Here is a 110,451-nt window from a genome sequence, read left to right as displayed (position 1 = left end):
CTATGGGACATTCAATGCAATTTGTTTCGTTAAATTTCATTCCAAAGCTCAACTCAACTGAATGATCATCTTGGTACAATATACATCTGCTAACATGCAAGTAAGGATCAGAATTTCTTGGTAAGCTTAAAACTTTTTTTTTTTTTTTTCAGAATGAAGAAGTAAACTAAACTGATAATTTACCAGACAGACTTAATATTCAGTAATTACATCTTGAATCTGGACATAAATGACATTATTCCCCAGCAGAGGTCAGTGTACTGCAGGGTAAAGAGAAAAAATATTGCATACAGATAATTGCAAAAATCATGTATTCTTTTTCAAATAGGCCTAGCTTTTTTATGGAACTCATGAGTACTATCACTTATAATTACAAGCACGCTAAAACAATGGCATATATACTTTAAGATCTGCGATTCGTAACATGTGCTTGTGTATACATGACCACTTACAACTTAAAATATTTTGTGAACCTCCTACTGTGTTCTGTTCATATATATTTTTTTAGTTTTACTTTACTTACCAGTTTGGAATGTTCAATTTCATTTTGTAGTCCAGTTCCACTGCTGCAACATCCTTCTTGTCCATAAAAGAGAGCAGGCCAGCACATGCTGAGCCAGACATTGCTTCTTTTTCAGTCTGCAGACCGCCATTGTAGCAGAGAGCTAAATTCCTTGTGCAGCTAGCGAATGCAGGTAACCAGTCAACTAGAGGAGTCACTGTTGTATGATGGAGTATGTAAACCCTGTTGGCTAACACCCTGGCTACCTGGGCAACACAAAGGCCAGCAGTGTATTGCTCTGCGCTATTCCCAGCTACAGTCAGCATTATAACAGTCTGGGTTTAAGACTGTGGTGTGCATCACTACACCAAGGAATAGTGCATAAGTTGGGCTCACCACCATAGAAGCCAAGCTTCCCATTATTATTACAGCAGATTAAGTAGCCAGATAACTACAAACCTGGTTCCCAGCATAGAAGGTATTGGCCAAGAGCATCTTTAACTGGAAGCTGGTTAAATGAAGCTTGTAATTTCATTGGCCACTTGGAAGTCGTTCAGTCAGCTATAATGACTGAGCCTGGTAACATTTTGGGATTAAAAAGGCAAGTGCACTCACAACTCATTTCGGCACTCACAATGCAGCTTGCACAATGTCCCAGATTCTCTGAGTTTCATTTGCCCTCATGTAGAGAAGTGCTTGAATGGAAATAAAAGCTGGCCAATGGAGCCACGTATAATTTAGGTTGAGATACAAACACCATATAATTCCAGTTTACAGAAGGCAATGCCTCATCTTCTGTGGGCTTATAGTCTGGTATTTGCTATACAGTACTGCAGCTAAGTAAGCATCGCCTGGCATATGTCTCACTGATGAGAACTAGCCCATTGCTTCAGTAATGTCATAACCCTGGCCCCAATGACGTAGATCTTATTTAAACTTTGGGGAAAGGAAACAGGACATTTTCTCTAGTATTATTTTTTTTTGTTGGTGTGGGGGGGGGGGGGGGGGGCTGGGGGTTAACAGTACCACGCAATACAACAGTATAATATTGGGGGGACCATTTCTAGTTTTCCCAAAGTCAGCAGGGGGTGGAATGCCCCCCCCCCTGTTCCCCCTATTCCCTACATCTGTGCCTGACTCAAACATTATTTCAAGCTTGGTAACAGTTTTAAACATTTTTTGTGAAGAGTAATTATTGTACTAAAACAATAATTAAAAACTTATAACTGAAAGTTACTATTATTAAAATAATTGAATTCCATTTGTTAGTAATGCATAGGGCCATGTGTGTGAGCATATCTATAAACTGCTTATTTTGACCTTTTTAATTGCAGTATTCCTACTGTGTATAGCTATTGCAGTACAATAAATATAAAAAGTGCATCCACTTACATAAGACTAGGTGTCTGAGCTAAACTCAAAGCAAAATAAATGTTACTGAACTGTGTTAAACATTAGATAAAGTACTAAGATAACTGACTTTTGTTGTACGATTCTTGGTTTGGGGCAATGTGTTACTGAGTACAGAAATATTTGTTGGTATAGCAGCTATAAGCTTGCTATATTGTACTAAATTAATCAAATTTACAACAGGAATTTTACAAATGTGAAAATCAAGGAATCTGGAAACATGGGTTCAACTGTTACCTTTGGGTATATCATCAAAATCTTCCATTTTAAAAGCTAGTTCCCAGAGTGAAAAAACTAATGTTGTAAAAAGCATTTGCAAACTGGTCACTACACAGCCTTAGCAGCTTCTAAGGACTAAATTAGATTCTTCTTCTTGCTTTTGTGTTTACAGAGGCATACCACTGCAATACCAAGGACAATACCATTAAGAGTCCACTGAGTCTCCATGGGGTAATTGTTGACTGATATTCACACAAATATTTTTAATAACCATTTTGTATAAATAATTAGATATTCCAATGAAGACAAAAAGCTAAATATTTAAAGTTTTTATTTAACACAATACTTTATTCAGTATAGAGCAAAGTTTTCACAACTTTACGCTTGAAGTACACATTTAATCGAAACAGTCTTGATGCGTTTCTGCACTACTTAATTTGTAACAGGTCTTGGCAGGATCAAGCAACTAGAGACATGGCAATCAGAGCCACAAATCTATGTCGCATTCTGGGTGTGTGTGTGTTTGCGCGTAAACACATAATTTGATGCCATAATATAACGCAGAGGCCTACTCTTTAACAATGCTAGTGGCAAGAATATATGAGCAGAAGTATTAACCTTGGTCTTCACAACCATGATCACTTGGCAATATTTACACAAAATCTCAGAACCCAGGCCTCCTTTGTTACAAATTAAGTATTGTCTGTACCTTTGTGGTCAGTAAGAAAACAAAGTCTGTAAGCTAAATTCGAAATTGCATCACTTTGTGTAGAACGGAAAAAATTAACTTTTAAATTCCTGTAAATATGAAAGGTACATTCAATATCTGTAATGAAATTATTTTCACATCACAGTAAATATTTCACTTGAAACATTTAAGCAACACATTGTACCAGTCGTTCCACAGCATTGCAGCGGGCAGCACAAATTAATTTATGTAGTGTAGAATGAGTATTTGGCCTCTTCATACCTTATACTTAAAGAGCTACATGTTACAGTTATACAGAACTATCAAGCACAATTAAGGCATCTGGTGTCAACAGTCATCTAGAGTGTAAAAATGTACATAAAAGTAGCAAAAATAAACACAAGATTTTGGAGAAATAACATGGAAAAGCAGGTCCATACTTTAACCACACTTATTGGCAATGTTCATTTCAACAATACATATCTAACAGGATAGTCACCACTTGTGTATTGCTTTTTGTCAAGCACAATTAAAACAGTTTCAATAATAATAAAAAAATTACAGGAAATATGGGGAATATATTAAATCAAGGATCATTCTCAACACAGCAGATAGCTACACAACAAATGGAATCTAATAAATTAACAGTAATTATCATATTTAAACACTTATATAAATACACAAAGGCCAGTTTCTCCCCTCCATTGACTATAAATATGGCAGTGTTGTAAAAAGATGGTCTTATTTCTGATTTGTTTTTATAGTCTAAAACGGAAGCAAATCTCTAAAGTCAACACAATCTTGTCAGATTACACAGCCAGTTCAGCCAGATCCTAACAGAGAACTTGTCAATTCAATAAGCTCAAACATAATTGATTATCAATTCATCTTAATAAGGTTTGCAATAAGTTTGCATTAAACTGTAATTACATTTTAATAAATTTTGTTGGGGCAAATAGTAGAGGGGTATATGATTGCAATTTATATTTAAGCAGATTTACCATCTACATTCACCCTTTGACATTGTTTGCAACTTTTACAAACAGCCTGAACATAATTTCCCCATGTCAAACCATTTTAAATGTCAACTATAAGTGCTAAGCTTTCCTTTAGCAGTGCATATATTTCACAGGAAGTAAAGTCAAAAAATTTTTTTTTAATGCTACCTTGTGATGCACTCTTGCTTCATCACCATCCCAGGAGACCGGACCCTATCACAAGCTTAAATATAAAGAGAGAATTGTCAGAGATCTTCATACATCAACATCTTACCAGTCAGAATGATTCAAATAGGATTTTACTGTGACATATGGTCTCAGTCCCACAAGTCAACCACTAACCTGTTGTATATTTCAAGGTATTTATTTTATATATACTGTATATTTCATGTTACAAAAACATGAATGTACCTTTCAGTTGACTACCAAATGGAAAGATGGAAACTGCCAGATATCAATAGCTAGAAAGCTGCTGTAGCTACTGCGGTACACTCCATGGGGAACTGACTTCATATTTAATTTCATCATGTAGGCACCTTTTCCCCCATATTACATTTTTGACAAGTGAACTTGAATTATGAAACCTCCCAGACACCGAGCTTTTCAACCTTGTATGAAGGTCCCCACCACTTCATTCGCTGATTCTGAATGGGCTGGACAGCCTTTTCTGACAAGTGCAGTTGCATGCGGTCGATCTTATACTGATTAATACACGATGAGCCTCTTGTAGAGATACCCCGGTGCAGAACACTTTTGATATTCTTAAAAATATTCTAGTAAGTGGAATTATTTAATAAGTAATTATTTAATAACCCCCCTCCATTCACAGAATATACAGAGGCACGGTTCCCCTTTCACTGGGCAACAGTCCACTGTAACTCATGATCTCACATGTATTTTATGCATAAAACTTGTTTTATTGCATAACTGCATAAAGATACTAAGCACATGTTTATTGCATTATTACACTGTTTATCATACTGAAAGTATAGTTGTTTTTGCATCGCGGACCTCGTTCACAGGGGTATCTATAACATATCCCCAAGGATGTGGAGGGTCTCCTGCCTTTGGGAATGAAACCCAGGAAAGGTGTCTGGTTGGACGTACCGAGCACACGCCAAGTATTTGTGCTTTACAATGCTCATTTAATAACGGCAGTAATAAACGTCTGTAATTAGCGAATAGGTCAATGTTCAGTTAAAATGTAGCCCCTAACTGGGATGCCATCATTAAGAAATGCATGTATCTGTACCACCAGATAAGTTCCATATGTCGGAAAAATTAGCCTACACGACTATATGCAAATAACGCAGTACAATAGTAAATATACTGGAACTGTCAGTGAGATTGAAGTTTATGAAAACTTGGCATTCAAAAAACCTTAAACAACAAGATAACAAATGGCAAGATATAAACTACAAATAAACAGCCTTCCAGGCGAGGAGCAACTGAAGTATTTCTATTTCCTTCAATAATGTTCCAGTAAACAGGTCTTCACAGGTATTACAAGATTCTGAAGATGTGAGACGTTTCTCAAAATGATCAGAAGACGTTCTAAATCTGCACATCCTTTTTAAGGCAAAAACTGAGCCTTGTGCTTGTACCTTCAACCTGCAGCAATGGAAAAATCATAATTTCCTGTACAGGTAAATCACTAATAGAATGCATTAAAAAGCGTGCACATGAGCCAAGTTACAACAAAGCATTGAGAGGGCAACTACGACAAATTAAGAAGTGCATGCATGTTACAGCCAGGAATACAGTACTTGAAAAACACTACAATATATAATGTATCTATACTCAGAGATCTGACTGAAGTCTCTGCCAAATGTCTTAACTTGAACGTTTTCCTCATTTCATATGAGGCCATATTCAGTACTGTTTGGTACATTAGACTGATTTGACAATATACTGCACTGGAGAGGCCTCGACAGTATTGCTCATTTTTATCGGAAATTAAAACGTAAAATTGTATTTAAAGGTACTTTAACATCAAAACAATCTTCAGAAATCTTCAATATTTGAGTTATTGTCATTACATATCTAAAGGTGCCTGAGAGAGGCAGTTGGGAAGACCAGAAAGGATCGTATAGAACAGAAAACAAAGCAGCTTAAAAATTCTAATTCAAACTGTAACGGAACTGGACAACTCAGATGTTTTGAGCACATCAGTAGTTGGGACAATCATTACGCTGCCAGGACTGCTGTCGCAAAAAGAGAAGCTACCACTCACTCCAGAGCCACTAATGAGAGAATGGACAGAGGACATCCACACTCTACTGCAAAGGGACAACTGCGCACTTCCCAAACATCAGCAGTAACCAAAATAATGAAGATGTTATGCAACAGGCAAAAACGAGGAGGGAATCTAAAACAAACAAAATCACAAAAGATTCTTGTGAAGGTCGCCAGGACTGCGCCTATCCCTCGCTGTTTACCGCAGGCTGTACCGCCAGTTCCCTGGTTCTGGTGAGCTGAGCACCTTTCTCCTCCATGCAGGTGTCGCAGCCCCACACTGCCGACGCCTCCGCCGTCAAGAGGTTGTAGGCCGTCTCTGTCATTCCGGTACAAATTCGGTGGAACCATTTCTGGCAAGAGGCCTCGCACAAGATGGCCTCCTGGTCATCATTCACTTCATTCAGACATATCCCACACGGGTACACGGGCTCTGTGGAGGAGTGGCTTGGCCGGTTTGGGTGCGCCGCGCCCTTATTGCTGCCAGCACCTCCTCCGCTGCTGCTACTCCTCCGGCGCCTCCTCCTGGCCTCGAGGGAAGGCAGCTCCATGGAGATGCAGGGCTGTGGAGAGTTCTTTAAGGAGTCCTCGCCAGCGTGAATAATGCCATTGAGCTTATCCAGAGCGTTAGACTGACTGCCTTCTTGATTGATAGGGGTGTTTCTGCTCTTTAGCTTTGGGTCCAAGGCCCCGTCCTGACACGCGGTCTCCTCTGTCCCCTGGCTTTGTTTCTGGGGGGACGCACTCTGGGGTGTGCTTTTACTTGACGCTTCATTTACACTCTGCTTGGACGCGGTGGCGCTGGACTGGCTGAGGTTGTTCTGTTGCTGCATGAACCCAGGAGCAGCGTCCACACAGGGCCGCGGTGGCGCATTGGCAGCGGCATTGCCCTCCGGTCCAAAACCCGAGCCCAGGTCGGGGTTTGTGCTTTGGCTCATGCCGTGCGGCGGCATCTGATTGAAGCCATCTCCCGGCCCGGGTCTAAAAGGCTGATTGGGTGAGAAAGGCATGCTGCTGTTGTTGAACACCGGCTGGTTCCCGTAGGCAGGATTTTCAGGGTGACCGTAGTTGAAACCAGGGGGCCGGCTGAACCCCATGCCCATTTGGTTCTGGGGAAAAGGATGGAGCTGGTTTCGCGTCTGATAAGGCCCCCCGTATGGAGAGGGCATCCTGGCAGGCCCGTGCGGAGACATCCTCTGAGGGCCATAGCCGCTGAAACCAGGGTAGTGCGAGTGCCCGTAGTACGGGTTCCCAGAGGGCACAGGCTTGAACGACGGGACATTGTAGCTGTCATCAAAGGGATTGGCCGCCACCAGGTGGTCCCCACTTGGATTTGGCGGCGGAGCGTACTCCGAGAGAGGAGCAAATGGAGTCGGCTGTGAAAGAAGAAAGCACAGGTCCAATCCCTTTAAAATACCACACAGATCAAAATTTGGATCATGACGACAGCCAGATGGCTGTATCCCTCCTAAAACTAATAAAAGAGTCAACTGCCAATTAAGAAATTGCCATAAAAGTAAAATGATGAAAGCAGATTACCAGTTCTTCAGGTTATTCAAGACATCAAATATATTCAATGAATATTTAATATGGGAAATATAGCATAGGAATTAAAGGTAAGAGCTTCCCCTTTGCTTTAATATTATACCAGAGTCACAATTCAAAAAGCGTCACATCAGGGTGAACTCATGAAGCTACCTGAGTGTTTGACTTGCGCTTTTTCTTATCGGGGCTTGCCAGTAGCACACCCGGCCCTCCTAACCCATCAAGCCCCCCGTCTCCACCTGCAAAATCACATCCCAACTCATGTTAGAAATCCACTTCTTAGTACTTTAAAAAAAACTGCATTGTCCACTTGTATTATAAAAGGTGCGCTATCAACTGGGTCACACACACAATATTGGCTAACTTCGGCAACACCGATACTTAAAAGGTTGGCTTACTCATTCAATTTCATTAATACATATATATGTTTCAGTCCAGTCACATTAATAGGCTACACATAGCCTACATCTAGCCTATGTCCAGTCAGAAAACTATCATTCAGGTATGTAGCATGCTACGCCTACTTTTGACAGCACACTTCAAATGAAGGCTAACTGTTAGTAACTTTGCCAAAGATTTCCACCTTTATACTTTTGAATGATTTCAAATAAAAGCCAGACATTTCTCTATTCGGTTTCTAACCAATGCTAATTTGGGTTTAGATTTGTCGTGAGAAATATTAAAAGTTGTAGCCTACTTCCAAAATAATGCTCGTACAAGTTTCGCCTGCGTTTAAAAAACTGCTACTACTCGAACACAAACGGTTAGTTTCACTGCACTGGCAATAGACTAGCCTACATATAAAAGCGCAACTTGTGGTTTACCAACCTCAAATGCACTTTCTGGAAAAACGCTTTCAACAAAAAAACGTCGGCCGGCTTTAAAAGTTCACCGTAGCTTCGTTGTACGCGCAAACATTCCGATATATAAACCAACAGAGTTGTGTATGTTTTTAATGTAGCTAAATACGCTCGTCTTCCTTATTTTTCTAAAGTATGCTTCCACACAGCGTTGTCTGTTGAGAGTTTCAATAAATTCTTCAAAGGCCTTGAGGTAGGCCGACAAGCTCCTTCACAGTCGTAATTATGGTTGAGACTTGTGTGCAACGTATCATGCCCCCACAGACACTAGCTAGCTAACATACAACGTACAAGCGACCAAATATAACAAAAACACCGATTACCTCTGTTCCTTTTAAGAGAGAGGGTGTCTTTCTCCTGTTCTGCTGACATTACAAAGTCCCTTACATGACTAAAACGATAAAAAAGGAACAGGGTTATTATTAGCCTATTCTAAATGCTAGCTAAAGGTGACCGCACTCGTCTTCTCCCTTCGCAGCAATCAGAGCTATCTCTGTGTGTGTGCAGGAAAGCTGCAAGGGTTTGCAAAGTTTGGGAGGAGCGGACGGAATCAACTTAGTTATACGTTGTCAAACACATCGAAAATTGAAGAAAATCCGGAATGATTATTAATTATTGGCATATCTGGTATGTGATACATATATTGAAATAGTGCGTATTTTTCCGTTTCGCAAAACAGAATGTAAATGTCACAACACAGAAACCCCTCCGTATTAGCATGTGAGTGTGTCTGCACTGTTCCGTTTGATGTGGTGCCGCTGTTAGACGGCGATAAACCGTTGATGTAACATTGTGACCAGGAGACCTTTAATTATCGCGGTGTCCTCAGGATATTGTTTTTCTGAACATTGGTAACAATACGATAATAATATTGTTTTCATTATGTACAGAGTAGCCTATTACAGTGCTGGTTTACAGTGTTTGTGTAGAATAGTAGGCTACCACGCGGTGACCCAAAAGATCGCGTAGAATTGGTCATCTTAAAATTAAAGGCATGTTTTGCTGTGAATGATTGGCTGCTGTAATTAAAATACGTACATCAAACGTATACATTGACTGTAACGTAAGTAGGTTACTTTTTAAACGGGCATAAGTCGTTGATATATTTACGAACCAGTTAGCCAGGCTTATTCTAAAACATTCATATTTGAAGCATGTGCCATTTAGGCTCATCGAAATAGTGGGTGCTGTTTATTTTGTGACAGGCTATTGTAAAAATGACCGCTGTTGAAGAATGAATTATGATGGATCATTTACAACTTTACGCGAATTTAGTGCACAGCGATTTCCCCTCAGTATTGCCGTCATAAAGTGCGTGCTTAATGAGCAAACATACTGTAAGCTAATATCTGAACATTCTGTAGCTAATGGAAGATCTTCATAATTTTGTATGGGTCCTCCGGTAACATCTATGATTCTATTAACAGCAGGATTTTTTAAATGAAACGATTGCCTTTTTTTCATGTGAACAATATAATGTGAATCGCTTACACCTGAATACTACAACATACTGAAGGCTGTTTTTTTTTAACGAGAAATGGGTATTCTTTTGACTAGCATTTTAACCTATTTGTGAGAAATAAACTAATTAGTCCTTTGATTAGTCGCAAAGAATTACTTCATGCACTCTGCATATAGGTTTGTTATTGCAGCCGTTTTTGAATTATAGGCTACATATGCTGAAGTTGAGCCCTCGTGCCTCAGGAGGAGACCCTGTGTGGAATACTCAAGGGAGAGGAACAAGGGCCATATTGATTAAGATGAATCGACAGAGGAACTTCATTCCGCGGTGAAGCAGCATGAAAAAATGAATGGGTGAACAGAAAGGAAAAGTGAGGAATATCTGCCTTGGAAGTTATCAGGCTCTAAATGTCAAAAAGTGGAACTGAGCAAATTTAACAATATGACAAGTTCCTTTCAGGCAAATTCTCAGAAGACCTCTGATGGGAGCTACAGCACACTGAAACTGAAAGCAGCTCTGGGCAGTCCCTGGTTTTGGTATAGATTTTTCAATCAGTTGTGGTGTGTGCCACAGATAGAGAAAAAAACATATCATTTTCAGTGGATTTAGTTACACTCCACACATCTCCATAGCAATTAATGCCCCGGTTAGAAACTGTATCTGCAAAGGAGAGGATGGGGGAAAACGGTTTGAGATTCCATCATTAATTGTTTTTAGTATTTTTAGAGTTAAGTGAGAATGGTAATTGATAGTCCATATCATTATGGTTAAAAAAAAACAAAAACAGCTGCTGTTGCTACTGAGAATACCCACTAATCACTAGCAACTTGTTAAATCATGCAGGTAGTAGATTGGAGACTTGCATCCCAAACTACCAAAACCAAAATGGTGTTGATAATTGTGGCTGCTTAACTTAGGACTGAGAAAGTGAATAACTATTAATGTATGTTAGTGTCTCAATATGTTAGGAATGCTTGTCAATACATATTGAGATCTTACCTGTTCAGTCCCCTTAAATGTTTGAGTGGGTGTTCTCTGAGGACTTCCTTTACATGACCATGCACAATAACGTATATGTTACATATGTATCTATTTAATGGCCATTGTCACTTCCTAGAACTAGATCAGTTCTACAGTGAAGCAAGTAAGATGAAGCAATCTTGAAGAAAAATAGCAATAAAAAAATAAAATAATAATGCGTTTAAACTGGCTTTAAACTAACTTTAAACTAAAATTTGTAAAAAGCAACACTGCATAAGAACATTTTAGTTATGATCCAAGCTGTGATCCAATAGCTTTTTATTTTGTATTATTTTATTGTATACTCAATGAACTTTGAAACAAATTGTATTTATGTTAAACACAAAAAATAAATATCCTATGGCACAATGGCCAAGCACGTATGGGAGTGTCATTATTCAGAACTGAAGGCCAGAGTTAAGATATCAGCCAGTAGCAGCCATGGTGAATATTTACTGTGTTCCTTACGCTAAACATCAATACATTTGTACCAACTGGTTTACTTGCAGTAAAGCTACATACATATTTGTCATACTTGGTGATAACATTCTGCTTTTATACATGTGCAAGACTAAAGATAAACTGAAATGACACATAAGTACCTTTCAAAGTAATTTGCTATTTTTTGGTTACTGGGACATCAAATATTGAGACACATTTTTCGAGTTTAAAATAATTTTTGGTTTTAATTAGACTAGCATATCATTTTTGGCATGAACATTGTTGTAGCAAAGACAAGAACTTGTCTGAGCACACCTGGCAGAAAAAAAGCTGAAGGTACATGAGTTTTCTTACAAAAAAGAAAAACAACAAGCAGAAAAAATAGATAACAAAACATTGACAAGCAAAATAATAATTACAAAGGAAGTACATTCAACTTTCAAAGCTGGTACTGGCCTTGACACCAATAACAGATGAGGAGAAGTGGATCCCCCTGAGTAACATTTTGTATAAATCCACAGCCCCCACTACTGCTGTAAGAACCAGCACACCCTTTAAAGAAAGTGTGGCTATGGGATTCAGAGCACCTGAGTATCACTTTAAACAAGGAGCCCTCAACATTCCCTTTTGTTTCATCACACGTTCATAAAAGAACAAAATTAAAATCTTACAAAAAAGAAACAGATTCAGAAACACTGCAAGAGTTGCATCACTCTATTCATAACACTCCTATGTAACACTGGACACCTGGCGTCAGTATTCCAAAAGTCTGGGTCGAACATTTCTCTATGAAAGGACAGAATAAGGATGTTAAATTATGTCATGAAGACGTGAGTGTTGCTATGTGTTGCTTATTTCAACACATATTATATCTGCATGTAGAAATAAGCCACCGTATGTTTGTTTTGAACATCATACACCATATGTTCCATCCTTCGAAGAGATAGCCAATTATATTTCATAACTTTGGAAAGTTCATATAAGGGAAACTGCATTTTAATGGAGATGAACTTTCTTTGCAGTAATAAATGTAAGCCAGTATGCTATTTAGAACATAGTAATTGAATGAAGATGTTCGTTAAACCCAATACAGTTGCCATAGAGTGGAAGTTCAATAAGTGGTACTAGTCATTCAAAGCATTACTCCTGCACATTAAAAGCAAAAAATAAAATAAAAAAATCATGTACAATATGAACTGGACATTTTAATACAGCTTTCCAGATTGCTCATCTACAACACCTTAAAGGATATATTTACATTTGTATGAAACATTAACACAATTTAGGCATCTCTATGAAAAACCAAAATTCAGTCAGTACTTTTTTTCAACACTTGGGTTGTATATTTTACCCCTTGAAATGAATAAAAATGCAAAATGTATTTCTCCACCAGTGAGAAAAGTAGTATTTTTTTGCTTGAACATTTTTGAAAAACATTTTAAAGCACTAACCATGTACCACATTCATCGTGGTTTGTGGTCCTCAGAGACAACCATATTTTAGTAAGAATTTATACAAATGGGAAAATGTATTCAAACATTGTAAAAATGAGAAGACATCACACAAAGATGTGGAACTACTTTGATCTCCAGCTAATATGCAACGGTGAGGTAAAAAATCTTTGGTTTACATTGTTTGCTTTTCAAAAGAAAGTAAAAGTGATTGTGTCGCTCTTCTGGGTTATCAATTTGGCAATTAGAATCCTTTGAAGACAGTGTTAAAACACAGGATGAGAGATAATATAAATATATATAAATCTGCATATAATTTTCTCCTACAATTGTAAACTCATCTGGTCGCACAATGGTTCTTTAAAGGAAACTAATTGCTGGACTATTTGGTTAATGAGCATGAACCTTATTATTTCTCTATTCATGTCAGTTATTAATCACTCAAATATGCAAGCAGCACTTTCTGAGATATCATGCACATTTTGACTCATTTGGTCACGACAGGGGCACACATGTGTAAGGCATCTCTTATAAAAGCAACATCTTTGCTGATCCACAGGAACCTGCATTTGATCTTTGGTCTGGCATGAGGAACACCCTCATCATATTATTCCCAGGACCGCCCAAAATATAATACCAAAACCAAATGAGGAAGCAAACAATTCTTTGGATAGTAGCATCGGTCACCGTCGCATGTTAGCTGGGATCCATAAACCAAGAGGTGACACTAATCTGCAGGACAAGTGCTAAAATTTTTATACTCTAGAATAAAAGCATCAACTATTCTGAGAAACAAATATGACAAGCATGTGTACTCAGCAGCATAAGTACATGTCAGCTGACAAAAATATATATCTTTGGAGGTAAAAGGTTTTTTTGGTGTATATTCCATTCTCCACTTCCATTTCATTGGTTGCACTATTTTTTGGTTTTCGACAGTCATTCTACACTCTTCTCGCATCCCCATGTGTTAAAACGGTCAGACTCAGAACAATTACACTTTGGTATGGGACATTTACATTCTATCCCATGATATCTGAGGGACCGCCTACACATTAAGGCCAATTTTTAAAGCTTTTAAGGTTTGCTGTACAGAACATGTCAGTACAAACATTTTTGGTTAGTTCTCACTGTATCAAACAAAAATGGAAGTAAAATAACACACAAATGAAAACCTGCTATTAAACGGACACAACTGAACAACAATTTACAACTGAAGAAGAATTTCTACATGTGAGAAGGGCTTGAACTCTCTTAATTCAAGTCACATTGGCAACACGGGACTGTCTTGCCTTTACTGGCAAGAAATTATAGAAAAAAACATTCATAAAGATCTACAACTACCTCCTAAAATAAACAGTTCTGCTCTAAGAGGATACCCTGTCAGTTGACCATGTAACAATACAAAATACATGGCTTTTAAAATGTACTAAACCTTGCTCCCTGAGTTTAGGAAAATAATAACACTACATAATGACAAATTAAGAGGAGGTAGTATAAAACAGAGACTGTAAGGGCAATGACACATAAATAAATATTCTGATGACTGAAAAAAATCCTTGCATGGGCATTTCATTATTTTACCCTTTAACTTAAGGAATTCACAAATTTAATATCTCAATGGAAACAGACAACAGAGCACTGAGCATGTAACATTCATATTATGAAAAAAATGAGTTACTCTCCCCTTAAAAAGTATGTGGTATGTATTACCCTTTCTGTGGGATAAACAAGCAGTCAGTTAGTCAGTGCATTTTGTGGAGCTGTACTAGGAAAGATCACTCACTGTTGAGGAACAATAATTACCACATACTGTTCTACATCTGGATTGTTCCAGTTGGTCATAAAACAGATTTTCTGATATTCATTTTTCCTCAACTATCGTGGTGTGCATGGGGTGAACATCATATGAGTTCACCAAAGACTTCCAAAATACAAATGGTCTTTTTGTCATGATGACATGGAGGTTATTGGTGGAGAGCACCAACATCTGCACCTATCACCACATCTAACATCTTTGTATATGTCTGAGCTCACAAGTGGATGGAATGACCTTACCTACATAATGAAATGTGTGTGCCTGTATCTGTAACCATTTTTTTGAGGTAGTTCCAAAAATTCACATTTTGTCACTGACTCTGGTCCCATTCCCAAGTAACAGTATTAAAAAATGGCAAACCTGCTCTCAAATAGTCTGCGTGAAAATGAACCCCTTCATGGGTCACAACCAAAACACCATCACCTTAATGTCCTTGAACCAACCTAAAGAACATCAAGAAAAATGACCCACTGAAAATTAAATAAAAAAGTAGTGCAGTGCCCTTACAATCACTTTCTTCAAAACAAAAGACAAAGACAGACACAACACAAATCTTATTTAGCAAACACAAGTTATTGCTATCAGGAAGTATCAACTGTTATATCAATTGAAGAGTCCCATCACATCCCTCAGGTTATTAAATATATAGCTGGAGTTTCCTATGAGGTAAACCGAGGTAGATAATCAGCAAAGAGGAGTACCCCCCTTGCTCCAGTGATATACTCTCTTAAATAATGTCAGAAATGGAAACATCCAAGTTCACATTTTTGACAATCTTTTTGAAACATTCATGGTGGGTGAGATTTTTTTTTCTTCCAAAGAGACAGACAAATGCAAAGAAAGAAAGAACGAAAGAAAGAAAATAGAACACATTCACAATGAGAAGAGATCCCAAAGGCAGAGCCCCGTTCTTCCATAAACCCTTTTTTGGCTTCCCGTTCATTGTCCATTGGAACAGGTCAAGTAGGGGACTGGGGAAGGGGAGTACCTGGGCACTCACACTGTTAGAGGGGAAGCTCTGCCTGAGAAGGGTCTGAGGCCGGTTGCCGGTGACAGCAGAGCGTCTCCGCGACGTCTCCGATCTCCACGGCCAGGTGCGGCTCGTCACCGCCGCGGGCGGGCCACTCTTCCGAGCCCCCGCTGTCCTCCGCCCGGAGGGAGGGGGGCCGCGTGTTTCGGCCGGAGGACAGGTTCGTCATCTCGGTCTCGTCGTGCGAGTAGCGGCCGGAGTCGCCCGTCTCGTGGCTGCCCTCGCTGGAGCCCTCGCCGTCGCCGGTGCTGCCAAAGAGCACCTGCAGGGAGGCCGGCTGGCCTGGAGACGACGGGGAGTCCTCCTCGTACCGCAGCACCGTCCTCCCCGGCTCATAGGGGCAGGCACCGGGACCCCTCCTCTGAGCCCGGGGAACGGCAGACAAAAATAGAAGGGGAAAAGAGGGAGAGAGATTAAAAACGGGAGCAAAGGTTCTACTTCAACAACACTTTTCATCAAGGCGATTTCCCAATGTGTGCAGTGCATTAAAAAGAAAAACCATTTGCGCTGCTGTGGAGTACATGTATGGCTGACACACTGGGATAAAATGCAAGCTATTTTCTCAGGCTGGGTCTCATTCAAATTACTCATGAAAGGATAATGGGGATCAACAGTGCGTGGGAGTTGCTTATGTTTCATACAAAAAAGCACAGGTGCTCATACAGAACACTGTTCCGCCTCTTCCTCACCTGGCCTTTCCCAAGGTTCAGCGTCTCTTTCTTACTGAAGAACAGCCATTTCTTCTTCCTCTGGCTGGTGGAGCTGACTGGGCCCAAGCTATTTATTACCAAGTCTGTTCCACCCTGAAAGAGAACATGTCGTGCTGTGACCCTGAGCACATTATTCCCACATAAACATCGGAAAACTCTTGAAACAAATCTTGTTGCTTACTGATCCCCATAATTTCAATCACGGCATGGGCAAATTAAGTTGGGGAACGGCACAGTTCAGTGGAGCTACACACTGATATGCTAACTGATTTATACCTTGATTAACAATGATAAAAATAATTAATTCGATTAAACAAGCCAAATTTGAAGCCGCTGCTGCAGTGCAACAGCTCCTATCGGACCTTGCAGATCAGAGTTACCCATCCATGACTGACACACTATCTCGAATAATTCTGAATTAGTGCCCTGCACCCTAAAATCACTTTGCATACCCAGTTGCTACAGGTGGGCTTTATTCAGCCCCAACAACCCAAAGGGGTCCTGTGGAGCCGCTTACCTTCGTATCGACAAAATGGCGTTCTGTCATCATTGGCATCGCAGCCTCCACATTCTCTGCCTGGTTCCCATTGGCCTGAGGTGCAGCAGCATGGGGGGCATCCCCACTGTCTTCTCTCATCTTAGTGGCTGAGGATTTCCTGTTAAAGGGCAAGAGGGCACAAAAACCAATCAATAACACAACACCAGGGGCTCAAGTTGCTCAGTTGGTAAAAAGCACTCACCACAAATAATAGCTGGGCCCTTGATCCTCAGGGTCAGTCCTATCTTTAGTTGGCTATTGTTTGTGAAAGTAGATAGCATGCAGTATATTCAATTCCCTTGTTTTCCAGTCATGCCCTTGGGAGACCCATGCAGTTTTCTCCACAAGGACCCCACAAATGATTCAGTTCAGGATGAAGCATACTGTGTTAATGCGCCAGCAGGGACAAGGTTACCTGGCTTTGCCTCTGTAAACGAGGATCAGGACGCAGATGACGATGCAGGCCAAAGCGATGCTCACTCCCACAATGATGCCCGTCATCGACGTCTCGTCCAGGTGGTAGAAGGCATCAGAAAATGCTGTGAGACAAGCGGCAGATGTTCAGAGACAAATCGCCTGCCGTCACTCGCTGCGCTCCGCGGGGCACTTCCTGTTCGGCTCTGCAAGCTGCGGCTACTAAAAACAGCCGCCTTTGAAAATCGCAGCATCCTGCCACCACGTAAATTATTTAGAGGGAGACCAGGGCCACAGGCTGAGCTATTTAAATTTCAAGCGAGTAGAGATGGTATCCTATCTAGGCGTCCGCATTTAGAAAAGGCAGATTAAGATAACGTGGAAGGAGAGGTAAAAGCGTGGCCATTATTCACAAAAGCAATGCTCTGCCTTTCTCTGTGAAGACATAGTATTTCTGTAAAAACCCTAAAGAGGAGACCCCTGAGGTGGTCATAGCTGCTCCACACACATTCAATTGGCAAGGCACTGCTGAGCAAACTTGCAGAGGATGATGGGAGTCTGGATCTAGCTAAGCACGTTTGAAAACCTCCAGCTCTGGACATCGCCTCCCAGCATGCTCTCTCGTCAAACAAAGCTCTGCTCTTCTGATTACAGCCCTGATATCCATCGCTCACCTTTGGCTTCTGTGGAGCCCCTGGATCGGCGCGGGTTCTGCCCTGCCGCGGAGCCATCCGGCAGCACCGCCAGCTCCACGGCGTTGGAGAAGGGCCCGTCCCCGGCCTCGTTGGATGCCGAGATCTTCACCAGGTAGATGCTGCCAGGCTGCAAGTTCTCCAGAAGGGCCATGGTGATGCTCCCTGAGGACAAGAGCAGAGGGGGGATGTCAGCAATCTAAGCCCCATACACCAGCACCAAACTGAGCCCAAAATGCTCAGGTGCAGCTGTCTGATTCTGTTGCCAGCCCTGCTGTTACTCTACATTAGCGCTTCGTCCCATTCGCCATTCAGACGCACAAATTCTGGTCCCCAGCTGCTGGGAATCTCATTAGCCTTGTTACTGTGAAGTCACTCACATTTTTCTTCTTAATCTTTATGTTCTCCTCTGCCTGGGTTCTACTGACCCATGAAGATCGGGGGTTTATGACGCTCTGGGAAAAGAAAGGCCCTGAGCCTGAGAGGCCTGCTTGTTACCAGCACGACCAGGGAAATGCAAGGGAGTCAGGGGTCAGGGGCAGCAGCCTTTCCCCCCCACCCAGTCAGTGCCACACAGCCCCAGCAGTAACTGTCAGAGCGGCCGTCCTGATTTACAGTGGACAGGGGAGAGCGAGGGAGGGGAAAGGGGGTCGCTTGTGAACGTCCTCACTTTTGACCTCCTCGTTGGTGGCTCTCAGTCAACAGTAAATGCCTGGCATTTCCAGAACTCATCTGTAATCAATTACACCTAAAGCGTTCCACCTCTTCCCAGTTCCGGCAGCTGGAGATGGGCGGGGCTCCAACCTATAGGCTCAGTGTGGGTACAGCCCATGTCTCTGGCTCCACGGATTTTGCCGCCCATGACTGTGACAATTTATGTCGGCCAAGTTTACTTCTCTAGGGGAATACTGGCAAGAGCACAACATACAAGTCCCTTTGAAAGATTAAGTATCTATTTAACCAAAGCCAGTGAGGGAGTTTGGCAGTTTTTATAGTAACATGCTGTGTGAAAGATCCAGAAAATAAGATACATTTTTTAATTGAAAAGACAACTGGAGGCACTTATCCGCTGCCAAACAGGAATCAGAGCAGATGAGAATAAATAAAGAAAAAGATTATAGGATCCGTCTCCCTCATAGTGAGAAACGAGGTATTGATTTCCAATAGGTTTTTTGGTATTGCGTCTAGGGCAGGGCATGGGTGAGTGGAGGGGGGGTGCCGGGGCAGGAGGGGGCGTGGCCTGGTGCTGGGATAGCGTCTCACCTTCCCTCTGCAGCACCTGCCACTCCCCAGCGATCCAGGCCTTGCGCGAGGCATACAGGACGGTGTAGCGCGTCACCGCCACGTTGGGCTCCTCCGGCTGCTTCCAGGACACCAGCGCCGTGTCGTCCTCGATCATGGTCACCTTCACCCCCGACGGCGGCCGGGTGGGCGCTGGAACAGACGGACAAGGGTCATGATCGAAAGGACAGTGGGCCAGCTCCAAGAGGAGCGCCGTTATATAATGTAGATATGAACTATTCCAGGCAGGAGCAGCCATACTGTCATCCAATCTCAAAACTGAGCTGCGGAAGGAATGGTGGCTATTTCCTGCGAGCAAAATCTTGTCACTGAAAGACATGCCACATCTACTCCATTCCAATAAATCGCACACACGAAGCAATCTTGGCTGGACAATCAACCTAAGGCAAAACCCTTAGATCTCAAAACCTCAGATATCAGTTCCTGAATATGATTATCAAAGACAAAGGCCTGTCTCACCCAAGGATATTCTTTCAACTACGAAATGTGAAATTTGATGAAAATGAGGCAGGATGGCATTAAAGGTACTTGACAGTCTGTGGCTATCGCCCTAGCCCTAGCTATCTTTAGGACATAAAATAGGGATCAAAGGCACAGTTTACCAGGCAGCTGAGCGACTTTGTGGCTGTTTTTTTCCCCTTTAATCTATGCAGGAGCAGAGCCCCATTTCAGTGGCGAAGTGGAGCTCTTTGTCATGTTACTGTCAAGAGGCTCGACTTGAAGTGCCATTCATCTGCTGTACCCCGTGGGTGTGTGACCGAGAGCGTACGAGCGAGATTACCCGCCATCAGACAGCAGGGCTCAGCCGTTTAGCTAAATGCCATCTGCACCCGCAGCCAGGCGCTGCTGATGCACAGAGCCTCTTTCCCAAACACCCCGTCCAAACCACCGCTTTCAGAAACGGCAGAGAAATCCGGAAAATAAAATGGCTGAACTGCATTCTGTATTAACCGTTGTTTTAAAGCTGTCTAAATCGCAGCTACTCTTAAGCACCATGCGTAAGCTATGAAATTAAAGCGCTCAGGGCTCAGCGTCGCTGGTTCTTACCCTCAGGAAGAGTGCTCTGGTAAACCACAGGACTCCACGGGCTGGACAGCTGGTCGACGTGGAGACGCACCGCAAACTCGTACCTGGTGTTGGGCTCCAGGTCCTGGACTAGAAAGTCCTGCTCGGCACTGCGGGGGGCAGGGGGAGGGGGAGGGGGAGGCAGATGGGTGTGATCAGGCGTGTGACAGTGCTGCAGCTGAACTCATACAATATGGCTTCAGATACTGCTGGGCTCTTCCACAGTGCAGCCCCACAGATAGCCGAGGCTGATGGAGTGAGGTTAAATGCACCCAGGCTCCTCACTCACGTTTGCAGGTAGAGCACCAGAGAGGCGTTCTGTAGGCCCACAGGGTTGCAGCGGATGGTGTAGTTGACGGTCTGGCCCGAGGTGAAGGCGGGGCGGCCCCAGTGGAGGTGCACCGCAGATGAGCTGTTGGATTTGGCGTACAGGTGGTGGGGGGGTGGAGGAGGGGGCACCATCCGATCACGGACCGCTAAGACCCAGAGAGAAGAGTTGTTAGTTCTTCACTCAAAGACTACCTGTGAGACGCTGGATACATTCAAATCCTGAATCATACTTTCTACTGTGAAGTACTTCAGTCAAGTACTTTAAAATGAAGTATCCCAAGATATTACACGTAATGTATGCACAGTATTTGTATCATATTATTGTAAAGCACACTTACAGACACATCCTGGTGTACTGACAGTCTGGTCTGCCTGGTAGCCTTCTCCCATGAAACTGAATGCTAATAGCTTCACATGATACTTCTTTCTTGGGTCTACAAACAAAAAAGAAAGAAACATTTACCTTTGGTCAATTTCAGAACATCATCGACATCAGACATATTTCAAGTCAGCCTTGAATAAGGCTTACAATTAAGAAATAGGTTTAATTATATAATTACAGAAAGCAGTCAGTGCTCCCTATTGTCAGATTGATAAAGGTGCAGTCAGATGGCTTTGATATCCGGTAAGGAAGGGGGAGGGGTCTGACTGAGAGAGCAACGACAGATGTTGAGTGCCGGGCCCCGGTTCACTGGTCAATGCCGACCTCGCCAAGGGTCCACACGAGTGAGGAGCTCCCTATCCATCACACTGTCAAACTGCCTTTCAGCGTGACCCTTAGCCTGTCCCCCTGCCAGGCCGCTGGCTGCTGGCTATTGGACACCCCTCTTTGGGGGTCAGGTCAAGGGGCAAACGCAGAGGACAAAAGCCTCCTGAGAAAAAAAAGGCAGTCTAGTGCATGGCCAAAGTCACTGGCCTGAGAGACTCCAGCAGAACAATAGGGCGTATGCGTAACGGAGGCCATTTTCTCCACTTACACAGCAAAAACCTAAAATCTGACCGACTGCTGGACAATCCTGCAACACTGCTTCGGCAGTCAGAGCCCTAAGAGAGCGCTAATCATGTGTGCTCCTCACACAGAACTATGTGTTTTCAGGTAGGTAACAAGACTGCTACAGGGTACAATCACTTATTTTTGTGTTCCTAATGTCCAATACACTGTTACTGGTGGCTTCTGAAGTAATTTGCAGCAAACAGTTCAATTTGATACCGGGCAGAACAGTTGATGGAGCGAGCAAGAAAACAAAGACCTACAGAATGCATCAGTCTTGGAAAAAAGTAAATGATCCAATGATGTGACAGCGTGTGTTTTAACACAATTAGAATAGAAATGAGAAGAAGCTCTTTCTGCTTCCTTCGAGACATTCCCAGAATAGTGCAGGATCTATCAGACTAATGAGATACTGCCGCCCAGGAATTCCAGGGCTCTTTAATATTTTAAACTATGTCACACTTCATTACGCACAATCCGCAACACAATCTAAATAACTTACGAGCAATTACTGAGAGACTGAAGTCGGAAAATACTTAACACTCATTGAAATACTTGCTTTGAACCCAACACAAGATGAAATTGATCCCATGCTGAACGCTTAATTACCAGAGGTCATTTTAAACTACAAATATCGATGTAAGTGAGGGACCTCACGTAATTTGCTTGTAAAAGATTTCAGTACATAAATTTAATGACCATTGGACCACAGAGGTAAGTACAGCAACCACATGACATAATTGTATTTAATAAAGGCTATCCTCAAAGTGTGGATCTCATAGTGGGTCTGTGGATCACAAAGGGTCTCTCATAGTGGCAGCATTAACTGCCTAAAAATAAGACAATTAATAATATTTTATCTCTTATTAATCTTTAGTATTAGTGTTTACAAATGGACTAATTTTAGACTCTAGTGACTGTGAACTTTATCAAATGCCTGTTCTATGCAAAACATTAAGAGCACTTATGTTGTTGTGGCAGTGTGAGCAGGCAAACTGCTAGTGGAATTACCATTCAGTACTTCACATGGCCACTAGGTTGTGCTCCAGGACATAAATGATACAACAGAGAGTGGCTAATATGAGCAGTAAAAGCCCTGCTGAGAGGTCAGTCCCTCCCAGGGCCAGTCTACACACATTACCCAAAAGATATCCGCGGCCTCTAGAGCACTACATTACAAATAAGATGGATGCAGCACTTGGCTGGGTCAACCAGGGCCCAAAATTACAGGACCAGGAAACAAACACTGCCATTTTCACATTTTTTAGAGTGTATCATAAAGGACAGATTCATAAATTAACATGACTAGGTTGGTTCCACAGAAAGCAAGACTTCAACTGAGACTTCTCTGATACCTGGGAATGTTACATTTTAAAGAAAGAACTTTCTTTCTTGGATGTGAAGGTATGTATACGATAGCCTAACTATAACTGCCTGCAGTTAAATACTGAAAAAAACCAAACTCAAGGCACATACTGCCAATTCACTACTAAGTTAGGTAAAAACAAAATAAATAGAGACCAGCTTTAAAGCCAAAAGACAATCTGCTCACATAAAACCTGTGTACAATAACTTCCAAAGTGAATACGGATGGACTTACTCTAGAGACACACCAGAGTCCCCTCTGTATTTATTGAAGCCAGGTCTGATAGCCAAATAAATACCCTTTATTTGGGTAAATTTCCACACTAAAAAACCCAGTTTACTTCGGTACACATATATGTTGTATGTATTTTATGTACATTTTATTTTCTAAAAATTTTAGTTATAATATGAACAATGCTGATCATAAAACCCAGGATCTCCTTTATTTTAAGAATACTGAAGGTTTTTTTTAAGTCGGCGAATTGTCTCCAGAACAAGGGCAATGGGGTGGATTCGGAGCAGGGGGTGGAGTTAAAGCCAGGGCAGGGGGTGGGGGTTAGGTAGCCAGGGATGCAGTGTTCAGCTGCTGGGGTCTGAGGCCTGAGGAGCTTCAATGGAGCCAGACAGAGGCCAGGAGGTCAGAACCAGATAAAGCCCTGAAAGAATCTGAGGTCACGGGTGTAGAATAAGAGTTGGGGGCTCTTTTTTCCTTTCACGGTCTTCTTAACTGCCTGCCCACCTCTGCCTCTTTCCAGAAGAAATGAACTTGAGTAAAAGGAAAATAAAATTAAGGAGTAACTTCGCGGGAGCATCATCGTTTACATTTGAACAAGTAGGTATGTAAGATAAGGCCACATGAACCCTGTAGCTTGCAGGTTACTTGTGACTGAAAACTGGAAAATACAGCACACCACTAAAAATACAGCACATGTCCTCTAAATGAAATCAGGTTACACGTGATGTGCAAGGGTGCCACCTTTAAACCTAAAAAACTTTTGGAAGCCAGAGAATTTTGTCTATTGTAAAAAGGAAACATGCCTGGACATGTTTAGATAAGGTGCACCTAATCTTCTCCGCTCCCTTTTTTTTTCCCAATTGCAAAGGACTACCGAACGAGGAAATTAAACGCAATTGCCCCCGTCTCCCAGCTAAGTCCCTCCTTTCAATCTTCCGTCTGTCCGACTCCGGCCACTCCCCAGGGCTTTTGTTGGGTCACCAGTGTCCAGTTGAATGGCGCGGTGCCGGGGGTCCCACAGCCTCCTGCCCTGGCCCAGCCCCTCAGCACAATGGCCTGTGGTAATTATGCAGGGGGGAGAGGCTGGGAGAGGGGGGAGGGGGTGACATCTGGGCCATGACCTTTGACATGGAATCTGGGTAAGCTGAATCCTGCTGCAGGAGGGGTTATGGCTGCTTTTTCAAGGGGGAGGGTAGGGAGCTGAGGAGAAAGGAAAACCCCCAACAAAAAATGGCAAAAAAGGGATGACAAATAAGGCTATCAAGAAGCTGCGGAAGTATCAAAAGAACGCAGATCTTACAATGTTAGCATTTCATATCTCATATGGGGTAAGAATGCAAAACCAAATATAGCTGCAAGCAGCAATTTAGGAGGGGCAAGCACAAATATTCACCATAAAGCAATAGAAGTAGTATAGTGACCCATGTGTCAAATCAGGGCCGTAGCTGACCAATAGATTGGACATATTTTCCCTGCAAAATATAATGATAATAGGTAAATTTGAGTTTTTATAATACAGAGCACTGCAGCAGTCTTATTGGATCAGCTGTCTTTTTAGTAACTTTTTAGAGGACCTTACAAAGAACAGTAATTATTTTGTCAAATTAAGTTTTAGGATGTTGCCTCAGGAGCAACCATGGCATACATTCAGAAGTTAGAGTAGCTTTATGTAAAATGGCCACACTCACAACAATTGATTTGCCTATGGAGGCCATATTGTTTTGATAATCATTCCATTTCAGATTCATGGAATTCTAATTTGGTGATGCTTAACTTAAAGGCTGAGGACTAGTTTTCGAAAGCCGTACAGGCACACTGACCTAATCACATCTCTACACCGAGAGATAAGAGCTGCAAACACACACAAAACCACTCAGACCTTAGCTAATATCCATTCACAATACACACAGATAAAAGGAAGATGTGTACAATCCTTCATCTACTGAATAACATACAAAACCAGTAAAAATATCAATATTTAATTTAATTCACGGGGAGAATATGCAAACTCCATACGGAAAGGCCCAAACCGACAGTGCTACCCACTGCATCACCGTGTTGCCCCCATTTATGGAATTCACTACAAAAACCAAACAGAAACAGTTGAATTTGTAACTTAAACACTTTAAGCAGCAATAACCATAATAGGTAGTGTGAGGTGAAATTTCTAAGGTTAACAATAAGTCTTAAGGATGCATATTTGTTATTTTCGTCATTTTTACTGCACTATTTAGAATATTTGAAATACACTAGCCTATTATATATCAGACAAACCAAAAAGGTCTTTGTCCCACCTATAAATTAAGCTGCCAGTTAGTATTTGAAGAGAAATTCTTGAGCTGTTTGTGGTCACCTGATTTTTACAGCCCATGTGTGGATCCTGCCGGACCCTACAGCTTTGTTCAGCCCTGTGAACGGCCCCCAGGCCTGAGTCAGGGCAATAAATGCCATCCCCCACACTGACCCAAACAGCAGAATATATTACAGGGGAGGAGGAGGGGCTCTCTTTCTCTCACACACATACACACACACACACACACACATACAAACAAAATACCCTTCCAGACACTTAAAAACACAGGCAAAATATGCACACAGACTCACACATACAAGCAGCCATGCACGCACACACCCACGCACACACACACGCACAGACACACGTGCACGTGGGTGCACACAAATTTATCAATGTGAGCGCACACATGCTCACACAAAGGCACCCACGCTAGCACGTGTAAAGAAACATGCACAGACACAGCACTGGGACTGAAACAATATGTCCCTCTGTTGAACAAATGCCCTAAAATTTGTTTAAATTCGGACGGGCAGTTTATTAACGTAGCTGCAGTACTAATACACATCTATCTTTTATCCAGCACCAGGCATGTGATAATGACTGTTTTGACATACAGCACAGAAGAGACATTATTCTATACAGCTCGAGTTGGCTCTGAGCTACCAAATAAATTCTCAAGGAGCGCTGGTGCCAAACGGGCTGGGCGGCATTTTGACCCTGACTGAGCCACAGAAAGGAGAAACAAAACAGAAAAATCAATTACATCGAGTCAACACTGTCATTCCTTCTCTCAGATGGCTTGTTTTCCAAAACTCTCTTGTTCATTTTCTTTTCTCACTGGGAGCTTTCGATCACAAACCTCGGCACTCTTTGCTGTTGGTTATGGATTTGTGGAAGTCCTCCTGTATTTAGGCCTTGCTTCAACAGTGTAGTACACACGTTACTATTAATTTGTATTTGGTATATCCATACCACGGATGATCAAAACGCTTTCTCTTAAACTCTCAACTGCTCCCACCTCAAACTTAATATAACAAAATGAGGCAAGGGACACGAGAAAACCTTCAGCAGCCTCAATTTACACTTTCAATAGTAACAGTTGTCGTAATCCCTTGCCACTCTGGTTTTTTTCCAGGCATGCTGAAGATCTCCTCATGAGATCAGAGAAAATCATCTTGAGAAAGACCTCACGTCTTGTGTGTCCCTTGATCACACTCAAGGAAAATCAAAGAAGCTCTTTGCCCAGCAAATTAAGGCCAATTGGACCAAGCCTCTGCTGCCCGCCAAATAAGAGGGTGGCAGGAACCGATCAGCACGCCAAACATCAAAGGTTAAAGCCTCTGTTAATCATGTCATTATCATGGGCAGTGCCACTGTTTCCCATTTATGATCAAACCTAATTTACATTTTAATTAAAACACTTTTACTCTCATGCTTTAGACTTTAAAAGACATCTTAAGATGAAGGAAACAGAGAAATGGCCCTTTAGAAAGACTGCTTAATGCCATTAATCAGTAAAGTGATTTAACACTGAGGAATGTGTGTACCTTAAGAGCTGGTTTGAAAATATCAATATAGGATACAAACTTTAATTTCATGTCCCAACTCACAAAGGAAATATCATTTTTAAAAATGAACTAAATATTCCTATTTGTGCAGAGCAGATGACAGAAAGCATTAATCAAAAAGAATATGCTAGATCATTAATACTGCACACATTGCATTGCGTACAGTACTAATGGTCTAGAAAAAGCAAAACATGACTTTAAGACAAGAACAAATGCCTACTATGGTTACTCTACCTATTTACCATTTGCGCTGGTCATGTGATTATAGATGATCAGACTGGATGCTAAGCAATATGAAGGGCCAGTCAGTCTAACCTTTTAACTTCTATGTGACCCATTAAGACCTCTTCTCATCAGAATGGTTTATTATAGGATATAACTTATGTCATGTCACTCAAACTACAGTGAAAAATCAATAGGGTAATACCATTTCTGCCATTTTTATTTCTGCAAGGTCACAGGGACAATGACATTCTAGGAGAACATGAATATTAAACCAGGCATAATCTAATGAGAAAACCAAGTAATAATTAAAAGACCTCAATGTTCTCACAAAGACATTATTACAAAGGGATTCTTAGCCTTATGAAGCCATAGATATTCATAATTAGAATTTCACAGAGGACAGCTTACTGTAAAATAGTTATAATGGGAATATATATATATATATATATATATATATATATATATATATATATATGACATGTATATTATTGGGACACATGCCGCCACAAATTGACTAAAACGTACAAATTAGGTATACAATAATGCTATATGTCAAAAGACAGGTAGCCTACATACAGTAGCTTGATTTTTGACTGTGCCATGTACTTTATTTCTAAACTAGAGTTGAGTATCTGTGGATAACTTCACAAGGCATAAATCTTTCACAACACAAAAAGACATTGCACTAATTGGAAGACAATTGGAAAGAGCTCTAAATTATTACACTTCTCCTTTGTGTGATAAACCGACTAAGACTGCTTCAAGACAGCACAATAAAATCAACAAAGACAGGTGCCTCTATCCACCATCTAAAAATACAAATGTATGCTTTCAGGGCCAACATTGCGCAAATCCAGCTCTATACAAATGGGCCAATACACAAGAAAATAGAGGAAAGCACAAAAAGCTACAGCTCTGTGGTCTTCAGAATAAACAAAATGGAGATGTAATCCTGTCAGCTGTGCCATTTTCAACAAGCAGATGGCAATTCTTTATTTAATTTAAGACTGTCATATTATTATACACAGGTCCACACTGTGACATCAACTGATCAAGCTGAATGTTACAGTATATAGACCATTAATTTAATATTTCAAAATCTTTACATGAGCTTGTTTCTAAATATACTGATATACACTAACTAACCTCAAGTAATGTACTGTAACTACTGCCATTCCCATGCCAATGATTTGATACAGACTGTAAAATAAGAAAAACAATAAGCCAGTAAACTAACTTTTAATGTAATAAACAAATGATGGAATTTAAACATGCGAGTGGGTGCAGTGCCTCCTTGCCTAACAGTCATCAGTAAAGAGATCAGGGGCCACATTAAGCAATGCCCTCCAGCCTCAGGCAAAGGCGATAATTAGTTGGCCATAAATCTCTGGAGTGGCCATTAAGCGCATATCTCAAAAGGATATATGGGCTGAGATCGGAACAAAATGAACAAGGGAAACATTTCTCTCCGCAACACTGTCAGCACGAATTACCGGCCGTGCAGCTTGTCTTATGACGGAACTCTCAGCCCAGCATGAAAGGAGCAGGCATCAGCCGTTTCTCCTTCGACTTCACAAATCTTTTCAATGATGTATAAGATCGGACTCCTGACTGCTCTCTGTTTTCAAACACTGTGACAGCAGCAGGCAGGGGGCAGGGGGGGGAGACCTGCTGGAATAATGAATTTTCCAAAGGCTTCTGGAAATTTCCCACACTCAGTCCAACGGACACCGTAAAAAAAAAAAATAATAAAATAAAAAATAAAAAAGGGGTTAAAGACACGTCTTCAAAGAATGCTCAAGAAGTTGCAAATGTGTGGTCAGGCAACACTATATTTACTTGAAGAGATGTTACATAAGGAGCAAAACATTTTCAGTTCTCACACCCAAGGTGAGGGGTGTGCAAGTAAGAAATGAAATATCCATCAGGACACAGAATGGCACAGTGGCCTGCCCGTTATTGTGGTTGAAGTGCTGAATTTTGTTGACTCTTGACCAATAAAGTGTCTCTGTGGCCCACAGAGTCCAGCACAATAAGGGCCTTTGATGTAGAGCCTTCTCCAACTGCCCTGCTCACACCAGTCATAAAACACGTCGTAAATCTCCTCCCCAACAACAGCTTCCTTCTCTCACAAACGATAGCCATATAATTCATCTCCACCAGCCATTTTATCAAATGTGTGCAACTGTGGCCATAAAGAATAACGACAGGATGGTTAAGTACATTTTAATACAAAACTAAGGCCTTGCACACGTGTGTGACCAAACTACCTGGTCAGACAAGACAAGAAAACAGGCAGGAGACGGTTTCATTTATGCATTTTCATGCTTCCTCACTATGAATGCACTGAAGAGGTGTCTTTCAGCACTAAAAACACCTATACACAGGCAGGGCCTAACAGGCGATAAATACTCTGAAAACCCAGGTAACTTCCCAATAAGTAATTATCAATATCTCAACAAAAGGCTAAAACAGGAACTTACCCCCTACAACTGAATGATGTATTTATTCCTACTGAATTTAGAGGGAAATTTCATGGAAATAACAATTTGTTCTCCATACTGAATATTATCATTCATATTCTAAGTGGCTGTTAAAAATGTTAAATACCAGGCCCCTGACACCATTTCAAAGGTTCACTCTGTGTTTTGTAGCGATCCTTTTTCTCGCCCGTAGTGTGGATGTGAAGGGAATTCCTGCTGTTTCTTCAATGGGCCCCATCACATTTACTGCTGTTTCACAGTGTGACTGTTTCACAGAAAAACACACCAGCAGCAGGAAAACTAAAAGGAATAAAGGCCTCACTCCATGACTGTTGTGACACATACTGTATTAACAAGGCCTAAGAGTTCTGATCTGTCCTACACTTCAGCCAGTGGTGTCTGCGAGGGCCCTGATTCATATGTCAGCTGCTGACCACCTGGCTGACCTCTGGCCACAGATGGTCAGTTGTCCACCCCGATGGTGTGGGAAGGCCACATGACCCCCCCTCCCCCACCAGCACCAGTGCAAGTGAATCACATCTGATCAATGCATGCTCCCTTTCCCCGCCCGCCCTCTCTACATGCACTATCCAAGCTAGCCTCACTGTCAAAAGTAATTGGGAGATGCATATACTAAGGCAGCAGACGGAAGGGGGACCGTGTCAATCTGGTGGGGGTGGTGGATGGGCGGATGGGGGTGACTCCTGTTAAGCAAGAGCCAAGCCTCCAGAGATGGTCATCCCACACAAAACGTCTTGCTTAATAAATCATTCCCCAGCCTGGCTGTCAATCGCTGTTACCCGTAGCAACTTTCTAACTGTCCAGCCAGGCCCAATGGCACCCGCAACCCTGAACAGACAAAGGACTGGTCAAACCGGGAGGACTCTTTTACTCTGAAAAAGTGCTCTGGACATTACTCCTTCCTTGGTAGATACAGTTCAATTAAGAGCTCATTTTATTTTGTCTCTCAGCTGGTTCTATAAACATGACTGGACATAGCTGTTTTCCATTTTGCTGAGATTTCAGCTGACCAATATAAACCACATACCTACAATATTTTTGTAATATTTTTACCTCCATTACCAGAAAAAAAAACTAATTACAGGGTATGTCAGGATTCTGTGAAAAAAGCGAAACCCAAAGGCAGTGTTCGGTTTAACATGTCTCACGTGCGCACAGCAAAATCATTAAAGCTATTGATTCTGTCTGAGCCGTTAGCCCAACAAAATATTCTGAAAATGAACACAAGGAAATGCACACAAACCAGAATACTTATGATTAATTATGATTCATTATGATTCATTATAAGCACCAATAATGTCTGTGTGTGTGTGTGTGTGCATGTGTACGTGTCAAATCATACAGCCTATCAATTACAAGTGAAACTGCTATTCACTGACCAGCCACTAGTACTCTTTATAACTTTGTAACTGGTCTAAACAAAAGGGGGATTTCACATCCTCAGAATGAAGCTCAATAAAACTTACCAAGATCAGCATGTGACCAATGGCAGTAATCCTAACAAAGACGCTTAACTGAAACTAGATGCCCCAGCCCGCAGTGACCCACTCACCCAGGCCTCCGATGGTGTGCTGGTAATCTTGGGCGCGCAGCTGGATGGGGGCTCCCTCGGGTTGGCTCTCCTCGTGGTAGAAGAGACGGTAGCCCTGGACGCTGGCAGCACTGCCTGGCGCGGGCTGCCAGCGCACTATGATGGTGGTGCAGTTCAGAGGCTCCAACTGCAACTCCGGGGCCAAGGGCACTGCAAGGGGAGAGCGAGTATTTTGGAGGGGGTGAGGGTTGAGTTATGAAATGTCAGCGCAATGGGCATACCAGTTTGGGGGCTCTGGAATACTTATGATGTCTAGGGACTAAAGGTTAAAAGCTGGGTCTGTTCTAATGGTTTATATGTGCGGTGTTTATTTTCCTTGCTCAGCCGCACTGTGGGAGAGGAGGTGGGGGAGTAATTCCATTAGTATCACCTTTTATTTTGGCTTTAGAAGTCTGTGACTGGAGTGCCAATAAAAGACATGGCAGGATGGTGAAAATTGCCAACGGGAGACAAATCCCACTAGTTCACAAAATGCTGCAGTCCTCTGTCACATAACATGATGGACTGAGGACAGCAAAACCGTGAATTGTCTCAATTAAAGGAAGAGTGGATAGCGTGCAGAAGATGAGGTGAAGCACTCTTAAAGCTGAACTCATGATCAAGTTGAATTGGAATTTTGTATTCTTTGACTTAATCACTGATAAATTTGTGTGACCTTTATCTCGTGTCAGTCTTTTGTCAGTATCTGTCTGTATCTGAATTCCATTTTACTGTATTTTGTAATCTAGTTTTCTGTGCCATGTGACTCTTCAAGTATTCTAGGGATAAGGAAAGTCCCTAAAAGAATGCAAATTATTACTGTAATTATTTGAGCCGTATTTTTCTCTCAACAGATTCACTCCATTTTCCAGCACCAACTACCGGCTCACATGAAAACATGAAGCTGCCCAAGTATTATAACAGGGGTCTGCAAACCCTACAAGCTCTGCTGGTTTTCATTGTTATTCTCACTTAATTAAAGCACTTGATTACACAGTGAACTAACTGCTCCTGGTCTGAATTGGGTGCTGATTTTCAGGTGAAAACAAAAACCAGCAGAGCTTGTGGCTCTCCAGGACACAGGGTTGCAGACTCCTGCATTATAATAACGGTGAAGTGAGGACTGGAGACATTTCTGTTCCTGGGCTCGTCCCTCGCTATTCAGAATGCCTCCACCCATGTGTTTCCTGCTTCCTTATCTGATGGAACTAACAGACCCACAAATGTGCCCCAAAAGGCCATTCATTCCCTCAGCCTGACATGTCACTTCACAGCCATGCTCCTGACTGCTGCACCACAAGATGTACACAAGGGTAGGGTGGGGGGAGGATTATTTCTACAGTTACTCTCAGGCATGTACTGTGTGGTCTGCCTTCACTGGCAAATTCGCAGAAAAAGAGTTTGCTTTCGAATGCAGATGGTGAGGGCCAAAGCCCCTCCCCCCACTCTCTGAAGCACAGACTAGGTTCTGAAATGGCCCTATTCTTCATCCATCCCAGAAGCCCCGGAGTCAGTGTCTCTTTATGACCCATGACTACCACCAACCTGACTGCGCAGGGCAAAGGTCACACAGTAACAGCCTCAGACCTTAACAAGATTATTAGGCCACGCTCTTCTCACGTGTGTCTTCTGCACCAAAACCAGAGCGTGGCAAATATCTGTTATGATTATATCTTTATTTTGATCAGTTTGCATGCTTTTTTTCTGGGAGCCCAAAATGATGATCTGTTCATTTAAAATTGTGTACAAAGTGTATGAATTCAAGGAAAATTTGAGCAATTTTTGAGTAAATATCAGATAACAGTGACCTCAAATTTGACCTAAAAAAGCCAAGAACTCAAATTATTATTTGAATTTGATTAAATGAAATTGAAAGCAGGGAGTGTGAAAACTGTAATTGATCATTTAGATTGATCACAGTTTTTCCAATCAATTCCAAAATGATCAATTTGATTTCATTTCTGTAGTCTGACAGACACATACTGTAATTTTACTTTCACTAAAACCTTTCCTCATTGGAGTCCACACACGTGAAACCTCGAAAGACTTACTGAAGCAGATTTTTATAATCAGGCTCTGTAGGTTCTCTCAACCGTGCATAAATGATAACGACACAAACTTGGTCTGATGGGTGGAACCTTCAGCGCAAGGTCCAGACTGGAGCGGGGGAGTTACAGACGAGCGTACCTTTGGTGCTAGAGGACTTAGGTGTGCGGTGCGAGGTCCAGGCCGACTGCTCGCCCCAGCCCACGCGGGTGGCCACGGCGATGCGCAGGAGGTAGATGGTGTCGGGCTGCAGGTCCTCCAGGAGGTGCTGGGCCTGGTCCCCCGGCAGCTCCAGAGAGATGACGGCGCTGTCGGCGGCGGTGCGGTAGGACAGCCGGTAGGCCGAGACCCGGCCGCGGCTCAGCTTGGCCGCCAGGGGCTGCCAGGACACCAGGATGTCGGTGGGGCTGCGGCTGGTCAGACTCAGCTCCGGAGCACGCACAGGCACTGGGGTCGGACAGACACATGAACCGAGTTCAGACAGACACACTCATATGCACACTTTACTAACCACCCTGCCCTCACCGGTGTAAACGAGGTGAGTACTCACTGCAGTTTCTAAAATTGGGGACGGAACTGTAATAAGTACGTTCAGAAACAAAACAAGCAGAGATTTTACGGAAGAGAAGACAGTTTCCAAAACGGGTCAAAACACTAAAGCCGCGTTTCCACCGCAGGAACTATACCCCGGAACTAGGAACCTTTTGAGGAACTCAGTGCGTTTCCACCGCAGGAACTAGGGTCTAAATTTAGTTCTGGGGGCTTTGTTTTACCCCCCAAAACGTTCCTGCTCGGGGGGTAGTACTTTCCGAAAGTACAGGAACCTTTTGGGTGGAGTTTGCAGCGCTGAACATTTCTGATTGGTCGAGTACTCGTAGCATTTGTGTTGTATTTATTTTCCGCCATTACCCGCCATGTTTGAAAATATGCAGCGGCAAACCAATTTATTTTCATAATAACTTCAAATCAAACTTGTATGTTATGCGGCGCAGTAGCCTACTTTTGGTTATAGCCTGTCAACGTCTTGGAATTATAACGTGTGGTCTTCTGTTCTTTTCTTGCTTTAGTATTCGTTTTATAAAATGCTAAGCATTCGTGCTGGGACAGCATATTACGTAGGCTACCAAAACATTCAAACGGATTAATTCGGTTGCTGAATATTTTCTTCCGGATTTTCTTTGTTAGCCCGTTGTAATTGACTCAAAACGTTTGATACAGTTATGTGAGGTATGCGGTAGTTCTGCATAATTAACATTGGTGATACAGTACAAGCAAACTGGAAATCACCTTCCGCACTTTTTATCCGGGTAAAATAACAGGTTAATTCTAGTAATCTTCCCTTTAACTTTTTCAGACTGCCGTAATTTTACTCAATTTTACTGCCATTTTTCAATTCCACGAAAAGACCAGGAAGACTATGGACTCATTTATGGTGCATGGTTCGCATCTGGAGGGCACACTTCGCTGCTCGGCTAGCAGTAACTTCGAAGGAAAGCAAACGGTGGCTGTACCACTACTAATTTACATTTTCACGCAAGTCCGAGTTTTCGTTCTATTCTTGTCATTTTGCGATTAGCCTATATGGAATTGACGACGAGAAAGTAATAAAACAGCAAATTGTTTACAACGTGTGCATGTTTTCTGCTGTTAATGAATGTGTTTGAGAGGATATATGAAAATCAATAAATACAAAAGTAACCATATATAGTCATTGTTGGTAACCCGTTGTATATAAGTGGAATAAACCCCTCCGGGCTGTCCCGGTTATTAGAAAATAATGTAGGCTACTTCGGTGGTAGTATGGGGTTACAGAAGAAATCATATGACAGATGGACCGACGACAACGTCAGTGGGCTAATTTGCCTAATCTTCGCGGTACTTTAGACCCCGGTGGAAACGCAGACAACCATTGGCTGAAGGAACCTTTTAGTTCCTGGTAAAGTAGTTCCTGGGACTGAAAGTTCCGGGTAATTTTGGTGGAAACGCGGCTTAAATGACTAAGCACAGCAAGAGCAGAGTAATGTCTTAGCACATAAAGAATAACAGTGAACATGAGTCATAATCAATTAGCAAGCATGAACCAGAAGCTTACTCGCATAAATAGCATGGAATATGGATGTTCGCTGAGCAGAATATTGGAGCACTCCCCATACAGGGGAATAAGAAGCATTTAAGAACATGCCTGTTCCGTATTTTTGCAAGGAGAAACTACCATTATCAAGACTTTACCTGTTATTACCTATCACCTACAATTTAACCTAAATGGTCCAGACTGAGCAACATGACATTTTCCTAATAACCTGATCAGTGTTACATTAGGACGCTAATTAGCACCCAAGTCCTGGTTAGCAATGTGGCAGGCAAAGCAATGAAAGGTATGCAGAGTATGTGCTGCTTAAGTACTCCTGAGCTGACTACATGTACAAGGAATGTCAGCACTACATGGGCAGGAAAAAGTCATAGTCCACACACTGCTTGAGAGGGTTACAAATGCAGTTATTAGGAAAAAAACAAGCATAATGATTTGTATATAACCAGCTAGAAAGTACATTTTTCCCCATTGGCCAATAGTAACGTTAACATATTCATTAGATAGTGATAAGATAAAATAAAAGAATAAAACATAAAATGGGCATGTTCTTTTTAAAAATACCCCGAAATACAAGATGTTTGATTCCAAAGATGCTCCACTCTCCAAGCTGACCCCAGGGTTTTCCATTCAGTAAAAATAGGCCACACATTATTTAAGAACTTCAGCCATATTAAATCAGCAGCATGGCCTTTGACCCAGCACCATAAGCTGGGGGAGCTTGACTGTATTCTACAGTTAGTGAGGCTATCAGCTGTCCCTCCGAGGCACTGGCCCTCTATACACAACGACAGCACACATAAATACCTCACTTAAAATCCTTTCAGCAACAAACACCACCCATAGAAAATCATTATTCGCTGTGATGGCTTTCCCATAAGATATTCAGGGGTCAGCAGCCCCTGGTTCTCAAAGAACATCCTGTTCATTGCAATCCAGATCAACACAAATGAATCCTTTGTTTCTGGCTGTGACTAAGCATCCCTAGAAATGACAGTGACCCTCACTTAATCACTGATTGACTGACTGGCTCCCCCAGGGCAATGGCAGTACCAGTCTTTTACCACTAGATGGCTAAGTGGTGATAATACTGTAAGAATGGCTGTAGATTCTGAGTGGTGCTTGTTCTGTTGTGTATTATTCTTTACCATGTAACAAGTAATAATCAAGATTTCACTAAGATGTTTAAGTCTTACTGGGCTTTGGCTTTTGCTATAGAATAATTTTTGGGGTCACATTCTCAGTACTGGCATTTTGCTACTGTTTTTATGATCTCACCCCAGTGAAAGAAAGCACACACATTCATACAGCCGACTCACCATCCTCCAGCGTGTGCTGAATCACATGGTCTGACATGCGACTGGCACCCATGGGCATGTAGGCCACGATGTAAAACGTGTAGTTATGCGCTGGCTCCAGGTCATCGATAATGTATCGCGTGGTGTCGTTGCCAATAACAACCTGATATTCTTCATTGTTCAAACCTGTTTAAAGGGAGGGGAATGATGGATCAAGAGGGAAAAAAGAAGACAAAAGCCATTATATTTTTTAAACCATACAAATTCATCAGAGAGAGATGAGTATGCTAGGCTATACTGTAAAAAAAACCCTCTTTAGCAAGCACTCAAATGCATAATTGCTCATTCATTTAGAATGCACTCAACTATACATCTGAAGAAAAAATATGCCAGAGAATTATAGAACATCAACAGAAATTATGCAGTGGTCCAGACCATGAAAGTGAAATTGCCACTCTGCCAGGTGTTTGGGCTGGTAGAACCTTGCAAAATATGCCAAGCTAAAGCACAATCTTACCATCAAATACCAGCACCTTATTGCTTAGTAGACTTCATACAAATACGACAGTTACAATGTGAGTTATTCTAAGATGCAGCTACAATAAAAAGAACATGCAGGTTGCAGTAATTGGACAGGAATTTTAGGATCACAGACTCATAAAAAAATAGAGTGGCATGTCTCAATTTTATGTGCCGGGTGCACCGTACCACAAAAATTCAGAGGACCGTTATGGTACAGGAACAGATCAATTATCAGAGGAAGTGACTAACTGAGAGCAATTACTGAAGGCTGTGCAAATAACCCCCAAAAGAATGGCCGCATTCACTGCATTTTGTGCATCGACGTTGCTCTGTCAGCAGGAAGGCAGAGGAAAGGAAATAGTTTTTCCCTCATGCAGGGGCCTTTTCAACAGTAAAGATGACATAAAAGCACTCCAGGGCATCCTATTCTCTCACCCCCACCCCCTCCCCTCCCCATCCCATGGTCATGCTGAGGGAGTTCCTACAGTCCTATCTCTATGGTCCCTGTGGAGACTTTCCTACTGTATTGACCCATTGGGCCTCTATGGAAATGTCATACAGTACTGACACTTTGGGCCACTATAGGCATTTCCTACAGTACTGACCCTTAGGGCCTCTATGGAAACTTCTACAGTACTGACCCTTAAGACCTCTATGGAAACTTCTACAGTACTGACCATTTGGGCCACTATGGGCATTTTCTACAGTACTGATCCTTTGGACCTCCATGGACACTTCTACAGTGCTGACCCATTGGGTCTCTAGGGCAACTTCTACAGTACTGACCCATTGGGTCTCTATGGAAACTTCTACAGTACATGACCTTTTAGGGCCTCTATGAAAACTTCCTAAAATACTGACTCATTGGGCCCCATGTGAATGTTCCCTACAGTACCCAGCGCCACACAGGTTTTTTTAATTAGCTGACCCCTTGATCCCCTGCTGGAGTTTTCTACAGTACTGATCCCATGCACCCCTGTGGGTTTTTTCTACAGTACCAACATTATGGCCCTTGCTTGAACTCTCTTCATACAAATGACTCACAGAAGGGTGAAACACAAAACTTAACACAGCAGAGCTATGGCCACTAAGCAAGCCATGGGTGTTCCTTTATTAGTGCTTTATATTGGCCAACGTCTTTTCTTATATAGGACCCATGCTTCAGCACTCTGTCAAGACCTACTGATTTTACCATTTTAAATTTAAAAAACAATATTAAGAATCCTTTGGATTTGCTTCTATTAATTCTGCTCTCTCAATCAACACTGAACAGTCAGCGCTTTCAATGAGGAACAAAAACTCTGACATCAATGAACTATCTTAAATGAAGGTAGAGCATAGAGAAAGATATGTCCCATTCTTAAAAATGCAATGGCTTTTCAATCTTGGATGCTCACAGGCATTCTTCTATTAACAGTCAAAAAGAAGCCTTCACTGAAAGTGTTAAGATTTGCATACATTCAGAGCAGACAAAAAAGATTTCAACCTTCTGTGCCCCTTTCTGTGACATTTTCTTCTCCCTCAGTAAACTCCAATTAAAACATAATCACTATTGCTCAAGGAGGGCCTTGTCTGAGACCCTAGCTGCCTCCAGAGCCATGTTTTTGAGTATCTCCTTGTAACTATGTACTTTTGGCACAATTCACATGGGTGGGGGGGGGAGCACAGAGTTAAAAAATGTCAACTTAATCAAACTTGTTCCTCCCCCTCTTAGCAGATGAATTTCATCAACACGGTTACATGCAAGTCCCACAATGGCATTTTCCCACATTTGTGAATGCACCTGATAACACTTTAATTAGCGCAGATTAGCAAGGTCACACAGAAGGCTTGCTTACCGCTACAGGCACATTGAATTGCACGGCCCGATTTCTGACCTAGTAAACAAGATCATTGAGGGTAAACAGAAAGGGCCTTGTTCGGGCTGTGAAAGCCCGGGCAGGCTTCGTGCTGAGCTCCGATGAAAGGGGCGAAGAGGCGGAGACAAAGCCCACCTTCCCCGCAGACCCGCACTCTCACAGCACCTTCACAAACTCTCTGGTTTGGGATTAGCACTCCAACACACACTCTAATTAGTCCCCCCTTTCATTAGGGCCCCATTCATTTCCGTCGCCTTTTCTGCCCGTGACCTCTGGACGCGGAATTCTATGGCGCGCCGATTCCTGTCAGTCCAAACGGCCTCCCATTCGAACAACGCCGGGCACAATGCATCACTAAATCTCAATCAAGTGTACCAAATCCCTGACGGATGCCACTTTTCTTAAAGAAAAGGACATGTTTTGCACTTTTCCCCGCTCCTTATCCCGCTTCGCCGAAGGGGCTAAAACACTCTTTGCAGCAGGTGTTTCTTTGGCCAATTTGTTTCTTTTTTTTCCCCCCTCGTCTTATGCTTTTCCTCTGTAGAAGATTTCAATGGCTTACACTGGGCACATTGGGCGTAATGGGCAGCCGAATAAACTGTATAACGGTCGCACTGTTCAAATGTGACTCTTACTACCACTCAATCAACAATGGCCCAGGAATTAACAAGGAAACAATAAACCTGCCCTGACGGCATTAAGGAAGCCATGCCTGGGAAATATAATTTCAAGAGCACTGGACTGAAACCCTTATCTATTCTAGTCTTTTTTTCGTCAGTTTGGGACTGTTTCAGCCCTAAATAATGGGTGCACTGTGCCTTTAAGGCCTGAATTAAGGGTGGAGGTGAACTCTGGCAGGCCCAGCCTGTTTGCACAGAGAAAGCTGCTCCTCTAATGTCAGTGGGGCAGCCATTCTTTTCCCTTGACCTCTGCCCACCAACCAACTATTAACAACAGATGGTCAATTTCTCACATTCCGTTCAGGGGTTGGGGGGGGCGGAGAGCACACAGAAATCCAAACACACTGTTTATTTAACTTCAGGGGGGTATGAATTATGTTACCGTGGGCAATTCCAAAACATATTCAACATTCATTCCCCCCCACCACCAAAAACCAACTAACAGGATTGTTAAACATCAATGTAACAGTGGGCTGTAGTCAGGGAACACGGTCTGCTGGAGGCCACAGCATCATTGTAAAGAGTGGATCACAGGGCACTGCTGTAGTTGTTTTTCTCATCTCACAGGCCTACCTTCAGCCTTCATGTAGTGGACAGAGTAAGCGATGACTTTGTCTGAGTTGTACAGCGGTCTTTCCCAGGCCAGCAGGATGGCGCAGCTGGACACGGTCTCCGCACGGATGTTCCTGGGCGCGCTGGGCCGGTCCTCTGACATCACCACGATCAGCCGCGCCGTGGACAGCACCGAGCCCTGCTCGTTCTCCGCCAGGCACTGGTAGATGGCGTCGTCCTCTGGGATGATCTGGTTGATCACCAGTTTGCTGAGGGATGGGCAGAGTGCAAGGCTTCAGCTTAATTCTGCCTCCGGTGCTAAACCAACTAATCCCCATAACCGTCATCAGGCACTTAACACTCGGTTAACTCTGGTAGCTCCTGCATGCACAGGTGCTATCACTAAATGCTGTTAGCTATGCTGTGAATTAGTCAGCTTCTTACAGTTCCAAAACAGGAACTTGCCCTAAAACTGTTTACAAGAAAAACATGGAAATTTCATTAGGGACACAGATACTGGAAAGAGGACTCTTTTTCTTTTGTAGAGGTACGTACATAAGACTTGTATTCAGTATATTGCATTTGTGAAAGGGAAAAGGGCTATTAACTCTCTATTTGCTAGAAAGGTGAGTAGAGAAGCAAATTAGTAAATGAAGATGATCACAAAGTAACAATACAACATGACCCAGGCTTGAGGCCTATACCTGCTGTACATCTTGATCCGGCCATTGGAGTGCACCTCCTCCCCGTTTTTCAGCCAGGTAATGTGGGGAAGGGGTACGCCCTCGGCCTGACAGACGAAACGCGCCGTGCCTGCACGAGGACGAGTAAGGCTCTCAGGCCACTCCACCAGGGAGGGAGGGGCTGGGGAGAGGGAGGGGGAAACCGGTTACACCATAGCCACAACACTTGCTCAGCAGTTACACCTAGTCTTGCCCGAGCATTTCTGACTACACTTATGCCCAAATGTCTGAAACGTCAGCCATTTCGAGTTTAAGCGCCAAAGTTACAGGCGATGAGAGGGCAAAGGTTTACCGAGGACTGTGAGGTTTGCCGTGGCGATGGTGAAGTTGCGCGTGCCGGGCGTGGTAGCCCTACACACATACACCCCCGCGTGCTGCAGCTTCACGTCCGAGATGACCAGGTTCCCGTTCCCCAGCACCCTGGTGTTGAAGACATCGATGGACTTCTGGTCCGCTCGGCTCCAGGAGATCAGGGGCTTGGGGTTGCCGGTGGCGACGCACTCCAGGATGGCGCTCTGATGCAGGGATGCACTGATGTTCTGAGGCCCAGCGATGATGACAGGCCTCTGTGGGGGGCGGGGTCCGGGAGCTGCAGAGGAACCCCATACATTAACATGGACACCCACCTCCTGGTACCCACAATCCTGCCTGTTCTTTCAGATTACTACTTCCTCAAGCTTCTATGCCCTGCAGCATAAAAATATTTTTGAATGACATGGCCTATAAAACCACTCCAAGCTTACAGTCACCAGGAGTCTGTGGTGTGGGTATAATTGGAATCATTCCAAATGGTGGGCGTAAGTCAGCCAGGGGTCCTTATGTTACAGCTACATAAGCGCCACCCAGCTACTAACAAGGTGCCTACAGGCCACCAGCTGCTATAAGTGAGTCATGCACTTCTCCAGCTGGAAGAATCCCTCCCTGTTGTTCACTGTGTGGTCTGTTCTGTGGAATCCGGTCAATGGCTTGTGGGGGAGTCTATGGGATGGCAGCACTGTGATGACATGGATGCAAATCATGAAGTGGGAAAACCCTCCTCCAAAGCTGTGAATCTCTCTCACGTACCTGGTTTGACGGTAAGCATGGCCTCTGTGCTCCGGCGGCGGTTGGCGATGTTGGTCGCCACGCAGCGGTAGCTCCCCGCATCTCCCCTCTCCACCTCGTGGATCTGCAGCACTCCGTTCGGAAGCACTGTGATTCTGTGAAAACCAAGGGCAAGGGCTCGTCACGACTCAACACGCGGAAACGGAACCAGGAAGCACAGACCAGGGACAGAAGGCTAAGTCAGCAAAGCACTGTGGAGGCCTTCCAGGTCCTCTAAACACCTCCTCAATTCAGCCAAAATAGTATTCCTCAAGAGGAATTCATGAACAAGACATAATATGCACAAGAGCATTTGTATGTCATTTGTATATATATGAGAGGTACCTTTCAGTGACCAGTGGTAGCGTGACTCTGTTGAACTCCCAGGTAATAATGGGAGGAGGACTGGCAGTGATCTTGCATGTGAATCTGGCCACGTATCCCTCAGTCACCACCGCAGACGTGGGCTGGATCACAAAGGGAGAAATACCTGGAACAAAAGGGGAGAAACAGTCAAGCCACTGCCAAGTTACAACAGCCCACAAGCAATACCAGCTGAATCGCTACCTTTTTATCTTAGAATATCACCTCACACCATCAGCTAAACACATAAAACTGGCCAATGTGAACAATCAACACTTAATACACTTATTAAAGATGGAAATAAAAGAAAATTTGAATAGGCTCATGTCGTCTGATTATATATCCCAGTTCAGATGGTACCATCAAGCATTATCATCATTCCGTGTGTAAGAAGGCAGATAAGTGTAAGTAGGAAACGAGGTGCCATTGAGTTCGAATAGGTAGCTCTCCAAAAGACCATTCAGCTGATGAAAAACTAAAACGTAATTAAAACTTTCACATAACATTGACAATTAAACGTGTTTCTTTCCTTACAAAGTGGTGAGTTCAACAATCACCAAATTACTGACAAAGTTACTGTGTGGGAAGAAAGTTTAACACTTCCAAACAGATTTCTGAAGTGTTACATTTTGGGAAGGAATCTGTTAGCTTGTCATCAGGCAGCAAAGCTATATCCTATTAAAGCTGCATGAGAACAGAGACAACCTTTGCCAAGAAATTAAACACAAAGAATGGCAACAATAAAGAGGAATTGCAAAAAAATCCCTGCTTTCAAATATGGTGGCCTTCATTAATGACTTCTATTAGTCGGCGGCTTGACAAAGAATCGTCTTTACAGCTTATGATGCGTTGCTTCTCAGTTGTTCTCAGATGTTCTCAGAGAAAAATAAAGCACACTGCCCCTTTGCCTTGGACACACAGGCTGACGCTTGAGAAGACAGGTGTAATAGATTGCACAATGCAGCTCTAACCAGATAGCAGACCAAAGGAAAGATGCCCTAATCCTATTAGTAAGCAGATCAGCTCAGCTCATCCGAGAGGCCAGGAGCGTCAATCCTACGCAGGCACAAGGATGGAAGAATGATAAATAAAGAATCAATAGTCTCTGTCTCTCTCCATTGACATACTGAATGGTCAAGACAGTCCTCTTTGTGTGGGGGTAGGTGGTTTCCTCACTAAACAGAGGAAACCATTATGGACTATAATACAAGACCAAGGTTAGAACTGCAAGTTGCTGTGCATCCTCTAAAATCACAAAGCAATTCCAATATCAACCTTCAATTTTCAAGTGGAATTAATAAATAAAAATTTTGTTTGAAAGGCATATTCCTTCAACTACAAATAATTGTTGGAATTTTTTTACAGTCTACTAAAACATAGTATCAGGAGAGCCAGGTTTCTCTTGGACCAACTAAGACCTTTTCACCCATAGTTGCAGCCATTTTCTGTAAGCAACGTGCTGAATTGATAACTGCAAAAAGACTGGGAGGAAACATGGCGATTATTACAAAGACAGACTAATGTACAAACCACTAATAACCTTCTGGCCCTCAGTGGCCTTTTAACCCAACTGAAGTGATAACATCTTTGACCCTTCGCCTTCAGTCCCCTTCCTATAGGCTTAGAGACCTACCCATAATCTGATTAGTTGAATACGGTATCCTGCATTCAAACACTCAGACTTTCCCTTTAACAATATTGATTATTTTGCTTCTTTTGCTTGTGAATTAAATAAACAGTGAAAACAATAACTGCCTGGAATTATTCTAACCTAAATGCATCGGACAGGCTTTATTGATCTGCAGCACATTATTAATTGCTTCAAACTGTCTTGCATTGGAAACTAGACTACACGAAGACCCATGAGAAACCCAAAGTAATTGTGTCCAGATTCTTGCTGTTATTTGAGATACAGCACCTCATCAATCGTATTTAAATATATATCACAGAGAATTTTTTCCTGCTTTAAGTAGTGACACAGAATGGCTGTAAGTGAAAGCCAATACTGTAAGGGAATGCCTAGACTGGATAGATTTACGGCAGGAGAGAACCAGAAATGATTTTGGAGATATACCTGAATAACTGCGTGAATGTGCATGTTTCAGGTGTCCAATAATGCAGAGAACGGGTCCGTTTTATCGTTATTAGGAAGCTGGCAGAAAATATCTGTCCCTTCTCTTATAAATGTGCACAAGCACACTTGCACACATGTACACATAAAACAGCACCAGACAGACCAACATACAACTAATGCACACAAGTACAGGCACTCTCATCCACCAACTCAGCAGGCATGCTAACAGGCTACATCAGCTTCATTTCCAGAAAATGACGTTTATGTAGCCCTGCAACCGGTGGCATAATCCAGTCTGCGCTTCCTGAATCCGAAGGCCGGGGCCGACGCCTGGGCGTTTCCTGGCGGTGCAGCAGGCATGTGCTGCCCTGCAGGAGGCCGTGCCGTAGAGGAACGGGGGCTGGCCGGCGGCGTGGACTGACACGGCGCGTTTCCCTGAGACAGATCCGCCGCAGTGAAACAGAACCCCGTAAGAATCGGACGCGGCGCAGTTCTCACGTCAGAACCCCGCTGGCAACCTGCTGTCCGCCTGTGAAATATCTCTTCCCCTCTCTGCCCCGACCTGCTGTCTGTACGCCCCTCCCTGTCACAACCTTCTCTCAGTTAGTTTAACCAAAATGAAGTGCTCCCCACTGGCTATTCCACTCAAGCCTCATTCACGGATGAGAGAAAATACATCTTGTGTTGCATTCTAAAATATAATAATAAAAGCGCTGCCGTAAAACAGCTCTAGTTTCCTTAAAAAGCCAGTGGAAGCTTTTTCACTACAGCGTCACAGATGCAGTTCAGTGAAACTAGAAAAAGCCATTAAGGTCTGCTGTCCTCCTCTTCCGAACCCTGTCTGTCCTAAAAGGCCTCGGGTCAATAATTAGTTAAGGGAAATCAATTGAAATCCTGCTTTTGGAGCAGACCCCAACAGAGATTGCAGTTTAGGGAGGTCCAAGATAAAAAAATAAAACAATCTCTACAATAGGCCTGAGGCGTGATAACATCCACTTAACCATTAAATGCAAATCACTACTGGCATCACTGGGGCACAATGCAAGATGTGAAGGTCATTCAACCTGGAAGGGCTTAAATTCCACCGGGGAAAAGCCAAACGACACGCAAAAATAACACATTTAGCACAAAGTAAAGAAATGATGCTTGCCAATAAATGAAGTGCTACATATATTTGTTCCTCTTTCTGCTTTACTGACTGCAGCCTTCAGTGTGCATCATCTTCTAAAAAAAGTCCAGCAAAGAGCATTTTTTTATGAAAAGATGAACAACTCTCAGAAAGCCTTCCAAGCTCTACTATGACACAGGTTCAGCAGGAGAATGCAAGCTTCTCCTAAACGTTTGCTTTCAGAAGTTGTCCTGGAGGCGTTATCAGGGAAACGGCTGCTTCCACTGGCCAAGAAAGACAGCAGAGCAAACACAAGCAGACAGAGCCTCCTTAGGAGATGGAGGAAGAGGACTTGAATCAAGAAAACACACAGCAGAGCACTGAGAAGATTACAACCGACTTGGTTTCTTACTGAAGCAAATTCTTTTTGGGCACAAGGTTATCTTGACTGATTGTACAGCTGTTACATCTGACATCAGAGCACAAAAAGGTTCTCAGAGAAGAGGGGGATATCTGAACATGCCTTTGGTCACTGTGGAGGATACAGTCTATTCGGAATAACAGCTCAGAATTCAATTAGTGATACCATAGCAGCATGTTCTACCCGCTGGTAGTTTTTCCACAGTTTAAATATTTACTTCCAATAGCATTTTTTCTATGGCCACATAAACCTTTAAGAGTTATGGTTCAAGGCTTGAATATTTTGTTACAGCTTGGATTATCTTTAACGCATACCACATTTGACCAATGAACATAGGGACTACAAATAAGAGAAGAAATATTACACAAGGCCACTATAAATGAGCACAATATTTCTCCTGTGAACTGCAGTCCATTTTTTAAAAGAGCTAAAGCACTGAACCTAAGCAATAACATGAAAAGCACCAGAGGTGGCACTAGGTGGAATAAAATCCCTGCAGACGTATTTGGTTAGATGTAACAGCCATTTATTTATTTGCAACTATGCACCCCCCCAGAAGTGCATTTTCCATTTCTTCTCATTTCCAAAAAATCTCAGTATCAGGCTTCATTTACACACATACACAATGCTTAATGATAACTAAGGCGAACCACGAAATGGTACTTGAGGGTATTTCTCAGCAGAAGAACCTTTGCTACACTTAATAGCTCACAGAAGTGATCTGCCTAGCACACCTCCTTTCTGCCTTCCTGCCAAAAGCCACCCAGCTGTGCTATATAACTGGGTATGAAGCGTCCATGTTGCCAGGTGATCAGAGAAATACCTGACAGGACCTGGGATCATTATGGTGAATCATTAGCAGCCTGCGGAGGCTCTGACAGCCTCAACGGGTCTTTTTTAGGCAGCAAGCGCAGGGAATTTTCCCCCACGGTCTAAGTACAGCTGACACTATGACATTACAGTGACATTTCAGGCAGAGGGTTTTCCAGCTGGGGGTTAACTTATGCCGCTGACAGATGACATGCCTGCAAGTGTCACTGAAAAAATGAACCTGCCCCATGAGAAATTCTCTCGTCTCAGTTTCTTCCTTTCTTTTTTTCTCCAAAGGGGACTCACCTTGAAAAAAACTAAAAATGGCCTGAAGGCCATACCCTTCACCTATTTTATTTCTTTGACCACATTTTGACGTCCCTTCTCTCAGTTACTCGGCCTCTGCAACTTTCCCTGTTCATCTGACTTATGTGTAAGTGGACTTATTACCTGGGTAACAGAAGTAAAGGGACACATGTACACTATCTTGCGGAATAGCCCGAAGTAACAGAGGTCATCTTCTTTGTGTCAGGTTGTTTTGAAGATAATAGTGGAATCTGGGCCATTCATTGCATAAACACCTACCTTGCTTTTGGCTATTTTTAACTGAATTAGCTCAGGGCCGCTAGGCCACTTGTCCCAGAGCAGCACTGCCCACCTCCTGCACTGGGACTTTGATGTGGAGAAGCAGGGGGTGTGGCACAAGAAATAAATACACAAATCAGAGTAAGTGATCTACCTGCACATGTGTTTTAGCCTGCGAACACTCAATCGCAGTCATTAGATTAAGCCAATCAAAAGCTGGGTCTGCCCATCCCCCACCCCCCGCAGTTCCACAGCCCTATTGTCCAGCAGAAAAGTAAAAAACGTGGAACCTTTAATCGACATCAAAGTGCATTCCTAACCGTTATACAACCTAACCTCCGGGGCCAAAGAGGAGTCCAAGTGGCCTGGGGGCCAAAGGTTGCAGGGATGTTTCTTGAAATGTGTTTTTAAAATGCTTTAAAAAAAAAAAAAAATCACTCAACCAACCGTGTTTGTGTTAAGCAACAGCACTTCCCCCACTGACTACTGATAAACAACAAAGACAAATCTTTGCTGAAGGGGGGAAGGAGCAGCGGGCCGAGGCTCTGGTCAAGAGCCGTTCGAAACACATAATTGATCTCCCTCTCACAGTGGTCAGGCATGACTGGAGCACATAATGCCTTTTAATGAGATGTTAAAGCAGGTGAAGGACAAGGGAAGTTAAATGCGTATGCATCTAATTGCCTCCGAGATTACTTTAAGTACAGCGTCAAGAATAACATCCTTGCAGTGCACCGCATGTGCACAGCATAGCAAAAAGATTCATTGTGTCTGCTTGGGTCTCTGTGTATCTAATGGGTCTCTCTTCTTTCTTTCAAGCAAACATGACAATTTTATTCATATACAAAGCAATTTTTTTTTTTGCTTTACACCTTTTTTTTGCAAATGTAAAATTGGGCAAATCATGGTGCCACATTTGAAAAAGCAATATAAGATCCATTGTTGGCCAGGCTCATATTATCTATAATGAGGACAGAATGCCTGAGAGGAGAGGTTTCCAGCGTATATAGGGGACCTGGCCATCTGCGCCCTATGCTGCCCTCACCTCTGACCCCTGACCTCCACAAATCCTGGCTAGTCCACGGCTTATCCAGACATGGCGGCAGTGCTGCTCGCCTGCTGGCTCCGTGCTAACTGCCAATCAACTGCACTGGGGGGCCACTGCAAGTGAGGGGGGGTTCTCTATTCAGAGAGCATGGCTTTCTCTCTCTCTTACTCCCTCTCTCCCTCTCTTTCTCCCTCATTCACTGCCTCACTCTCACTTTATGTCATTCTTGCCGCCCCTCTCTCATTGGACTTAAACCACCACCCTAGTATCTATCCATTAGCTAATTAAACCATCCAATGAAGTAAAATGGCTTCTATTTGTGTTACTGCCAAGTCTTAGTGTTATGGCTAGAAAATACTGCTAACACTATCTTAAATCAATAGGCAAATGAAGAGCTAACTTTGCTGTGAATTCCTTATCAGAGCCAGATAATTTCAGTTAAAGGGTAGTGGGTCCAATGTTGTTAACTCTGGATCAATAATTAAACAATCGCACACAATGTTTTTACACATATAGCACAGTTTTATGCTTTTGAGAGAGTCATCTAACATAAAATTGATGGAAATAATGAAGAAGTAAAACAAACACAAAAAACATTTTTTTGATATAAAAAAATTGCCATCAAAAAAATTGTGAGAATTGTTGGATTTCTAATAGCCTGTACACTTCTCTCTCGCAGTGAATCCCACAAAGACCCTTTTAAATTCTACTCACAAAATGAAGAAAGGTCATTCCCTGTCTAAAACAAGGACACAGATTCTCCCAACTGCAGTGTAACCACAACAGACGGGTTCGCTGAAACCAGAGGTACGGTCAATGGGGGGGGATCAGGGCCCGGGTCAAAACCAGTCAAAGGTCCCCTTTTGAGACGTCTGAAGCCATCTAAGATCCCACCCCTTTCCCACCCTCATCCCTACCCCTCCCCCAGCCATTCCAGCCTGCTGTCTTTCCTGGGTTTTGGGAGAAGTTCCATGCTTGACCAACTCCCAGAGGACAAGCTTTTAACAAAAAAGAAATGGGGGGTGGAACCAAATTCTCCGGAACCTTGCATCAGCAGCAGACCAGGCAGTCTGATATAGCAAAGTGGCTTCTAAATACTACTGTGTGATAGGGCTTGAGAAATCTGTTCCCAAGCCTCAACAACTCATATAACCTTATGGTGCAAAGCTACACAGAGATGTAAGTTAAAACAAAGATATTTTAGGGATCAAAGCCAGTCATCATTTTATGTTGAGGCTTAGTCATGTGAAAGATTGTCTAAGCAATGGACGTTTCCTTTATTAACCACCATCTATTTGTCCTTATTGTTAATATAATCACCTCAAATTAAACACAAAAAATCACCATTTTCTTCATGCCTCTATGGTTAGGCATATTGGGCGTAAGGGAATCAAATCTTTTTTTTTCCTGTGCGGTAGAATGGTTGTTGTCATGGTTTTGTTTCGCAGATGCAGGTTGGTTGAATACATTCTGCAGAGATGGCTAAATCAGGTTCGGAGGAGGGGCAGGGCTAATTCGCTCCAGGTCCCCGGGTCCCGGCGGTGTTAAAGAGCAGGAAGTGGCCGTGGAGACACTGCTATGGCCTTTCGGCCGCTTCACGGCCCCGCGTCCTGTGTGGTTTCCTCCCTCCCTGCCCTGATTAAAACAAGGTGGATGAGCCGCTCTGACCAGCATGGCCTCTCGCGGCTCAGGCCGGGCCAATTTGCCAAACGATCGGCTGGAAACGCCGATGCCTAATCCTGCAAATGGCCCCACTCATGGCCTGCTGGTTCTCCACGCAGGACACGAACACACCCCCTCTTCGCTTGCAATGACCCCTCCTCTCTCTAGTGAAAGCAGAACCACCTCAGGGTTTGAAAATATGTGAAAAATCAGAGGCCTTCAATGCATTCCATCTGCAAGAACCTTATCAGAAAGACAAGGAGTCACACAGTACTAATGAGAGTAATGTGCCGTCTCAAAATCATATTACCATTGTTTGTGTTAGTATGGAAAAAGTTACTAGTTGTCCATACACGTCACATCAAAAGCAAACATGCTTGTGTCTTTGAGATCAATATGATGCACACAAACAATAACCACCAAACAGAGAAGTAAACTATCAGCACCTCATATTTCACCACCAAGAGGCAGTCAGCGCAGCAGACCAACCCTCACCATTTACCACATGCAGAGTAAATCAGTACAGACTGCAGTCACACACATGCCTGCACTAAGCCCAGTCACACACACTCCCAATTCAACCTTTCAGGACGTCAGGGCTCGCAGATTAGGGGGCTGAAAGTGGCCCCTCGGACGTCGTCCCCAAACAGAGGAAGCTATGCCTTTCACAAGCCTTCCCCAGCCCCCCCTTAATTCAGAGAGACAAACCAGAAAGAGATGTAGGAATCTAGCTAAATCATGGTTTCTGTGTGTGAATGAGAGTGTGCGTGTGTATGTGTGGCACAGCAGATGTATTATTCATACATTTAGACATTTTTAAATCTAATTGAGAGTACAACATTGGCGAACGTAAAGCTAAAATATGGGAGAGGGGCAGAAGCCTACAAATAAACAGAGAATTGTGGGAAGTTTACATTGTGAAGGATCGCCTCTATTATTCTACAAAACATGTTTAAATGAATGCTAATAGACAAAGGCAGCACACGTAGCACAATCACTGTACCGTGAAAGAGAAAAGGAATCCCCTCTTTATTGAGAGCAAGCAAATGACTGAAGAAGATTCCAACACTGCTGACTTTTTGAAGGACAGTGGGGCTCAAAAGGGTGGGGGTAGAGGAGGGGGGGGGGGTCAATTTGCTGCTTCATATGCAAATGCATATAATTCGCCTCGTGCTGAGATCAAGAGGAAATGGGTGAGGAAACAAGCTATAAATGCAAAACAGCCATCACAGTGGTGGCTGTGTGGGCTCTGGCCAGGGAGGTGGATTCATGACCAGTAGGTTGCAGGTTCAAATTCCAGGTGGCACAGTGCAGTTGTATCCCTGACAAAGGTCTTTAATTTGAATTGCTTTAGGAAGTCCAGCTTAAAACCAAGATAATAAGTAGGCTGTGTAAATGGTCCCAGATAAGGCTGTGCAATTATCAAAAACAATAATATGCTTAAAAGAAAAGGTTTCATCACCTCATCCTATTGGCTCACTCTTGTCCAACAGAGATGTTAACATTTTAGAAAACAGAAAAATGCAAAAAAAAAACAAAAAAAAAAACAAACAGTCAATATGCAGGGAAGCTATGCAAAGTGGCCCCGTTTATCTGTGATTTCTAAGTTTACAGACCGTGCACATACACAACCTGGTATGTCTCACTATGCAACAACAATAGCCCTAGTCAGTCTCTGTCTTGTGGCTCTCTCCTCATTTTTATAAACAAACAAGCTTGATGACAGATCTATTCTGTGCTTTGTTTATTTGCGTCAAAAACATTTTCTTAAGTAAACAGGGTGGTTCTTTGCATTTCATTTAATTTACATCCAAGGCATTTTGTTTGGATGTGCCAATACATTTTTGAGTCATTCATTACTTCGCTATGAAGGAAATACATTCAATGGGGTTCATACACATCGTTTTCCTCAAGAGCAGCAGTTATGTTAGTTTGATAAACTTTTTATGTGCAAAATGTAAGGTAGACATCTAATCATTTTTGGGAGAAACATACCATACATGTCTTAAAATAAAAAAAAGTCAATAGACAAGAGCTGTGTATCCCCAAAATGAAATCCTATCTTTTGTATGTGACATTTAAAACGCCATCTAAACTGACAATTGGTGGAAAAATGAAAAAAACAAAAAAGGCAGTGAACTCTCCCCCACACGGTTCTTTTTTTCCCCACTTTAATTAATGACATGTCCCAAAAAAGAATGCCTAGCCTGACAAACAACCGAAGGGAAGAATGGCACGCTGAAAAGCCGCTACAAATCAATCACCGCACAGCCGGCCAGCCTGCAGGCCAGGCACGTTTGACCACTGGCCTGGCCACACAAAGCCAATTCTCCCATGAGCCCCCTGGCCTTTCAGCTCAGCAGGCAGTCCCTCCTCCTCCTCCTTATTTTTTATCTAAAGTTCCTCTTTCACAGGACATCGTCCCTCTGTTTCTAATGGGGCAGGTGTTTTACAGGTCATTTCAGGGTTTCTAATTTGTGCCAGTATTACCAGTATACATAATCATAATCATACCTGTGGCAAAATTTCATCCCAAGAAGCAGTTAGAGCTGTGTTGGACTACTGAAGGCAAAACCCAATTTATCACATTTAATTTCAGTTTTATCATCACATTAATGTAGAAAAATGTATAAATAGGCCCAAGATTAACAAATGAACGGAACAGAGCATCAATGACCACCTGATAATCAAATGGCAACTTCAGAGGAAACTGATAGGACCCATGTGGAAACAGCATAGAGATGAAGAGGAATTTCCAACAATAGCACTAGGCAAATTTAAGTTCCCGGCTCTTGTCTCATGATCCACACTCCTCAAAGCAATCTAAAGCAACCTTTGACCTCAGTCTGGGGAAACCATGGAAACCTTTCATGTTCAAAAGAATAGGAAGGAAAATATTCAGGATCTGTGTGTATATTAGTTTAAATTCTTTGAACATCCACTTCCAAAAATGTTTTGCAAATTGCGGCTTTCTTTATTTTAGTTATGCTTTAAGGCACATTTCCCTTCTTACAAAATGAACAAAACAGTGGTCACTCTAAACAAGGCTGTTAGGTAAATTAATTATTTTGTCGGTGTCAAAATAATGTACAAAGTTGAAGCCTTTGGCTCCAAACCAGTTTGTCACATGACACATCTAATGAGCAAAAAAAGATAAATTCTCTCCATTGGCTTTGTAAAGTCCTGCTGATTTCTTTTAAAGGTCAGCCATGGTAGGGGTTTCCCCTAAGGCAACCGTTCCACCTATTATAACCATTACAGCAATCCAAGCTCTTTCTCACAGTCTCTCAGATAGCATTGAGGAACTGGACTATTAACAAACCCCTTAAACTGAGGGGTTGTTTTCATCTGAACCAATCAGGATCACCATGGGGGAGTGATAAACTGAAGAAGTTTATGACTCCTGTTAAAAGCCCTCCAACTGGACAGGTGGACCAGGGACATTTTCGAAGCATAAATTCTCCACGAACACACAATAGTAAATGTCTTATTAAACACACAGCTTCGTCAAAAAAATGCTGCTGAGCCAATGGTTTGAGACTTACTATGCCCATGTATAACAACTAGGAAATTCAAATAAGCTCAAATGAATTATTAAATAAATAATTTGTGTGTATGTGTGTGTGTGTGTGTGTGTGTGTGTGTGAAGAGCATCTCAGTGGCTTTGAAGTGTCGCAGGGACCTCTAGAAGCCTGACTTGAGGCTTGAGGAGTGCAGTGCCTGCAGCCAGTCTTCCACAGAAGAGCACATTAATCCAGCTCCACTCAAGGCACTCCCGTACACTCATTCAGCCCAGAGATCCTCAGCTCATTGTTCATATGGGCCCTGCCTGTCCCATCATTCCAGCCCCAGGCCAGCCTATCAGTATATTACAGGTTACTGAATGCCCCATTTCCTGCGTGCAATAACTGTTTTCTTCAATGGCCCTCTGGCCAATTGCACAGAATTTATTTCACCTCACAATACACAGGCAAATGAATCACACTAACTGCACAGTCCACTCACTGCGCAAAGAGAGACCCCCTTTCTCACCAAGTGGTCATAAGCGCATAGGTAAGGAAGGTAACTCTTTGTTCATAAAATGAAGGAACGCCCCTGCCTGTCTCCAGAGGGCACCATAGATCAAACCATTTGTCAGAACATGGAACATGACAACGTGTTGATTTTTTTAGACCCTTTAGACATTAACCAAACCTCTCTCAGAGCTAGATGCTAAATAAATAGCAACAGATGGATGGTATTGAGCGATATCTCTCACAGCCAGAGGTGAAGAAGATTCAAGGGAGAGAGCACAAAAGGTCTCCACATGCTGGACCATCAATCTTCCTGGTGAAAGATCCAGGACATGAAAAGGAACGTGAGACAAAGTCACACTCCCCTTAAAATCTTTTCACACAACTCGCAAGTAGGTGTTTTTTCAATAAAAAAAGATGCCAGTAAATGGCAATTAATGGCTATAGATTTCATCTGAAATCATAAAGCAACACAACTAATGTATTGTGTACTAACAAGGTAAGCCACTTTGTAATCAAAACAAAGGTCATTTCTTGCACATAAAAAACACAAAATCAAGCACAAAAAAAGTTCAGAAAATAAATGCAATTGGAGTTTTCTGACACTTTTTGAATTTGGTGCTCGACTTTACCGTTTAAAATAAAATAAAAGTAAACTAAAGTGGAAAACGCGGAGGGGACTTTTGTCGTGACCATAATTGCCCTTCCAGTGCATGAATAGGCCCAGCTGTCCTGTCCACTGATCCCTGGCCAAACAAGTGCCCCAGAAAGAAATCCTTTTCTTTGCAAGGACAGTTAGGGCCAAGGGGGACAAAAGGGGCCAGCGTGAAAAGCTTTTCATTAATTCCTCAGAGTAGCAGACCAGAAAACAACTGCACGGAGACCGCTGGCCTCTGCTTAACTGCCTGGCCACGCAATGAAGTCCAGCAATTCACAAACGCTTCACAGGACTGACACGAGAGGAAACCGCTGTCCACATCGGTCCCCTTTCTGGAAAAATGAAAAGTGTGCCTGCGCCTAGGCAGGTGGAGGGGGGTAGGGGCGAGTGCCTTCTTGACAACCCCACCCAGCCACCTTTGTTTTCTACCATGGTGCATTTCTCAGGTACCTGCCAATTTTATGAGCTTCCAGATAGACCGTCCATCAGGGCTAAGTGTCCCTTTAAAACAAGCCTGTAAACTCCACTAGCCACTTTTATCACCTCTTAAGTTCATAACATAAAACAGCACACCCCTTCAATTAATAAAACCACACACACACAGCATCCTATAAAAATAATGTAATGTACACGCCGTACTGAAACACAGAAGCTATAATCGCACTGTATATTTTTGCGTCCCTGTCACTTAAAGACATTTGCTGCCTTCCTCCCATTCCTCACTTCCTGCAATGCAGCCCAAGGCTCATTAACTCTGGATTTTACAGCCAGCACATTCACACGGTTATGTGGCATCCACTACAGAGAGCATTGTTGTCATATTAGACTCAATTGCTCATAAAGCAATTTCAGACGGCAAGAAAAGACGAATTTTAAGCAAAGAAAGGCCATGCCTTCGGTATTATTTCAGAAAGAAATGAAGAATTAACAAAGCTCACTTATTTACTTTAGACCACTTTAAGACAAACTCAGTTTGGAGAACTCGATGAAGGGCACACAAATTCTTGTCTCTCAACATCTCCTTGCTGGTGCATAGTCCAGATCGGACCAGATAAGACAGTTTCAGGAACAGAAGAGTTCCCCACAAACATTACTTAAAACCACCACAAGGTTGGCAACAATTACTTCACAAAGGCCTGTCTCTCACAAAACTGTTATAATGGGCATAGTTAATTTTACTGGAGGGATCTTGTGTCAATGATGACTTAAAAGGACTGCAAGTTTTTTTTCTTTTTACTTGTTTCAAGTGTGGCAGGCACCTAAAAATACAGGGCCATTCTTCAATCTCCATGGAGAAGAGATAACCCCTGTCCCTGCAAAGCACCGGTGAAAACCCGTGATGTTGGAGGTCAGGCACTTGTGTTGGCCTGGGTTTTTGTTGTTGTTGCTCTTCAGACCTGCTCTAGGCTTACTAAAGTTTGTTCAGTGGTGTGGGGCAGCAGGGATTCCCTTGGCCTAGAATCAAATTTCCATCTTTCAAGGGAAGGGAATAAAGGCCTAGCTTTCAATACTACAAGGATTAGTAATTAGCTAGCCTTGGCTTTTCCCTTTAATTAGATATCATTTTAATACATAAAATTCATAGTAGCAGGATTTATTTTACACAAAGTAAGCAGTCACTGACATTTTCTAAAGATTTTGTTATATGTCTAAGCAGACATATTATATGGCAACAAGTACAAGGAAGCCAAAGTGGCCCAGGTTAATTGAGAACACTTCTGACCAAGGACTTGTGGTGAAATAATCGTTTATCTTTGATTTACTGCATTAGGAAAACACACTCTATTCCAATTATGTTTCTGTAATTTCCTGAGACTAAAAATTACATTCCCAATCCAGTTCAACCCAAATGGGCCCACAGTTCCATGCTTCTGATGTCATCAAAACAAATGACTAACACACTGGACATGGAGGATACCTGGTTTCTGAACTGGGTGCTGCTTAAGAGAACAGAGTCCCCCTCAAAAGAAAAGAGAAATAGAATTGTACAGAAACTCTTTTGTGAAAAACAGCACAACAGGCAGCACTGCTCTGGAGGTGATGACATGGAGAAAGAGAGTCCCTACAGACCAGCCCTGAAAAAAACTGCACTGGCCCTTTAAAAGCACAGCCCTGCTCATATATACACCACAAAAAAATGCATTCCAAAAGAACAATTCCGGGCGATCGTGTACTTTGTGAAGCAATGACATGAAAGCCTTGGCCAGTGAATGGGAGAGGGGTCATCTACTCTTTAGCACTGGGGTAAACCGCATCCTGGACAGCTCCTAACCTTTTAAACCTGCAGCTCCCTCATTTACACATGAATGGGCACATTTTCCACCACAGGGTAACTTCAGCGTTTCGGGCTACTAACTCTGGGGGCCTTATCCCCCGCCCTCCCCTCCCCGCTGCCTCCAATGCTGTCGGCTCTTCAGCTATTAGATGGATTAGAGAATTAGGATTCCCAAAATGCAACATTGGGCATTACAATTCTGAAGAAAGAGGATAATCCATTTCGGCCTGAGATTAGACGCTGCAAACTAAGAAGAGGACGATAGCACCCTGCTGGTTCCTTTTCCCTTCCTTAAGAGCACAGAATACCGGTTTTCTGCCTGTCAGAGTGCCAAGTCTTCATCCATCTCTTTTCATTTGAAACTGGGAACCACTCTGTTAATTGTGCAATTGTGACATTACTCAACTTGTCAAAACTAACTGAAATCAAGCAATTATTTTTTTCAGATATGCAGACATAGAAGTTCCATCCGCTCTGATTCACAAAGGAAATTCTCAAAGCACCTGACCACTGAGGGCCAACATCATAATACAGTGTTTGTTGTGTTTTATGCATCATTAAATACTGTGGGAGTCCTTCAGAGTGAGTACTCAACAGGGTTGTGGAGCACATGGTAACCCTGCCCACAGCAACATTTATGTGATGGTAATTGCCAGCAACAGTTACAGGCATCCGTACTGCCCACATTTCTGCTGATACAGAAAACAGCCCTATTGGGTAGTACTTACTTGCAACCGTTAGACAAGCTTTCTGGCTCAAAATGGCCCCATATTTGTTCTGAGCAAGACATTGGTAGCAGCCTTCGTCCGATTTGTCTCCTTTCCTGTTCTCCACCTCCGAGATATATAGGGAGCCATTGGAGAGAAGGTAGACCCGTTCATTCTCTGAGATTTTTACTCCGTTTTTTAGCCATCTGACAGCGATGGGTGCTTCCCCGTGTGCTTGACAGTCCAAAATAACAGGGTCCTTCCGCATTACAGTCACATCACGGGGCTCCTTGATGAAAAACAACTCGCTAAAACAAAACACACCTGCAAAGAGAAGAACACAGCAGTGAGTCACAAACACAGCAGGGAAGAGGATAGTGCACTTGCATCACCACAATTCCCTGGGCTTCCTTGTGCTGGTAAGTTTCATGGCATTTTGAATATAAGATCAAGGGTAAAACCTTGCAGCTGGACTTCTGCCAAAGCGGGTCTTATATTGCAATACTGTAATCATACTTGGGTCTCCAGATTCCTTTCTGCACTAATTTAATCCAATTACTCATGGCTCATAAAGTCACTGGCTGTGAAGTATCTGATGCCATGGCCCCCATTCATTCATGATATGAAACCGGCTGTTTCACACTACAGTGTACAGTTGCCACACACTAAAAGAAAACACCCAACCTTGGAAGTATGGATAGTTTCAGAAGTGTTGCAATATAAAGACACATTTGATAGTGCTTCTTACAGGCCTTTACCGCTTCCAAAATTCTTTAAAATCCGAATTTTACCGTTTATAAACATATATTATTAACGGAAAAAGTTCTGTTTGGGATTGTCAATTTGGAAATTGTACTACTGCAGTCCGTCTATAATGGTCTAGGATCATAATAATTGCGTTTTGACAGTACTGGGTAAGTTTACACAGTTCACACGTGTGCAGTAAGGTCTAATTGTAGATCCACAGTTACATGTCTGTTTAATCATTTAATTTGTCTTGCGACAACTTCAGTGCAAATAGGCTAGTTATTTAAACTCAAAACCCGCAGAAACATGAACTTTTAGAGACTGTTCAGGCTTCGGTCAATCGGTATAACGTCAAACGGATAAATATGAGAACAAGATTAGATGACACACGTTCAGTAGGCTACGTAAGCATTAACGTTTTGTCTTTGATATGCAAATCACTAATTAACATCCTCGGAGTAATTTACATGTGTCGTTGTGACTACTGTGTGTCCGTGACCATATCCCGTGTTTACAGTCTACTAGGTCTACAGAAATTCCATATTCAATAGACGATTTTTTTCCAATAAAAATACGCACAACAAATAAAGGAAATAGTTCATTTAATTAGATAATGCGAAACCATCTTTGCTTCTTCCTCACATCTATAAGAGTAGCCTACCATTCAGATAAAATTTTCTTTTGAGTTTATAAGCGCGTAGACTAGTTGCAAACAACTTATGAAACAAGAACCCAAAGTTCATATAATAAATTCATACATGTGTTTACAAATTGTTTACCATTGCGTTCATAAATGTATGAATATTCATCATAGATAAACTCGTCTGATTTGACTTTAAATGGACGTGTCAATTTAGTTTCTAGGCAACAAAATCTCAAAAAAGAATGATGCTTTTGCTGGTGCTTTACTAATTAAAATTTAAGAGCTTTTAAATTATTGGTAAGACCCTCGCCCCCGTGTTTACATGCTGGTGAAAATCATTTTCATTAGTAATACAGATCCATGTATTGCTTTACACCTTAGCCACCCCAAATACATCCTTTTAATAAATAAAAGTAAACCCTACGTAGTTTCCAACGAAATCAGAGAACATCTATTTTCACTTTGATTACATCCGCTGATTAATCCTAAAAGGACACATGTGAACACAGGTTTCCGCGGTTATCTGTAGTTCAGATACTATGGGCACTTGTGGAAATGCGACATTTACCAATCCACGTGTAATGTTGCCAGCGGTGTAGTGTTTACAAGAAATGCTAGCATATAATTGGAGCCTGTCTGTCGAACTCCAAACAAAACGTAATACAGTTTCTCTGTTAAATTGTTCAAAACAGCACGAGGTTTCTCGGGCAGTTGTCCCGAGTAGCTTACTGGTCAACGCAGCCATTATGTTGCCCTGTATGACACAGGCCAACAAAACGTGTCCATTCGCACATTTTAACCTATACATAACGTATTGACTTTGAAAAGTTGTTTGTTTAGTTTAACTGCATTCCCTGCTATACTTGCAAACAACACATTAACTGAGATCATGTCCATGCTTTCTAAGAAGCAACCCATATTGGGCCAGGGGGCTTGGACATACAGAGTGGTCAGTTCAGCCCCACTGATACACACTTTAAAACATGATAACCGAAACAAAGTAACTTAAAAACCAATGTACTTACCCGAAATCGGAAGAAACACTGTGAAAAACAGCAAACGCTGATATATTTTCCTACTGAAAGACGCCATTTACTTAATTTGTTCTTGCATGCTCACCCCTGTGGTCAGTGCCCCTCGCTGTACAATTTGCTAATCCAGGTTTCAACTGAGAGCGCCTCAGATCGCATCAGGGACTACTTTTCACTCAGCGTATAGGGACATTCCCTTCCCCCATCGATGTTTTCTCCGGTCGAGTAATTTCGGGAAAGAAAACCTAAGAAGGAGTTCCTCCGCCAGTTTGCTTAAATTAACCTCAAGATGAACATACATGTTAAAATGTATTTGGCTGTAGCTAATACTGGTGATACATATCAAATTACAAATTGTTGCAAAGTTGTTTTTATGATCCAAAGTTTTGACAAGAGTTTAAACAAAATATGTGAATTCTTGTCTATGACAATTATACTAACATTTGTTTCCTACTCAATGAAATAGAAAACTTTTATTGAGCAACTCCATAAAAATAACAGTTTCATGCAAAACACAAACAGTTTTCAATTCTCTTAAATCTAACCAACGTTTAAATTTGTCACCTTATGGTAGGCTTGTGCAATAGCAGAGTATAATGGCAATATAATGCTAAAAATGAAGAAAAATCATTCTGCTGTAACCTGATTTAAAAGCATTGCCTATAAAATGGTTTCAACGTAAGCTTAATACATTCTGAAGCAATAGAATTACTATAACAGGACTGTGATGCCATGCAAATTAATTTATATGCACCCATCCATATGGGAAGTACAATATACACCATGTTACCCTCTGTCATACTTTCCTGCATGAGACATTCCACCTTCATCAGCTGATTCAAACCCACAGCGATCATGGAAACTTAGGTACCCACTATAGTTCTAAATTGCTGTTTACTTGAACTCTTGTGATCCACCAGCTTTTGAAACATACATACTTTTTTTGCACTGTTGATGTAAACATGTTATATTGAACTGGGGTATCTGATTACTACAGCATAGGAACCATTATATTCATGATGTACCTAAAATAAAAACATACTGATGAAAAGTCAGCCTTCAGACTTGCTGCAGATACTGTAAAACTGACAAATCATATGGGAGCTATTGACACCTCTCAATGAATTCTCCATGTACCATTTTTTTATTCCTGTGTGGACAAGAAAAATGAACACCCGTGAGATGCAAACATGATTGTGTCAAAAGAAAATGCACAATGGGGAAAAATAAGCTTTAGAACAATCTATCTAGAAGATATATACTGTATTATTCTTCATCCTTTTAGTTACTTTTTCTTGTTTCATCCATTTGTATTCCCCAATAATATTTTATGGCTCCCCATCTTTGCAAGGCCATATATCAGTTCAAGAGGGCCCAGATGAGCATGTGAGCTCTGAAGAATGTAGGCTTCCAGCCACCTCTGTACCAGCTGAGCTGCACAGCAATCAGGTTGGGAAACAAAGTTCATGTGCAACTGCCTCAGACAGACTTCAGGTGCCCAAGCAATTACAGGAGTCCATCTTTCATGATGAGGTGAGGGGAGCCCTGCAAATTGATGCTCTCCCTGACTGGGCATCATTCTACAGGAGTCCTGGTTACAGGCCGCACTAGGATCACTGAATCAAGGACTTGTGCTTTAGCTGGGCATGCCACCAGGGAGATCCGATGTTACAGTTTTAATGTAAAGATTACTTGTACCGTTTGTGTACGTATGCATATGTATTACGAGTGTTTAATATTTCTGTTTTGTGCATCTTTTCCAAAGTGTGCCACAGTTTGATTCAAAGCACATAGAATCGTGGACAACTGGGCTAATCGTATCGACTCTTTGATTTTTAAACAAACTCCACACAGCATTTGGATCAATAGCAATGTTGAAAAAACAGCCTCAGGTTATTAGGAAGAGACTGTACTCTTGTTAGATTGTATCTGTGGGGCTCTGATTGGTACTGTGTGCTGTGTGTAGGCATTTGGTGAGAAAAGCAGGACAAGGGAGCATTATTGTAAAGCAAGTCAGTGAATTTCCATTTCACCAAGTTCCTGCCCCCTTCTGTTCTTAATGCGGTGCTGATACCCTTGGTGATAATCAGAAGAGGGCAGGTCATTATATTAAATAATTTCTTAACTCATTTCCAGTCTGCTTTAAAAATGATAATCCACCTCTTCCATTTTCCCCGATTCTTTGTAGTTTTCCCAGGGTTGTGAATATAATCCAAAAGCATTGTTGCATGTAAGGTATCTCAAATCAAAACAGAAGGCTGAGACTTATAACTCTAATTATCTCAGACAAATACAGACCTCTGAAGATTACATATGCCATTTTGGAGGATTGTGATAGGATACTTGTGGTCCAGCTAATCCTTCTGTGGATTACTTACAGAAATTAAGGCCTACGCTGGCAGTGTGGGGGTAGCACTTACACCTCAGCTCTCTGATCAGGGAGATGGGGGTTATTATCACTCCCATGTGGGAAAAACACTGTATTACAGTGTGATAGGGAGAACTTTCCAGAATGTTTGAACATTTGATCCTAGAATGTAGCTATCCCCTCTACATTTTCTATTTGAGAGAAATTGGGGAAATATCTGTGTAATGTGTCATTCTGCTACAGGCTATTGTGAATGGGTCATTGAAAAATTGTTCCACACCAAATAAATCAGGAAATCTGTTTTACTTTTTACCATTCAACTTTCAACAGCTCCATTGCAGTAAATGGTATATCAACAAGCATTTTTGATTGATTGTATGACATGCTTTCAGCGACAAATAAAAAGTTATGGTAACAGCAAAGTTTAGTGGAATTTTGTTGAGGTGATAGTGACTAAAAATCACTTAGGAGTTAATGGACAAACAGCAGTGGCTGCTGAGTTAAGCAGCGATAAGACTATGCTAATGTAGGACCGATGGCCTATCCTCATCTTAAAATGGCCTTGGTAATTATGAGGAAATATTGATAGAAACTGGACAGCTGCCCAGTAAATGCCGATATTGATCCGCTGTTCATTTCGTTTTAGGAAACAACCCCCCACCCTCTTTCCAGACCCTCATTCACCAGCAGGACAATGGCCCCAGCTGCAAGATCTGTGATGCAAAATGGCAAGAGAACACTGTGCACAAAGCCACATGCAGTTATGTCCTTTGACAGAAATATCATGGTGACTCTTAAAACAGTCAATTGATACATGTGTGACAATGTGACCAAATTAAGTCAGATTTCATATTTTGACAACATTCTATTCATTTATTAATTCATTAAACTTTTATTCTATGCCTAAGGAATGTGAACTGGCATAAATATCATATTTTCCACAAACTAGTGTAGTTTTAGTGTCACTAAACTTAAATGTAGTTTTGTTGGGTATATTCATTGGATTTAAAGCAAATTGATACAGACACATCTAGTGCCACTGAATTCTGAACAAACAACACCCATTATTAGCTCTATGCTAAAACATTAGAAAAATGTGAAATCCATTTTAAAGATAAGATAATAGGCTTGTGGATTAAAAATCATGTAAAATTTTTGTCAGAAGGACTTTCATCTTTTTCATCATTTTTTTAAATGGGTGAGCTCATTTTTAAATGAAGGATATATGGAAAGAGCCCGGTATGAATTGGGTGGTTCAGCCAATCTCATGATTGTAAAAGTCTGAGCCACTGTGACCTTTTTAGGGACACAAACTGTTTTTGATGTTACATAATATCTCTGTGTAAACAACAAGGCCCTGTTTGTGCTGACCCTTCAGACGGAGGCTCCTCCTATATATTCGTTCCTAGATTTGGTTTTTCAAACTGCCAATATGGCATCGTTTGGAGGGTGGGGTGAGGGTGGTCGCCACATGGCCAGAGGTCAAACTCTGAGGCTGGATCAATAGAGTAAAAGTCATTATCATGTATGAATGTTCGGACGATCCAGCGAAAGGAGATCCGGCAACCCCCAGGCCCTCCTACCATTGGACAAGGAGGGTGTCATCCTGCTCTGAGAGAAGCCCATCCCCATTGACCCTCTCAACGTCCAAAGGCCAGAATGGAATTGTGTGTGACCTATCACCTGACCCCTGGAAGGGTGGTCCCCTCCCCTGCCCTGCACAGCTCACATTTGGTGGGGGTTGGGGGACGGCAGACAGAAACAGAGAAGAGAAAGCCGGTGCCTGGCTGACGCTATTGATAGCTTTTAATGCAAAACAGCTCTGAGCAAGGTAGTCTGCGGTGCTTTTTCTAATTTTTGTTTCCCCAATAGTGAGGTTTGAAATGTAATGTTAAGTGGATCATTTCACTCGGTAGGTATACCAAGTTGACACTTTTTACAGCTAATAAAATGGTTTCTTTTTTTCACAAGGTTTTAAAAGATCTATAAGGATAAATTATGTTAATCCGTTTATTTTCCATTCACTGTTATGCTTTTCAGAAATTTCCTGAAACATTTCAATGTTTATTAGTTGTTATTTCTGTTAAGATGCTAGATGCTGGGCATTTGAATTTTGCAAAGAGATAGTGTTAAATATTAATTCCAGACAGAGTAGCATTGCATATGGTGCAATATATAATTTGTATTACTCACAGTATATCTTTGAGTTATACTGCTAAATTCCACATATGTACATAAAACGTTACCTCCTGATTCGTTGACGTCAGAATTACCAAGATACAATTTTTGCCAAAGCCGATCTGCTTTTTAAAAATGTACAATTTGATATTAAAACCGGAATATCAAAAATACAACAGAGGCCCTATCTACTTGTTAATATCCCACAAGACACAACGTTAACCATGTATAATACAAATCGTTCTACTGAATGCATACCGTATTTAAAAAATAGCCTATATTTCATAGAGGTAGTGAGATACTTTTTTTGTCACCATGAGCCATCAGTTCATCTGATATCTTTCACTCGGACGCAAACACATTATTTTTGAACAGAAATACTAATTTCGAAGATTGAGGAGACAAAACGGGATAAATAAATGATAGTATCGAAACCGTAGCCTACGTACTTTAACGCAAACATTTTTGAGCCCAGTTTTCCTCGAATTAACATGAAACGAACTGTAAGCACGATGCCACCGTCTGGATCACACTGGTATTACAACAAGTTCTTAAACACCCTGAGGTACAATCGAAATGGTGTGAATTTCATATTTTGATTACCTATTCTGCCTCAGCATTGCACCGTACAAGGCAAGAACTTTAGCCAAGTATTTAGCCTACAGAAAGCTTTAAATGTATAACCAACAGTCATAAAATCAATGGTAGAAACACCATGAATCAAGGCAAGATGATACCAGAGTTGAACGCAGGACAGATTACAGCGGATACATGGCAAATATTTTATTATCCTTGCTATCTATGGCACTGAATCATAGACCTCAGTAATGAAATGACTGCTCGTGAGACAAAATTTGAATCTTTCATCATCAATAACTTTGGTATCTTGTCAGAAAAATGCAATAATTCAAACTATGGATATTATGGATGTCATTATTTTAAATGTTACCTTTTGCAGATGCTCTCTTATACAGGTTCAGGCAAAAACAGTACCAATGCCAAGTCGTCAGGATCTAATATTAATACAAAATCTTGCTACAAAGTTAGACAGTAGGTCTAACTGAGATAGAGACTAGTATTATGAAGAAGCAAATGGAATCAGCATAAGATACCATTTGCTTCCTCAAAGGCAAACAAAACGCTAGAATCAAGACTAGACACTGGAAGCTCTTTTATACCTGCACTGAAAAAGTAATTAAACACACCTGACTAATCAGAAACAGCTGTGAAGGCATTTCTCCCAAACATTGTGCTGGCCTGAAATGGGGTGACGATGTATAAAAAGTGCTGTCATTTCTACAAGGTGAAACCAAAATGTATGATGTATACCCTCTAACAAAAGAGAAAAATGTGAATTGTTTGATTACAAATGTAAAACTGTGGAGTACAGAGCGAAATTAAGAAAAACGTGGGCAAAAACATCGAAAGTGGTGGATACCTCAGGCCCTACGTTGGACTGGCAACCTGTCCAGGGTGTTTTCTTGTTTAGGCTCCACCCCCCACAACAACCCTGACCAGGAATTACCGTAAGTGGTTTAAGACAATGGATGGATGGTAATATGGATGCATACTTCCGAGTATGAAAACTCTTGACAGTATTAAAAACTGCTAACAGAAATGCATGCATACTGTGGTGAAATTAAATGCATTTTTTTCATTAAAAATCTAGAAGACTGATTGGTTGTTAAATATGCAACCTGCAGAAGGCCACTTTCATTTTTTTCTTACATCTATATTTAAATGAAATAAATTAATAAAAATTAAATAATTTTAAAGAATATGTGTATAGACAAGGAGACGAAAAGCACTACATAAATGCTACCCAGGTGTTCCTTTGCTTAGAGTCCACATCCACTGGTTCTATTTCTGTATGGAAAGGATTTTGATCATTACACAGGATCATCTTATCATGATTTCCACAAGCAGAGGACAACATGCAGCACCGCCATACTTACGCAACTATAATAAATGCATCTTTAGCTAGCAAAATTCAAGGGACATCTACAAAAACAGCTCTAAGAAATTCAGGAGGTTGTGGGTTTTGAATATGTACTGTAAGTCTGTGATAAATGAAATTCAGGCAGGTGGAAGTCACGTTTTAATTTATTCATTTCGCAAAGTATGCCACCATTTACTTCGGCATGCAGTTCATTTTAAAAGGTCAAAAACTGTTTTACGAAGGTAAGGAAATATAATTCCATAATTTACTCCGTTAATATAAAAAGCACTTCGTACATCCATTTGTCAGAATGACGTGAATTAACTGCGTTTGTGATATATACATTTTTAATCAATTTTCTTTCAATGACCTCTGATTTTTAATTTTTGTGGACATTATTCATCCATCTCCCTTCGGGTAAGATTTTTTTTTTTCAATGAATGATAAATCTGATAATCATATTTTTATATATTTAGAGCAATATATATAGTACAAAGGCATTATAATTTAACAGTCTGGCAAAAAAAGTGAGTATTCATATTTAGCAATGCTTAATTGTAAACATTTACTTAAGTCAAATATACACTTTAAAAGCAGGTGATTCTTTTCAATAAAACAATACTTAACCAAAGCAATCTTTGAGCTAAAAGGATGACAAAGAAATGTCATAAGACTTTCCAAATTCATAAAACAAAAGTGCTTACTTTTTTAAAGGCAAAAAAAGACTGTATAAAAAGTAAAGATTCTTAAGAATTAAAGAAAAAGTTGAGACTTTCTTTTGTCATCTGTAAACATCTGTGACAGTGGTAGTCATGCAATCATTAAAAACCTGAACTTCATTCAGACATATATCACAATCAGGTTTTTTAAAAAAACAAACAAAAGAAACAAAACAAAACAAATACAAGGGATAATTGTATTTGCAGACGTGAGTGAACATTGACACCAAATATTCAGGAGGCAGAAGTAGAAGCAGCTTTGATGAGCTCTTTTGGAGCTTCAGCAGTATTTTTTTGGTTATTCAAAATGAATTCGCTATGCCATTTACAAAGCATAGCTCACAAGAAAGTGGATTCGGCCTCGGTGTCTGTGAAAACGAAGGGATTCAAAGAATCGTAAAAAGCTAGACGCCATTGATTTTCGATCAATGCAACAACAAAAAGAACAGCTAAGCCTGGAAAGAAGTGCATTTTCAAGAGTTTTTGACTGGGTTGTCCTTCAAGTAGCCCACTGCATCTTCAGAAGCGCTGAGGAAGATTGTGACAGTTCACTCCGCTTTCTGGGAACACCAAGAAGAAGCCTGCACTGAAATGGAGCACAGGCCCTCTGGCTGGACCTCCACACAGCATAGACCTTCTCCAACCCCTTTGAGTCCACTTAAAAACTCATACTGTACAGCTGATACACCCATATCAAAGCAGAGGATGCATTCTAAGATCTGCCAGGATTATAATAGACTACTGTTATCTGTGTTTATAAACAGATTTATAAATATATTAACATATATGTATACATACAGGCATATTTAAGCATGCTCGTACATGTACACGCATGGTGTACACATGTACGCGGTGTTCCTGTAAACGTCAGAGATGGTCGGTGAAGTGAACGCTAAAGATACGATAGCAGCGTCTTGCTGCTTTGCTACGATCCGTGGGAGAAAGAAGCAGGAGCACAGAGACACCCGGACGCACTGGCAAGCCTCCTCCCCTTCGCGGGAGGTTCTCAAAATGGCCGGATTCCCCGGCCGCACGGTGGTCCGCTCCCGCAAAAAGCCCCGTCGTCCCACGGCATGGCGCCACTCAACGGTCGCCCTGCCCGGGCTCCTGCGGTTACCGTGGTCACTGCGCTGCCCGCGCCCGCTCCCGCCCCTAATCCACGCCGTCGAAGCCCTGCGCGTTCTCTATGGCGATGTGAAGCTTCTCCCGCAGCTCCTCGAACGACTCGTACGGGGGCAGGTCTAAGCGGTTGAAGCTTTGGGAAGTGAAAATGAAGTGGAGTTAGATAGTGAGAATGACCGCTCCTGCAGTCACTGAACAAGGCCGTGATGGAGGAGGACTTACCACGTGTGGGCTCTGGGAAGCTTATCTGGTGTGCCCCACTGCTCTATGGTGAACAGCTGTGGACCGTTGGAACCTGATTTTGGTGGGCAAAAAACACACACGCACACATACACATACGCAAACACGCACAAAATGAATTAGCTACTGACTCAATATTTAAATGGTAAAGATTCCAGCCTGCAACACAGAGAGACCACAACTCACTCATGGTCGGTTGTAATTTTTGACGTTTTCTAGGCTACACCGCGGAGGTGTTTCAGCATGAAAAGAGAGGAAGAGCACGCCGCAGAAGGGAGGAAGGCCTACCGTACAGCTCTGCGAACCCGTTCATGGGCACGCGGGACGTCCCCGTCACAAACTGCAGCAGACGGATGCGCTTCTCCGCGTCCATCAGCAGCACCGTCTGGCAGCAGGTAGGATGAGCACTTTGTTAGAGTCAGGAACCGTCTCCGCTGCCCTACTTTGCCCTCCTCTGCCGCTGCACGCTAACCGCCCGATACTGCTCGGATACAAGGCTGGCTAAACCTCGTTTGAGCTTCATCAGTTTCAACTGAGTTTCTCAGCAGCGGAAGGAGCACAGAGCCATGGAACATTCTCTCTGCTCCCGCCTCTGTCCCGCCTCCCGATTGGACGGCTTACCTTCCAGAACCACTGGATGACAGGCTGATTGGCGAGGTAGCCGTTCTTGTACTTGGTGTTCTCCCGCCAGTCGTTGACGTCCACGTCTCCCAGGCCACACATGAGCAGCTGGAGGGGGAGAAGAGACAGGGTCAGCTTTACCTCAGGGGGCGGGGCCACCGGACACACATCACAGCGCTGTAGACAGGGACAAATCTCACCTCCAGCTCATTCTCATCAAATATTTTGATAAGATCCTGAGGTATCAGCTCATAAAAGCCCTGGAAGAATAAACAGACAGGAATGTGTATATTTGGTTACAGCACGTAAAAACCCTAAAAAAGGCGACAGTAGGTTATCAGTTGAAGGCTTGGAATGAAAAATGCATATAAAATGGATACTCAGAAGCCAAAAGAAATAACGTGGAATGAAATAACTTAATTATCTTATCAAATTTGATTAATTTCTTATTTTTATTTTTTTCAGAGGCAGTAGGTTACTTTATTTTTATTTTTAAATTAAAATGAGACCGTTTTAGAAGTGCAATTTATGAGATTCTTTACCTCCTTAAAAGAAGTCATCTGCTTGAGTATCCTGTTCACAAACCTCCACTGCATGACGAGGCTGGAAAAAATACATAAATAAGAAAACTTCTTTTTCAAATCCAAAATTATGTGGGGCACAATGACATCGTATTGCCTGAAAGACAGCTTTTACACCCAGTAGGAGGAAATTATAAATATATAAATGAGCAACACCTAATACCACATTAGTATTTTCAAACAAGTTTATTCAGAATTTCCATGACTAATGTTTGTTTAGGGTAAATGCAGCAATGGGAGAAAGAGACTTTCGTCTAACAACACTAGCGAAACACATTAAAGGTGTGCTTCTTCTCTCTTCCAGCAGGGGGCCCCAGTACTCACTGGATGTACTCTTTCTTGTTGTCATCGGTTACCACAATGTCAGCTCCTCCCGGCTTCAATTCGTGCTGGTGAGTCTGTGGCAGAGAAGAGACGACAGGTTCAGATAAAAAAGAAAGAATACGGAGAGCAGCTTTTTGAGTGTCTCTGAAATGTCTGGTTTTAAATAAATTCACCTGTCCAAAGAGCTCCTCGTCGATGGTGAACCTCAGGTCCAGGTCTGTGGGGTCGTTCTCCAGGATCCACTTTAGGGAGTTGAAGTACTCGCTGTCCTGAAATCACAACGGAAGCAGCGGTAAGGTCGCGCTAATTCATATTAAACAAAGCCTTCCTTTTCCTAAGCAGCAATACACAAACATTTCAGACAAATAAACATTTTGAAATACAAACCAGACACCAAAAAACAAAGGTGATGACATGGAGATATGGATGACAATGATGACGAGAATAATAATGATAACAGTTAGAGGAAGAAAACACAATCAATCATGATAATAATAATGGAGAATGACTAATATTTAGTGATGATGAGACAGTAGATGATGATGATGAGTTCAAAATTGTAAGAGTAATAACATCAAATATGATCATCATCTTGATTAAGAGGATGACAGTAATGATGATTAGGTTTGTGAGAATGCTTAAAAAATAATGATCAGAGCTGGTGATGCTAACGGCTAGCGCTAACTGACCACGGACTCCATGTCCTGCAGAGTGATGGGCTTCTGCAGCATCATCTTGTAGAACGGGCGGATGAAGAAGGCTGCGAGAGAGGCAGAGGCAGAGACAGAGGTGAGGCACGATGGCTACCGCCACGAGCGAACGCCCCCGCCGCCGAAACGGGCCCCGCCCTCACCATCCAGCAGCTTGCCGTGGTACACGGCCATGCCCGCCACTCGACCGATGAACTTGAAGTAGGAGAGGTGGTCCTCGTTGCACAGCCCTGAATTGGGGTTGATCTGCAGTGTGTAGTTATCCCTGTGAGAGAGAAGGCAGACCTGATGGGTTTGGAAGAGCAAACAGAGTACCAGAGGGGCTTCCGTAAAGATTCCCCTCCATCTTAAAGGCATACTGTGCAGGATTTTGACCTTGCAAATCTTATAAAGTAACCATGCTAAGACATATCTATGATGCACTGGTAATGTCTGTCTTCACGTATTTTTGAGAAATTTGTGCACCTTCTTCCTGTATTTATTCTAAAATGTGTTCAGGACGTTTCTGGGTGTGGCACTGTTTTCTGTGTGGAGAGGGGTACAGGTGGCTGCAGAGATAGCAAAGAAATCCAGATACAGCAAAGCAAAAAGGACTACAGTGAACCTTGGAATTGCTTGTCCTCAGTGGTGTCAGGTGAAGTTAGCCAAGGGGATTAAAAGCGATGCGGAGTTGGCTTGTATTATGTTGGACCTGTAAGTAACATTCCTTACTTTCAGACTGCGACGGTCGGAAATTTTCTAATTTAAAGTTCCAACAAGAAACCACTATTACGAACGACATAATGGAACTAATTTAGCTATAATTGAATCCGCCTTCTTTCTGTCGCTCATTTCATACCTCTAGCTATTCGCTAGCAACGTCAGGTTGGGGTAACTTACTCAGCAAGAGTGGGTGGGGTTGAAGACGAAGGGGGAGATTTATCTGATTGTAAAGACAGGCAAAGAAATCCTGCATAGTATGCCTTTAAACAAGCAGGCCTACAGAACTCGGGGCCGATGCTCTAAGATCCATGAGAACGACTGCAGAGAGCCAGAGAGACTCACGTGGCCGAGTACTCAAACAGCCCATAATATGGGTTGAACATCTCCTTGGATATGAGGAAGAACCACTCCCGGGCCACGCCCCCGTAGTCCAGCCCCTTCTCGCCCTCGAACTCGATCCAGAGGCGCGCCTTGAGGAACTCCGCCCGTTTGACGGACAGGATGCGCCTGTAGGAGTCCTCCAGGACCGCCGTCCGCCGGAGCTTCATCTCGAAGCGGTTGGGTATGTCGGCCTGGGGTTTAAACCGGCACAGCTTAAATGGAGCAGTCTGAAATTTCAATATCTAAATCACACCGTCAGAATGCCCTGGTACAGATGGGACCTCAGCTCCAATTATCATTTAGCAGCAGCCCAGGGCTTTAAGGTCTACTGGTTTTAATTACATTTTCCACCCTTTTAAATATTTAAATCATTACAGCCATGACTTTGAAACCTGGGGATTCTGGGTCTACGTTTCTCCTCTAAATAAATGCGTGACAGAGCTCACCGGCTTCTTCAGCTTCTTCCGGAAGTACTCATACTTCTGCTTGTAGTCTCTGGAGTAAGGCACAGCCTGGAACAGACACACGATATCTTCAGTATGCATGCTGCTGCATTGTGCGCCCATAAATCACTTATGGAAATTGACCCTAAAAGGAAAACGCTCAGGAGGCAATGACCAGAGAATACGATCTTTCAGAGACTATGACTCTGGACATAAATCCAAGAGTGAGGTGGAATCTTCTTGAGGCTTCACAGACTCAACATTTCATAAATTAAATGAAAAAACGTGTTCGGGCCAAATAGCGTTCTCCTGGCATGTGTCGAAAAATAATGTGTTCTGAGAAATTCTTAATCCTAACGCAGTTCAAAAGTTTGTTTCTATGAATAAACGTAAACAGGGTTCTTACAGGTCCAGTTATGGCTGAGCTCTGCAACCTGGGATCCTCCCATTGTGTGGTCTTGGTATCTGTGAAAAGGTTTTCATAATAAAATTGATTAATTCAACTGTAATAAACAACAACCATTGCACATATGATGTAGTAGTGTGTAGTACATACTGTGATCTATATAGAATATCCTTCCGTCACTGTGTATCCTCTCCTCCCAGCCAGGCTAAAACAAGAGCAACAACAAACACGGTGATTTTTGAGGGATCGCATAATGTGCTTGATTCCTAGCATGGGGAACAATCTATTTTTAGAACACACCTTGGCCGGGTGAGACCACTGGCTGTAAAGAACATGCATGAATGCATAACAACGCACAACAGTGCCCACAACAGTACGTTTTTCCATCAAAATAAAGTCTTAATGCTTAGTTTATTGTGTCAATAAACACAGTCAGTGCCAGATATGACAAAGATTTTTATTTTCAACTCGCAAATGTTGTGTGTCCACAAAACCAATAGACAATAGCTTGCCTTAATACTCAGTTGTGATTGGCTGGGACATGTGTATTATTTATGTATATTATTATACTCCATATTCAACTATGGATTAGCGGCTGTAAATGTTCAATCACCGTTCTAAATGAATGTGTATGTAGTATATGATTCAGTACTTGGCTAGCTAGCTATCCGTGACAAAAAACACGCTGTGAAACCATTTTGACTACAAACCAAACTGAATTTGATATTAGGTAACCCGGTTGAGGTAGTCCACTAGAAAGAGGCATTCATTGCTAAGTGCTACACTATAGGGCATCGTGTATGTGCCAGAATATCCAAGTAGGCTTCAAGTACGGTTCCTTTGCAATGGAACCATATACTTTGAAACGGCCATTTCCATTACTATTTACAGAGGTAGTAAATTCGCCTCAGGCAACGTCCCTCAGCCAGGGCATTCAAACTTCGTAATACTCAGGCGCTATACATTATCCCGCTTATACAACGGCTCACTAACAAAAAACATAACTGCAATGAAAACGTGTTTCAATATATACACTTGCTTTATTCTGTTCATATTAGATTAAGAAATATCCTGTATTTAATGTTTCTTCATTTGTACACAGGCTACTGTATGATAAATTAATAAATGGAGCCAAGTTCCAACATATAGTAGTGCACACACAGAAAATACAAAAGATCAAGCAGGCATGTATCCACCGAGTAATCAATCAATCCATTACTTGTACCCATCCCTAAGACATTTGGTCTTCAACATGATTCTACAGAAAGCATTCTGTATGAAACAAGGGCTACTGGGTGGCTCATCCTGTTAAGGCGCAGTTCTAGTACATGAATGGGCCCCACAGTTTGGTACTGAATGTGAAAGTGCACACATTGAGGAACGCAGAGGAATGTTGTGGACAGGGTGTTCCACGCCTCACCAAGGATTTGGGTCTGCCAGATTTACATAATCTCAGCACTCATTAGTGACCCCTGCTGGTCCACTGGGTGCCCGACAGTTGAACTGTTGAGCGACATGTGACGTGTGTCTCTGACTAGTCTCAGTGCGAGCCTGACTTAGGAACCAGGGTGTGGTAAGAAGCAGCGGCCATTTCACACATTTCAGAGGAGAGTACACGCTGGTCGGCACTCTCCTGAACGGACAGTAGCGGTAGCACCAATGAGCGCTGACATACATAACAGATCTGCCAATCCAAATAAGTGAGAAAAGGGTGAAAAAATGAAGACAGATGATTTAAAGAAATATGAGGCCATTTCTAGCTATGATCTTCATTGCGGAGATGGCTCATTGCTGGGTAATGCTGTCGATGACTGAAACTACCCATAGCAAGATCACGCTGTTGATGACTAATGATTTCCCTGGCTGGGCCGCGGTCTTGGCAACTGAGACTGCCCGTGACGTGGTTACACCGCTGATCGTCAGCTGCCCATAGATGGCGGCCCGGCAGTCATGGTGCGGCACTCACTGGGAGCGGTCCAAGGTCGGCGGGGTCAAGCGAAGGTCGTCTCCTCATGTGCACGGGGATTTTCAGCCGTGGGTCTTCCTGTTTGAAGCGAGGGGGGAAAACAGGAAGTGAGATAAACAGGAAGGCAAAGAGAACCACGCAGTCTAAACAGCTGAGCGGTCAGAAGCGCCGACCGCCCCTCACCGCGTCGCACCTACCCAGGTGGTGGTCTTGGTGTTGTGGTCGATGAAGAAGGGCCGGCCGTTGGGGGCGCTGCGGACCTCCCAGCCCGGGGGCATGAAGCCGAAGTCGTACTTGGGCCGGGGGTCGGGGGAGTGCTGGGGGGACGACTCGGGGGACATCATGGGGGGCTGGTACACCGTCAGGCTCTGCGGCGTCGACGCCTGCGCCGCTTCCGTGGTCGTCTGCCGGCACAGCGAGGAGACGTTGAGCACAGGTACCTGCGTGTGTGTGTGTGTGTGTGCGTCTCTATGCATGCGCTCATACATGCTGCACTCAGCTGGCACCCAAGCCAAATAAAAACACTTAGAAAGACCAATGAGCTACATGTGAAAACATAAAGAGATCCCTCTAACCTCTCTCTTTTTCCCCTGCGTGGAATGTCCAGTGACAGCCGTAGGCCTGTCCCATTGCTATAATGTTTCCTGTCCGTTTGCGAGAGCGCCAGTGAGCGCATACAGCTACTGGCGCCCATGTGGCCAGCGGCCTCTCCCGTCTCCCCCTGCTCTCTGAGTGGCGCAGACTGACTGCCGGTGCCTGGTCCAACAGAGGAGGCGCTCTTTCACAGTGAGGTGGGGGAGTGCCTTTTGGTGACTGGCTCTCGCTCTCAGTCAAATCTGCCCCTCGAGGCCAGTGGTACTGCTGGTTTTCATTCCTCCCCTCTAATCCTGGACTGATTTAAACCTGATGCACCAGGTAAGCCTAATGGACTACCGGGCAGAAGCGAAAACCAGCAGTGCTACAGACTGGCCAGATACGAGTGTCCCTGCCTGACAGATAATTATACCCCACTGTAACGGTCATGCTTTGATTCCAGACCACGGCATGCCACAAGTGCTTCAGCTGGACCTGCCACCCAACAGCACTGACAAATATCTCCTCTTATGAGAGGTACACAGAGAGTTAAATGGGAAGAGAAAACAGCATAGAAGATGGACACATCCACTTCACGCAAAGGAGATGAAATGCATTCAACTGAAACCACAGCACTTTACAGCTATCGCAAGGCCGACAAACAGCAATGACGTGCAATTAACCATTAGCCACTTTGCACAGACTGGTACTCCAAGCACTTGTTTTTCTAACGGCAACATCACACAAACGAGGTGATGTCACGCTACCTGAGTGAGTGGGCGGGTCCACGTGGTGGTTCGGCTGTTGTGATTGACAAAGTACACTCTCCCTTTACTATCCTGCTTTTCCTCCCAGCCCGGTGGCAATCCTGCCGAGGTCGGCAATAGCTATTGACCGCCATGAGGGGGAAAAAATAAAAAATAAAAAAAAAACACTCCACATAAGAAATTTTTGTGAACCAGATACAGCACAATAACTGCAGGCAGAGTCAGCGTCTCGTTCACAGCAAAATGGCCCCCAGAGGAGCCTGCTCAGAGCCGCCGTTTGGACGACGGGAGGTCAGCTGGGGTGTTTTCTCTTTAAAAAAAGAGGCACCTGGCGAACAATAACTCTCGTCTCCTCGCCGAGCGCAAAGCGCTCGTCTCGTTCTGCAGAGCGAGGCCGCGGCGGGCCCCCGGTACGTGACAGCCGGAGAAGGCCGTTGTTGCCATAACAGCGAGGTCAGCAACTTCCACGGCGGCGACAGAAAAGCGGCGCAACTTAACTATCTGGGAAAACGGACCGGCCGAAGGGCAGAGCCGACGCGCCCGAGATTATTTTTATGGAGCCGGGTCGGAAACGCAGCAGGTATTGTGCCACATCTGTTCTGCTTGAATTAAGCCCCGCAGTTTGAGTAACAGATCTTATCTTTTTCTGATCCAATCTTTGTTCCCTTATTTTTTTTCCCCCTTCTTTTCCACAGTTAGAATGCTGGCCTGTGACATCACCGTGCTGCCCAAGTGCGCGTGTGAGCTCCTGAGCGCCGGCTGATCTGCGCAGCTGTTGCACAGCTGCTGCTGCAGTCACTGCGCTGGTGCAGGCAGACTGCAGGCACCTCATGCAGTGCGGTGGGGGTGGGGGGTGGGGAGGGTTGAGGGGGGGGTGTTGAAGGGAACCCCTCCCTCCCTGGTGACAGCATGGCCAGCAGTGCCTTACCCCAGGGGCTCCCAGTCCCACACAGCACTGTTACAGTGAGGCTTGTAGTCCAGACTGTGTGTGCATCACTGCACCCAGGGCTACTGCTTCAGCTGGAAGCCCTGCCTTTATTGGGCCTTTTCTTTTACATTAGCACACTGTGGTTAAAGCTGCAGAGACAGAGGCCTGGGGAGGAGAAGGCGAGGTCTGCCCCACTTTTTATTCTCTTAAACTTCGCACTTGGAGTCACTAGGCGAGCTGCAATTCTCCCGTTATACACCACCAAGTGCAATATAAAAACAGAAATGGGAAAATGACACAATAAAACTGACTAAAATAACTGGCTTAGAAGAAAAATGAGGAGCCGTACGCACCACAGGGGGTATGGCGGGCTGGTCCTCAGAGGGGAGGTTGTGGGCACTCCCCCTACGGGTGCAGGGACTCTGGAGATGGAAGAACATGAGTATGTTATGGCTCCATCCATGATGCCCAGGAACTGCAGTTAAAAACTAGCCTGTTGGCTAATATTGGCACATTTACAATAATGTTCATAAACGTGCGTCAGAGCTGCAGAAATGAAATTGAACAATAAATGTCAAAATGTCATTAAATCTGTGAAATGCAATTTCCATTGATAATGAAAATGGCAAACGAAGCAAAAAAACAAAAATGGCTGAATAGATCAAGAATCGCACACACCCCAGGATATGCAGGGTGGTCTTCCGCAGACAGGGTGTGTGCGCTTCCTCTGCGATTGCTGCGATTCTGCAGGGTAAAGAGCACGGTTATCATTGTATGGCAACATCACTGAAATGCACATTCCCAGTGCCAAATATGAGAGCTTTTCCTCAGCCTTGAATTTCAAAGTGCATTCTGCCGAAAATCCACCAGGTGTCTCTGTAGCCACTGTAATTTGATTCACAGACACAAACAAAGCTTTGTGACTGCTAAGTGGATAATAGAGGCTTTAAATGAGCCTGAAAATTGTTCAATACCACACCCAGCTCTTTAACTGGAGAATGCTGCTCAGACATATGCCCCAGCTATTTAAGACGAACACTGCGTCTCTTTTTAAAGTTGGGGATAATTTACATACGCCAAACAGCTTAAACAACTGACCACACTCTAAATCAACACTGAAATACTATCTACGGCCACGGAGGCACATAAACAGGTGACAATGGGAAAGATCAGACAGTGGCAGGAACAATGTCTTATATAAGAGAACATCACAACCACTCAGCTGCACTGATTAATTTTATGCGAATGATCTGCATGATAATCTCACATATTTAATGATGCACTGTTTAACCCAATTATTACACAAAAACGGGCCAAAGTGATAGAACCAAATGACCTAAATGCAAATCAAACACACCGCTGAGTGCTTGGGGTCTTCGGCGGTCAGGGTGTGAGCACTACCCCTACGGGCACAGGGGCTCTGTAAGACAGACAGAGGAAGGGAGAGAGAAAGAGAGCACATTCAACTCTGCAGCCCAACATCGCAGACAAGTGATCTCCCTCATACAACTACCAAAACAATAAAGGATAAAATGGCCGAGTAAATTAAATTAATACAAACCACGGGATGCTGGGGGTCTTCTGCAGTCAGAGTGTGGGCGCTACCCCTACGAGCACAGGGGCTCTGTAAGACAGACAGACAAACAGACAGAGAGAGAGAGAGAGAGAGAGAGAGAGAGAGAGAGAGAGAGAGAGAGAGCGAGAGAAAGAGAGAGAGAGAGAGCGAGAGAGCGAGAGAGAAAGCACTGTCATCTCTGCAGCCCAACATCGCAGACAAGTGATCTCCCTCATACAACTGCGAAAACAATAAAGGATAAAATGGCAGAGTAAATAAAACGAATACAAACCACGGAACGTTTGGGGACTTCTGCAGTCAGAGTGTGGGCACTGCCCCTACGGGCGCAGGGGCTCTGCAAGACAGAGCACGCTCATCTCCACACCCCAAAATCACAGACACGCAATCACCCTCATTCCCCGCAACGGCAAACAAAAACAGCCAGCTACCGGAACATTAAAGGATAAAACGGCCGAATAAATAAAAAATCATACAAACCACGGGGTACATGGGGCGGTCCTCGGCAGACAGTGTGTGGGCGCTCCCCCTACGGGCACAGGGGCTCTGCGGGTACGAAAGCAGAGATATCCCTTTAATATCTACATCACCAAAATTTCCCCACATACAACACTATTAATACTCTGCTAACAAATATAGTATTCTGCGTTTGGTCAAATGAAAACTGAATAAACAAATTTTTATGTACTGTCTGTTGAAGGTACTGTCTAACAAATTAAAAAATTAAAGAATAAAAGGTCTTATTAAATATATCAATATTAATATACAATTAATAACATTTTTATATGAATAAAAATGGCACACACCACAGCAAGTATGGGGTGGTCGTCAGCAGATAGAGTGTGGGCACTTCCTCTACGGGTACAGGGGCTCTGGTGACAGCAAACAAAGCGTAAGAGATAACTCTTACACACCGACAGCACCGAAATGCAGTCTCCCATGATAAAGGCAATATCAGGAACCAGGCAAATAACACCACTCAGGTAGAAATCGTACACACCACAGGGCGGAGCGGGTGTTCCTCAGGGGTCAGAACTTGGACGCTTCCTCTGCGATTGCAGGGACTCTGCAGGGCACAGAATTGTTTCTCTGATTACCTGCTCCGCTGAACGGCACAGCACCGCCTGGTAAAGGCAGTGCCAAACGACAGGAAGAGCCTCAATAAAACACAAAGCGCACGCACCACAGGGCGAACGTGGAGGTCTTCAGGCGACAGCGCGTGGGCGCTTCCCCTGCGGGCGCAGTGACTCTGTGGGCAGGAGAGACGGGTCAGAGACGACACTCGCGTGCGTCGGGGGCTTCATTTCTCACAGGAACACGGCATGCCGCACCATTCTTTCATCTTTTTTTTTCGCTTTACAGATTCCCGTATCCATGGCAACGCAGTCTACATTTAAAATATTATTCATCAATTATGCAGCTAAAAATGTATCCAATAAATAAAATGGGGGGGGGGGGGGATCAGGGTTTTCCACAATACACCTTAAAGATTTTGGGGCGATGAGGGGTATTGACCCAGACTCCAAATTTTGAGGCCCCAATTGTCTGAAGATCTGTCCTATCATTCCAGCATAATTTATCAATTCCAGAGGGCATTACAATGTTTGCCACAGACTGCTGATTTTTCACTCTGCAGTCCTCCAGCTATGCTGGCACACTGGAGCACTGCATAATGAGCTGTTACAGTGGGTATAACCTAGCAACAAGTGGGACGGAAAACCCTAACAACAGAAACAAACTCATCATTTCCGGTTTGTTACATTCCTCTCTATAAAGCTCCCGGTAAAAGCACACAGCAACCCAATCCCAGCTCTGAGATGGTGAATAGTTTCAGAGCAGCCCATAGGAACACAACCCCAGCTCTGAGATGGTGAATAGTTTCAGAGTGGCCCACAGAAACCCAACCCCAGCCCTGAGATGGTGAATAGTTTCAGAGTGGCCCACAGAAACCCAACCCCAGCCCTGAGATGGTGAATAGTTTCAGAGTGGCCCACAGAAACCCAACCCCAGCCCTGAGATGGTGAATAGTTTCAGAGTGGCCCATAGGAACACAACCCCAGCCCTGAGATGGTGAATAGTTTCAGAGTGGCCCACAGAAACCCAACCCCAGCCCTGAGATGGTGAATAGTTTCAGATCAGCCCACGCTGTTCACCGTGAGGGACGCTCGCCGTTCGCTGGCGACGGCCCCCGAGGCCTGCAGGCGTCCCAGGTCCTCGCAGAAGGCGTGGAATTCCAGGGGGGAGTGCGGCGGAGGCGGGGAGAGGTGCCCGTGGTTTCCGTGCATCGCGCTCTCCTCCTCCGTCACGATTTCCCAGCTCTGCGGGGGAAAAAAACGTGCGGCACGTTCTTAAACACGGGCAAACGCAGCAGCTGCCAGATAATTCTAAACACTTTCCAGTTCTTAAAGTGACCCTTCCTTTCACCCCTCCTTTCGTGCAGTCATAAGCCTTTCAACAGTGGGGCAGTAGGGAAGACAGCAGTTGCTGTTCAGCTGAGTGGGGAAAGCTTCCTTATGAGGAGCTGCAGACGGTGCACAGCAAATACCCACAATACTTAACACTACCTCACCAGCTGAGTGTTTAGAGTGCCCTGAAGAGCTCATACAGTTTAAACACCCAAAGCACTGAGCGCAAAATTAAGAAAGCTTTTCATTAGGCGAGTCGGCACACACAAAAACAACCTGAGCTTAATCTCAACAAGAAAGCATTCCTGTCTGTTTACACATCCAGCAAAGGGCTTCTGGTGCCAGCACTAGCGACAGGCACTTATTGGCACACGGTGTCCCGACCGGTGTTTAAGGTGCGCTGAGGATACATTTGAAAATGTGCAGCAGTCCCATGGGGGTGCACGTTTCACAAGCGCTCCGGCATCAAGCCGCCGGCGGCAGGGTTTCCAGGAACGCGGTCGGGGAGCTCCTCCGAAATAACAAACGGGACAAACGACACCACTGGCGCCGACGAGCGAAGTGTCATTGCGGAGCCGTGAGCAGTAGAACAGTACGTACTGTAAGTGACCGTGTTTACCTGTGCACTGTCCAAACTGCACGCAGGAACAGAACAGCTACAGTAAAACACCGTGTCTTCGGTTATAGGGAGAACACAACAAATACAGCAAAGCAGTACGACTGCTGTGTTTACACAAACACTGATTGGTTTCTGTATTCTGCATAATTCCATTGAGATACAGTATATCCACCGGCACTTGGGTAATGAGACGTGGTGAATGTATGCTAATTTTTATATGTACAGAATGCAGAAGAGGACTAGCAGAGTGAGAGACTTTGATTGGCTGTTGTGTTCTGAATATAGAGAAGGCATGAGAGTAGGCTACTGAGGGAGTGAGACACTTTAATTGGCTGCTGTGTTCTGTGCATAGAGAAGGCATGAGAAAACTGGTAAGGAGTCATGTTAGAGACTGACTATGTTATACACAGTAAATGTGTTAGGCAAGGCTTGAGCAGTGAGGAGTCTCAGTGATTGGCTGTTGTATTTCTGCATACAGAGCATAAGGTGGGCCGGTGTCATGTGAGGCGGGGGACAGGGCGGGGCCGGGGGCGGGGCTGTCCTGACCTCCGGAGACTCCTGGCGGGCGTGGCCGTCGTGGTGCTCCGATATCTGCCGTCGGGCGGCGAAGGCGTGCTGCGCCTCCCTCTGAACGGTCTGTCGCTGCTCCGCCTCCAGATGGCTGTCCCTGCCGGACCAGATGGAACGCTCGGTGAACGACGGCCGCCGCTCCTTATTTAACCCCAAACCGGCCTCAAACATCACCGTCCCACTTAAACCGACGCTCGAGGTGCGCTCAGGGGCTGCCTGTTATCTCTCTGCATCAGCGAGATTTAAAAACAAACTCCTCTGTCTGGAAAGAAAGCCACGTTAAATATTTGTGAAAGATACAATATCTTATGCCTGGATGCAGGAGCTGTGGTTACTGTTGACTCCTTCATTGCCATTGACATTGGTGTCCTGGTTAATTTAATCGCAAATGCCACTGGTCTTCTACTATTTTCCATCAGTGGCTAAATGTTATTTGCAGAAATTAAAACAGATATATCAATCAGGATCTGGCTCAAAGTATTCAAATCAGTAATTGAACCACTGTATGACAGTGAATTGTGCAGTCTGCATACAAAGCAAGATTTTGCAAACTGGGACTAACAAAGTTCTCTAAAACAAAATCTATGTACAGAAGAAAAAACCAAACGGAAGAATTATACCAATATCCGCTACCCGTTAACATAAAAAAAACGGCCATTAAATTCTGGAGACACCTAAAACACAGCAACTCCCATTGATACCATTACAAAGCCCGCAAATGGTGTGAGCGGATCTGAAATTGAGAGAGACAGAGCATACTGGATAGTGGGTCTGTGCCATTGCGTGGTCCTGCTCTCGTGGTTGACATAGAAGGTTCTGCCCAGGTTGTCCTGCCTCTCCTCCCAGCCAGGGGGCAGCGCAGGCAGCTGGCGATGGTGCCGAGGCCCAGACATGTCCTGACTCTCCAGAAACTCCCATCCCGGCTGCGCAGAAAAAAACGTGTGACACAGCGTAACCAGGAGCCGTCGTCATGCTTACTGAAAACGGAGTCAATGTGACAGCCATTTTGTTACTTATTTTTTTGGCTATCCCAATGACTTTGTGCTATAGTCCAAAATCACTCTCAGAAAAACATGAATATTTCCCACCAATTACACACAAAACACAAAGTTGGATTGGTGTGGGATGTAAAGAACAAAGACAGCTCAGATTATAAATAGCTATAGGATAAAACCGATAATACTCAGGATGGTAAATTCTGGTAAAACAAGTTAGGTGTTTCATTCCTGGCAGTACAAATATCCATCCCCTTCAAACCCATCATGTGAAACTCGTGCCTCTCTAGTTCATCTCGTTACCTCTGATAACTAAGCAAGTAACACAAACCAAGCATGTTTTGCAAGTAGATCACGTGCAGAGAGACTGTTACTGGCACGGATTCCTGATGAATCCATCTGAAGGTGAGTAAAGATGAGTAAGAGAGAGAGAGAGAGCTCTGGGCTCATTTCAGACTCACGTCCAGCTCATCGCCCTGCTCGGAGCCATCCTCCTCCGAGCCACAGCTCTTAGGCAAGTACGTCATCTTCAGCCGCAGGTGGCCTTTCACCCGGGACTTGTGACTTCAGCCAAATAGAAACAATATGAAAAACACACACGCACACACACCACACATACACAAACACACCGCACACAAGCACACGCACACATTCGCATAACATGCTTGATTAAAGTGAACATGGTGTGGTAACTTGGAGGATACTCCTTGTAGTTATTTCACAAACCACAGCCCACATTCCATCTACTGGAACTGAAATGAGCTTTTCTGTGAGTGTTACTCACTTTCCAAATTTACACAGTATGATGAGTCTAGTTGTCACCGAAATTATTTTAAATGTGTACATCAAAATGTGCATAAATCTTACATTTTCATAAATTTGTCACTTGAAGAGAAAACTTTTTAGAGACCAAAAAACACAAAGAAATGTAGTTTTCCATACACTAGGCCATGGCTAAACACATACACTGATATATGCTGAAAAAGCTATATACATGGGCAGCTGCCTCCAAGTTCACATATTATTGTATAAAACTTTTTTTGCTACCTTCTAGTTTTTACAAGCTATCCAGCCTGATCCAATGTATAATATCCATGCAATTCATCCAACATTTGAAAATGACGTTGAGATTGGGTTTTTACATTTAACGAAGAAAGCTTACCCTGGTGCCTAAGTCCCAGCCCATAAGTCTGTCTGAGTTTAGGCTACGATTCAGGCCATCACAGCACAGAAAAGCACACCAACAGGAAATCCCAGAGATGAACTGAGCCAAACTACCTTAATGTTCACAATTGATTGGTACAGTTTTCACAAGGCGGTCAATGGGTAAAAGTTCTGACATTCACCCCGACTTTTTTCAAAATGCTCGGGAAAAGGGCATTTGCAAACAGGACAAACACGTGCCAAGCGTTGGAACCAGGAAAGAAAGAAAAGGGCTCAAGTATTAAACGAAGCAGAGCCAACCTTCTTGGGTGAAGTAGAAAATCCTTAAATGTATATGGTCTTTCAATGTTAGGATTTTCTGTCTGAAACAAAATGAAAGATAAAAGAAAGAAAAGATTTAAAACGACACGGTCTAGCATACACAAATACCTCTTTCACACACATGGTTATAACATAAATACGGATGCAAACGTAAGCAGTGGAAAAACAATCTGACTGTAAAATGAGGCAACGTTAATAGTATCAATGTGGGTACTGGAGGTTTAAGGTGATGTTATTGCGGAACAAGCCATAACAGAAGGGATTAACTTTCCACCTCTGCGGTCTGGAACAAACATATGATCTGTTGTGGCCACACAAAAAAGAAGGGTGTTTTATGTTCAAATAGGCTAACACTGGTGTGTAGTACGGAAAAAGAGACTGATGCAAGTTAGCGTGAAAACAGGAAATGATGCCACAGAGAATGAAGTGTTGAACTCTATAGACACAAGCCTTAAAGTAGAGCAATGGGTATATCAACATGATGACAATACAGTTCAAAGAAGGAATTTGGCATATAAATATCTCGATTTACAAGAAAATAATCAACTGAAATAGATGCAGACCATTTGAAATAAAAATCACCAGTTTAAAGACCATGAAAAAAAAACATGTAAGAAATTTCTTTCAATTTCAGAACACAGAAAAGGACCCTGAATGATAAACTCACTGGTATCTGGTGCAAGGGCACATCCACCTGCCCAAGGAAATCATCCCGAGTCTGGAAAGCAGAGACAAACAGGCTCATTCAGAGTGGATGCAGTGTGCTGCCAGAAGGACACCTCTCTCACGCATGCACACATGCACAAACAGAGACACACACAAATACACACAAACAGACACAGACACACACAAACGGACACAGACAGACAAACACACACGCACGCACACACATACAGACACACACACAGATACACACAAACAGACACACACACACACAGACACACACACATAAACAGACATACACACACACATGCACACGCATACACACACACACACACACACACACACACACACACACACACACACACACACACAGTGGCAAATAAGCTATTAAGGCTACATCATAGGGTAAAGCAAACCAAAGTTTCTACAATACAGTAGCAGGAAACAGACTACAAACGACTTTACAAACAGACTCAATATTAAAGAATACAGTTCCATATATCATGTCCCCACATGCAAAAAGAGACAGAGTGTATGTGCCACAAGCAGCACTTTATGAACTCAGGGTATATTCTAAACAGAGTGAAGTGTCTGAACCACTGCAAGTATCCCAGATCTTGGGAGCAGTGCCATACAGCCTTCACGTTAGAAACACATCGCAGCACAATGACCAACCTATCCATTTATCTCCGTTCTGCCTAATCGCACCTTTTATGGGAAGCTGCACTGAGAGCCGAGATTTTATTTACGCTTCTCTCCTTCTGAGTGAACCGGAGAATGACTCCTTTTATACCACAGCCGGTGCTGAGCCAGCTGAAATAACCTGCAAATGTAACCCCCGCCCCCCCCCCCCCGCGGCCACCATAAGACTCCCATAGCCCGACTCCAGCTCATACTCAGATATAACACATTAATCGCCCATTGTAGTGACATTACCCATTCTAAATTCACTTAACTTCAAAGTTCAACTTAAACACAGTAATTATCATGAAATGGTGGACCGCAGGATTTTAGCAGACTTATGGAGGCAAAGCTGCTGTCTGAACATACAAGTTCAGTCATTCGCCATCTCCATATAATGTGAACGGAGCGGTTTGCTCCGATGATTCAGCAGACAGCGCACACAGGCTTCTGACTCCCCTGCCACAGTAAACCTCAGAGGCCTTCAGTTACTATCAAGGTTTGGCTTGAGATTTTTGCTGTAGAAGGACAAACACAGAAAGAGTCAATATTCCAGAATATTCGCAAGCGGATATAGAGAAAAATACAACAAATCATTAACTGAAATTATTTTAAAGGCTTTTTATTTCAAAATAATTTTGTTTAAGCAATTTAAGACATTTAAAATAGCAGGTTGACAAAATATGTCAGAAATAGCCACAGCATGTGCCAGCGTGTTGTGCTCAAGTGATTCACTGTGGAAATACAGTAGAGGGGGAAAAAGTAGGCCAAGCTAGAGGTTTCGCTTTTGGACCGCAGGCATTTCTGAAATTGTTTCCAGCTGGTACAATACTTTTCCCAGGTCAGCTTTTTAACTGAGAACGAAATCATTTAGTTCCTTAATTCTGAGCACCGAGAATCCTTTTAAGTTAGAAGTGAGATCAAACTTTCTACTTCCTGAGGTCACTAGTAAATTAAACCAACCCATCCTTAAGGACAAATCATATCTGAGCGCACAGGGGAATGTTAAAGACAGCTGACTGAAAATACCAGAGCAAAGGTTTGCTTGATATTACTATACTGTTCCAACCTTAGATTATGTTTCCACTACATGAATAATTATTCATAAATTACCAGTCATCAGCACCCACAGGCAGGCTTGGGGGTTGGCACCGATGTCAGATGTCAGAAATGGTTTCTTAAAAGTGAATCACTCACATGTCACGGACAAGGAATTTCAGCGGAGAAACAGAACCGGTAAATGGCACTGATGTCAACACCGCCCTCATGTTTCCACCAATAATTTCACTTATGGCTTCAAAGGGCGGGACACGCTTGTTATTTTTCAGCTGGAAATCAAAAGCAAACGGTGTAAGTATCAAAAATCAATGCTCCCTATTAGCCCAGGAGAATTATAAGCCCCGCCCCACAGCAGAAGCAGGGGGGGATCTGAGGGGAAGGCCGCTCAAATGCACCATCATCAATCCAGCGATGAATTATGAAGCCTTACCTTTCACTGGATACCTCACACATGCATATGAACCCAGCACCTCTGAAAACAAGCAGGTCTTCAGAGGCACTGCCAATTCGTTAGATTTCAAAACAGGTGTGAAAGGGGATGAAATTATACCTGATGAGTCACGCCAGAATGTTTGCAGGAAATAACTCCATTAAAAATATTAAGAAAACACAAGCGAGAGGCACAATGAAAAGGCTCCAGTGAAAATGTGTACACTTCCTACACAGCAGGTTCCCATTACGAGAGGCCTCAAACCAGAAACGATTCAAAAAAAGGTGCTTTGTTTCCTGGAAGGGGTGAAAAAGAAACATGAGAATTCTCTATAAAAAGCCTGACCTCCTATGAATCAGTTGTAATGGCAATGTAATGAAAATAAGAACCAGAGACACATTTTTTAAATAGCGACGGGCTGATATCCTTTGCACATTAGGAAACTCAGTGACTGATTATATGCACAACGCATTGCAAGCAATGCCCCTTTCTCCTAGTTAAAATGTTTAGATGCATTGTGAAATACAATGGCAGCTGATATTCCTATATACACAATCTTCAGAGTACCCAAATAAGCCCCGTAAAAGACATACATGAAGTTACCTAATAACTCTACTGCTTGAGAGAGATTCTCACTTTTGCATTATATAAGCCTGCGTTCTGGGTTAACCAGACAGCAAGCCAGTGAGAGAATAATTACCCAAGATTCTGCAAAAAATAGAACATACAGGAGGGTGGACAGCGCAGTCTGCAAGGATTTGGACACTGCCACATTATTTTGTCGTTTTGACTCTGTAGCCCAGCACAACAAATTTGAAAAAAAACAATGAGGTTAAAGTGCCGATGTCAGCTTTAATTTGAGTGTATTTACATCTATACTGGGTGAGGCGTGGAGGAATTTGAGCCCTTTTTAAACATAGTTCCCCTCAATTTTAGGGGACCAAAAATAATTGGAAAATTGGCTGCCCAGCTGTTTCCTGGCCAACTGTGTGTTGCTGCATCATTATTTTATGCACAAGAAAACTAACAAAAGGTCTGCAGTTGATTTGAGGAGTGGAATTTGCATTTGGAGTATATTATTGTTGTCTCTCAACATGAGGACCAAAGAAGTGTCAATGCCAGGAAAGTAGGCCATCACGAGGCTGAAGAATCTAAAAAAAGAAAAATCAGAGATATAGCCAAAACCTTGCAGGTGTCAAAATCAACCATTCGGTACATTTTCAAGAAACAAGAATGCACTGGTAAGCTTAGCGAGAGCAAACAACCTGGTAAACCACGGAAGACCACTGGAGCGAAAGACCAAAGAACACAATCAACTGTGGAGATAAACCCCTTTTCAACTGTCCAACAGATCAAGAAAACACTCCAAGACGCAGGCACAGATGCGTCAAAGACTACCATGAAAAAAGGACCACATCAGCATAACCTCAGAGGGTTCACCACATTAGGCAAACCACTGTAAAGCCTCAATAACAGAATTGCCAGGTTAGAGTTTGCCAAAAAGTACAGTAAAAAAAATGAAGAAAAAAAATTCTTATGGACAGATGAGAGGAGTATAAGCCAGTATCAAAGTGATGGAAAGAGAAAAGCGCAGAGCAAAAAAAAGAAATACTTATGATCCAAAGCAAACCACCCCATCTGTGAAACATGGGGGAGGTAGTGTTATGGCTTAGCCATGCATGGCTGCCACTGGAACTGGCTCACTTTTTTATTGATGATGTGACTGCTAACAGCAGGAGAATGAATTCTGAAGTGTACTAAAAAATCTTATCTGCTCTGATCCAACCTCTTTGTACGATCTTCACCTTGCAGCAGGACCATGACCCCGAACATACTGCTAAAGCAACCAAGTTAGGCCAAAAAGTGGAATGCTCTTCACTGGCCATGTCAAGCACATGACCTGAATCTAACATATCACTCGTTGAAGACAAGAGTAAAGAGAGTAAGACCACTAAACAAACAGGAACTGAAGATGGATGCAGTACTGGCCTGGCAGGGAGAAGCAATATTCCCAGTAAGCCATTTACTTGGCTCAATATTCAGTGTAATAGAAGAAAGCCCTTTATGTCTTACAGAGGTTACTCATAGCCGGATACTGGCATATATGGGTCATGGTTACCGGAGAAAGGTGATAACATGGAAAAATGTAATATGCAGGTTAACACCCACACTAACATATTAGTGTGCATGTAAACATAAGCCGCGTTTCCACCGCAGGAACTATACCCCGGAACTAGGAACCTTTTGAGGAACTCAGTGCGTTTCCACCGCAGGAACTAGGGTCTAAATTTAGTTCTGGGGGCTTTGTTTTACCCCCCAAAACGTTCCTGCTCGGGGGGTAGTACTTTCCGAAAGTACAGGAACCTTTTGGGTGGAGCTTGCAGCGCTGAACTTTTCTGATTGGTCGAGTACTCGTAGCATTTGTGTTGTATTTATTTTCCGCCATTACCCGCCATGTTTGAAAATATGCAGCGGCAAACCAATTTATTTTCATAATAACTTCAAATCAAACTTGTATGTTATGCGGCGCAGTAGCCTACTTTTGGTTATAACCTGTCAACGTCTTGGAATTATAACGTGTGCTCTTCTGTTCTTTTCTTGCTTTAATATTCGTTTTATAAAATGCTAAGCATTCGTGCTGGGACAGCATATTACGTAGGCTACCAAAACATTCAAACGGATTAATTCGGTTGCTGAATATTTTCTTCCGGATTTTCTTTGTTAGCCCGTTGTAATTGACTCAAAACGTTTGATACAGTTATGTGAGGTATGCGGTAGTTCTGCATAATTAACATTGGTGATACAGTACAAGCAAACTGGAAATCACCTTCCGCACTTTTTATCCGGGTAAAATAACAGGCTAATTCTAGTAATCTTCGCTTTAGCTTTTTCAGACTGCCGTAATTTTACTCAATTTTACTGCCATTTTTCAATTCCACGAAAAGACCAGGAAGACTATGGACTCATTTATGGTGCATGGTTCGCATCTGGAGGGCACACTTCGCTGCTCGGCTAGCAGTAACTTCGAAGGAAAGCAAACGGTGGCTGTACCACTACTAATTTACATTTCACGCAAGTCCGAGTTTTCGTTCTATTCTTGTCATTTTGCGATTAGCCTATATGGAATTGACAACGAGAAAGTAATAAAACAGCAAATTGTTTACAACGTGTGCATGTTTTCTGCTGTTAATGAATGTGTTTGAGAGGATATATGAAAATCAATAAGTACAAAAGTAACCATATATAGTCATTGTTGGTAACCCGTTGTATATATATGTGGAATAAACCCCTCCGGGCTGTCCCGGTTATTAGAAAATAATGTAGGCTACTTCGGTGGTAGTATGGGGTCACAGAAGAAATCATATGACAGATGGACCGACGACAACGTCAGTGGGCTAATTTGCCTAATCTTCGCGGTACTTTAGACCCCGGTGGAAACGCAGACAACCATTGGCTGAAGGAACCTTTTAGTTCCTGGTAAAGTAGTTCCTGGGACTGAAAGTTCCGGGTAATTTTGGTGGAAACGCGGCTATAGTCATTAGCGGATACAGGACAGAAAAAGCCTACATTAGTGACTAAATGGATGCACCTGCTGAACCATTAGGTCATGTGACACTATCTGTATCCTCATGTTTTCCTTTTTGTCCCAATGCGCTTGCATTGTTTTTCATACAAGTGGACACTACATCACACATTGGCTAAGTGTATAACACTTATTCCACCACAAACAAAAATTAAACAGAACTGCCAATGACATTGCATATGTGCTGCCTGCACACTGCAGTATTTTTTTGCAAAACAAATTAAATTTGGTACCACATTACTATGGTAACAGCTATGGTGAGGACCAACAAGCTTCAATTTCTTATTTTTCTAAAAAAGTTTGCATCAAGCATCTGTTTCCAGGAAGAGATAAAAGCTTATGACAATGACAGCCAAGGCACATTATTTTTTTCCCAGCTACCACATACGCATTTTGCCCTTTCTGTGTAAATCTGATGGAATCAGCCTGGAGCACTGCTCATTTCTGTTTGTGATTTGTTTAGTTTGTTTTTTTTCAAAAGCAGGTTCACAGCTGTCACCTTCAGTAAATTTTGCAAGGCAGCAAATTACACAACCACACTAAACAAAGACCTTATTGTTACAGTCAATGGCCCATCCATCACAGTAAAGAAGGGACAGCGCATTACCAGCACATTACCAGGTGCAAGTAACAAGGGTGAAAATTTTGAAAGCAATAAGCAGGCATTACTCTAATGAATTACAAAGGCTAGATTTTATTGCGGGTAGAGACCAGAATTCATCTAATCTCATCCCACTCATCAAATATGCTCACAGGACACTATAAAAAGTAGAAATGGAAAAAATACGATGGCATAATAGATGTGCCACTCAGGAAATGCCTTTTCATGTATTTAAAACACAAAGAACAAGCGGTAGTCAACATTAAGCTATGCCTCTGCTGCACGGGTACAGGATTAAAGGAAGCTTTTCAAAACTATAATATTTGGGAGTACTATGCTTGTTCCATGTTGTGTACCATGAAAGCAGATCTATCCAATACCTATCCATTATTTGGTATCTGTACACCTACTTACACTTGTTCTATGTAACCTTTGTTCAAGTTTATAGGATAAGACTAAATAAAATTAAGCAGCAACATTACATGTATAAATCATTAAGGCCACATGACAATATTGCTCAAAGGTACGTATTTTTTGCCTGTTTTTCAAAGGCCATAAAATTTCCTTCCCGGCGGGAGTGTGATTAATGTGAACACGCTGATGCAAATTCAAGCTCTCCCTGAGACTCAAATCATGGAGACTTTTTTTGAGATGTTAGAATTACGTTCAGCTACGTTAATTTTACGTTACTTGAATTTATCATTTTAATCTAATAGCCCTGTGTCCCACACAGACTGTAGCTGACTGCGATACTTCTCCTGTGTAACTGCAGGGGAAAGGGACTGGGAGACAACTCCCAGGCCACAAATCAAAGGGCTCCCCGTGTGACTGATCACTAAGCACAGGAAAAATCACTCTAGTCTGTTTTCCCAACTTTAGTCTTCACTGCATGCTGACAAGGACAGGGATACTCTGGAAATGCAGAAGGTTTCGAATGGAAACGTCACAGCTGAAAATCCAAAACGAGACATGTTCTCTGTAATGCTAATGTAATCTTCACACAGCAATCTGTATCGTGCTGGGCAAATATATATCATATGGACAAAGTCTTTATACTGGAAACTGCACTGGATCGGGGTAGTGTCTGTTGACCTGGAAAACTACAATGTGTAGGTTTTACTGAATTTCAATTAAGCTTATAGCAATGCACACATTGCATCCATTGAACTATGAATGGTGAAGTCCTTCAGAAGCAGAGCGGGCACCTCAACGGCACATTTACATAACAAATGGAGGCTCTCATCCCCGTTCCAGAGCATAAACATATGAGCAAAATGAGGCTTGTACAATAACCGTCTTTGATATATGAGCTCCAGTGGTCCAGGGACGCACACAGTGAAGGGTGAAACCTTATTTAAAATGTGGGTCAGAAAAGAAAGCAATTGTAATAAATGTGAGGGATCACCATTTCAGCCAAATGCTCCATCACAACACGGCCATAGAGACAGACAGCGTTTCAGAGAGAAAGAGTGAGTGACCAGAGATGGGAGAGAGAGAAAGATAGCATGCGTATTTACGTACATGTAAATTGGTTTCAATGTATACTTTTACTTTGCTTTGCGTTGCATGATCTGTACAGAATTCTTTGCCAATATTTACAAAAATATATTTTGTGCCAATAAAGCGCACTGAATTGAGGGAGAGAGTGGCGGAGAGCGAAAGTGACAAACAGCTTAACAAACGGGTGCTGGCAGAGAGACGGACACCCAAAGCGTAACAAACAGGTCCTGGCGGGGGCGGTGCTCGGGGAAAGGAACACGCCGCCCTTTTCCCGGCAGCAGACGGCGGTCCCCACACCCAGAGTTCCCCAGCTTCCATCTGACCCCGGCCTGCGGAGGGCTGACAGGTCCAAAGGCTCCTCTAATATCACTGTTAAATTTGAATCCGCAGGCTTGTGTATCGCCACTATGGGCCAGACTATCTGGAGTCAGGAGAAATATTCGGGAGGCTGTTTATTTATAGCCAGGGGGGCCACTTCTCCCGCTGCTATAATTAGCCCTGGGTAAATATTTAAACGGATTACCCAAAGCGTTAACAGAATAATAAAAATGGACACCCCCCTCGCCTTGACTTCTGCACGCCTGCACACACAAGCGAGCTCGTTATGTTCCTGAGCAGGTATCGGGTTAATTTGTTTATTTATTTTTTTCTTTCATTCAAAGCGCCGCACCTGGACACCGCTAATGAATGATTGTGATGTAACCGAATACTCCTGAATGTTTGTCCACATAGGGCTTGTTAATTGCATGACTTGGCTGGATCGCCCTTCTCAGTTGCTCTTCTCTGCTCTTGCTTTGCAGGCATCTGGGCATCTGACTGCGGGTAAACACGCCACGCTTTAAAAGAAAAAAACAGGATCGAGAGGGGCGGGCAAACGCAGTTACTCCAAAACGCGCAGGATAAACCATAAACCGTTTTCTTTCAGCCGCCTCTCGACCAAAACCCTCGGCCAGGAATCGAAAATCCAAAGGGAGGATAAAAATAAAAGTTTGTTTACATGACGGCATACCTCCAAGACGTCCAGTTTAGATTATCTGAAAGATCAAGGATGCGAGCAGCGCAATAAAATGCATTTTGCATCCTCTGAGTATGTTTCGGGGGTTATAAAAGGCCTGCTTGCAATGCAAATGGCTGCTGATTGCATTTCAGAAGCCACCATCAGTCTCAATCTCTTCCTCAATTTCCCCAACAACGTTCTCGCAAGGAAATTCCCAAAGAGTGGGGAGGGGTCGGGCGAACACTGCACAAGACATTTGTTTGCTTGTAAAATCCTGAGTAAGCTTTCTGGGGCTTTTCAGCAGAGCAATGCTAAACTGGATTCATTAATTGATGATGAAAAGAACTTTCCAGAAGGCTTGCTTGCTTGTTCTGTACACAAGAAATCTAATTATTTCAGCCTCATCATCATTCAGCCATTGACAGTGAGTGATACGCCGCATAAGGATGTTAATATCTCAGTAATGGCAGGGAGTTGGCAAGGAGACGGCAGTTTTTCCGAACGCATTTGAATTAATTGTAAAACTGACAACATCCATCAACTTGACATATCAATACTGTAGCGTTATAAAGGGGAAGAAAGCTGCCCTGTAAACAGACAGCTTCCCTTTCCATGGAAACAATTCTTTCCCACTAAAAGCCTCTCTACCCAGTAATCGACACTCAGAGGGAAATAGGAGAATATATGGCAATTACTGGAAGATTGTCCTCCCTAATTGCCACCGCATAACCTAACAACATTATTATCGCGGGTATTACTTTTCAAAGGCAGCTCTAAATAAGATGCACAAGCGCAGACCACTGCGTAGCAACCTCTGCAGAGCGGTTCTCTTTCATGATATAAGACAGAGGCAGCACATGCTCATTTGCATCGGGGCATTGTGCCGAGCGTAATGCAGAACGGAACAGCGCGGGCTGCTCTCTCCGCACCCTCGAGCGCCCCCGCCCCCCAACCCCAACCCCAACCCCAACCCCCCCCCCGCTCTCCGCTCAGATCTTTTCATCACAGCCCGTGCGGCAGAACACATTTCACTTTGGGAACAAAAGAGGCCCTGTGAGGACAATGGGTCCCGACCCTTTCTCCCGCAGAGCGGAAACGCAGACCCCTTACCCTTTTGCCAGGGCCGGTCCGAACGCCGTTGCCTTGGTGACCAACGGCCCCGTCTTTCACCAGCCCGTGGGACACGTGGATGTGCACGTGAGGGCCGCCGCTTTCGGGACGGGCCCAGCCGGCGTTGGAGACGCGGCAGGAGATGTGCCTGTAGGGCACCTCCAGGGAGACGCTCCTCTGCAGAGCGTGGTGGCGGAGGAGGGCGTCTTCCTCCTCCTCCTCCTCCTCCTGGACGCGGCCCCGGCCGGCCGCGGGGCTCTTCTCGGGGGGGGGCTTGAGCGCGGACAGGCAGGAGGTGCTGCGGAACAGCTTGACGTGCTGGCAGGTGGGCTCCGGGTCGGGCTCGGGGGCGTGGCCAGGGGAGTCGCCGCCGCCCGCCTGCTGCTTCCCCGGCGTCGTGAAGCGGAGCATGACGCTGGAGCGCCAGCCCGAATGGTCCGGCTCCCCGCCGGGCGGCGTAGCGTCCCTGGGCTCCGGGGCGGGGCCAACAGCGGTGGCAGCTGAGGGAACTCCAGGGTCCTCATCCCCGAAGGCCTCGCGGCCGGACACCACAAGCTGGCGCGAGGTCTGGTACGGGCCCCGCCCGGCCGGGGGGGGCGCGGCCGCGGGGCTGTCGGGCGAGGCCGGCGGCGTGGTGCAGGGGCTCCTGGGAAAGATCACCAGGGAGGAGCAGCGGCGGAGGGGCGCCGCCGGGGCCCGGCAGTGGGGTCCCGCTCGCTCGGGGGCCTCCGGCTCGAAGATGCTGCTGCTGCTGCAGTAGCCCGCGTCGCTGGCGGTGCTGCTCCCGCAGGAGCCCCCGTCCGCCCCCCCGCCGGGGGCCAGGTCCCCGGTGCTGCCCCCCGGGGTGGCCTCGCCCCCGCCCCCGCCCCCCTGGTCCTCGCTCTCGGGCCTGGGCTCCGGCTCCCCGTTCCCCTTGCAGGGCTGCAGGGAGATCTGCAAGGTGCTCTTCTTGCTCCCGCTAACCTTGGGTATGAACACGGACGAGTGACGCAGTAAATTGCCGTACTCGGCTGACAGCGGCGGCAGCGGCAGCTGCCCCGGAGTCACCTTCATGTGGACGGAGCCGGGGCGCGGCGCCGGGCCGGGCCCCCGCTGCTCCCCGCGCTCCCCGTGCCCGCAGCTCCCCGGCAGAGGGTCCGTGTTGCTCCTCCTCGCTCCGAAGTGCAAGCGGAGCCGGCGGGCCATTCGTCTAACTCTTTAATCCCCGGGATCCAGGGAAAGGCATCGGCGAACGGAGCGGGGCGGAGAAAGAGAGAGAGAGAGAGAGCGAAAAAAAAAAAAAAAAGACGCAAAAGCAACTGCTGCGAATCCCCTCCCGCGATTGCGGTCATTAGCGGCTGCGCATAGCCAAAATAGCTCCGGTGACGGGCCGCATTCCTCCCGGGGCCGCGCTGGAGCGATTAGCCGCGGGGGGGTGGGGGGGGCAGGTCAGATGAACTCCGGAGCGGGAGCGTGACCAATGGGAGCCGCGTATCCCGGGTGCGCCGTGCCTTTAAGGATCCCCCCGAAGCCGCGCGGTGGCGGCGGAGCGGCGCTCTGGAAGCTCTGGACGGCAGCGCTCAGCTGCTCGACTGAAGCCCGGCCAAGCCCACGCCTGGGCTACACCTTCCCCGGGCTGCGACGACCAATCCAGCCGCCCCCCTCCGCCCCCCCGGGAAAACAACAACCTTGCATTCTGGCTTTTCGGAGCTCCTCTGTCGGGGCGTTCGCTTCTGGCTTCGGGGGCGAGCGCTACCTCGAGTGGTAATGGCGCTTCTGCGCCGCGCCGCTGCTAATATTTTTACCCGTGGGTATAGAGTTACAGGAAATCTGTAGGAATGAGGTCTGGCATAATTCAGCACCAAACTGAGGATTGAATTTCCAAACAGCTTCCATGCTAGCAAACCGCTACGCCTGTAGAAATATGCAGGAAGCCACTGGCAGTTATTACAAACTGCAGAGCTGGCTCCCCTCATGAGCAATAACCCCCCTGGCTCACACCAACAGCCCTTTGACAGACAGCTTAGGCAGTGAAAATCGCATGGCACAGTTTTAAATGAGCCCAGGCCACTCGTCTCACTGAAGAAGCACAGAACTCCAGGCAAAAGCCCAAAGAACGTAAAGGCAACGTAGTGTGACGTTGAGCACTTCTATAACACATTAACTTTGTTTGAATGCAGTACTGTCTTGCGAGCAAGCCAGCTCGGGGAAATGAAAGTTGATAGGCGACACGACCTGTCACATGAAACATCTTGTTGTTGCCAACGCTGGTTTAATGGCTGTTCCCCTGTCACAAGCACTCTGCTCTTTCAATCAACAATGACTGCAGATGACTATGGCATTACAGTATAAAGGACACTGGTGGCACACAAGATTCCCCATGCGGTTTCAGTGCTAACTGACGCAGCTGCGCTAGTCACTTATTAAATTAAGTACTAAGCCTCGTGGGAGTTTCTGATACCACATAGGCCTCCTATTAAATTCATCTCAAAGACAAACCGCATCCACAGTTCGGAAAAAATTCTACTCACCTACAAATATGCCATGCCCCACCATTTTCACACTAGATTTTTGGAAACCGCAAGTTTCAGTTTAAATAGATGTGAGTCAGCGTTTTTTTAAGCACCTGCCCACTAATGAATATTTACTGGAGAAGTTACACCCGAGAAACTGTAGAAAGCAGGCAACATGCTTATCTGGATCAACGGGGAAATTACGACAGACGGCGAATTGAAATGCTGGTATATTGACCACTTTTTCAAGCAATCACCCTAGGCATGTTTGAGGACCAAGACTGCGCTCTTGCTTTGGCAGTTGAACCACCCAATCCCCTCATTATTCCTATCTGTGTCATAATAAGAAATGCGTGCCCACCATAACATTCCTAAATAAGAAAACTTGGAGATCCTTTGTACATTTTTTTCACTAAGCTACTCATTAACTTATGGGAAAGTGTACATATATTCTTCATACATAAGTCTGTTTAACAATTTAGTGAGGTAGAAGCTGGAATATAATATCTGAAAAAACATTACTAGGTCATGCAGACACATTTCTTGTGCTGACAACCACCTGGCTCAAAATCTTAATAGCACCCTTGAGCATATGCAATTTCACGAACCACAACACCTGTTTATACAGTAGCAACAAACTGCAACAAAAGGCAGTTTTCTCATTTCTAGCAAGTTAAGGCTTTGAATATTCCCAAAATATTTCGCCATTGAAACTATATTGTCCTATTGTAATTGTACAGTTGCTTTATAAAGTTAAGGCTTTAATTTAAATATCTCTATACCCTAGTAATTGCTACACAATAGTCGACACGGCACTGCAATTACACTTAAAATAATAAAGTACAGGAGCCAGCGTAAAACATAGGCTTTCCACCGAAACGGTAGATTTTAACACAATGTCAGATGGACACACTAAGCCTATGTATTTATGACATATAGGGACTACGTACAAAGTGCCCGCATGGTAAAAGAGATGAGAACTGCCGTGCCAAATTCGAGCACCAAGTTAAGCCAGCAAGTCCATTAGAAATGAAAGGACATCATGAGCCCTGTTCTCAGAGTCTGAGGAATAAATCATGAGGAGGGGTTTGTATTCCAGGCAAGGATGGGTGCCCAGCGGACGGCTCGCAGACCTACCAAGCGGTTCTCGTCGAACACCTCGAGCAGCAGCCGGTGCTTCCGCGGGTGAACCTGGAAGAGAGGACACAGGGAGCCGTCAGCGTGACATCATCATCCTCCCGCTTACCTCGACAGCCCCGAGCTACGCTCACAGACCCGCTACTGTGAAGAATCAACGCTGAGAAGTCGGCCATGAGAAAGCTCTTTCTGACAGTTCATTAAGGACCATATGTAAGAAAAAAAAAAACAAACAAACAAACAAAAACAAACACTCCTGGTCCCAGAATAGATTCCGTAGGGCAGGGCTACTGAAGGTCATCATTCGCCAGAATCATCATCACCCTTATTGTCAATGCAGTCATCATCATCTGCAAGTCAGTCCACTGTAGAACGAAGGCATCCCCAAACTTTCCCTCTCTGACCTCGCAGGTAACATAACCTGTAATATCAGTCTGGTTCTCTTTCAGCCTCACATTCTCTCTGTAGGTGTCCGCTATGTGCTGTTCATTTCCTCTTTAATTGCAGCTGGTACACCTTGACACCCTATTCTCTCCAAGCTGTACAAATTGTACAGTTATGTTCTGTGTAATTATGTTTATGACAAACTAGCCTGCTGTAGATATTTTTGTACTCCAAAATCATAATACTCAATTTTTTTTCTAAAGAACAATAAAAAGAAAAGGAAAAACAGGCGGTGAACAAAAAAGAAGGCACTAGTAGTGGTGAAAGCATTCACGGCACACTCAATATTACATGACAATGCCTGGAGGCTGAGTCACCGGCGGCATTTAGCGCGGCTCGGTGTGCGTGTCATCCCAAATGCCTCTCGCCGTGTAGCGAGCGGCATGCCGGACGGCTGCCCCGGATCCGTCCGTCCGTCCGTCTGTCAGCCTGTCTGGACCCCGGCTCCCCCGTAACCGCTGCTCCCTTCCAACTGAAAATGGAAGGTGACTCACGGCGGACGTGCGTCAAAGCGTTCCGGCGAAGCCCGTGACGACGCGGCCGCTAAGGAGAGAGAGGTCCCTACGCACGGGAGCCGTGACATCGTCTCCCGACTCCTGCCAGTTTTTTTGCGATGACAGTTCGGCTGAAGGTTACGAGGGCGAGCTTCATTCGCGAACGGCTCAGGAGGTGTTTTTTCACCATTACCTCATCCAACTGCGTGTGGAACATTTTAACTTCAGGCTAATTAAAGTCAGAACAGAATATAGCGCAAGTGGCTCTGACGATGACGTACTGTAGCTGACGAGATTTACTGTAGATGGGAAGGCGTTTTGAAGCCAGCTCTTCACATCCTCCGTAGCCATCCCCCTTTTCAACAATTCCTTATTCTAACCTTGACAGGCCCAAATAAGCTCATTTTTGGAATTTTGAATGATCAAGTACACCAATTTACCAAACTGGCTATCTACTGTATGTTAACTGCAGCGTTACCCAAGCACAATACATTTTTTAGCCGTGAGCAATAGCTGTGGATAATTGGGAGTTTAACGTTTAAGGTTTGCTGTGCTCTCTGATCACGGGGCTTCTGAACTCTCTATGAATTCAGCATTTGGGCAGACCTCAGCAGGCAAAGACGTGTCAAATTCTGTCCTGTCTGAGTAAAAAAAAACAAAAAGACAACAACCGATACTAACCTTATTAAAAATGAATGGCACAAGGCACACTCACAGTCCTCTATTTCACTGCTAACATCAGCATCTGGGCACCCAAAAGATGCAGCAAAAAATCAGGTTTCCTACCGCAGGGCTTCTTTTACTCTATGAAAATATACTCTATGACATTGAAAATGAGTTCTTCTGTTGAACTATGAATACATCCCATTTAAAGTACAAACAACAGTATGTCAAGTGTCAATTGTTCCACCTACAGAGGGCAGCCAACTTATCTTTCCTTACAGGAAAGGGATATGTTATTTAGAGTAAAAGATCTCAAAGGGCCAATATTGACAATCCAATCCAAATTTCGCATATTTATAAGGACACGATTACAAAGCTTTTGGAAACTCAAAAATAAATCAAAATGACTTCTTGATTCAACAGTTAAATCTCTTAAACAACAACACATTGGTATAGTGGCTAAGATCCCAGACTTCTGGGTTTAATTCCCACACAGGTCAATACTGCTGTAAGCTAAAAAGGAAGGCTCTGTACTTCACACCTCAGTACTGTTTTTCACCGAGAACATGTAAAAATATTCATGAAAAATGAGGACCTAGACGGTGCTGTAAAAAAGTAACCGAGACATACATTTATTATATGCTCAAACCGCAAGATTATCATCTTCTACCTCAATTATGTGAAACAAACAGCCTAATACCAGGCAGAGCCTGAGGGTAAGGCTGGATGATCTAGCGCTTGCCTGCTAGGTGGAGCTTTGAGACGCCCCCCCCCCCCTCCTGGCCGGGGTGAGAGAGTGGGGGCGTGGCCAACCCAAGCCCACCCCGTGACCTGAGAAAGTGGAATGCATAAACTGAAACGGGCCTGCTAGCTCAGCGATGCCAGTAATGACACTCACACATTGGTGAACCTGGGGCCAAATGGCAGCCTGAGTGCTCTAAAGCGAAGGCGCCTGAATGTGTTTGTGAGCATACGCATGTGTGTTTTTCTAGACATGTATATGGGTCTGTGTGCGTGTGCCACACATGCGTGTGTGCGGCATGTGGTGCGTGCATACATATATGTAGTGTGTGTTACTGTGTGTGCTTACACATGCGTATGGCACACTTGCATGTGTATGGTTGTGTGTTCGTTCACGGGCGTATGCAGGCATGCGCGCATGCATGTTTGTGTTCAGTTTGACTTTCGCATGCATCATTAGCACACACGCTGGTTCTGAAAGTCATATAAAAATAAACTTGACTCGCCAGCGGGGAATATTGTGTAAACACACAAAGTTATTCCCAGCTTTCAAGTGCGCCGGCTCTGGTGTTGTTCACCCTGGACCTGGAGGTCAGGGGTACACAGAGCTAAATATCACAACCTCCAGCGGCACACAAAAGACGCGTGCAACAGCAACAGCCACAGCCACAGGGACCGTCACAATATGGACATGCCAAAGCGAATAAAACCATTGTAGGACACACCAGCCAGTTTAAACAAACAACACTGCATCAAATACGGATTTCTCATGTACATTTGGTTTAGTTTCATGAATGTTGGTGCTGCATTACTTTAATAGGAGAACAGTGTCATTGGGAGTATCCTACAGCTATCTTTGCAGGAATGGCTTCCTTTTCAAAAGATCAGAGAAACAGCCCAATAACTTAAAATCCTTTCTGCTCAGTTATTTCCAGAGTGAAACAGGAGTGTTGCAGCAAATCCAGATGCTGGCAAATTAAATATGTCTGAGTTTTCTCCTCAGACTTTCCTTCTAAGTTAAACTGAAAGGGCAAAATTTTTACCCTGTGTCTGTTCTATGATGAGAAGAAGGAAAAAACAGATGTTTGCTATAACTTTGACAAGCACAGTGAGCGTGAAGAGAAACACAAAAAAGCTAACGCTCTCGTTATCCATCCTGCTCTGGCAATTCAGCAGACAGGAGAATGTCACCCAGTCCTATGACCATAGCTCTGTAAATGAAGGAACAGATGGTGTGCAGTGTAGAAATAAACGGCCGCACCGTTCACACTGTTGAGATGCGGTGCCCTGTTGTTATACTCGAGTCGAACGTACATCTCCCTGGATGGCGAAAGCGGCCATTAAGAACCATTTTGAGTACGCATCGTCCACCAGCTGGGACCTGTGGGTGTCTCGCACAATGAAAGTCTGATCCGGCTGCAATGACCCAGGCGAGCAAACGCTAAATCGGAAGGGCCCATCTCGGATCTCTACCGAATGAATTATTGAGCCAAGGCTATCCCCATTACAACAAGCCAGGACATGCTCTGTAGAGTTCGTCCTATAACGCGATTTACATTTAAATATGAGCGCTCCATTACCCGTGAGCGGTGAGGAGGAGAGCCAGGAACAACGCTGATAAACACGATAAGGGGCTTTGATGGAAAACACTCTGGCCACAATGGAACTTTCTCCATTGAAGTACACAAACAAAACACTCAAGGACAGACACACGCATGCATGCAGGCGCACGCGCACGCACACACACACACACACACACACACACACAAAGGGCATTCCCAGCTGCAGATTTAGGTCTTGATATTAGAACTCCCAGTCGCTGACCACCCACCAAGCTAAAAAGTAAAGATGATAGCATCAGGTAGGGCTGAAATTTCTGCTTTCTGCCAGTGTGAAACTCACTGTACCAACCTAACCACAAGATTAGCCCTCCAGTTAGCCACTAATTCATAGTATACAGCATACAGTGACACAGAACCAGTATGGCATCCTGAACACAAACCATTTTAAAGATGAACTGAATATATCCACCCCTTTCCCCTCCATTTATGAAATGTTCAGCTTTTTCCTCTGTATTCAGACCGTATTCACTTACTCTGAAAAAGAATTCCTCGTTCCATTTTGGGTCCAGCGTCTTCAGAGCACAAAGAGAGGGGAGAAAGAACAAGGGTAAGGAATTTTCCATATCTTATCAATCAGTGCTTTTCCATGCATTCGTGTGTGCACGTGTCTCTCAATACATCAATGGATTTGCGTGTGGGTGTGCATTTTTAATTTTAGGACCACAGCTTCTACTTACCTTTTTAATTGTTTTGGTCTGAAGACTGGTGAGCTCTCCATTCACAGGATCATAAAGGGAGACTCTTGTATATGGGTCACTATTGAGAGAGTTGAGATAAATATCCTAATTAAGTGATTTTTAATCTGCACTTATTTTCTACATTAATTGATATACACAAGAAAAACTGTACGTTCTGCTGTGGCTTTCACACTTCCAAGGGTCACCTGAATTACCACAAACCGACAATATGAGCGCTCATTCATGTTGACATTAGAAACAGCAGCATGTATACATATGCAACACAGACATATAGATGTTTCGCAAGACTCAGGCCAGAGCTGCTTGTAATCTGGTTTAACCGATTTATTCTGAGATGCTATTAATGACTGTTCCAACTGGAAAATGCTGAGATTTCACAATGACAGAACAACAGAAATGGTGTCATTCCCTCGTTTGCACTGCAAGGACAGAGGAGATGACTGAAAACAGCACCATCTAAAGGCAGCGAAGAATAATACAGCTCACATCCAGAACAAACAAGGGCGTACGACAGCCTAAATTAAATTAAGAATAAGTACATCTGCAGAGTAAGCCACTCAGGAGCCAGACTGTAATTTCATTTTTGTTAAAAAATGTTAACAAAAAAAATTGGTATGAAAACCATCATAGGTGCTACCATTCAGGAGTTTCACAATCCTTTTTACTGCAATGTGGTACCACATTATGGCCTGGTAATTTCAACTAGAGGGTCAGCAATGCTCCAAGGGAAAGAGAGGAGAGTATTTGTGGGCAGACTGTTTGAAATCCATACATAACTGGACACATAACGCTCCTTCATGAGTGGGACACTTACTGAGTTCCAAGAAAACCAGCAGACAAAGACCCCCCTTGAACAAAATAAACTATGACCATAGAGGCATAGTCAGGTGTTCTGTGACTTTCAACCACACCATGCTGCCATAGGTTGTGTTTGTTTCAAAATACGTAACTTTGACAGAAACCTGCATTTCGCTCGAGTTCAGTAAGCATCTCTTCTATTGAACAACATCGCACTGTCAGATGTGCAAGGTGAAACTTCACCTTGTACAAATTCATGACAATTTGACTTTTGAGAAGAATAAACAGCAGGATCTTCACAGTTTCATATTATACTTACATGAACTAGCGCTTTAGTTTTCTCTGCAAAATGTCTGAGCGCGCTAAAAAACGGCCATTTCACGTCCGATACACACAAAGGATAATTCTGGTTTTTTCAAATTGAGTCTTATTTTTATCGTGTTTGCCATCATTCCTATCGGTTCTGATAGTATTTTACAAAGCAGCTTCATTGTCGAGTTTTTGTTTTTTCGAGGTTGTCTTTTCTCCATGTCAGCAGTTTCACAAGGGCAGCTATGGGGCATATCAAGATACAGGTTCAGTTTACCTCAAACAAGCCCAGTTCATCAAAACCTTTTATTCGCAAGGAAAACTAATGTGAAAGTCAAAATATATTTGCCGAAATAAACAATTTCATTTTAACTCGCATGACTGACCCACCATACTTACACTATTCTACGTGCACAAACACGCATTCCTGAATGACAGTGATAGGTTGCTAGGCAGTGGGAAACCTGTGGCCACAGGCCCACTGAATGCTGCCTAATGACATCAAATTATTTAAATACTATTTATTTATTTATTTGTGTTAAAGGAGAGTGGAGATGCACCCTCTCTTTGTACCTTTTGCTTTACTCAGACAGAGGGAAAGCAGTGAAGGACACAGCTAAATATTGAACCACGGAGCAGAAAGTTCCACTGTAGGGGGAGACTAACACCCAGCCGCTGTGTTTAGTACCTGGCCTGAGAGTCAGCCAGCCCTACAGACTTCCATCACGCACCTTGCCTACAAACTAATAACCTAAGTATTGATTTAATGTCCACTACATTAATTCATGCATGTGTCTGAGCATACTGTAGGAAGCTTTCAGTAAACAGCATAATGAAATGTGAAAATGGAATCAATGCATCATTTATTTGGTGCTAATGTGAGCACTATGATTGTGTTATCTATTTACCAATTATGTAAGACCTGTTATTGGAGGTGTAGGCATACATTCCGTTCAGTATTTGTGGCCCACTGATTTAGATTCGGGTCAGAAACGCAGCCCACCTTAAGATGGCTGCCAACAACTGCATTCCCACTGTCTGCACCAAGCACTATTAAATTAATTGGTTCTAGTCACAGCATGATTACAGAGACATATGGGAGTATGGCAAGCACTGACACCACACAAAGCAGCAAAAGTTTTATTCAGCAAACTGGATGACAAGCCTAAGCTCGGTGAGATGCCAAGGTGGAGTTTTAATGGAATGAATGCTGTTTTAGGTGATAAAAAAGAGAACTTACGGCTTGACACAAGGTAATCTTTCATAACTACAGTTTTTTAAAGTTATAGTGTTGTAATTCAATTTTATTTGTTTCTATGTTCAACAAATATGCAAAAATGATGGTGCTTCATCTATATTTATACTGCATGGGCTAAGAAATAAAAGCAAACAATTTCAGAAATTCAAGCCAAGGGTAAGAGTACAGACTTTGTTATTGTATTTACTCACCTGGCTCCTAAAATATCTTTCTTAGCAAGTCCAATTCCTGCAATGACCTTTACTCTGAGAATTCTTGATTCGTCCTGAAAAAGAGGCATATGTGCATTAATTGCAATATTTAAAAATACAGTTATTTTAAAAATTATACCTAAATCTTGCATAATAGTGTTTTTGTTGTTGTTTTTAATACGAACAGCTAAGAACGGTCACATTCAGCAACAGAAGCTCACCGCGTTTCTTAAATGAGACTTTGTAGAGAAAAGTCATTTTCGTGAAACCAAATAGGTAGGCAGCTAGCTAACAGTCTTTATGAATGGTCAATTATTTTTATATAATGCAGTTCCCCATAAAGCATAGGGCAGTTCCTGGTAAGAACCTTTCCTACAGCCTTTTGTTAATGTAGCATAGCTTACTACATGAAATCTTGAAAAATCAAGGCATATACGGTACTAATTGCATTCCGCTTTCACCCGCCAGTACAGTGCTGCAGACCCGTAATATTATGATGAAAGGCGTTACCTGGCGCACAGCTGACGACTAATGAACCTTATCCAAAACCTCCAGCTTAATTCAATCATGGCGTAATATCTCCTGGCTACGAGTCATACCAAGAAAAAGTTGGCACACGTGAATATATACCCATGTAGCTAGCTAGTGTCAGCCAAATTAATTGGATATTATTCTAGATTATATTTGAAAAAATATATACTAGCCAAAATCAACAGTAGCTGTCTTGCAGCAGATTGTACCAGTATGGCAGCAAGTCAATAAGACTGTTTTCAGCTGTCAATCTGAGCTACCTAAAGAGATAGACATTTATTATTAGGTGCACAGCGTGTTGCTAAATATTACACATAGCTAACACACCAAGCACAATATAATAAAATTAGTTAGCCCAGCCAACAAGCTATTTGACCAGCCGAATAAAACAAAGACATGTGAAGGAGGACTATAGCTAGTTAGTCACGTAGCTGGCAAGACAATAATTCACATACTTCGTCGTTAACAGCACCATTATAGCTAAACTACTATTGGCCAGCGCTAGCTAATCAACGTCAATACAATCAGCTAGCTACTAGAAATCACAAAATCCCGAACCGCATGTACAGACAGACTGACAGGCAACTAATGTTAAATAGATCATTTTACCGAGCAGCAGAATGCTGTTGAGTTAAAGGTAAAATAGCGATATAACGTTAGCTAATAAATTGGACAAATCGTGATTTTCTTTACCTCATCACTCTGAAGACCTCGGACCTCGGGTGCAACTGCAGCCATACTACTCATGGTTGAATTCGAAGGATGCGACTATGCTAACGAAGAAATATGGTGAATTGTGTTAGATGTTATAACGTTATCTAAGACTAAGAAATTAACCTAAGCTTTACGTTGCCGATCCTCTACCCGCCCCTCCTTCCCATTCACAAGCTATCTGACTTTCACTGCAACCTGGCTGACGCTCGTAGCTAACCAATAAACACTGACAAACGTGTTGGTAGTACGACGCTATCCTGCACCATCCTAGCTTTGAATTACATTTCCTTCCGCCCGTCCCGCCTGTCCACCACCACAGCCAGGTTTCCCAGCTGCGTGCGTAATGTTTAGTTTATGGGATCGGTAAATCTACATCCGGTGTAGCTAAGTTTTATCAGGTTTCAATCTTAGTCATTTCCAAAAACAAAATGCTTAATAACCAATTTGTCTATTTCTAAAAATGAAATATGAATGTTATTATTGATAACTATAACATCGTTTCTCATCATTTAACTAGGCCCTTGCCTCCTCCCATGTAACTGACCTTACCTGTTTTCTAATCTGGGCTACTTCTACTTTATACGGCTTTGCAAAAACACTGTAGTTTAGGTTTCCAAAATATATGCCCGTAAATTTCCCGAATATCTGAGTTCACAAAAATACTAGGTTTGTGAAAGTAACGGCCAACGAAATCTCATTCAAACAGCATCCTAGGGGGAAATATAGGCTAGCTTGTCACAAACCAACATCCTGTGATGCAATCAACATTGGATATTAGCTAATATGATCTTTCAGTATCCAATTGCACAGATAAATTATCTTTTTGTGATTAACGATTATATAAGAATGCATACCTGTCATATTTACAGAATGTTGTGAAAAAAGAGTGACGAATGAAATTCAGGTAACACAATGTGACACGGTCTGTGTTCTATGACTACTCCAGCCTTTTTAACTGTCGGTCTGTAGTCACCAATTGAAAGCTATGAGAGTTGCAATATAGTTCACATGCACTTGAAGAAATTGCAACTCATTGTATGTTCTTAACTCATTTGGTAATTGTGAATCAGTTTTGAATACCGAAATTCAATTGAGTGGATCTTTCAAATTCACAAATTCAGCTTCTGGTTTTCCAGGTTTACCAAACTGCTTTGGAATCAGAATGTATTTATTCAGACTGGGTTCAAAAATATTGGCAATAGTGTTAAAAAATATATATGTTTACTTGACAAGCTGCCAATTGCGATTGCTGTACTTACTGTAATTACCTTTTAAAAATAAAAAGAATTCTTCTACAACAATGCCTGTCAATTAGTATTCCAAGGCAGTTGATTGAAGTAGTTGGGTGAAGTCAGTTAAACTGGGCTGTCAGGTAAAATGGACCGGATATGGTTGGAGCATCTTAGCACTTTAAGATTAAATGACCACCCATCCATCCATCCATTATCTATAGCCGTTTATTATTGGTCAGGGTCATGGGAGGTGCTGGAGTCTTTCCCAGAATGCATTGGGTGAGAGGCAGAGAATACACCCTGGACAGGTCAACAGTCCATTGCAGGGAACACACACCATTCACTCACACACTGATACCTAGGGGCAATTTAGACTCTCCAATTAACCTTACCTGCACATAAACCCACGTGGACATGGGCAGAACATGCAAACTCTACACAGAAAGTCAACAGTGCTACTCACTGCACCACTGTGCCGCCCCAGATTTCTAATTGTTGCCACAACAGTAGGCTTACTTGGCAGGTAGCAACTGATTTTATTGGTCTGAGGTTTCTAAGCTGGGCAGGGCAATGCCATATACAGAGACTGATGAAGAAAACCACATGGTGAGTGTCCTAACATGATAAATGTTGCTTTTCACTGAGAAGGTTTTTACTGATTTTGCTATTCCCTGAAACATTACAAGTAAACATTACAAATAATGTTTCATGATGAAAGTCTTGATGGCCTCATTAGAGAAAATGCTGATATTTTGTAAAATAAACTTCATTTGTAATAAAATGCATTTTTAATTACTGGCCCATTTTAGCTTAATGTATGAGATAAAATGAGCCAGTAATTTCAGGTAAAATGGGCCATCTTTGGAATTGAATTTCAGCAGATATTTTGATGGTTCCTCTTATCAAAAGCTATTCAAATATTGTCCAAAAGATTCAAGCCTGGGTATATCATAATCATATTATATAAACATAGCACCCATAAATGTACACAAACACACACACACACGTACATATGTACATGCACATGCACATGCACACACAAACATTCACAGATGTACACACAAATTCAGTCACTCACACACTCACCCAGTCTCTGACTCACCCATGCACTATTCTAACAACCACAAATCCAGCTCCACATCATTCACACACACTTACACGTACAAATTACACATGCACATATACACATACCCACACCCACACATTTTTCAACTAAAGATAAAATATTATCAATTGCTTTGTTCAGAATGGCGGTTTTGCTGTCCAGTTTCACTGGCCCATTTTAACTGAACAGGTAGCCCATTTTACCTGATCACGGTGTGGCTGTCTTGGGAGGGGGACCTCTGATGCTTAAATAGCTCTAGAACTCCATAATTTCACCATAGA

At 43.2% G+C, this 110,451-nt stretch overlaps 3 protein-coding genes across 10 annotated transcripts; all 3 read right to left on the bottom strand.

Annotated features, from left to right (window-relative positions):
* Nucleotides 1-2,445: 2,445 nt before the first annotated feature.
* On the bottom strand, nucleotides 2,446-8,984 carry pygo1 (pygopus family PHD finger 1). Its single transcript, XM_035419765.1, has 3 exons — nucleotides 8,781-8,984; nucleotides 7,751-7,836; nucleotides 2,446-7,428 (listed from the first exon to the last, which is right to left on the bottom strand). Exons 1-3 carry the CDS (start codon nucleotides 8,827-8,829, stop codon nucleotides 6,238-6,240), a joined length of 1,326 nt encoding a protein of 441 aa, XP_035275656.1. The 5' UTR covers nucleotides 8,830-8,984; the 3' UTR covers nucleotides 2,446-6,237.
* A 4,195-nt stretch (nucleotides 8,985-13,179) lies between these two features.
* LOC118227030 (protogenin A-like) lies at nucleotides 13,180-60,614 on the bottom strand. Its single transcript, XM_035417111.1, has 19 exons — nucleotides 60,497-60,614; nucleotides 58,103-58,405; nucleotides 42,703-42,847; nucleotides 42,340-42,473; nucleotides 41,567-41,863; nucleotides 41,236-41,395; nucleotides 40,553-40,800; nucleotides 36,940-37,104; nucleotides 33,673-33,978; nucleotides 31,468-31,656; nucleotides 21,070-21,165; nucleotides 20,691-20,877; nucleotides 20,384-20,511; nucleotides 19,298-19,468; nucleotides 18,017-18,199; nucleotides 17,344-17,467; nucleotides 16,908-17,046; nucleotides 16,370-16,483; nucleotides 13,180-16,041 (listed from the first exon to the last, which is right to left on the bottom strand). The coding sequence occupies exons 1-19, from the start codon at nucleotides 60,561-60,563 to the stop codon at nucleotides 15,655-15,657; spliced, it is 3,543 nt and encodes a 1,180-aa protein (XP_035273002.1). The 5' UTR covers nucleotides 60,564-60,614; the 3' UTR covers nucleotides 13,180-15,654.
* Nucleotides 60,615-67,133: 6,519 nt separating this feature from the next.
* Nucleotides 67,134-108,172, bottom strand: LOC118227738 (E3 ubiquitin-protein ligase NEDD4-like). 8 transcript variants are annotated; one of them, XM_035418567.1, is made up of 38 exons: nucleotides 107,813-108,172; nucleotides 106,589-106,662; nucleotides 104,012-104,090; nucleotides 103,808-103,846; nucleotides 99,363-99,424; nucleotides 95,742-96,699; nucleotides 85,785-85,835; nucleotides 85,097-85,158; nucleotides 84,094-84,196; nucleotides 83,397-83,560; nucleotides 82,614-82,734; nucleotides 81,197-81,361; nucleotides 80,227-80,292; nucleotides 80,044-80,109; nucleotides 79,850-79,915; nucleotides 79,524-79,589; nucleotides 79,318-79,380; nucleotides 79,032-79,094; nucleotides 78,828-78,890; nucleotides 78,149-78,214; nucleotides 77,824-77,892; nucleotides 76,543-76,662; nucleotides 75,400-75,606; nucleotides 75,203-75,280; nucleotides 73,387-73,441; nucleotides 73,237-73,295; nucleotides 72,834-72,899; nucleotides 72,349-72,578; nucleotides 71,448-71,569; nucleotides 71,284-71,354; nucleotides 70,768-70,863; nucleotides 70,595-70,668; nucleotides 70,232-70,292; nucleotides 69,890-69,949; nucleotides 69,690-69,797; nucleotides 69,357-69,453; nucleotides 69,051-69,123; nucleotides 67,134-68,961 (listed from the first exon to the last, which is right to left on the bottom strand). In XM_035418567.1, the coding sequence occupies exons 1-38, from the start codon at nucleotides 107,864-107,866 to the stop codon at nucleotides 68,859-68,861; spliced, it is 4,200 nt and encodes a 1,399-aa protein (XP_035274458.1). In that variant the 5' UTR covers nucleotides 107,867-108,172; the 3' UTR covers nucleotides 67,134-68,858. The 8 variants fall into 8 exon arrangements, with proteins under 8 accessions (XP_035274458.1, XP_035274456.1, XP_035274450.1 ...); XM_035418565.1 differs by lacking the exon at nucleotides 95,742-96,699 and having other exon boundaries at nucleotides 99,371-99,424; nucleotides 107,813-108,160; XM_035418559.1 differs by lacking the exons at nucleotides 99,363-99,424; nucleotides 103,808-103,846; nucleotides 104,012-104,090; nucleotides 106,589-106,662; nucleotides 107,813-108,172 and having other exon boundaries at nucleotides 95,742-98,217.
* Nucleotides 108,173-110,451: the final 2,279 nt, after the last annotated feature.

The sequence above is a fragment of the Anguilla anguilla genome, chromosome 5 (assembly GCF_013347855.1).
Source record: "Anguilla anguilla isolate fAngAng1 chromosome 5, fAngAng1.pri, whole genome shotgun sequence".
Lineage (NCBI taxonomy): Eukaryota > Metazoa > Chordata > Actinopteri > Anguilliformes > Anguillidae > Anguilla > Anguilla anguilla.
Note: the sequence above shows the minus strand (reverse complement) of the source record. Positions and strands in the feature narration are given on the sequence as shown.

Bases quoted from the DNA above. Each gene is read 5' to 3' on its own strand.
- pygo1 (XM_035419765.1), bottom strand. From the start codon at position 8,829: ATGTCAGCAGAACAGGAGAAAGACACCCTCTCTCTTAAAAGGAACAGA. The intron at 7,837-8,780 runs GTAATCGGTGTT...GTGATTTTGCAG, and splicing joins CTCTCTTAAAAGGAACAGAG to GTGGAGACGGGGGGCTTGAT. The intron at 7,429-7,750 runs GTAGCTTCATGA...CTTCTTTCACAG, and splicing joins AGCGCAAGTCAAACACTCAG to CCGACTCCATTTGCTCCTCT.
- LOC118227030 (XM_035417111.1), bottom strand. From the start codon at position 60,563: ATGGCGTCTTTCAGTAGGAAAATATATCAGCGTTTGCTGTTTTTCACA. The intron at 21,166-31,467 runs GTGAGTGGGTCA...TTTTGTTTGTAG, and splicing joins GCACACCATCGGAGGCCTGG to ACCCAAGAAAGAAGTATCAT. The intron at 19,469-20,383 runs GTAAGAACCAGC...CGTCTGTTCCAG, and splicing joins CCAGAGCACTCTTCCTGAGG to CGCCCACCCGGCCGCCGTCG.
- LOC118227738 (XM_035418567.1), bottom strand. From the start codon at position 107,866: ATGAGTAGTATGGCTGCAGTTGCACCCGAGGTCCGAGGTCTTCAGAGT. The intron at 85,836-95,741 runs GTAAGGGGTCTG...TCTGCTTTCCAG, and splicing joins GGACCGGCCCTGGCAAAAGG to ACTCGGGATGATTTCCTTGG. The intron at 76,663-77,823 runs GTGCGTACGGCT...GGCGGTCAATAG, and splicing joins AGCCCGCCATACCCCCTGTG to CTATTGCCGACCTCGGCAGG.